The 144,179-nt window shown below is 38.0% G+C and overlaps 1 long non-coding RNA gene across 1 annotated transcript; it reads left to right on the forward strand.

The window, feature by feature from the left end:
* The first annotated feature begins 9,087 nt into the window (after nucleotides 1–9,087).
* On the forward strand, nucleotides 9,088–92,016 carry LOC125926240 (uncharacterized). The gene is made up of 3 exons (XR_007459029.1): nucleotides 9,088–9,386; nucleotides 67,568–67,712; nucleotides 91,570–92,016. It is a non-coding gene; the product is annotated as an uncharacterized LOC125926240 (long non-coding RNA).
* The last annotated feature ends 52,163 nt before the right edge of the window (nucleotides 92,017–144,179 follow it).

The raw sequence follows: 144,179 nt of genomic DNA on the forward strand, positions 1-144,179 counted from the left end.
GGGAACATTTGGTCTAGAAGGATGTAAACATTTAGAAGCCTTAATATCTGGTTAGCATTTAGCTGACTTTTCATAAAAAATAGTAATTTGGTCTTTTGGGGGAAAGATCTATCTTTCTTTCCAAAAAGCAAATATTCTGGTTGAGGATGATATATTCCCCGAGGTTTCTTAGAAGTTGTACCCACGTGGAGCACCTGGGTGGCTCAGTCGGTTAAGTATCTGACTTTTGATTTTGTCTTGGGTCATGATCTCACAGTTGGTGAATTCCAGCCCTGCATTGGGCTCTGCGCTGACAGTGTGGAGCCTGCCTGGGATTCTCTCTCTCTGCCCCTCCCCCACTCACTCTCTCTGTCTCTCAAAGTAAATAAATAAACCGAGGGGCGCCTGGGTGGCGCAGTCGGTTAAGCGTCCGACTTCAGCCAGGTCACGATCTCACGGTCCGTGAGTTCGAGCCCCGCGTCAGGCTCTGGGCTGATGGCTCGGAGCCTGGAGCCTGTTTCCGATTCTGTGTCTCCCTCTCTCTCTGCCCCTCCCCTGTTCATGCTCTGTCTCTCTCTGTCTCAAAAATAAATAAAAAACGTTGAAAAAAAAATTAAAAAAAAAATAAATAAACCGAAAAAAAAAAGTTGTACTCATGTAAGTCAGAATTATATTTACTAATTCTTTTCAGGAATTATACATTTAAGAGTGCTATATCTTTTTTTAAGTAGAAAATATTGGCATATGTGATGTAAATTTTTTGTAGTTTCTTAGCACACTTTCCTGTAGGAAGACTAATAAGTCACTGTTATACTAATTATTTCATTTGTCAAGATATCAACAAAAGGCTCTGTGGCTATTTACCTTTCATTCAATAAATATTCTTGTGATTACCTTTCATTCAATAAATAGTCTTGTGATGGATGGTGTGGCTTATGTTGGAGAGGAAAATTTTTCTTCTACACTTCAAGTTCTTTTAGCTGGTCTAAGAATTAAATTGACATGAGATAGTTTAATAGGAAAAATGAAATTTAATTACGTATATATGGGGGAAACCACATAAAAATGAAATTACAAAGAAAGGAGAAATGAGGTATATGTCATTATGGATTAAGGAGAAGAGGGTAGGGGCCTGAGGCTTGAAGGGAAGGAATGCAATTCACAAAAAGAATAGAAAGAGTAAATGTTGGGTAAATATGTTTGTTGGGCCATACAGAAACAATGGGACATAGAGACAATTTAGGTCAAAGGGGTATTGCTAGTTTCCTCCCTGTCTAGCACACCTACTTCATATTACACTATAGGTATCTATAGTGATATCTCCCTTCCTGGAATAGGTCCTCTATCTAAATTCTTTTAGGTGGTTACAAGGGAGGCAAAAAAGAAAAACTCGAGTCTTCTGTTTTTTAAAAATAACCAACCTAGGTGGCACCTGGGTGGCTCAGTCAGTTAAGCATTGAACTTTGGCTCAGGTCACGATCTCACCACGTGTGGGTTCGAGCCACGTGTGGGTTCGAGCCACACGTGGGACTCTGTGCTGACAGCTCGGAGCCTGGAACCTGCTTCAGATTCTGTGTCTCCCTCTTTCTCTCTCTGTTCCTCCCCCACTTGTGCTCTGTCTCTCTCTCTCTCTCTCTCAAAAATAAATAAACATTAAAAAAATTTTTTTAAATAATAAAACTAAAATAATCCACATGCCAAAGAGGCATATGTTGGGATAGCAAATTTTGGCCCCTACACTTATTTATGAGTTTGTAAGTGCTCAGCTATTGCTAAGTCAGAATCATGGTAATTCATTTTGAATTACAAGTTTTGAATAGTAAAATACACTTTCTACAGATCCTCTTCCTAACAAAACATTTTGGGTAAAGATAGTGGTAGTCCTTACAGTTTCTTAGTGTTGTTATACTTACAAAAACTGGCAAATCAGAGCAAAGGTAGTTTTAAGAGTACATAGACACGAGATTATCTGTCCCCTTTTAGATCCCTTTACATAGGCAGATCATTGATGTGGCCCAGTGGGAGGGTCTGCAGAAAGGAGTTGCCAGAAGGGAAAATTCTGTTTATGAGTATTGGGGGAGAACACGACAGGTAGGCTCTCCACCCTCCTCACCACTGCACTTTATTTGCAGAAACTTTTTCAGGTATGTAGGGGAAACCCTTCTGTACGGCAAGGTGGTTATGGAATAGGGTTTCCTCATCTACTTAAGGGAATTGGGGGTGGGGTAGAGTGCCTGGCTGGCTCAGTTGGTAGAGCAAGTGACTCTTGATCTTGGGGTTGTGGGTTTGAGCCCCATGTTGGGTGTAGAGATTACTTAAAAAAAATCTTAAAAAATAAAAGAAGGGAATTGGGCATGGGAGGGTGTCAGAATGTTGTATTTTCACCACATTTCCCCAGAATCCTCCCTAGATTATTGTAGTTTAATTTATTTTAAAACTATTGTGTTGTTTTCAAACCATGTTTTTCCTATGTCTGTAACCTCTAGCCATATATATTTATATGACTTATGTTTAAGGAATTTCAATGTTTAACTTCAGTGCTTTGCTGTTCCAAATTTCTTAATGTTGATTTATGTTTCAGTATGCTGATTTCTTCAAGCACTTTTTTAAATGAAGGTGTGTGTGTTCTATATTTTATATGTATACCTGTGCCCTTGCATGTGTGAGAATACCTTTGTGGTTTTTTCTTATATAAAAGAAAGTGGGCACAATATTTTTTGACTCACAAGAGTTTTTTTTTTAAACACTATAATTATAGTGTTAAAAGATACTTTAAAATGGGGAATTTTGACTCACATACAAACATACAATGAACATGTATCAAAAATTTAAAAAAAAATTTTTTTTCAACGTTTTTTTATTTATTTTTGGGACAGAGAGAGACAGAGCATGAACGGGGGAGGGGCAGAGAGAGAGGGAGACACAGAATCGGAAACAGGCTCCAGGCTCCGAGCCATCAGCCCAGAGCCTGACGCGGGGCTCGAACTCACGGACCGCGAGATCGTGACCTGGCTGAAGTTGGACGCTTAACCGACTGCGCCACCCAGGCGCCCCCATGTATCAAAAATTTTATTTAACTCATTAGTTAGAGAACCAGTAAGATGCTATGGTTGTTTCCAATGGAAATTTGAAGAACCACATATTATACAGGCAAATAAGGAATGCTGGAATAGATTTACCAATAGAATCAAGATAGGTCTATCTATGAGGCAATAATCAATTATATTCCACTAGATACAATTATTTTGCATTTTTATGGACAAGGATAATTTACATTATTCCCCATTTTCTACAGAGTTGTGAAGTAGCTCAATGACAATGAAAGGTTGATATAACCTGGATGGGCGTGCTATATGGGATTACACTCGGTAATTGGTCCATTTCAATGTCTTTCTCAATTTTTCCCTAAAATAATAACATTTGGTAATGTTCATTATGCTTGGTATAGTTATAAATACATTATTATACCCGACTCAATAAACTCTTACAAAATTAGCTTTATTTTACAGATAAAGAAACTGAGGCATGCAACTCTGGTCAGCTGGTGGGCCTCACTCACATGTTTGGTGGTTGGCAGGTGATAAGCCAGAGAGCCATGATTTTCTCTGTCTGGCTTTTCATCTTCTAGTCGGTTAGCTTGGGTTCATTTACGTGCTATCTCAAGGTTTTAGGATCAGCAAGAAGCAAACCACAGAGAAGAAGTGTTTCTCAGGTCTCTGCTTATATTACATCTGCCAATGTCCATTGACTCAATGAACGTCTGTGGCCAAGCCCAGATACAAGGTGATGAAAAAGCAGACCTCTTTCTCCCCTCCCCCAGCTTAATTGAGATATGATTGATATGTAGCATTTTGTAAGTTTAAGGTGACGATGTGATGATTTAATATATGTGTATATTGAGGAATGATGACCACAATTAGTTTAGTTAACATATCTATTATCTTATACAGTTACCATTTGTGTGTGTGTGTGTGTGTGTGTGTGTGTGTGTGAGAGAGAGAGATAAGGACTTTTAAGATCCACTCTTTTAGCAACTTTCAAGTGTAGAATATAGTATTGTTAACTATACTCACCATGCTGTGCATTAGATTCCCACAATCTCCAGGTCTTGATGGGAAGAGCAATGTCCCATTGCAAAGCACTGTGGATACTGGGGTAAAAAATTTGTGGCCAGTTTTGCAATTCACCACATTCTGTTCATCCCATATTTCTCTCTTGTAGTGTCAGGAGGTATTTTCTGTCATGGGAGGGTTTTCCTGACATTTTTTCCATGTTAACAGTCACATTTTCTACCTCATAGTCCTTTTCGTTCTTAGGGAACACATTTTCATGAACATCAAGCAAAAACGCTTCCCAGAAGTCACTTTTTTCTTTCACTTAATCTGAGCAAAATCTAATATTAATATTTAGAGGATTTTCTAAGAAGGAAGATCCTTATTTAAAATATATATTTATGGGGGTGCCTGGGTGGCTCAGTCGGTTGAGCGTCCTACTTTGGCTCCGATCATGATCTCGCAGTTTGTGAGTTTGAGCCCCACATCGGGCTCTGTGGTAACACCTCAGAGCCTGGAGCCTGCTTCAGATTCTCTCTCTCTCTCTCTCTCTCTCTCTCTCTCTCTCTCTCTCTCATTCTGCCCCTCCTCTACTCACGCTCTGTCTCTCTCCTTTGGAAATAAAAATAAAAAAAATTAATATATATATATATATATATATATATATATATATATTTTAAAAATAAAGATGTGAGTAATACATGTTAACTCACAAAACCTAGAACATAGATTGAGTGCAAAGGAAAAAAAATATTCAACCACAAACATACTAGTGAATGTCTGTCTGGTTGTTTTCCCTTAGAGAGAGAGAGGGAGAGAGAGGCACAAGCAGTGCTATAGAAAAGATGTAAAGAGCATAGACTTTGGAGTCAGATTGCCTGGGTTAGAATTCCAGATCTTCTACTCACTAGCTGGAGAGGGCAAATTAGAGAACCTTGTTGTCCTTTGGTTTCTGCATTTCTATATAACAATACCTCTTCACAGTTGTTCAGAGGATGAAATGAGTATACGTAAAGAACAGTACACAGCTCAAGGTAAGTGCTTTGTGTCAGCGTTTCTGTGTGTGTGTGTGTGTGTGTGTGTGTGTGTGTGTGTGTGTTCTCTGCTCCCCAGTTGTCCAGCCTCAAGGCATGGCTTTTCCCTTTGAAGCCCAAATATTGAGTCTATGCACTTATTCTGCTGAACACTGCAACTGCAGTCATTTCTCAGGTTCACCTCCCCAAGTCCTTTCTGGGGCTTGGAAGGAACTGTTACAAGTTCCACAAATCCATCTTGGCTGTTGTTTATCACCTTTGTCTGCCTCTCGAGGGTTGCAGGGCTTCTGGCTGGTGCCCAAAGTTCCACCAGGGACTGTTGTGTTACTGGCCACCTTCTATGGTACCCGGACCATTGTCTCCTGAGAAATGAGGCTGCATAATATCTCTTCCCAGTTAAGAATTCACTCTCTTAATTTCTTGAATGCTAATTAAAACAAAGCGAAACATTTTGTAAAAATGTACTAAAGGCTTTGAGACAGAGGAAACAAAATATCTCCGTGTCACTCCTCAGCCCAGTGCAATTTGGCCTCTGTCTGCTTTCCCTCAGTTTTAAAGAATATACCAAAGTTAAGAGAAAAGTGTAATGAATTCCTATGTACCTATTACCTAGACTCAACATTTACTAATCTGTCGTGTTTTTTAAAAATATAATTTATTGTTGAATTGGCTTCTATACAACATCCAGTGCTCATCCCAACAAATGCCCTCCTCAATGCCCATCACCCACTTTCCCCTCTCCCCCACTCCCATAAACCCTCAGTTTGTTCTCTGCATTTAAGAATCTCCTATGGTTTGCCTCCCTCCCTCTCTGTAATTTACTCATCTTTTGTCAACCACATTTCATTTATCTTATTCCCTTTCTAGATCATTAAAAAGCAAGTCCTAGACATCATGTCATTTTACTCAAAAATGCTTCATTATACATCACTAATAAATAATGACATTTAAATATATCTTTTAGACGCCACTATCACATCATCACACAAAATGTCCCCATGTCATCTGATGCACAGTCCTTATTCCCCACTAGACTTGAATGATCTGCTTAAAGTCATTGGTTCGACGAGGACCAGACAAGTTCACATGGGTGGGAGATAACGTCTCATCTTTTCCCTTCACCTGTTCCTTCTTCTCCTCCTTTTTTAATCTCTCCTTCATCCCTTACACTTTTGGAACACAACTTTTACCATGTATTTAAAAATCTGCAAACAGGAAAAAGTGAGGGGAGCATCCACAGCAAAGAGCTAGATGTTTTACATCGTGAGTTTTCTGGGTTACCTATAATTACTGAGTATAACTTGAGGTTCCCTGCCACCTCCTTCATTTTCAGAAGTTGTTTTGGGACCCACAGAGGAGGCAGTCTTTGTATTCATAAGAGTACTTATATCACACATTCAAAAGGTGACTGAAGCAGACGTTGCACAATTAGGAGAGTAATGACAAGATGAAGTATACATTTGCATGGAGACACAAATGTACCTCTTGAAAAATAAGAGAAGTCATAGTAAAGAAGATTAAACGTGCCTGTGAAAGGAAATTCAGATATATATTTGGAATGAAAAGAAGTCACAGTATTCCCATGGTTTATAAATTTTAGAATAAGAGATACGAAGCTCTTTTGTTTTGCTGATCTTATTATTCTTCCCCCTGTGGAAGGTCTAATCTGCACACTTAGAGCTATATGTTTGCTAGGCTGTAATTATACTGTAGGAGACACTTGAGGGAGGTTATGATAATTTGACTGTTCTCCCTACATTGATTTTGACCACCCCCTTCCACCGTGGCTGCACTGTAGCCAGGGCAACTTTTTAAGGCAAATAATCTAATCATCCCCCATTAGTGGTTTCCCATTGCATTCAGAATAAAACCAACATTTTGTAGCTTGGCTTACAAGGCCTTGGATGGTTCACCCCTGCCTGACTCTCAAGTTTTATTTTGGACCACTTGTCTTTCTTTTGATTTGGGCACAATGTCCTTCTTACAGTTTCTACAGAATGTCATGCTTCCTCCTGCTATCAGGCTTTGCCCAAGCCATGTTTTCTGACTGGAATATTCTCCTCATCCCCTACCTTCCATCTAAGTTGGGTGACTTCCTTAAAAATTTTATTTATGTATATATATTTTTAAATAGTTACTTTTGAGAGAGAGAGCACAAGCAGGGCAGGGGCAGAGAAAGAGAGAGGGAGACAATCTCAAGCAGGATTGGCACAGTCAGCGCACAGCCCAACATGGGGCTCGAATTCGCGAACAGTGAGATCATTCCCTGAGCTGAAATCAAGAGTTGGATGCTTAACCCAAGTGAGCCACCCAGGCACTCTATGGGTGACTTCTTTGTTAGAGAACCATATTCTTCTCTCACAGAGCACTTAGCTAAGTCTGTGATTATTAATTCATTAATGTGATTATTTGGTTACATTTGTATTTTCTAGTCAGGTTGTGCATCATATAACATATATGAATGGTGGCCCTTCCCTGCTAGACCATGGCAATGTCCATATTTGTGCACCACTTTTATCTCCAATATTCATTCATTGAAAAAATGAATAGCTATCAGACATGGATCTTATTCAGGCTCATTTCTCTAGCTTAAAGGATTAAAGTTCCAGGAGCACCTGGGTGGCTCAGTTGTTTAAGTGTCTGACTTCGGCTCAGGTCTTGATATCACGGTTTATGAGTTCAAGGCCCATGTGGGGCTATGTGCTAACAGCTCAGAGCCTGGAGCCTGCTTTGGATTCTGTGTCTCCCTCTCTCTCTCTGCCCCTCCCCTGCTTGTGTTCTGTCTCTCTCTAAAATAAACATTTTAAAAAATTTCCTAAAGTTTGTTATCTATCTATCTATCTATGTCATTCTTGTTATCTGCTGGTAGTTATATTCTATAAACTTGCTTTGAACAGAATTAATACTGCATCATTGCCCCTAGGGCAGATTCAGGGTTAGGTTCCTATGAGCCTCTGGTCACATTTTTTGTCAACTGATCAATATATAACCTTGTTTTATATGTGTTTCTATTTAGAGACACTATTTAATATCATTGCTGGTTTATTAATATTGAACTCATAGCTAGCAGCATTATAACTAATGCCTGAATGAAGCTTGTTTAATACATGCTTTTCTGCATCAGGCACATCACAGCCTTCTTGCACTTAGGAACACTAGACAGCACTTTAGCCCTATGTCTGGGATCCATGTAAAATCACCAACAAAAATGTGAAAAATGTGAAAAGCACAGAAATGTGAAAAAGATGGCACTAAGTAAACCATGATCGCCTGTTTAACCTCAATTGACAACATAAATGTTGGGCAACTCAAGATTTTCCTCCCTTTTTGAAGGTCAGTGAATGACTGCAAGAGTTCCCTTAGTAATAATTTTGGTGTTACAAGTACATTTTGGCAAATAGACAAATTTGCATATATGGAATCTAAGAATAATGAAGAAATTGTGTATGTGTGTATAACAAAATATATACTATATATTTTACATATATTTAGATATATAAATAATTAGATAAATAATGTATCAATATATAATAACACAATTTTACTATCTTATACATAGTGTTGGACTACTTGGAAATATATGCATGTCAATAAACATTCTTCTATAAAATATATACCAAATGGTGTTTTCCGGGCCAATGTTAAATGTGCACTGGGTTATAAGGATTCTTTGGGAAGTCAGTTTGTAAAATGCTGATGTTAAGAAATTCTTGGGGCTCCTGGGTAGCTCAGTTGGTTGAAAATCCGACTTCAGCTCAGGGCATGATCTCACGGTACGTGAGTTCGAGTCCCGCATCAGGCTCTGTGCTGACAGCTCAGAGCCTGGAGCCTGCTTCGGATTCTGTGTCTCCCTCTCTCTCTGCCCCTTCCCTGCTCGTGCTCTGTCTCTGTCTCTCTCTCTCTCAAAAATAAATAAACAAAAAAAGAAACATTAAAAAATAAAAAAAAAAGAAATTCTCTGTGGCATTTGAAAAAAAACCAGTGACTCAGACTCTTCTAGTGATGCTTCTGATGGGAACAGGGTCACTTGTGCCAAAACAGAGGCTAGAATCAATCTCCCTTTTGCAGCTGTGTATTTTGTCTGTTGTTTGGTGCTTTGCTTTGCCAAGCTCTTACAGCTGTACTCTACAGTGGTCCCCCTTATCCATGGTTTCGCCTTCCAAGGTTTTCCGCTCGGTTCGGCCCTCCTCCCTGGTCTGGAAGCAGATGCTCCTCCTTCTGACGTAGCGTCAAGTGACGTCACAATTATGGCGTCACTCACGGCATTTCAGCGCTTCGTCTCGTCACTTGGGCTTATCATCTCCACGTCATCGCAAGGAGGGTGAGTGAAGTACAATAAGGTATTTTGAGAGAGAGAGAGAGAGAGAGAGAGAGAGAGAGAGAGAGAGACCACATTCACATAACTTTTATTGTTTTAAGTGTATATTTTAAGCGTATAGTGTAACAGGATATTGGTTTTTTTTAAGTGTTTATTTTGTGTGTGAGAGAGAGGGAGGAGCGGGGAGAGAGAGAGAGAGAGAGAGAGAGAGAGAGAGAGAGAGAGAGAGAACCCCAAGCAGGCTCGGTGCTCTCAGTGCAGAGCCCTATGTGGGGCTCCAGTTCAGGAAACGTGAGATGGCGAGTGACGTGAGCGGAAATGGAGAGTCTGACATTGAACCGACTGAGCCACCCAGGAGACCCAACAGTATGTTGTTATGGGTGTTATATTTTATCGTTAGTTATTGTTAGTCTCTGACTATGCCTAATTTGTAAATTTAACTCTATCATAGGTATGTTTGTATAGGAAAAAACAATATACATATAGGATTTGGTACTATTGGGGGGTTTCAGGAACCCAGTGGGGGTCTCAGAACGTATCCGCCCTGGAAAAGAAAGAATACTGTACCCCCTTGGGTGGGGCATAACTTAAATCTTTTTGATAAACATTGACAAATATGATTGAGCAAAATCAGGGTTGCCTATTTTTCTCATATTTTGCACAGATTTTATATGCAGCTTTCACCTGAAAATGTTTAATGTAAAATTCCAATAAGTACCTTGGTTCAGTCAGTGCCTCAGCATCAGTTCAGTAAGTTTTGCATCCTTACAGGCCTTGTTTTGGGTTTTCTTGTATTTAATAGGAGCTTCATTTGACAAGAAGCCATGGGCTGTCCTCAATTCAAATGATTTCAAAATCTCTTCTTAGATTGGCTCTTTTGGAAATGTCAATAATTTCTAAACTGTCAATGCTACAGTATAAACAATGCTGCATATACTGTTAATGAAGGTAATTTCTGGTCCTAGTAAAACAGACCTCAGGGAACTTTGTTGTGGTGATACGTTTTTTGCCTGAAATCGCAGACGACTCAAGTACAGCCTGTGTATCTGCAGCCTGGCATCTCATTTCCTGAGACCTGTGTGTTATGGATTGCATCTGGCATGTTAAAGCATTATCTGATCATGGGTGCAATATCATTTCAACTACATACCACTTCTGACAGTGAATATGTATAATCTTTGCCTTTTAGAATCTATATACCCTCCCTGCTCCCTTATTTTTTCTTTAACCTTTGAATTGGAAAAAACTCAGTTATTCTAGTTGAGAATATCCTCGTGGTATGGTTTTTATGTTCTTTGTTTAATATTCTATAATTAATCCAAGAAACAAAACCTAACAGATAATGTGAGTTGGTAATTGTGCTGTCCTGATTTTGTTTTCTCTTCTATATTTATGTACTAAATCCATATACTAAGAAAAATACATTGCAGATGCAAAAAAATTGACAATGAAAAAACTCCCTGTAAGAACCCACAGGATATGACCAAAACTGCCGAGACAAATCCATGGCCTTACTACTTTCCTTATTAAATGACAATGAAAGTAAATAAACCTAAACAGAATTAAAAGGTGAGCAACAAACTCTTGTAATGTCAGTCTGAAATACTACAAATATCCCAGAGGAAAAATGGAAGAAAGAAGGGCTGTCAAGAAGGCGACCTACGTGCAAAAACTTTTAGGGTCCCTAGAAAGGAAACACTATCTAAAATATTTTGGATGGTATTGTTGGAGAAGGTCATCATGACTGCTGGCTGACCCTGGAGCTGGATGTGGGCTATCTTAGGCTCCTCACTCCCTCCCTCCCCTTTCCCTGGCATGTACATTCTGCCGGTACTTCCCACAGCAGGAGCCCTTTTCAAGGCTGCAGGCTTGAGAGAGTAAGGTGCTGTTGGGAACATCAAGTGTTATACGGGACAGAACCCCATTAAAGCCTCTATGTAAATTTAAGAATCTGGTGGGCAGGTGTGGAGCTCTCTCTGTCTTGCAGCTAGCCAAGACAAGCCTCCTAATACGTTCCCTTGCTTTTTAAACATGCCATCTGCCAAACTGCAGTGGCCTGTCTCTCCTGTCTCTCCTTACCCTCCGTGTGCAAACCAACAGGTATTTGCTTTGGAACTGCTTGACTGCCATTACTGTGTGATGTGCCCCAGTTTTCCTTTTTTCCTTCTGCTCTGGTAAAAGGTATGAAATGGCCATTTATGCAGGGACAGTTTCAGATGTCAATAGATCTAATAAGTGTTCATCCTTACTAAATAATAAATATAATCCAAAATGAATCTAATACTGATCAGCCACTTTGTCCTACCAAATTGGCAAAAGTAAAAAAGGATAATATCCACATGGCCAAGGGTGTAGGAAAATGAGTACTTTTTTTTTTTTTTTTACTGTTTGTGGAAGTGTAAGCGGATTCAGCTTTTCTGAAGGACAGTTGGACCGTATGTGTCATGAATCTCTTGATCCATTAATTTCATGTCCAGGATTTTACTCTAAGGAAACTAGGGATGTGTGTAAAAGTAGATAAGGATTTCTTGCAACATTTGTAAGAGGGGAAAAAAGGCTACCATGCAGTCATTAAACATATTCATTGCCATCATTATCAAACATTTACTAGATTCAAGACATTGTACTAAGTAAATGTAATGTCTCACCTATTAGGTCATAATTTTAAAAATTGTAGTATAAGAGGTTAAATAACTTATCAAAGGTCACATGGTTAAGAATTAATAAAGCTTAAATGAAACCCCAATCTTATAAGTATACTGTAATAAATGTCCTCTGTCACTGAACAAGGATACTTAATGACATAAGGAAATGTTTATAATATATTGCTGTATGGAAAAAATACCAGGCTGTATTCAGTTTCTCTAATAGTTATAGGACTCATCAGATTTTCTGATACTTTTGCTAAGTTATATTTTTCTAGGAATTAGTCCACTTAATTTATTATGTCAAATTTTTTGGCATAAAGTTGTTAATATTTCCTTATGTTTTAATGTCTGTAGAGACTGTAGTTGATGTCCTTTTTCTTCTTCTTCTTCCTCCTCCTCCTTCTCCTCCTCCCTCCTCCTCCTCTTCTTTTAGCCTTTCTCAATTTTCCTATATGCACATAAGGCCATAAATGTCCTTCTAAGTGTGACATTAATTCTTCATCTGGAAAAAATGAATATGCGATTAAAAAAATTGTCATTCATCTCAAATAGTTCTCATTTTCATTATCTTCTTTAACCCATGAACTATTTAGAACAGCATTGGTTAATGTCCAAACATATGGGGATTTTTTTAGTTATCTTTTTGGTATTAATTATTAGTTTTAATTCCACTGTGGTTAGTCAGGACATGGCATGTGTTACTTAAATCTTCTAAAATTGGTTGGAACTTGATTTTTGACCCAGATCTGAGATTATTTGGTAAATATCCTGTGGTATTTGAGAAGAATGTGTAGTTGACACTAGTTGGTGCTCTGTTGTCTGTCTGTCCACTAAGTCCTTTGTTAATCTTGCTCTGTATCCTTACTGATGATATATTTGCTTTTTCTCTCAGTTACTGAGAAGAATGTGTTAAAGTCTCTAACCATGATGTGGATTTTTCTATTCTTCTATTTCTGCCAGTTTTTGGCTTTACGTAGTATTTTTAGATTCATCATACAAATTTAGGCATTGTATTTTCCCTTTAGATCTATGCTTTTGCCATCATAAAACATCCAAAAAAATTGATGATAAAATTTGTAATATGAAGAGTAATGTTTCTTGCCTTTAAATCTGCTGTATCTTACAGTAGTGAAGATATACCAGCCTTCTTTTAGTGAGTGTTTGCATGGCGTATATGATTTTCCATCCTTTTGTTCCCAACCTCACCTATTGATGGTGTATCTTTTCTATGTAATTGAGTTGCTTATTTGTGATGATAGTTTGACAGTTTTTCTAAAATTATGTATTTGATCTATTCACATTCAGTGTATTAATTATATATTTGGTATAAAGCTATCTTAATACTTATTTGTCCTACTAGTCTATGTTCTTTTTTCTTACCATCTTTCTGTTAATAAAATATTTATTCAAGTATTGTATGTAGTACTACCTTTACTAGTTCTGGGAAATGCAAAGAGGGCAGAGTAGCCCCCTCATGTCTTATGTGCTGCTAATGTCAAGGTTATTAATGATATCTTTTAAACTCCAGATGATATTGTTCCTGTTATTTTCTAGTCAATATTTACTTAAATGTACTGACATACTTTACCCTTTCCATTGTTCTGCATTCTGTTCTGTATCTTAGTGCTTCTTTCTGGGATGATTTTTCTTTCTCTTGAAGCACTCCCTTTTGTATTTCCATGAGTGCATTTGTGCCAGTCACACATCCTCTCAGTTTTTGTATTAAATGTATTTGTCTTAAACTTTGAAGGATATTTTTGGTGGATAAATAATTCTGTGTAGGCAGGTGTTTTGTTGTTTTGTTTTTAGCACTTTGAGGATATCATTACATTGTCTTCTTGTTTTTTTTCCTTGTTGAACAATCAGCTGATGGTTTTAGTGTTGTTCTTTTAATTTTTTTTTTTTTTTTGAGAGAGAGAGCACGAGCAGGGGAGAGAGAGAGGGAGAGAGAGAATCCCAAGCAGTCTCCACACTGTCAGCACAGAGTTAGATGCGGTGCTTGAACTCACAAACCATGAGATCATGACCTGAGCTGAAATCAAGAGTTCAACGCCACCCAGGTGCCTCAGTTGTTCTTCTAAAGGTAATACATCTCTTTTCCTCCAATGGATTTGAAGCTTTTTCTCTTTCTCTTTGTTTTTCAGTAGTCTGACGATGGTGTGCTCAGGTGTGGTTTTTTTTGTATTTACTCTTCTTGGAGTTTGTAGCACTTATTGGTGTTTTGACATTTTGGGGGGGAAAAGTTTTGCCATTATTTCTTCAAATATCCCTTCTGCTTTATTTTCTCTTATGCTCGGACACTTTCTCCTTATCCCTTATGCCTTTTAGGATCATTTCTCAATTTTTTCATTTTGATTTTCCATGCTTCAGGGTATATATTCCCCTCTGATGACCTCTTCACTAATTGTGTTTTCAGTTGCATGTAATTTCCTGTTGTCAATTTACCATGTTTTATTTTCTAATTTTAGACTCTGTTTGATTTATTTTCTGCTTTCCAGTTCTCTGAAATTCTCCATCTTTATCCATCAGTTATTGATTGAACATAATAATAGTTTATCTAGTCTTTGATACTTCAATATTTGTATCACTTGTGAGTTTATTTCCATTGTGTTTTTTTGTTGATTTGCAGATAAATCTTACCCTCTTACATGCTTTCTTCCTTTTTTAAAAATGTTTATTCATTTTTGAGAGAGAGAGAGACAAGCAGGGGAGTGGCAGAGAGAGAGGGAGACAGAGAATCTGAAGCAGTCTCCGGGCTCTGAGCTGTCAGCACAGAGCCCAACCAACGTGGAGTTTGAACCCATGAACCGTGAGATCATGACCCGAGCCAAAACCAAGGGTTTGGATGCTTAACTGACTGACCCACCCAGGTGCCCTGTGCTTGCTTGCTTTTCCTTCCTTCCTTCCTTCCTTCCTTCCTTCCTTCCTTCCCTCCCTCCCTCCCTCCCTCCCTCCCTCCCTCCCTCCTTCCTTCCTTCCTTCCCTCCCTCCCTCCCTCCCTCCTTCCCTCCCTCCTTCCTGCCTTCCTTCCTTTCTTTCTTTCCCTCCCTCCCTCCCTCCCTCCCTTCCTTCCTTCCTTCCTCCCTTCCTTCCTTCCTTCCTTCCTTCCTTCCTTCCTTCCTTGAAGGCCAGGCATTGTTTATGAAAAATTTTAGGTAAAGAAATTGTGGTTTATATACACAATGGGGTACTACGTGGCAATGAGAAAGAATGGAATATGGCCCTTTGTAGCAACGTGGATGGAACTGGAGAGTGTTATGCTAAGTGAAATAAGTCATACAGAGAAAGACAGATACCATATGTTTCCACTCTTATGTGGATCCTGGGAAACTTAACAGAAACCCATGGGGGAGGGGAAGGAAAAAAAAAAAAGGTTAGAGTGGGATAGAGCCAAAGCATAAGAGACTCTTAAAAACTGAGAACAAACAGGGTTGATGGGGGGTGGGAGGGAGGGGAGGGTGGGTGATGGGTATTGAGGGGGGCACCTTATGTGATGAGCACTGGGTGTTGTATGGAAACCAATTTGACAATAAATTTCGTATATTGGGAAAAAAAATTTTTAGAGATAATTTTGGGCTCTAGGTAATGTTTTTTGTCCTGGGAAGATTTCCTCCGGCTCTTGTATACAGTTCATTTGAACAGAATCAATCTCATCCCATCAGAAACTGAGACCAGATTCAAATCTGAGCTTCAGTTCTTGTGAGGGCTGTTCTGTTCCTAATTCCTCTTAAGCCCTTTCAGAATCTCACTTAAAGTACAGGGTATTTACTAAGTCCCTCCTTGTTCTGATGCCGTGTACTCAAGTTTTTATTTTATTGTGCTCACTTTCTTAGCCTGTCATTTGTTGTTTTTCATTTTCATAACTGGCAGTTTGCCTCAAGGGGAAAAGTGCCCTAAGTTCTGGATTACCCCTCTTGGTTTCCCTCTTCTCTTAAATCTTGTCTCACCTCTTCTCACTGTCTTGGTAGTTCTTTGAGGCCAACGTTTATTTGAAATATATATTTTATTTTTTTTAAAGTTTATTTATTTATTTTGAGAGGGAGAGAGAGAGAGCGAGGGAGAGAAAGAGAAGGTGAGCATTAGTGGGGGAGAAGTAGAGAGAGAGGGAGAGAGAAAGAATCCCAAGCAGGCTCCTCATTGTCAGCATAGAGCCTGACATGGGGCTCAAACTCACGAACTGTGAGATTACGACCTGAGCTGAAAACGAGTCAGATGGACGCTCAGCCGACTGAGCCATTCAGGTGCCCCTCAAGTATATATTTTAAAACACTGTCCATCTTTTAGCTGTTCTCAATAGGATGGGTGTTTTGACACTATGCATCATTCTTTCCTTGAAGTGGAACTCTTGTTTCTTTCCTCTATTCATATAAATATGCACAGACACAAAAGACTCAAAGAATTTAGAATTTTTAGGATTATGGATGCTTTTTGTTTTCTTTTTTATTTCCTTGTGATGTATATGTTTTCTGAAAAAAGCATGGATTGCTTAGATTTACTAAAATTAACATATATAGATAGGATATTAAAATTAACATATAATAAGATTCTAGTAGCAGCATTTATTTGTAACTGTTTAAAAACATTATTATAAGGGCGCCTGGGTGGCTCAGCCGGTTAAGCGTCCGACTTCAGCTCAGGTCACCATCTCACGATCCGGGGGTTCGAGCCCCGCGTCGGGCTCTGGGCTGATGGCTCAGAGCCTGGAGCCTGCTTCCGATTCTGTGTCTCCATCTCTCTCTCCTCTCCCCTGTTCATGCTCTGTCTCTCTCTGTCTCAAAAATAAATAAACGTTAAAAAAAAATTAAAAAAAAAACATTATTATAAAAATAAAAGGTAAATAAACCAAATCACCCATAATCCCCTTACCTAAACTTACCTCTTTTATTTTCTAGTCTGTGCCTTTATTTCATATGCAGATATAACAGTGCATGAGTGTTCATAGTGAATTTTAATAAGGTACTTTGGGAAAAAAATAGCCTTCATATATTTTTCTAATTTTCACCCAACATCTTATTCTTTGCCTAGAACTAAAAAGATTGGCACGTTTATAGATATATTTTCTATCCAACAGGCATATAGTGAAAATGTTGAATAAAAATGGTTAAAAATATTAACATCACTAGAGGATGTATATTGGTATCTCTCTACAATTTTTTTTTTTCAAATCAGAAGAGGCATAGGAAAATTTTGTTTTAGAATATTATATTTGACTTTGCCGGCCTTTAAAAGCTTTCTTTTAGCCTGGATAAATTATTTCGGCTGTTTGTTTGAAGTCCATTTATCAAACTCCAGATATATATCCTTTCCCAGAACAGTACCTGTGTCTCATTAATGGTGATGGTATTGATCTTTAATAATACTAGACTCTGATGACTTGAAATCTTTTGGTGATATCTCGATTATCACTTACAAACTTTTGGAACAGATAAATTATTGGTGAGATTCACATTATTATCATTATGTTTATAGGCATCTTAATGAAATTGATGGCAGTATAAAAGGAAGCTAAAATTTAAGTGGACATTGCTCTTAAAAATGAAAGAATCTAATATTTTTGGTAGTTAGGTAACAAGTAGGTGAATATAGGAAATAAAAATGGGTTTGAAATAAAAAGTTTCAAATATTAGTGAACTGGATTTTCTCTGAAAAATCATGCTAATAATTGGTGGTACATTAAAACATCAGTCATATTATGAAAAAAACATAGGGATTAATCTTGGCCAGATATCTACTCTCTTGAAATGTAGTGACTGTAAATTATATAGTGAATCTTACTTTTCTGAATGGCTTCAGTAAGCAACTCATAATAGAATGCCAGCTCTGGAAACTTACTTAGAGGTCATAGATGAGACCCAAGAGGTTTTTCTGGGCATCTGGTTGGTGGATAATTTTGTGAAACTCCTAGAACAGTAGTTGGCCTTGAACAAAGTTTCTATAAATGTTCATTTCTTTTTCCTTTTTGTAGAGCACAGAAACCTAGTCTCCCCATTCTTGGGATAAACACATCATGATTTGTTTGTTGTATTAATCATCTGTTCTGTGATGAAAAGCACCCCCCAAATCTCAGTGGCAAATAACATGCATGTCCTCCATGCACAGGTTGAAGCTTGCCCCTGTTGCTGTTGGTTGCCTCCAGCTGCAGCTGTGGCCAAGGCTAGGTTCCATATGGCTCTTTTCCATGAGTCTTCCTTTTGGAATCCAGGCTAATGGAGCATTCCATCAAGGATCTGCTATTCTTTAGGTAGAGATTAAAAAGCAAGAGCAGGCCTCTTAAACAAGCTCCTGCATGGAGTAAGCACACTGTCATTTCTGCTGATGTTTACTGGCCAATCAAGTCCATGGCTAAGTCTGACTATGGGCAGTGAGATTTGCTCCGTCTTACAGGAATCAGGGCAAACAACAAAGATGTGTAATTCTCTTGCAGGGTAGGGAGCAAATAGTTGCCAACAATTATATGAGCTACCACACAATTGAGAAATATTTTAATGTGGCGCCCTAATTTGACCTGCTATTCTTTCTCAATTCCAGTTCTGCAGAAATGTAAGATCTTGGCTCTTGCTACATTTTTCTGTGGCAAAACTGAATTCTAATTTTTTCACATTAGACTAGTCATTTTTGGTTACTTAGGAAGAATGTTTCCAAAGCTGCAACAGAATTTGAGGGCCATCTGCAGAAATCAATTCTCCTTTGAATCAAATTGTTTCTACTAAACTTGAGGATGTTAATGTTCTTATAAAAAATGCTTGATGGAAGAGGGACATTATATGCAGGAGACTGTTGTCTTTTATCTTCTAAAAGAAGACTTTCAAGCCTTCAACTTAATCCTCAGAGAAGGTTTAAACTTTAGATGGTTAAGTATTACTGGTCATACTCATGTGAAGATGAAAAGCCATGAGAACAAAGGGTATGTGTCCACATAGTCTTTAAAAAATGTTTCAAAGGTCAATTTAGCAATCAATAGGGTATTACACATCCCTCAAGGGCATTCTTCAAAATTTGTTTTCAAGGAGAGGAGAGTTCTGGGTAAAGTGGGGGTAAGTTGGGGGAAAGGAATAGGGGGAAAATGGGAATTAGTTATCTCGGGTCTATTATATTTCTTTTTTTTTTTTTTTTAAATTTATTTTTGGGACAGAGAGAGACAGAGCATGAACGGGGGAGGGGCAGAGAGAGAGGGAGACACAGAATCGGAAACAGGCTCCGAGCCATCAGCCCAGAGCCTGACGCGGGGCTCAAACTCACGGACCGCGAGATCGTGACCTGGCTGAAGTCGGAAGCTTAACCGACTGCGCCACCCAGGCGCCCCTATATTTCTTTTATACTTTAAAAATACATTTAAACATCACAGCAAACCTTGGATGGATGGATGCGTGAAGACATGAGTTACAGTGTTAGAAAGGGAGAAGGGTCATCTTTCTCATGCCTGAGAATTGGATGATCTCTTCAGATTCTTCATATTAAAATTTGTCTATTTCACATGTATCCATCTCTATCTATTAAGTGATAAGTACATTCACATTTTTAGGGGCTGAGAGAGGAAAGAATAGAACTTCAAGTGATATAAAGGGACTGTAGAGAAGGGGCTCCTAGAGGCATAGAGCGCAGATGGAGGCAGAGGAATGAATGATGAGACAGAACCAGGGCCAGAGATCTGTGTGGTTCCCTAGAACACTCACCTTTTCTTTCCTTATCCTTCACAAGAGCCATATTGGTGGAAAGAGAATTTGCTGTCATTTTGAATGTAAATGGGAAATGTGCATCTGTTCAGTGTGCTATTAAAAGAAGAATCATACCAAATTACAGGGTATGAAGTGGTAAGTTATTTGAGTGAATTACCTACTAAATGTCAGCCATGACCTAATAATATGTTTTCCTTTATATGGAAAAGCTGTGCCACTCACTGCTATCACTAGGACCGTTTCTCCTCTGTCTTGCTTTGTCCCCCTTGCCACCAGCTGGAGTGAGGGGTCAGGTGGCTGTCACGAAACACAGTGATCCTGAATAGCCTTCATAAGAACTGACCCTTGGCCATGGCTTCATTTACAACTTGTCTGGTGTTCTGAGATTAATCAGTCTCAGGCAATAATACAATAGTTTTATAATTACATAATGCTTATTCTCATAATACACAAGACCATGAGTTATTATTAAAGAATGTGTACAGTTTTTTTTCCTCTTAGTTTTTCTAGATTGAATTTTTTATAGATGGCAAACAGTGATATAAACGGCTAAAATGAGGATCTGTAACAATCTATTTGGATGGAAGAATTTTACTATATCCCATTTAGTCTGAGTTTTTAAAAAATACCTTTTATTGGGGCACCTGGGTGGCTCAGTCGGTTAATTGTCCAACTTCAGCTCAGGTCATGATCCCACAGTTTGTGAGTTTGAGCCCTGCGTCGGGCTCTGTGCTGACAGCTCGGAGCCTGGAGCCTGCTTCAGATTCTGTGTCTCTCTCCCTCTCTGACCCTCCCCTGCTCTCACTCTCTCTCTCTCAAAAATAAACATAAAAAAATACCTTTCTTTAGGAGAGGTTGCATCTGCTAGTGAGTGGGCACAAGCATCCTCGATGTTTGTTGGCACTGATCATCTGTCTACCTAACGACTTGAAAGTACCACTCGGGAGCTCACTCCTCAAACCCTTTACCCTTAGCTTTTCATGCTTTCAACTCAACAAATCCTCTTCTGAACTTGTCTTCTGTTTAAAGTCCAGAAAATATAAATTGTACAGAGCTGTGTCTTGCAGACCCATGCAATGGCATTTTCAGATACCATAGCACATTGTGAAAATCCTGATTTCTTCATCCTAATAAAGAGTATTTACTAAATGGTGGGCTTTCTTCAACATATCAGTGAACTTTGGCATAACCATGCTGGCTTCTGTGCTTTTATGCCTGTCTGTACCCTAGAGTCCCCTACTTTATTTTCTCCCTCAAATGCCTGCAGCTGGACTTCCCAAATCTCAGGAATGTTGCAGCAGGAGCTGTTCCAGTGCCGGCAAGGGGAGCAGCAGCCTCAGCGTCCATATTTCATCCAAGTTAGAATTAAACTTTGCTTCAGACCAGACCTTGGATACGTCATTCCCTGAGGTGTTTGCAGTAGGTTATTTACCCTCAGCCCATATTTTATGTCCACGTGAATGAGAACCCCTTGGATCTCAGTGTAGTCCCTCTCCTGTTGGCCTCACATGGTTACCTTTGCTTCATACCTGAGCCAGAGTGCTTTGAAACTTATGTGTGACTATAGTATAGCCTAGGGGGTAAGAGTTTGGATTCTGGAGTCAGGATGACGTGATTTTAAATTCTTGTTCTACAATTTACTAGTGGCATGACCACGGGAAAGTTACCCACCTCTCTGCAAGCTTCAACTTTTCTCCTCCATAAAATGGATAGGGGCACCTGGGCAGCTCATTTGGCTGAGTGTCTGGCTCTTGATTTCTGCTCAGATTGTGATCTCATGGTCATGGGGTTGAGCCTTGAGTTGGGCTCTGTGCTGACAACACAGAGCCTGATTGGGATTCTCTCCCTCTCTCCCTCTGTCCATCATCCTCCACTTATGTGTGCGTGTGTGCATGCACACACACTCTCTCTCTCTCAAAAAAAAATGATAAGAATAGTAACTCGCTTAGAGAAATGTTGAAGGTTTCAGTGAAGTAATACATGTCAGATCCAATGGTTCAATAAGTGTTAGCTATTATTATTATTATTATGACTGAGATGTTGACTATTTGACTCAACCAGTAGAGGTAGATAAAACTCTAGAGCTCCTTATGGGTAAAGACTGGCAGATTAATTAATGTTCATTAAATGAGTAAATGATGGGAATGCCCTTGTTATATAGTTTTCAAGATAGAGATTGAAAATAGGACCAGAGTCGTTTGTTCTCTAGAAATATTTTTACTTGCTTTCTGTATGTAAGATCTCATTAGTGATACAATAAGGTAAAGTTTTCTCCCTCTAGGGAAGTCATATTCTTCATCACATTCTTCTGTATGACAGCATAGCCATAGACAAAATAAACACAGAAGGAATAAGGCAGATCTAGTAGGATTATGATTTTCTAAATCATAAAGTGATTACAAACTGAGTATGTTTTCTTAAAAATGAAAATAGCATCATTGTTTGTTAGATTATTGAAACAAATTCAGAAAAGATTGTAACTTGAGTATCTGTAGATAACTACTACTTAAAAAAATACGGTCATCTAGAAACTTGCCATTCAGTGTCTTAACAGTATTGGCCTCACCTGGGAGCTTGTTAGAAAGGCATACCCTTCAACCCTATCCAAGAGTTAGAAGCAGAATATGCTTTTTATCAAGATCCTTAGCTGATTTTATGTAAATGAAAGTCTGGGAAGCATTGATCTGGTGGACTGTATAATATATACCAAATTGAATTAATTCTCTACATACTGCATTTCTCTTTTGGCAATTTAGAGATTAGATAACCTGAAAATTTTCCTGCCGCAGAATGTCTGGGAAAATAGGTGAAATCTAACAGATATCTCTTTGAAGGATAACAGAGTGCAAGAGAAAGAGAAATTGTTCAGGAGCAAAACAAAAACTAAAGACAGGAACAAGTGGTTGCTGAAGTATGAGTTACCCTGAGTGGGTTTGCTGGTAGTCAGGGAGCTTAGGTTTGAGTGGCTCTGGGGGTGGGGATGAGAGCTTGTGCTGAAGATGTGGGACCCATAGAATGGAGCCCCAGTCTAAGGCCGTGGTTCTCAAAGGCCGAATGGCCAGGAAAGGACAAACTAGAAAAAATCAACCCACATACAGAGGGAGATGAAGTTGTAATTTGTGTGTCTCAGTCTGAGCTCTGGGCAGGAAAAAGGTATTCTCTGGGAATGTGTAATCACAGTGCTTCTTTTACTCACATTGGGCATTTGAATTCCTATCAAAGTAATCCTCAAGCCAAGAAGTTAATATGAAAGTCCTAATTTGGAAAGAGCCCCAGGGTGTCTGAAAGAAGCAAATGCGCATCCTCAACTCAGCCCCAAAGGATGCCCATAGCTCTACTAAACATGAGCTCTTAATCTAAAAGTACAAAGCACATAAAAAAAGTGATCCCCCTTGAGTTAGACTCACCAGACACAAGTAACAGAATTAGAATTTCAAGAATTTTGAATGATACAGTTATTGGGTGCAAAATAAGTATGTTAAGATGCTTTAAAAAAAAAAAAAAGAATGGTGCGGGGTGGGGGGTGCTCCTAGGTAGCTCAGCCGATTAAACATCCACTCCTGGTTTCAGCTCAGGTCATGATCTTGCAGTGGGTGAGGTTGAGCCCCATGTCGGGCTCTGCGTGGCAGTGAGAAGAAGCCTGCTTGGGATTCTCTCTCTCTTCCTCTCTCTCTGTCCCTCCCCCACTTGCACTGTCTCTGTCTCTTTCAAAATAAATAAATAAAAACTTAAATAACACCAGAAACAAAATCTTATATACTCTAGTAATTTCTTGTAACCTCCTTTTGTTCTTCTTAACATCCCTTGAGAATAATTTTATTGTCCTAAGACAGCACATATCCAGGACATGGATCAACTCTCACTTCAGCAGTAAATAATCAAGAGAAAGAAAAAAGCACCATTATATGCTGACCTTTTCTGCATGGTGGCTCCACCCACTAGCTTATGTTGTATGATCTGTGCCCTGGAATATGATTTATAATTAGAATTTTCCCTCCTTGGAGAAGAGAATGGGGTGAGGGTGGGATTCAGAGCAGGGGTGTAAAGTGGGCAGGGGAGGTTAGAAAGGAGCCCAAAAAAGTGTGTCTTTTCATAGAAGACTATAATATCAGAGGATATATTTAAGGGAAAAAATGATTCCATTGAATTCCTTAATTGTAATGAATTTACTCCTGCTGTTTATGTTGTAATTATGTTAATTAAAAAACCATTCAGGGGTGCCTGGGTGGCTCAGTCGGTTAAGCGTCTGACTTCAGCTCAGGTCATGATCTCATGGTCCTTGAGTTCAAGCCCCTTGAGTTCAAACTGTGCTGTCAGTTTGGAGCCTGGAGCTTGCTTCGGATTCTTGTCTCCCTCTCTCTGCCTCTATCCCACTCATGCTCTGTCTCTCTCTATCAAAAAATGAATAAATGTTAAAAAAAAACATTCAAAGTGCATGTCAGCAGTGAAGACACTGACCTATTTAGGTGATGATTAAAAATGAAATGATCTACAAGCCACTGTTTTCCAAAGTCCCTCAGGATTGCTCAGTTTGAGAACCAATAATGATTGCTTGCCATCTTGAGGCAACACAAGAAAGTTCCACATGTGAACATTAATACTGCATTTGCTGCTATGTGTTCTTTACCCACAGAGGGTTTCTGCTCCTCTTCCCCCATGTTGCTGACCTTGGTAATTGATCCCTCAGAAGAGAAAAAAGCACCATTCCATTGACATGGGTATTTCTCCTCTGAATGGAGGAGAAATGGGACTTCCTTCCTTTTTTTTTTTTTTTAAATTTTTAAACAATATTTTTGAGAGAGAGAGAGACAGAGCGCGAGTGGGGCGGGGCAGAGAGAGAGGGGGAGACACGGAATCCGAAGCAGGCTCCAGGCTCTGAACTGTCAGCACAGAGCCCAATGTGGGCTCAAACCCACAAACTGCAAGATCATGACCTGAGCCAAAGTCGGAAGCTTAACCACTGAACACCCAGGCTGGGGCTTTCCTCCTAATCAGCCTATTGTTAAACACTTTCCAGGACACCAGTGAGTTTAGGTTATTTCCCCAGATTCTCTCTATTCCTGCGAATAATTTTTCTCATTTTCCAAAAACTTGCCGTATCTTAGGAGCTTTTGAATTTCCAGACTTAAATTACTTGCATTTAATATAATGTAATAGCAAGATAAGAGCAAGTATTTCTTCAATCTTCACAATCCACAGTGGGAAACAGATAGATGTTTCCTATTATTCTGCCTTTTGAAGAAGCCTTGAAGATGGAGCTGATGTTATGTTCAGATTAGCTATGTGAGCAGAAGGGGCGGGGGAAGGGGAAGACAAATGAATTGTTTTTTCAATACAGCTGCTCTGGCTATTGTCTTTAATTACACTCCTGCTGGACTGATAAGAAAACTGGCTTCTGACAGCTGTGAGGAACTACCATGCCACAAAGCCCTATCTCTTTTTGGGTGTAAGCAGTCTTGTGCACTGAGCAACATAGACATGAATTATTTTTGGTGACTGTAATTGGCTATGTTTCTACTATGTTTAGGGCCTTCATTTTCTTAAAGCTACATGACTCCCATTTGGAAGTTTACCTATTGCATTTAGTGAGGCGGGAGATGTTACTGGTTACAACGTAGATGCATTTATTTCAGCTTTTCGACATACTCCTTATGTTATTCAGCATTTAAAAATGTGCTGATACCTGCTTGAAAACATGACTGATAACTATACTGGTGCCTTTTCCTTTTTGGTTTGGCCAGAATATTCCCAGGCTCTTCTAAATATCCTCATACTATGAACCCAAAGCAAAGACACATGATATAGAAAGCATGTGCCTTAATTTTTTTTTGTGTGTGGGAAAAATAGGTAACAGAACTACACACTTCTGTCTTTTATCCCGGTCATCTTCACTTCTTTTGTGGTAAATGACCAAATGCCAACGCAAAAAAGAATTATAGAAAGACAGACACATTACCCTATGTCCCAAGTGCCAAGGGAATATCATTTGGAGAAAAGGTCCACCTGACACTCTTGTTGTGCGCTGCAGGGTGGAAATGCTGTAGAAATCAAAGTCCCTGGAGGTTTTGTTTATTAATGAGTTTTCAATTTAGAATCTACCAAAATGTGATTAAAAAGTCCTGCTCCCTGCTAGAGTATTTTAGAATAACCTATATAAAATTGGGCATGAAATAATTAAACATTTAATGTGGAGTTGTCAAATGGTATTTCATAGGGAATGTCGTTCCCTCCAGGTTTCTGTCTGATGAGGAAGTCATTTTAACTTTCTACTTCAAGCAGATACATACTCCACGTCAAAGGGACTTTGAGATATACTAATCCTGCTGCCAGTGCTCAGCTATGCAGCAGGGAACACTGGGGCCAAGAGAGCCAGCTGTAGAGCATTCAAGTTGGAGAGCCGGGAGCTCTAGCACCAAGCAGACATTATAACATTACTCAGAATCTGTGGGAGGGAAGCAAATCCAGATGGGTAGGGATTAGGAAATGATTAAATCACTTCTTTGAATAAGTACTTAAGCAGAGATTCAAGACTTTATAACAAGAGTCCTGAAAGAAACATAAGACCTCCAGGCATCCCAGCAGAGGACTAAGTGGGATGGGAGGCACATATGCTGAGCTAATCAGAAAAAGACCCAGAGAGAACCGTCTTAGAAAGTCTGACTAGTCTCTCTGACCCTGCTGGTTAATTGAGGCTAGGGCTATGGTTAAGTGTGTGGGCTCAGGAGTTAGGTCACCAGGTTGATAGTCTGAATCTGCCATGAAATAACTGTGTGACCTTGTGTTTCTCAAACTCAGTCATGTTATCTGTGAAATAAGAATAATTATAGCACACCTCATGGAGAGCTCTTAGCAAAGTTTCTGGATCCAAGTAAATTCTCTACAAATGTTAGCTGTACAAATACTAATGCAATTATATTATTATTAGTTCCATAGTGAAATGAGACATATCAGAATCCCCTCGGCATTTTTTATGGCTTTTAGTGTGTTAGTGTACTTAGTGAACTGTGTTTTGTTCCCATTACAAAATGAGGGTTTAGGAATCCCCCATCAATCCTTTTATATTCTTCATAGAGGTTTTTTAAATACATATTTTTTTGATGTTTATTTACTTTTGAGAGAGAGACACACACACAATCTGAAGCAGGCTCCAGGCTCTGAGCAGTCAGCACAGAGCCCGATGTGGGGCTCGAACTCTTGAACCGTGAGATCATGACCTGAGCCAAAGTCAGTGGCTCCACCGACTGAGCCACCCAGATACCCCTCTTCATAGTGTTTCAAAGCAGAGAATCCTTAGGGTGTTATTCTACATTGACACTAGTTCGGGTGGACCCCACCTGACTATTGGACCGACGACAGTGAACACTAGTCATATAAGCAGCCCCCTTACAGAATGTGGGCTTAACTGAATCTATATTTATCTGAATTTGCTACCAGTTAACTTAGTTTGTACCTTGTATATGCCTCTCATGTGTGGTGGGGCAACATCTGAGGATACAGTGATGCTACTGTCCTCTTTTACTCATTCAAGCCAGGTATGGGACAAGGTCAAGAGTTAGGAAGCAGGAAGAAAGTCTTTGAAAGCCAGATTGACTTTTATTCTAAGAGCAACAAGGTATCATTGATGGGTTTTAAATAGGGGGATGATGTGGTCTAATTTACATTTAAAAAATGTACTTCTGGCTGCTGTGTGGGGACTAGATTGTTGGAGGTGGTTGCAGTATTCCCCATGAAGGAGGGCAGTGGCTTGGATTGCAAATGTGTCAATGCATTTGGGTGTGTTTTGAAGGTAGAGCTGACAGGATTTGCATATAGGTTGGATGTGTGGAGTGAGGGAAGAGGAATAGGTGCAAGGTAAGCTCTTAGGTTTTTGGCATGAGCAACTGGGTGAATGAAGGTGCATTTTACTGAGATGAGGAAGTTTGGGAAAGGAGCAGAGTGTGTTTTGGTGGGGATGGGGGGAAGCTGTGGGGAGAGGTGTATTCTGAAATAGCTGAATAGCTGTATGGAGTTTGGGATATCTATTAGATGCACAAGAAAGAACATGCCTTCCACTTGTGGGACTGGCATGCAACTGGCACATTCTAGGTTGGGTCAGCAACCATATTTGGATGAAGGGATGAATGAATGAAGTAGAGGGTAGCCTACTCTGTCACTACATCTTCACTCTTGTCAGATGTTGCCTCATCATCACATGTGGGAGCACAGAAAGACTAATTCAAAAAGTAACACATTCAGACAAAATTAGGCTTAGATAAGTCTGCATTTGTAAAGGACTGCTATTTGTTTTTGTTCCCCACAAGTATTAATTTGAATATACAAATCTGAAATCCTGGGGTGAGGTGAGACTTGCTGAGAAAGATTTGGAAATTGTGGAATATAGATGTTTTTTTAAAACCCCAGGATTGCCTTGAGGTCTCTTAAGAAGAACATTATCAATAGAGAAAGGAATGGGATCTGTATTAGTGCCCAGTTGAGGCTATAACAAATTACTACAAAAGTAGTAGCTTAAAGCAACAACACAGATTTATTATTCTATTAAAAAATTTTTTTAAAAAAATATTTTTTCTTTTTTTTTTTGAAAGAGAGTACATGTTTGTAAGTGGGGAAGGGGTAGAGGGAGACAGAGAGAGTCTCAGGCAGGCTCCATGCCCAGTGCAGAGCCTGATACAGGGCTTGATATCACAAGCGTGAGACCATGACCTGAGCTGAAATCAAGAGTTGGACGCTTAATTGACTGAGCCACTCATGCACCCCACAAGTTTATTATTTTATAGTTCTAGAGGTCAGAAGTCCAACATGGGTCTCACTGGGCTGAAATCAAGGTGTTGGCAGGGCTGAATTCTCTTTGGAGACTCCAGGGCAGGATCTGTTTTTTCACCTTCTCTGCCTTCTAGAGGCCACCTGCGTTCATTGGTTTGTGGCCCCATCTTCAGTGTTTATAGTGTATCACTGAATCCCTGTTTCCATCCTCATAGCATTTTCTGACTCTGACTTTCCCGCCTCCCTCTTTCCCTTATAAAGATCCTTGTGATTTCATTGGTCCCATCTGGATAATCTGGGATAATTTCCTCATGTCAGGATCCTTAATTATACCTGCAAAGTCCCTTTTGCCATGTAAAGTAGAATATTCACATAATCTGAGGATTAGGATGTGAGCAAATTTGGAGACCATTATTTTGCCTACCAAAGAGCCCAAACTGATCCCTGGAGTGGTCTGAGGGGGCTGAAAAGAGAAGATGCAGCAAAGAGGAAAAGGAGGAATGGATAGTGAGAGAGGAGTAAAACCAGGAAAATGTAGTGTTGCAGAAGCCAAGGGTAGCCAGTTTTAAGAAAGGGAATGTTGGGGCGCCTGGGTGGTTCTGTCGGTTAAGTGTTGGACTTTGGCTCAGGTCATGATTTAGTGGTTCATGAGTCGAGTCCTGTGTCAGGCTCTGTGCTGACAGCTCAGAGCCTGGAGCCTGCTTCAGATTTTGTGTCTCCCTTTCTCTCTGCCCCTCCCCTACTCCTGCTCTGTCTCACTCTCAAAAAATGAATAATCATTAAAAAAAAAAAGAGGAATGTAATTGTATCAGTTTGGGTTTGGCTGTAGATAATAGGAAACCCTATTACAGTGGTTTAACCAAAGAAGGGCTTTACTTTTGTCCTATAACAGTAAGTCTAGAAGGAGCTATCCTTGGCTGGGGTAGTAGTGCAAGGTACCTATGTCTTCCTCCTTTGCTGTGTTTAGCGAGTGACTTCCTTTTTATCACATTTCCAAGATGGTGGCTACATCTCTAGAGTCAGAAGAATGGGAAAGGGTAAAGAGCAAAGGGCAAAGGGTAAAAGGAGGATGACTGCTGAGTCTGGTTCCTTTCTGTAAATCTTCCTTAGAAGTTCTTTCCCATCCCTTCAGCATACATTTCATTAGCCAGGTTACATGGCCATCTCTAGAAGCATAAGAGGAGTCTGTTGGTCAGGAAGAGGGAAGCGTGGATATTGGGCAGGCAAATATTGTCTGCTGCTGTACTACAGTATTTGTTAGTCATAGAATTTTTGTGAAGGATAAGGCATCAAGAAGTCTTTCATTCAGGATCACTTCTTCCAAGGAGGTTGGGCTTTAAAAATACACTTAACTCTTTTTTAAAAGAATATTGATGATTGGTGTTCTATAGCCTTCATAGAAACTCTTGTAACATTTGATTTATACACTTAAGAAGCTTTTTCCTTCTGTCTCAGAATTTCCTTTCAGATGTGATTTAATTCCATTTCTTTTTGTTCAATCTTCTGGAGAGATGGAGTAACACCAGTCAGCATCAATCAATCATCTGGGCCCTTGAAATAGTTTGAACTAGCAATCCTCCAATGAATTAGTGGAAAAAAGGCATTGGGAGATGAAATATAGGTGTAATTTTGTTAGAACTTACTGAGGGAATTAGTGAAATACAAAGTGAGGAGAAGTGCACTTCATTTTTATTGGGAAAGAGCTGGTTGAATGAATTTTCATACAAATTGAAGGGGGTGTTATATATGGTTTTTATTGATGAGGAAGTAAATTTTAACACTTATAAAAAATGGAAATTAAATAAATATTCTAAAAGACTACAGACAGATGACTGCAAAGCGAGAGAAAATGGTTTGGCTGTGTTGAAGTGTCCCCCACAGGAGGAGCGAGAGAAGACAGCACGGCACTCCAGTGAAGGCATTTCTGTGCCTGTATTAAGTGAGGTTGCCATGTGCCAGTCTCTTCTGACAGCTGGTGTTTTTCTGGGTTGGTGGTTTTATCTCCTATTTGCTCTCATTGGCAGGGTGAAGGCTAGTTTGGGCAATCATTATAAAAGAGAAACATTTTAAAATGTCATCTTTTGGTGAATTTTTCAAGTACGCCTTAAAAGATGGAAATAAATGTCCTTTGAAGTTCTTCCCCACACCCCCCCCCCCCCATGCTATTTTTTGGCCTATCCACCAGGCTGGAAAATTGTTCTCTCCTTCCCTCACCATCAGTGATCCAGACTTAAATTTTGTAACTCTTCAGAATGTTATAAAAGGGTTCCACAATCCCAGAAATTCTGTCTAGTCAGTATGTGCTACTCTCCTTCACTCCCAACACACACACACACACACACACACACACACACACACACACACACTCTGTAGAGTGCTGGTCACATTTATCCTGAGTCTAAACCCCTATGTAACACACATACACACTCTTACTCTCCTGTCAGGATGAAGTTGAGTGTAACTTTGCCAGGCAAAATGGCTGTTCTCGTTAATGAGATTTGCTCATAGTAGATCCTAACTAGAATGCCAAAGAATATTAGATACTTTAATTTTTGATTGATTTGATGGCAGAAATCAAACCCCTGAGTATTTGAAAATGTAAAAAGGTTTTAACTGTAATCATTCTATAGACTGATTGTCATCATTGATTATATCTTCATGGCCAGAAAAGGTGGTGTTTGAATTGGTGTTGAAAGATTTTGTCAAGAGGAAAGGGGAAAAAAAAAAGAGCAGTTCAAGCTAAGAGCACAGTGTCAGCACTGGTAGGAAGGCAAGACATTGTATTGCATACACAACAAATAGCAAATACTCTGGCAAGGCTAGTGCACAGAGTTTGGGTAACATTGGGATGGAACATAAAAGTGGAGATATACTTTGGAACTGGATTTTGGAAGGCCTTGAATGCCAGACTAAGGGGTTGAATTTTATTCATTAGGCAAGAAGATTTTTGATGATGGAAATGATCTGAACTATGCATTAGGAAGAGAATTTATAAAACAATAAAGGTAATTTTAGTGTACAGAATTCTCATATGTGTACAGAGTTCTAAAGTTTACATAGCTTTTCTACCTACTTGAAAAACATTTAATCTTATAGAATGAAGTAGATAAAGCCCTACATGGGGTTGGGAATTCATGTCATACAGAACTTGTTTGAAATTGTTCGAACTGACTCTCACTATTTGGAGGGTTCTACGTAGAAAGGGTATAGATTTGTTCTGTATTGTCTCCGTATGCAAGGCATAAAGCTGAGAAGATTAATCCAACTCCTCCAAAAAGTCTTTAAAAGTTAATAAGATGGAAAACACAATTAAGTAAGGAACAACTTAGAAAGCACAAAAAGTTATCTCCCAAAGACAGTCATTCTTAGAAATCTGGTGTATTATCTTCCATTCTTTTGGCACACATATTCATCTGTCTATCCATTCACCCACTTATACAATAAATATTTACAGATATTATGGTAGGTTATATAGATACAAGATAAATAAGATAAACATGGTTCCTGTTCTCATGGGGTTTGTGGTTTAGTTTATTCTTTTTACAAAGTTATACTTGCATATTCACCTCCTGATTTTTCATATTAACGATTTAAAGTATCACACCACTTGCACTTGCAATGCCTTTATAGATGCATCATCTGTAAATATTTTACCTTGTGCATACGCCATCTTTTTTTCCTACTGTTAAACATTTAGATGGCTCCCAGTGTTTTTGCTATTGTAAACAATTTTAATAAACAAATACCTATATTTCCCTACACTTTAGATAATTTTCTTAGAAGAGATTTCTACAAGAATTATAGGGCCAAAGGCATTTGACAGTAGTTATTGCTTAACAAACAGTGCCCACATTTATTCTCTGTGTAGCAATGTAAGAATCAGTCCATCTTATAGCAACCTCACCACATTGGTCATTGCATAGAGAAAATTAATTTGGCATGAAAAAAGGTAGCCAATATCCTTAATCTTCATTAGAGAAGACTATGAGATGACTCATTCCAGCTGTCAGAAAATGCAAGGTGATAACCTTGTGCTTTTGTGGATGCCTTGTGACTGGAGGTGTGCAATCCCGACTACACAGCCATGTGATCTTCCGTCTAGAATCATTCTAAAGTCTCAATTATTGCATGGCATTTGTATTCTCTTCTATAATGGTAGTCCAAAGTGATCATGAATGAAAATGTGCTATTTTGTTGGTTTTGGAATGAGTGTCAATGGATAGGGAAACATGGAGGACATGTGAAAAAACGAAACTTTAAATAATCCAAATAGGATATAATTAGAAATAGTCAAGAGGCTTGCTTGCAAGAGTTAGCAAAAAGAAGAAGCACCACAAAGAGAAACAGAAGCACCTACAGAAGCAAAAAGGAAGGAAACCGAATGCTCAGCAGTTCCAAGAGACAGAACAGGTCACCAGGGCTTCGATACAGATACACCATAAGTATTAATTGCTTTGTTACAAGAGAAACGGCCTAAAAATACGTGAACAAGGCAGGGCCCTAGAGGTACTAATGGCAGTGGAAACGGTTGCCATGACAACGGCAAGAAAAAAGTCAACCAAAGGAATTACTAATACATATGAGTGTAAATGTGTCTGACATTGAATAATGTGAGCTGATTCCTTGGCAGATTCCAACCTATTTTTGAACCAAAAAAAAAAAAAAAAAAAACCTCCAAAAAAACCATTTAAGCATTTATCACATGCAGTTTTCATTGTATGGATACATGGTAAGGGGTAACCAACTTTTTCCTAAGAGGTGGGCTTTGATTTTAAAATAGCTTTTATTATTAGGGACCCCTGGCTGGCTCAGTCAGTGGAGCATGCAACTCTTGATCTCGGGGTCGTGAGTTCGAGCCCCACACTGGGTGTTCAAATTGCTTACAAATAAAATCTTTAAAAATAAAAAAAGTAACTTTTGTAATTAGAATATCATAGGAACATTAGAGTGTATTTTCAAAAGAAAAAAAAGAAATTGCTTATCATTCTCCCTATCAACAGCTTGCCTTTTCTTTCCATCTAACCGCATTATTATGTGTCTGTAAGCTGAGTATTCTGACAGTTTTGCATTTTGCTTTTATCATTAAATCTTAATTCTAAAGCATTTTCCATATTTTAAAATCATCTTCATAATTGACCATTAAAATTTTTACGCAGTAGTCCGTCAATTGGATTGTATCATTTACTCAGTCATTTGCCTATTGGAAGGAATTTATATATTATTCACAAGTTGTGTTATAAGCAATGCAAGAGGGAATAGGTAGGGTTCAGATTAATGTTACTGAAATGCTGATTCTCAGCATTACATAGAATTGAGCTTGTGTTGGGGCCATGGTGCATTACAATACACAAATATCTGCTAGCTGGAGGGTGGGAGGGGTCAGTAATTCTTGATTATCAGGTAGTGCCAATGATTAATGGGATAGGGACGAGTGCTTTTCTCATTATGCCTCATATTGCTTTATAATGCACATCTGCTCCTGGGCTCTGCTGAATCCCCTCGTGCTTTTCTGGAAGACCATTTCTTACCCCAAATGAATCTGTCAATAATAATTTTTATGGTAAAAGTAAAAAACCCAGCTAACATGACTGAAACATTCCCTCATAGTCTGCAGTGAAGAATAGTAGCCGTATACCACAGGATGACAATTGTCTCTTGAATTCATGCTAAATCAGGTGTCTTTTCCATCCGGTATTGGAAGGGATTCTGCTTGGCCTCATGTACTGTATCATTCATCTTGTTTTGTGTACGTAATGGTACTCCTGGCTCAGAATGACTTTCAGTGTTTCAGGTTGTTAATAGAGCTGTTTGCTTCCATGAAGATGCCTTCTGAAAGTATGACTATTCTATCAGCCTGCATGATTAGCACATCAAAGGGCAGCCTGTAAGTCACTTGTAGAGGTGCTGCTTGAATTTGGGAAATTCAGTGCAAGCTTAATGCTCTGATGATGAGTTGATGACAGATTGAAAGTGGAAACAATTTTTACCAAAACTACAGTTTCCATGACCATTCAATTACTAAAGAGTTGTACTGATTCAAATCAACTAAAAGATGTTGGTTTTGTGTAATTGTGGTTAAAAATACTTAATAAAGAATTATAAATTAGCATTTTGCATTCCAATAGGCTATTTGGCTAGAAGGAAAAATAGAAGGATTTGAGGAGGGAAAGGAATAAGCAAGAAAGGGTTGAGAGAATGAGATAAAAATAAGAAAGCCAGATGGGGCACCTGGGTGGCTCAGTCGGTTGGGCTTCTGGCTTTGGCTCAGGTCATGATCTCACAGTCCGTGAGTTCAAGCCCCATGTCAGGCTCTGTGCTGACAGCTTGGAGCCTGAAGCCCACTTCAGATTCTGTGTCTCCCTCTCCCTTTGCCCCTTACCCGTTCACACTCTGTTTCTCTCTCAAAATAAAATAAAAAAAAAAAACATAAAAAAAAATTAAAAAACAACAAAACAAAACAAGAAAGCCAGAAAGAAATAGGATGAGATTATTGATCCCAATCATCAGACACACCCGGGAAATTTTTTACATACTTAGAGTTATTAATAAGCCACTTGGTCAGAGGACTGTGTTGGGCTTCTGTGTCCAGGGATGCCTGTGGGGCAGCATTTGAGAATCAGACTAAATATCTGCTGCTTTCCTTCGAAGGGAAAAAGTTCTTGGTTTCTTTTTCCCAAATCAGAAAGGACCAGTTAAGAACAGTTTATTTTCTTGTGGTGAGTATATTCCTAATGTCTCTGCAAGGAAGCTTAAATTCTGAAGAAAAGGGGATTCTTCTTCTCATTGCAAGAGGGAAAAAAGAGGGCGTAAAGGAACCCCAGAGATCTCAGAGGAAATGTTGGGAGGGAGGAGGGTTAGAACAGTGGCCTTCAAACTTTGGCTCCAACTCACAAGAACAAACACATTTTACATGGTGACCCAGTAGTGTATGCATAAGCACACAACACTAGACAAGCAGTTTTTGAAACAGTGCTTATCCTCACTGATCTCTTTTCATCAAACACATCACCACTAGTCTACTGACAAGATGACATGCATTAATTTACCAGATCTCATCCTCATGATAACCCTAAGCAGGTATTATGTTATTTTCTAGATAAGGAAATAGGGCTTCAGGAAGTGAAATCACTGGCCTATGTTCACATGGCAGTTAAGGGGAGGAACTGAGATATGGGCCTGTATCTGACTGATCAGAGCTGAGCCATTTGCCACTGTGCTAAGTGCCCTTTCCCCAGGAAGTACTAAAAATTGGTCCTGACTTTCTTAGCAACCAAAGAAAGGAGAAAAAGATGATCAATGAGAAGAACTGTAATATCTCAGGAACTAGCTCAGAAACCCAGGCTTTCAAAGTCAGTATGGTAGCAGTAGAGCCCTGGGATTCAAAGTATGGGCTCCATTAGTTAGACTGCTTGATTTGACTGTTGGAGCTCCACACTGACCAGCTGTTGTACCTTGGGCAAGTTAAAACTCTCTAGACATCACTTCATTCATAAAGTATTTATATTAATAGTAGACTCCATGTAGGTTTGCTGTAAAGGAGAAGATCCATGGAAGTATCTAATATGGTGTTGACAACATATTTGGCATTCCATAAACGTTAGTTGTTACCATGGACATGGGAAAGGTGCATGAGTGTGTTAGCAACCCCTTCATTTAAAGCCAGGATCCTTGAGCCTGTAACTCGGTAACTCTGTTTATGGCACTCCAAATCCTACTGAGAAGCCAAATGTATTATTTGAACCAATTAGGGCTAGATGGAATCTCATAATAAACATTTGCTATTCATGCAAAGACCCCTAAGCAGTTACTGAGATGAAGGGGACAAAATTGCTTCTAGGTCGTTACTTTCGTTATCGCTCTTATAACTCTGACTAAATACAGTCATGAGTTCTCTTGTTGATAGTCCCATCTATTGGAATTAGTGGCTTCAGTTCACTTTTCATTACCCAGGTCTCTCAATCACAAAATCATAGATCCCAAAATTTGAAACTCACATTCTAAAATGAATAGAGTATATTTATGAAGCCTGGGAGAAACTAAGAATCCCCACTGTAAGTAATTGCTTCTCATATCTTTTCCTAAGATACGCTGTTAGAACAACATGAGGTGATGTTCTTTGATTTTGATTATATCCTAAATACCTTTTCAAACAAGGCACTTGCGCCAGGCATTTGACGTGAGAACAATATCTTTTTCTCTTGTTGAAGCACTTCCAGTTTTGTTAGTGACAACTCAGCCTCCAGGTATGGAAGTCATCATCAAAAACTGTTGAGTAATACTGTCCCTGGTCAAAAGGAAACCAAGCTATTCAGATAACTTTATGCATGAGTGTTGTTATTATTATTATTATTATTATTATTTTATTTAGAGAGAGAGAGAGAGTGTGTGTAAGCAAGGGGCAGGGAGAGAGAGAGAGAATCCCATGAAGGGCAGAGGGAAAGGGACGGAGGGAGAGAGGGAGAGAGGAAGAGAGAGAGAAGTGGGGCTCATCTGAAGTGGGGCTTGTGTTGAGGGGGCTCATGCTCACCCACAGTGTGTCACGAGCTCAACCGATGTGGGACTTGAACTCACGAACTGTGAGATCATGACTTGAGCCATGCAGGTGCCCTGCATGAGTTTCATTTTGTGAGTTAGATCTCATCAGATAATATTCCCACCTCTGTCTCCATCTCAACAGCTGGAATTCTTGGTAAATAGTATAAAGCTTAGGGAAGCTTGGCCCATGATCATCTCAAATTCTTGGAACACATTATTTGGAACTTGGGTAACTAACTTCACTGGTGAGGTCCTCCAGTGGACCTACTCTCTAGAATGAATTGGAGAGAGACAAGTGAAAGACTTAATTGATATAAGCAATTTGAATCTTATTATGCTTTCAGAATTTCTGGAACATGTTTTATTCCCATATATATGCTTTCTCTGAAAATACATACTGTGTGGCATTGACAGGCTCATAAAATATCAAGCATTACAATATTGGTGATAATAATGATTACATTTTTTGAGTGCCTATTGTATGCCAAACTGTGCTAAGTATTCCACATTAAAAATCTCAGTTCCTATTCTGTAAGGTAGGTACCATTACTACCTCCATTTTACAAGTGAGAAAACTGAGACGCAGAAAGTTTACTCATTACTCAGGGTCTTACAACCAGTGCTATCTCACATTGACAAGCTATTAACAGTGTTTTATATCCCTTTTTTTCAGCCTTGATTGCTCTTTAGTAAATCTCCTGAATAGTAACTACAACTTGTGGTGGTTCCTAGTCACCCAAGAGGTCTTCTAAAATATATTGTATCTTTGCTTTATTATTGTCACATGTGGATCGCTAACAGTTGTGGATGACAGCCACAGCCTGAATAGAGCCATTGGTGCCAGGTCATGTTCTACAAAGTGTAGTATCTGTTGACATGAGCTTTTGCCCCTGCAAAAACATCTCCAATTCTAGAACCCAGAAGTTACCGGGTCCTACAAGAATAGATAGGCCTATGTGCACAGTAATGCCTCAATGGCCTCTATATGCACCATGACCATACTTGGAATGGCTTTCATCTCCTTTCTTTTAAGACCCAGATGAGGAACTCTGCCTCTGTAAAACCTTCTCTGACCTCTTCATATCTTCCCCAGCCAAGGTGGCAGTATGCACTTGGACAGGCACATTCAGGGTGGCTCTCTGGTATACCTAGACAATAGGATGCTTGGGGAAGGGTATCAGCAGAAAAGGAGGAAACTTATTGATAAGAGAGGACCTTGCATGTTTATTCTCGGAAGTTAGGATTTTATCTAGAGGGCAAGAGGGAACCACTGACAAGTTGTAAGCAGGGCAATTGACACAAGCATATTTGCATTTAGGAAGGTCATTAATAGGGAAGGAGTGGTAGTCCTTGAATGAGTAGGCATTAGAACCTGCCAGAGTGCTTATTAAAACACAGACTCCTGGTAGCCTACCCCAGAGTGTCTGATACAGTGAGTCTGGGTGGAGCCTGAGAATTTGCATTTCTGAGTTCTCAGGTGATAGTGATGTTACTGGTGTGGGAACCCCATACTGAGAACCACGAGAACAACTGTTGCAGGGAAGCAATGGTGATTTGATGTAATGGTGAGGTTTGGGATGCAAAGAAACTTTTAAGAACTATTTAAGACATAGAACTTGACTGTGTTGGTGATTAGTGGAGGGAAGTAAGGAAGAGAAAGGTTTTGAACTGGGTAACTGGGTGGGCAGAAGGGCCATCAATAAGCTGGAGGAATCAAAAAGAAACAGAATCTTTAAAAGTACAGTAGTCTTAGGGTTAATGTGTTTTGCTGTACCTCACATTGAGGGCTTCCTTTTAAAGATGACTCCATTTTTCCACTTCAGCGACTTCTACTTTTCTGAGTATTTTTATGAGGGCCTTTCAGTAAATTAAGTGGCTTCCATGAATGGTTTTATGTTACCAAGCAGGCATGTGTAAGGGAGAGGAATTCATGGAGAGATGAATGAGGCTGTCAGAGGGTGTGTGTTTGGGGCTACATCATATTCTTTTCTCCTTGCTTGTCCCCTGCAGTGCTGTGGTTACAGCGGCAGTAGGAAACACCCACAAACAGATTCTCCTGGTTGGCAACAATTATAAATATTATCACTCAGCAAGCACGGAAGTTGTTCACCATTTTAAAAAAGGATGAACAATAATTTATTGTTCAAATATAGCACAATGGAAATAGTGCTTGAAAGCGGAATCCTAAGTGGGTTAAGTCAGCAGCAGCAGGACTTCCCTATGTTTGCAACCAAGCAGGAAGGAGAGAAAACCCCTGTTCATCTTGGCTTTGAGAAAAGAACATAAATTAACTGCCTGGTAAACTCTCCGGCAAGGGATTGGTCAGCAGACGCAGAAGCTGCCAGTGTTTTCCAATACTGAGCTCTTTCACCCCGGCAACTCCATTGGAGGTACGACCGTGACCGCAAATGAGAAAAGATGTGCTTGTGGAAAGATGCTTGCCTGCCAGGCTGGTCATAATTCATGCTCCAGCAACGCTGTGCCTGGGGGAGGGGGAAATGAAACATTTATGAAAATGGCACTTTCCCAGCCGCATATCATGTTTGTCAAAGGGAAGAAGGCAAAGGAGCAGGAATCGTCTCTGAAGAGAGGCCATGCTGGCTTTGATTTTGTTTGTTTGTATCTTTTGGGCTAGATGGCATGTGCGAGGATTTGAATGTGAACCCACTGAGTGGTTCCTATCCTTGACTCTGCCATTTCACTGCATCTCAAAATATCCTCCTGAAGTAGAGGATAGAGTAGAAGAGAGTGGATTTGATCTTTAGAGGGTGGAGGTGTAGCCTGAAGCATCCCCCTAGGAGTGAGAAATTCTTTGCAATGTCATTGGAACACTAAAAAAAAAAAAAAAAAAACCAAACCAGAGTGCATTTTGCATTCTATTCCCTGATATGCTCTCATTTGTTGTAGTAGTAACAGTCATCTGTACTCTCCTACTGGAAGCATAAAATTTAGAAAATTCTCCCCAGATGACACCAAGGCAATTTGACATTCTGTAATTCTTCCTGCCACTCAGTAAGCAATTAGGGGCGTTTTCTCAAATTCATGGTGATTTTGTCCAAGGAGAAGGGCCCAGTAGTTCTCTGGAAGGAGTAGAATCCAACTTTGGTCAGAAGACAATGAGATCTGTTTGGAATAAGAACAGCGGCTTAATCAGCATGGGCCCTGTGCTCACGCAAGTTTTGCTGACATTTTCTTTCTCCAAGATAATTTTAACCATGCTCAGGCTTTCTGGTATTATCTGAGAATATGTGGAAAGAACACTGGGTTGGCAAAGGAAGCACCGTTATGATGAGCCTTGTGCCCTGGGAGAGCCACTTCACCTTGGTTTCCTCACCCATAAAATGAGAAGCTTAAGCTCAGTCATCTCTAAAATCAATTCCAGGTACTAAATCCCCATTTTTCACGTAGGGAGCAATGTTAACTACTCCCTATGCACTGACTGTACACAGACTTGGTGAAAACAACTGGAGGGGAAAAAAGCAGGCTCAAGAGTCTGAATTTGAGCTGTATTTTCTTCTCTTTTGAATGACGTGGCACAGGTATAGGTCTTGAATAATATTTATTTCTCAAACAAATATTTAAAACAAGTGTTTATTTAGTTCCAGGTCATCTTCTAAGTTCTTTACAAATACTACCTCATTTAATCCTCATGGTCTTGCTGTGAGGTGGGTGCTATTGTAATCCCTATTCTACAGATGAGAAAACTGATGCATGGAGAGGTTAATTGACTTGTACAAAGTTGTAACTGGCAAAGGCAGAGCCAGATTTTGAACCCAGGCAGTCTGGCTCCAGAGTCCCTGCTCCTCACTGCTGCATTATGCTTTCTTTCCATGGAACAATGGACATGATATATTTTTCCCTGCTTCCAAGTTACACTGCAGTTGTGCCATGACATTTATGCTCTTGGCATGAAGATGAATATGATTTGCCCCTACCCTCTTAGAGCCCCCAGTTCGGGGGGGAGGAGAGAGATACAAAATCAGCAAACCATAGTAGGAGTGCTTTCAAAGGCATAGTGATGGAGGCAGAGGTGGGAGTGATTCTGTCTGGTTAGGGGAAGGTTAGAGGAAGGTGGGGGATAAAGTGAAGGATGCAAGGAAGGCCTTGAAGGAAATTTGGATAAGAATTTTAGGATGCTTATAGATTTACCAGAGAGGGAAGGGAGTGTAGGTGAGTCTGGATGGGGATTCCAGCTGAGGGTGCAGAGGGCACAGAAGTGTAGTAAGACCTCCAGTGGGTCCGAAGCTTTGGGGATTCCCCCTGAACTGAAGCTCTTGCCATGAAGTAGGAGCAAAAATTTCTGTATTATTTAAACTTTTTACATCGAAGATGTATTTCTTTTACAAAACCACAAATAAAGCTATTTTATTTTAAGGCACATTTGTTCACTTTTAAAAACAACTTGTCTCTGTTCCTTTAGAGAAATCAAAGCTATATTATGTACTTGGCTTCCCTAAAATGTGAGCTTTGAAAACAAATCCAAGCACTTACACTCATTGGCTGTATGCCCCTGCCTTTTCTGGGTTTCAGTCTACTTTTCTATAACTTGGAGATAGTTATAACTACTCTACTGGCTTGATGGGAGAAGTATAAATGAGACAATGAATAAAAAATATATAATAGCTATTGGAGCTTGGCACAGAGGGGATTAGTAAATATTATTTTGCATCCCCCTCACGTTTGTAAAAATAGTTTTCCCACATATATTGGGTTAAATCTTAGTTAACTTATGTGGTTGAAGAATGTTGAGAGCATAGCTTCATGGCCACACATGAACTTGTCCTTGTACATGCTTGGTGCCTCTGGTTTCAGGATGGATGGTAAGCAGGTTCTTGAGATGAAAATATCTTATGTAGATTATAATTAGCCTTCTCAGCTTGTATAGCTCTGGGAGAAATGTTGGCATGTAGCCAGGAGCACTTAACAACTTTTCCCAGTACATGGAGGACTCTCCTGAACCCTAAGCAAGGCAGTGACATATGACAAACATCAGGGCACAGTTAGATGATCATGCCTGCTCTGTTAGAGTTGTACGTACACCCCTCTGCTTTCTCACACACAAGCAATCAAGGGATGCTCCAGCTTTCTGTGCTTGTGGACTCAACTTCTATTGTTTTTTTCCCCAAGGCTGTATTGTAAAAAGATGATTTGATTTCCTATTTGTAATTATTCACCTTTTTTTTTTTTACAGTCAGTTTTCAATCTGCTCTTAGGAAAGATTGACATGGTCCAAGCCATCCTCATGGGGACAACACTAGGGCTTCCTTTTGCAATCCTCCTCTTCCCCTACAAGCTGTTCTCCATCCTGTAGCCTGAGTGACCTTTAAGAAAGTCCCACCCTGCTTAAAGCATTCCAGTGGCTTCCCATGCACTAGAAGAAAATCTGAACACTCTACTCTCTCACTTACAGAGCTCTTACTGAGTTCTTATGGCATGATCATTTGAAAACTTGGAGGAGGACAGTGGTTGATTTTCTACCCTGTACAATAACAAAATACAAAGGTTTATTTTTCTCCCAGAGTATGGATGGTTTTATGGAGTGACACCTTTTCTCTTGAAGGGTCTATTGTTATACTGGACAAGAAGAAGGAAGTGCTAGACATAGAAAGTAACCCACATACACATTTCTTTGACATAAAATTACTTGTGAGGCCTGTTAGGATGGCTTTATAGAAGATCCACACTTAGAATATATCACCGAAGTGTGGCTTATGATTTAGTAAAATGTGCCAGATGCGAAGTGCTGAGAATCCAAGGACTGTGTGGACTGGCCAAAGAACTGCTAAGAACAAAACTGCTCTGAGCTTAAGCTGATATATTGTGAAGTGTGATCTTTGAACAGTGAATCGTGAATTGAATTCTTACTGTCTATGACATGATGTGTCATAGGGAAATCAACAGTGGGTCAGTGGAAGGAAGTGTACTCAAAAGGTGGAACAGGTGCTTTCCTGAAGGCATTCATCATTAAGGAGAGATAAAATATATGTTAACCATGAATAGCTTGAGAAAACTAAAGGGGACACTAGAGATATCAGGGCAACTAGAGCAGACCTAGTGTGTATGTGCTGAGGGGTGAAGATCAATGAGGAGGGGTGTGGGGTCCTGGGGAGAGATTCTCATAAGAGGCGAATTTTGAGCTGGGACATAAATGATTCAGATTGTTGTGAGTAATAAGGAGGTCATCTGAGGAGAAGGTAATGTCTTGAACAAATGTAGAAGAATCCTAGGGAAATACATACAGAACAAAGGTCGGAAGGACAGAAGCCGAGGGGCTATGATGGCAAAGAAGGCTGTACTTTTATAAACTACTGTCAAATATCTACATAAAGATGAGCAATGTGGAAACAAATAGAAATTTACAAGAAATATACGATACTTAAAAATAAGCCAATTGCTTTGGGCTTTGAGTATTTTGCAATATAATTCCTGGGAAAGAGATTTTGAGTTGCTTTGCTGGAATATTCATTCCTTCAGCATCTGTTGGGTACTATGTTCCAGGCATCAGGTTAGATGCTCCATCCTAAAATATAACATAAACACAAATCTTTTTTTGGAACAAGGAACGGTACAAAAGCTAAATGAATACATACATACCCAATTGTTGATAGTAATGCGTTCATTCCCAGAATAATACGGTGCCTGTGTGAAAAAGGAAGAAAGATATTTTTAGAGAGCTGATCTCCCTATTTTGGAATATGAGGACAACACCTGCCAAATTTGGCACAAAATGATCATTGCGCCCCAGCAGAGATACACATGAACAACTGACTCAGCCATGATGGTTGGTTTCAAAATCAACAGCAGTTTCTGGGCATAGGATTCCAGCTCTCAGCGCCTGTTGTAACCCTGTGCTAATTCCTTCAATATTTTTAGTAACTTGTAGTTACAAGTACTAAATTGTTAATAGCAAGAGCATAAAGGACAGATTTATGATGACTGGAAACTAGATAGTGTGCTTCAGTTATTGAACAATCAAGTCAAAAATTTTTTAGAGAATGTTCTTTCTTAGGCTACACTTAATTAATCTCTAATATTTCACCAAATGACCTGGAAGAAGTAAAATGCATTTTTCTTGTCCATTGCATTTAGTTCATTAATAAATTATCCTCATCATTTAATAGTATGAGTTGTTAATTTATAACCCAGATCATATTCTGCTCTCCCAGCATTCTTTTTAGTTTAATTAATATTTTCTCTAGGAAAAATATTTAGGGAACAGATTCACATATGAAAAGGAATGCTGAACATGGATACTAGTTATTCTGTTTTTCTTTAAATTCTCTTGATTCAAGTAGAAAATTATAAAAAGCTCATGTAAAGATAATTACAATCAGCAACCAGAAAGGAATTGAGTGACACTAGGTCTTCTCTGTCACCTTGAATGACATGCTTTGAATAATCATTCCTTCAGGTTAGAGGAGGTGTTTGGCCTTATGACAAAACTCATTTTCCTAATTAACCTCAAATTAATGCATGGGGTATTTTAAAAATTGTGGCTGCGTGCCTTTAGCCAATTTTCTCCATTTAACCTGTGTGAGTTCCCAGGTTCATGTTTCTATCATGCTGGAATGGGCTCATGTGTAGGAGAGGAGTGGGAAGGTCACTGTGCACCACACATTTCACTGGCTCTCATAGACTCTCTAATTGGGCCTAATGATAGAAAATTGCAATGTTTAAAATAGTGTGAGGTTAGCTGTCTCTGACATAGCCTTTCCTAACTTTGGTTGGAAATGTCTATGAGGTGCAAAGAAAATCCTGAAACTATATTATACTATCTAAGAAGATTTAAGAAAGAAAGTTTATTGGCAGAGGGTGGATTAAGAAATACCTCCTCATCTTCCCTTCTGGCACACCCATACTTTACCTTATGGAACAGACCCATTTGAAAAAAAAAAAAAAAAAGGATAGAAAAATACTGATTTTTCCTACCAACCATTTGTCCTGTCTTCAGGACCTAAGGTCTGATCTTCTTTTCTTTAGAATCAATGATTTTTTAAGATGACAAAAGGATAAAATTACACCTCTCTATCCTTCTATATTCATTAGCACAAAAGGTTACTAGAAAATACCAGAATTTGAAGAAGGGAGTAGGTGCTGGCAGGGACATGGCTTGGTATAGAGGAATGAATGAACAGAGGGGGCAGGGTTAGAATCTTACCTCTTCCACTTGATACCTGAGAGGCTTTGGCAATGTGACTTACTCTTCTGGAGCTTGTTTCCTCATCTGTAACATGGAGAAAATAATATTTAGCTTACAGAATTATTTTATAGATTTGATATATAAAGTGTCTTATACAGCGTTGGCACATGGTAAGCATTCAAGACATGGTAGTAGCAGTAGTAGTTGTTGATGATGATGTGTAGATTCCAATAGATAAAACATTGTGGTTAAAGGAGGAGACTTGAAGATAGATGCTTGTTGGAGTTCATGCTGGGGGAAATGGTTTTTATTCATTGGATTGGTTTAGTATGTCAGAGATCCAGGCAAGGAGAACCCTTCATCTCAGAATAGTGGAGCTGTCTGTTAGAAGCCAGGATGGAGACAGTATAACCCACTGCTAACCTAAAATCTTTTTTTTTATATTAAATATACTTTATTGTCAAATTGGTTTCCATATAACACCCCGTGCTCATCCCAACAGGTGCCTTCCTCAGTGCCCATCATCCACTTTCCCCTTTCCCCCCACCCCGCGTCAACCCTCAGTTTGTTCTCAGTATTTAAGAGTCTCTTATGGTTTGCCTCCCTCCCTCTCTGTAACTTTATTTTCTTTTTTCCCCCCATCCCCTCCCCCATGGTCTTCTGTTAAGTTTCTCAGGATCCACATATGAGTGAAAACATATGGTATCTGTCTTTCTCTGCCTGACTTATTTCACTTAGCTTAATACCTTCCAGTTCCATCCACGTTGCTTGCTGCAAATGGCCAGATTTCATTCTTTCTCATTGCCAAGTAGTATTCCATTGTATATATCTATTCTCCAGCAAGTAAAAAGTGGGCAAGAGAAATTGACTTACCTGAGTTTTGGCAAATACGTCACTTAAAAAATCTCACTGCATTGGATGTGTAGATTACTTTGGGTAGTATTGACATTTTAACATTATTTGTTCTTCCAATCCATGAGCATGGAATGTTTTTCCATTTCTTTGTGTCTTCCTCAATTTCTATTATAAGTTTTCTATAGTTTTCAGCATATAGATCTTTTACATTTTTGGTTAGGTTTATTCTAGGTACTTTATGGTTCTTGGTGCAATTGTAAATGGGATTGATTTCTTGATTTCTCTTTCTGTTCTAGTGTATAGAAATGCAACTGATTTCTGTACATTGATTTTCTGTATCCTGTGACTTTGCTAAATTCATTTATCAGTTCTAGCAGCTTTTTGGTGGAGTCTTTCAGGTTTTCCATGTAGAGTATCATGTCGTTTGCAAAACGTGAAAGTTTGACTTCTTCTTGGCCAATTTAGATGCCTTTTATTTCATCTTGTTTCTGATTGCTGAGGCAGGACTTCCAACACTATGTTAAATAACAGTGGTGAGAGTGGACATCCCTGTCATATTCCTGATCTCAGGGAGAAAGCTCTCAGTTTTTCCCCATTGAGGATGATATTAGCTGTGGGCTTTTCATATATGGCTTTTATGATGTTTAGGTATGTTCCTCCTATCCCGACTTGAGGGTTTTTATTAAGAAAGAATGCTGTATTTTGTCAAACGCTTTTTCTGCATCTGTTGACAGGATCGTATGATTCTTATCCTTTCTTCTATTAATCTGATGTATCATGTTGATTGATTTGCAAATATTGAACCAGTCCTGTAGCCCAGGAATGAATCCTGCTTGATCATGGTGAATAATTCTTTTGATACACTGTTGAATTCGATTTGCTAGTATCTTATTAAGAATTTTTGCATCCATATTCATCAGGGATATTGGCCTGTATTTCTCCTTTTTTGTGGGGTCTCTGTCTGGTTTGGGAATCAAGGTAATGCTGGCTTCATAGAATGAGTCCGGAAGTTTTCCTTCCGTTTCTATTTTTTGGAACAGCTTGAGAAGGATAGGTATTAGCTCTGCTTTAAATGTCTGGTAGAATTCTTCTGGGAAGTATCTGGCCCAGGACTCTTATTTATGGGAAAATTTTTGATAACTGATTCAATTTCTTCACTGGTTATGAGTCTGTTCAAATTTTCTATTTCTTCCCGTTTGAGTTTTGGTAGTGTGTGGGTGTCTAGGAATTTGTCCATTTCTCCCAGATTGCCCAGTTTGTTGGCATATAATTTTTCATAGTATTCTCTGATAATTGTTTGTATTTCTGTGGTGTTGTTTGTTATCTGTCCTCTTTCATTCGTGATTTTATCTATCTGGGTCCTCTCTCTTTTCTTTTTGTGAAGTCTGGCTATGGATTTATCAATATTGTTTATTTTTTCAAAAAACCAGCTCTTAGATTCATTGATCTGTTCTACTGTTTGTTTTTTTATTTTATATTGTTTATTTATGCTCTAATATTTATTATTTCTCTTCTACTTCTGGCTTTGGGGGTTCTTTCTAGTTCCTTTAGGTGTGTTGTTAGATTTTGTATTCAGGATTTGTCTTGTTTCTTGAGACAGGCCTGGATTGCAATGTATTTTCCTCTTAGGACTGTCTTTGCTGCATCCCAAAGGGTTTGGACTATCATGTTTTCACTTTCATTTGCTTCCATGTATTTTTTAATTTCTTCCTTAATTGCCTGGTTGACCCATTCATTCTTTAGTAGGATGTTCTTTAGCCTCCATGCATTAGGATTCTAGTAGGGTGGGCATGCCCCTTGGAAATTAAAGAGGTTAGTTTAGATGGAAAAGTACATGGGAAATTTATCTTTCCAGGTTGTATCTTTCTTAGTTTAACACCACATCCTGCCATAATATCCCTCCAATGACTTTTAACAGTCAGTAATATTGAAAACACCTGCTAACTTAAAGATTATTATGGATAAATTTAACTAAGGGTAATGATTGATCGTGTCCAATGGCACCTTCATTTCAGAGGCAGGCCTCCAACTACATGAAAGAGAGCATTGTATTGAAAAGACTTAATGAAATATAAAGGCTATTTCACTGTATTCTTTCTCTCTCTCACACACAAAATTAGTTTGAGAGAGGCATTGATACAGAAGTCTGAGAAGAAACAATGGTTTTCTAAACAAATGTGTTATCTCAGGATCCAAAGCCTTAAATACAAATGCATTGCAGAACAGAGATACAGTGACAGTTCAAACATGACCATTGATGTCATCTTTGTTCTTTTAACTCAAACTGCAACCAGTAGGCTATGTGATACGAGTTGGATGCTGAGTCCTAGAATCAGATCATTAGTACGAAGCACTGACAAACCTGGGAGCTCTCATGAAATCTCTTAGGCAATAATTGTTACATGGAATTTAGCTTGGAGACAGTGAATTCATCTCTTTAAGGATGCTTAATTTAAATAGGATGGTAATTTGCCCAGATAGTTACAATGTTAAAAGTCCTTGAAAACACCTGAGAGAAAATGTATTTATGGGACCTCTAACAAAACATATAATGAAGAAACAGACACATCAGAAGCAGCACGTTGCCTTAATTGTACCCTTCATATTCTTCCTCTTCCATTATCCCTTTAAAGCAGAAGCCCAAAATGGGTGCCTGGGTGGCTCAGTCGGTTGAGTGTCCGACTTGAGTTCAGGTCATGATCTCACAGTCTGTGAGTTCAAGCCCCATGTTGGGCTCTGTGCTGACAGCTCAGAGCCTGGAGCCTGCTTTGGATTCTGGGTCTCCTTGTCTATCTCCCCCTCCCCTGGCTCACGCTCTGTCTCTCTCTCTCTCTCAAAAATAAACACTAAAAAAACCAAACCAAAACAAACAAAAGCACAGAAGATCCAATCAGCCCTGGTATTTGACCTAAGTGGAACAACCTTAAATAAAAACCATAAAAAAATCTCACTGCATCTAATGACAAAATCCCAAAACTCAACATAGGACATTTGGAAAAAGATTATAAAACAGAGGAGAGTAAATATGATTGGTAAAGACTCAGAAGAAGAGCGCATCCCTGAAAATGAAATAGTGTGGGGTTCAGAAGAAGATTTCAGATATTTATTTTATATGTTTTGTAGAATTTAAGAAGATTTGTGAACCAAAAAAAAAAAAGAAAAAAGAAATCATAGAAAACAGATTGATATGAAAGGATAGGAGGACAAAATGAAGAGGAAAATAGATCTGATTAAGATATAATTGTTTTTTACAATTTTTTTAAATTTTTATTTATTTATTTTTTTAATTTAATTGTTTTAAAAATTTACATTCAAATTAGGTGGCATATAGAGCAACAATGATTTCAGGAATAGATTCCTTAGTGCCCCTTACCCATCCCCCCTGCCAAAACCCCTCCAGCAACCCTCTGTTCTCCATATTTATGAGTCTTTTATGTTTTGTCCCCCTTCCTGTTTTTATATTATTTTTGTTTCCCTTCCCTATGTTCATCTGTTTTGTCTCTTAAAGTCCTCATATGACTGAAGTCATATGATATTTGTCTTTCTCTGACTAATTTCACTTAGCATAATCTCCTCCAGTTCCATCCATGTAGTTGCAAATGGCAAGATTTCATTCTTTTTGATTGCCGAGTAATACTCCATTGCATATATATACCACATTGATTAAGATATAATTGTAAAAAAAGAAAATGCAGTAGCAGAATTGATTATAATACTTAATCGTTTTTGAGTGTCAGCTTTGCTTTAAATGTATTAACTCATTGTATTCAACTCTGAGATAGTACCTATTATTATCTCTATTTACAGATGAAAAAACCAAAGTATGGAGAGGATTAGAAATGCAGCTCAAGTCACAGACTTGGTTACGAGAAAAACCCAGATTTCTAATCCAGGGGATGCAGGGGGTGTGCTCTCAACTAGTGTGCCTTACTACTAAGAGAGAGTGAGAGCAGAATTAGCACTACTGAAAACTAAAATGGTTATGAGAAGACAAACCTAGGAACATCACAGAATATCAAGAAAAAGAGGAGTAGATGAAAGAAACAATAGAAAGGTGTAGAAAACAGAGATTGATGAGCAAACCTAGGAATTATAGGTATTCCTGAAAGGAAAAATAAATACATAGAACAAAAACAATTATCAGAGCTATAATTGATAAAACTGTTCCTGGGTTGAAAAGATGTCTGTGTCTATAGACAAAATAGGGCTCCTGTACTCCAGACAAGATCTAAAAAGAAATCCACACGTAAATATATACCAACAAAGTTTCTGAATGAAAGGAAAATAAATTCTCAAATATTCAAGGAAAAAGAAAAAAGAAAAATCCTGGCATCAGAGTTCCTTTTTCTGTATCATTAAATGTCAGAAGACAATGGGATAATATTTACAGAATTCTGAGGGAAAGAGGTTGTGACCAAGAAATTTGTACCCAAATAAGCAATCTTTCAAGTGGTGGAGTCAACAGAAAAAAACAAAAGAGAACAAAACTCAGGTATTCATGAACTTAGAAAATGTTTTACTTTTATTTATTTTTAATATTATTATTTATTTTTGAGAGATAGAGATAGAGGTCGAGCAGGAGAGGGGCAGAGAGAGAGGGAGACACAGAATCCGGAGCAGGCTCCAGGCTCCGACCTGTTACCACAAAACCTGATGAGAGGCTCAAACCCATGAACTGTGAGATCATGACCTGAGCTGAAGTCAGAGCCCAACTGACTGAACCACCCAGGTGCCCCATACTTTTTAAAATAATATTTGAAGGTGTATTTTAAATAACAAGTAGATGAAGCAAAAATAGTGATTTGCAGTGATAAATGAAACAAAACATAATTGGCTGGCAAAACAGACTATAAAACCGCCAAATGTAAGACTGATCCCAGAGTGTTTTAACACCAGTTCATTCAGACCCACAGCTAAGCTGATAAGACCACAGACAAACTGTCTTCACAGTAACTCCACATAGACTTGTATTCCAAAGATAAGACCACTGATTATTCCAGCAACTGGCCCAGTTATAAATCGTGACCAATTCCTGCCTGGCCATACTTACTTCCACTTGAAACTCTATAACTAACACCAGCTTCTGAAACCTTGAAACTTTCCTTCCTAGGCTCGTCTTCCCTTTAGCAGACCCTTCTGAGACCTCTTTTAGGTGATGCTCTGTTCTGCTGAGCACGTTTAATAAAACCCAGCTTTGTATGATCAACATGCCTCCCTCGTGTCTGTAGAGTATGGGAAGGCTGGTAGTGAGCACTGGAATATATTAAACACAGCAAATCAGATTATAAAACTGAATGCAAATGCCAAAATAGTTTTCATGAGAACAAAATTAAGGTAAAAATGATAACAGATGAAAAATATAAAGAATGGAAAGTTAGATTATTAGAAAAGTAGTAGTATGTACAATTATGCTAAAATTTTAGTTTTAATTATGGTGGACTCTAAATATAATTTTTCATTTTAATGTTTATAGCTAGAGAAGTGTCAGTTTAAAATATTTTTGGAAAGTAAATATAACTTAATGGAACTATACATAGATCAGTGCTTCCAAGATACCACTGAATATCTAGTAAAGCCACATGCCAGTAAATAAAAATGAGTAAAGTCTCCTTATTAAAAGACTAAGATTCTTGGGGTGTCTGGGTGGCTCAGTCAGTTAAGCGTCTGACTTTGGCTCAGGTCATGATCTCACGGTTTGTGTGTTCAAGCCCCACATTGGGCTCTGTACTGATAGCCCAGAGCCTGGAAGCTGCTTTGGATTCTGTGTCTCCCTCTCTCTCTGCCGCTCCCCTGTTCACACTCTGTCTCTCTCTCTCAAAAATAAAATAAAATATATTAAAAAATTAAAAAAAAATTTAAAAGACCAAGACTGTCAAATTGCATGTAAAAATATAATCTAATTATTTGTGTCTATCTACAACAGACATACCCAATTAAAAACTGACTTATTAAAGTTAAAAGAAGGAAGATGGGAAAAATATATTTTATAAGTAAAAATAAAAAAATACTTTGTGATATTATCAGATAATTTAAATATTTGATGAAAAATGTTAATTTTGTTAATAAAGCGTATTTCTTTTTTTTTTTAATTTTTTTTTTTAACGTTTATTTATTTTTGAGACAGAGAGAGACAGAGCATGAACGGGGGAGGGGCAGAGAGAGAGGGAGACACAGAATTGGAAGCAGGCTCCAGGCTCTGAGCCATCAGCCCAGAGCCCGACGCGGGGCTCGAACTCACGGACCGTGAGATCGTGACCTGAGCTGAAGTCGGACGCTTAACCGACTGAGCCACCCAGGCGCCCCAATAAAGCGTATTTCTAATAAAGCCTTAACTATCATGGAATTTTATGTGCTGGAAAGAAATGACTAAAGCAACAGTGAAATTTGGTTTTCCCCATTAGATTGGCAAGGATTTAAAAGATTCTCAATACTTTGTGTTAATGCCTAGTGATGTGACTGCAAAGAGATGGGAACTCTAGATATTTATGTCATAGTAGAACTTGGAATCAGCTTTTACAGGCTTGTCCTGCAATATCTACAAAGAACCTGAACAGTATGTATACACTATACTATATACACCCATTAATTCCACATTTAACAAATTTATCCAAAGCAAGTAATTGGAGAACTTTTCGAAGATGAAGATAAAGGATATATATTGCAAAGTAATATATGGTAATAAAAATGGATAACCATTGTACTCTCCAGTATAGGGAATTGGTTAAATAAAGTGTAGAATATCCGTACAATGGAATAGAATGTAGTCATTATATTATTACTAATATAGAATGTGTGCCTTAGACAAACACTGGGCAGTAGAACCAGGACTTAATTGTTTAGAAGTTGGACCTTGATAAATCCAGTTTTTTTAAAATAACAAACTCATAATATATTATGAAATGAAAATAAATTTCACACTATATAAAATACGTAATTTCAGGTATGTATATGTACATAGAAAGGAGAAATGGAAGGATATCCGTCAAAATTAAAGCAGTGGATATCTTTGCATAGGGAGACCAGGGTGGCTCTCTGTCTTCTATATGCTTCTTATAGTATATCATTTTCAAAATTATTTTTTTTCATCATGGTAAGTGTACTCTTTAATACCCATCCGCTATTTCTTCCATCCCCTGACCTAAATTCCCTCTGGTAACCATCAGTTTGTTCTCTATAGTTATGAGTCTGTTTCTTGGTTTGTCTCTCTCTCTCTCTCAATCTTTTCCTTTGTTTGTTTGATTTTGTTTCCTAAGTTCCACATGTGAGTGAAATCATATGGTATTTGTCTTTCTCTGACTGACTTGTTTTGCTTAGCCTTATACTCTCTAGATCTATCCATGGTTATTGCAAATGGCAAGATTTAATTCTTTTTTGATGGCTGAATAATATTCAAGTGTGTGTGTATGTGTGTATGTGTGTATGTGTGTGTGTGCGCGTGTGTACACCACCTCTTCTTTATCCATTCATCTATCAATAGATACTTGGGCTGCTTTCATAGTTTGGCTATTGTAAATAATGCTACTATAAACATAGAGGTGCATGTATCCCTTTGAATTAGTGTTTTTGTGTTTTGGGTTAAATACCCAGTAGTGTGATTGATGGATTTTAGGGTACTTCTATTTTTAATTTTTTGAGGAACCTCCATACAGTTTCCCACAGTAGCTGTACTAATTTGTATTCCCCCCAACAGTACAAGAGGGTTTCTTTTTCTGCACATCTACTTGTTTCTTGTGTTGTTGAGTTTAGTCATTCGACAGGTGTGAGGTGGTGATATCTCATTGTAGTTTTGGTCTGCATTTCCCTGGTTATGAGTGATGTTGGCCATCTTTTCATGTGTCTTTTGGCCACCTATATATCTTCTTTGGTGAAATGTCTGTTCATGTCTTCTGCCATTTTTAATCAGATTATTCATTTTTTGGGTGTTGAGTTGTATCAGTTTTTTATATATTTTGGATCCTAACCCTTTATTGGATATATCATTTGCAAATATCTTCTCCCATTTAGTAGGTTGCTTTTTAGTTTTGTTGATTGTTTCCTTTGCTGTGCAGAGCTTTTTATTTTGATGTGGGCCCAATAGTTTATTTTTGCTTTTGTTTCCCTTGCCTCAGGAGACACGTAGAAAAATGTTGCTACAGCCAATGTCAGAGATTATTGCCTGTGCTCTTTTCAAGGATTTATTTTTTTATTTTTTTAATGTCTATTTATTTTTGAGAGAGAGACAGCACAAGTGGGGGAGGGACAGAGAGAGAGAGGGAGACATAGAATCCAAAGCAGGCTCCAAGCTCCAAGCTGTCAGCACAGAGCCCAACATGGGGCTTGAACTCACGAACTGTGGGATTATGACCTGAGTTGAAGTCAGACACTTAACCAACTGAGCCACCCAGATGCCCCTCTTCAAGGATTCTTATGATTTCAGGTCTTACATTTAGGTCTTTAATCCATTTTGAGTTTATTTTTGTGTATGGGTAAGAAAGTGGTCCAGTTTCATTCTTTTGCATATGGCTGTCCATTTTTTCCAACATCATTTGTTGAAGAGACTGTCTTTTTCCCATTGTATATTCATTCCTCCTTTGTCAAAGATTAATTGACCATATAATTGTGAGTTTATTTCTGGGTTTTAGGTTCTATTCCATTGATCTATGTGACAGTATTTATGCCAATATCATACTGTTTTATTTACTACTGCTTTGTAATATAACTTGAAATCTAGAAGTGTGATACTTCTAGTTTTGTTTTTCTTTCTCAAGGTTGCTTTGGCGATTTGAGGTCTTTTGTGGTTCTGTACAAATTTTAGGATTGTTTGGTCTAATTCTATGAAAATGCTGTTTGTGTTTTGATAGGGATTGCATTAAGTCTGTAGATTGCTTTGCATAGTATAGACTTATAACAATATTTGTTCTTTTAACCCATGAACATGGAATGTCTTTCCATTTCTTTGTGTTGTCTTGAATTTCTTTCATCAATGTTTTATAGTTTTCAGAGTACAGGTCTTTCACTTCTCTGGTTAACTTTATTCCTAGATGTTTTATTGTTTTTGGTGCAATTGTAAATGGGATTGTTTTCTTAATTTCATTTTCTGCTGCTTCATTATTAGTGTAGAGGAATGCAGCAGATTTCTGCACATTGGTTTTGTATCCTGTGACTTTACTGAATTCATTTATCAGTTCTAGTATTTTTTTGGTGGAGTCCTTAGGGTGTTCTATATATAGTATCATGTCATCTGCAAATAGTGGAAGTTTTACTTCTTCCATGCTGATTTGGATGCTTTTTCTTTCTTTTTGTTGCCAGATTGCTGTGGCTAGGACTTTCAGTTCTACGTTAAATAACAGTGGTGAGAATGGACATCTAACAGTATATTAAAGAAAATTAAAAAAAAGAAAATCATATACCACAATGAGATGGGAGTTATTCCCAGGATACAAAGTAGTTTAATATTTGGAAAACAATCTGGGGCACCTGGGTGTCTCAGTTGGTTGATTTTTTCTTGATTTCTGCTCATGGTTCATGAGATCGAGCCCCGGATCAGGGTCTGTGCTGACAGTGTGGAGCTTGCTTGTGATTCTCTCTCTTCTCCTCTCTTTGTCCCTCCCCTGCTTGTGTTTTCTCTCTTTCTCAAAATAAATAAATAAACATTTAGAAAATATTTGCAAAACAATCAATATGGTGTGTCACATCAATAAGAGAAAGGATAAAAACCATATGATCGTTTTAATAGAGGCAGAAAAGCACTTGACAAACTACAACATCCATTGATGATAAAAAGCCTCTGTAAAGTAGGTCTAGAGGGAACATATCTCAACATAATAAAGGCCTTATATGATAAATCCACAGCCAACATCATACTCTATGGTGAAAAACTGAGAGCTTTTCCCCTACAGTCAGGTATGAGACAAGGATGCCCACTTTCACCAATTTTATTCAATATAGTATATGATTTTTAACATAGTAAGAGTGGTTTAATAATCTGTAAAACACTGTAAATCCATGTCCTTTATTAAGTTTATTTGTTTATTTTGAGAGAGAGTGCACGTGTGTGCAAGCAGGGGAGGGGCAGAAAGAGAGGGAGAGAGAGAATCCTAAGTAGGCTTCAAGCTGTCAGCACAGAGCATGATGCATGGCTCAGTTCCACAAACCTTGAGATCACGACCTGAGCTGAAATCAACTCAGATGCTCCACTGAGTCACCCAGGCTCCCCTAAAACTATTTCCTTTAAATAAGCTCTTTCTGAAGGTCATGAAATGGAGGCTTGAAAACATGCACAGACACACAAGATTCTTGAATGAGAAGTCATATATATGTGTGTGTGTGTGTGTGTGTGTGTGTGTGTGTTTAAATTAATTTATTTAATTTACAATTGTTTAAGTTAGTTTAAATTGTTTAAGTTAGCATATAGTGCAACAATGATTTCAGGAGTAGACTCCTTAAGCCTCTTACCCATTTAGCTCCATTGTATATATAATCCACATCTTCTTTATCCATTCATCCATTGATGGACATTTGGGCTCTTTCCATACTTTGGCTATTGTCGATAGTGCTGCTATAAGCATTGGAGTGCATGTGCCCCTTCGAAACAGCACACCTGTATCCCTTGGGTAAATACCTAGTAGTGCAATTGCTGGGTTGTAGGGTAGTTCTATTTTCAGTTTTCTGAGGAACCTCCATACAGTTTTCCAGAGTGGCTGTACCAGTTTGCATTCCCACCAGCAGTGTAAAAGGGATCCTCTTTCTCTGCATCCTTGCCAACATCTGTTGTTGCCTTAGTTGTTAATGTTAGCCATTTTGACATGCGTGAGATATCTCATTGTGGTTTTGATTTGTATTTCCCTGATGATGAGTGATGTTGAGCATTTTTCATGTGTCTGTTTGCCACCTGGATGTCTTCTTTGGAGGTGTCTATTCATGTCTTTTGCCCATTTCTTCACTGGATTATGTGTTTTTGGGGTGTTGAGTTTGATAGTTTCTTTGTAGCTTTTGTATACTAACCCTTTATCTCATAGGTAGTTTGCAAATATCTTCTCCCATTCCGTCGGTTGCCTTTTAGTTTTGTTGATTTTTTCCTTCGCTGTGCAGAAGGTTTTTATTTTGATGAGGTCCCAATAGTTCATTTTTGCTTGTTTCCTTTGCCTCCAGAGATGTGTTGAGTAAGAAGTTGCTGCGGCTGAGGCCAAAGAGGTTTTTGCCTGCTTTCTCCTCTAGGATTTTGATGGCTTCCTGTCTTACATTTAGGTCTTTCATCCATTTTGAGTTTATTTTTGTGTATGGTGTAAGAAAGTGGTCTAGGTTCATTTTTCTTCATGTTGCTGTCCAGTTTTCCCAGCACCATTTGCTGAAGAGACTGTCTTTATTCCATTGTATATTCTTTCCTGCTTTGTCAAAGATTAGTTGGCCATATGTCTGTGGGTCCATTTCTGGGTTCTCTATTATGTTTCATTGATCTGAGTCTGTTTTTGTGCCAGTACCATACTATCTTGATGATTACAGCTTTGTAATACATCTTGAAGTTTGGGATTGTGATGCCTCTAGCTTTGGTTTTCTTTTTCAAGATTGTTTTGGCTATTTTGGATCTTTTCTGGTTCCATACAAATTTTAGGATTGTTTTTTCTAGCTCTGTGAAGAATGCTGGTGTTATTTTGATAGGGATTGCTTGAATGAGAAGTTATATTAAGTGATAACAATTATTTTCCAAATATTGAGGAAAATTTTATAAAGGAATGATAATTTACATGGTTGTCCCCCAATGAAATATTAAAATGCATTAAAAGTTAGAATATGGAAAATAAAAAGTCCTAATGAGACACATATTGATGGAATAGAGGAAGAGTCCTGAAATATATTCATGTGATAAAGGTTACATTTAAAATCAGCAAGAAAAGATTGAATGTGTCATAAATCAGGCTAGACATTGATTAAACAATTTTGGAAATGTTACATCATACCACATCAAAATAAATTCTACTTGAATTAGAGATATAAATGTTTCAAAAGGAGTGAAATAAATAGGATATAGAATAAGTAAATAAATGTAGAAAAACTGAAGTACATATAGGTGACTATCTATATCCATATATCATCTAGAGGCATGAAATCTAAGTATGCTACCACAGGCAGAAAATATACAATGGAAAGGTATGGCACATAAAGAGTAAATTTTTCCCTTATGTCAGAAACACCATAAATGAAAATAAAAGACAGATACATGAATGATGGATTGCTTCTGTATTCCGTGCTTTCTAATTTTTCCACAGTGAGAATGCTACTTGGTAGTCTCCATGAGGACCTGATGTACAAATGATGATGGGGAAGCAGAGCATGGGGGTTAAGGGGACTTCGGTGCCAGACAACATGTGTTCCAATCCTAGAATATTTTTTTGTGTGACACAGGCAATTTAATCTAACCTCTCTGTGCCTCATTTCTCTGATCTTTGTAATGAAGATAGAACCTACTTGATAGTGGTCAGGATTAAGTGTGTTAATTTTTATGCATGACTCTCAGAATACTGAATATGTAGTAAGCACTCTAAATGATAGCTATTATTATCTAAGACCTTTTGAGTTCCAACATGCTTTGATTCTATGGATGACTAAAGAGTGAATGGGATCTAGGAGCAAACTACTCTTTCCCAGTAGAATAATTGACTTCAGGAGAGGACACCAGAGCCGAATGAATTGTGCTTTTGCCTCAAGGTTTAAGAGAAGCCTGTGGTTCTAGGCACTGGTCAAATAGGGCCAGTTGATAGGGCTGAAGTTACATTACTGAGATAGAAGAGGAAACAGAACAAGAAATAGCATGTCTGTTTTATTTTCTGCATAAGCAAAGCAAATGTATAAAATGATAGCACAAATTGTATTGCGGTGGGAGGGAGTAGGTGAGCAGACAAGCTCTCTTTGTTTATTCTAACATATGGACAGTAAATGCAATTCCAATTTTCCCCTAATTTTTCTCTCTACACAAAAGCTGAAATTCTGGATATACCGGCTACAAATGATGCCTCGTCTCAACTTAGCCTTTCATTTCCTGTTTGACTCTGCAGCAGTGTTGATGAGCTGCTTCATTGTTTTTCCATGGTTGCCCACATGACACACACCTACTAGAGCCATGATGAAAATAATAGACGTGTTGAACAGAGGATGAGTAATTATAAATCTGCCGTGTGTCCACATGATATCTGCACCAGGGAAAAGAGAAGAGAAGTAGCAATCAACTGAAATACGACTGTTTTGAAGCAGATTGAGAAGAAACATAGGACCAGAATACATACTGGGTTTGGAGGCTCACTCTTTTTACTTTTGAAATTATTGTATTCTTTTTTTTTTTTGGTATTCTTTTTTTAAGTACAAGAGCAACATATGCTAATTGTAGAGGAAAAAGGAAACAGAGACAAGAAAAATAACATGACCTACAATCTCAACCCCAAATCTTGCAGAGGATTAAATAATGAATGTGGACAAGGAGCAAACCACTCTTTTAAGAGTAGAACATTTTGGTATATATCCCTCTGATCTTTTACTTTATCTTTGTGCAAAAATGTAGTCAAATGATATTTGGTATTTTATACTTCTTTTCACTTAATATATATTTGCTATATATTACAAAGGAGTTGTAAAATATTTATGAACCAAATTTTAATATCTGTATAAAATTCTATTACAAAATCTATTATAAATAGCATAGTTTATTTTACCTATCTCCTGATTTTGGACATTTTAGATTACCTCTTTCCTGTGACTATTGTTGTACAGAAATATTTGGGCACATGAGTTATTTCCTTAGGACAAATTCTTAGAAATTAAATTGCATATATATATATATATATATATATATATTTATATATATATATATTTATATATGCTTTTTAAAAAATGTTTATTTTTGAGAGAGAGACACACACACACAGTGCAAGCATGGGCAGGTAGAGAGAGAGGGAGACACAGAATCTGAAGCGGGCTCCAGGCTCCAAGCTGTCAGCACAGAGCCTGACGCAGATTTCAAACTATGAATGGTGAGATCCTGACCTGAGCCATGTCGCTTAACCAAATGAGCCACCCAGGCACCCCATAGTTTATATATATTTAAAAGAACTTGATACCTTGCCAAATTGCTCTGAAGTCAGGTACTATAAATTTATGATTTACACACACACACACACACACACACACATACACACATATATATATGTATATATATATATATATATATATATACATATATATATGTATATATACATAAAGATTTCAGTGTAGAAATATAGAATAATGAAATTTAGGAGTATATTTTCATAACCATGGGTAGAGAGAACTTCCTAACAGGAAACCCAATTGCAATAAGAGACTAATGTAATAAATTTCAAAAAACATCAACATTTGTATGTTTAAGTATAACATAAATGAAAGCAAAGGCTAGAAGACAAAAAGGAAAAAAATATTTCAACATCTATGATGGACAAAATTTAAGAAGCTTGATAAACAAAGGCTTCCTATAAATGGATAAGAATAAGGCAAATGACCTAATAAAAATGGGCAAAGTATATGCACAGATAATTCACAGAAGAATACAGATAGCTAGTAAAGACATGAAAAGATGCTTATTTCACCCGTACTCAGGGAAATAAGAAACAATTAGTGTGGTAAAAATGGGAAACTTTGGAAACACTAAGTGTTGGTGAAAATACAAAATGGGTAGTTGTACATTGCTGGGTGGAATTTGAATTGCTAGAAGTTGATGGGAAAGCATCTGGCAATATCTGTGAAGGTGTAAAATACATGATATCATCTGATCTTGTAATCCCTTTTTGTAATTTATAATAAAGAGCAGAAGTGCAAGTGTTTAAGGATATATGAATAAGGATATTTATTTAGTGTTGTTTGTACTGGCAAAAAAAAACCCCAAGCTGGAAACAACTTGAATGAACATTAATAGGAGAATAGTTGGATTGATTATAATAATCTTTACTACAAACTGTTATACCAAAATTAAAAAGAGTAAACCAGATTTACATATTTTGAACTGTATGGATTCCAATGATACAATATTATGTGGAAAAAAAAGTGGGAGATTAATGTACAAGATAGTATCACATTTCAGATTAAAAAGAAAAAAAAAGAAGTGCTAATCTAATATGTACTTTATTGGAGAATAAACATGTAATGCTTGTTTTCTTCAGTAACTGTCACTTTCATATCTTTTTCAGATTTCCTCCCTACTGTAATAGGAATGCTTAGTAATATTCAGCCAAATCCATAATTTTCAGTTTTTAGAATCTTATTTTAGTTCTCGAGACTCAACCAAAGATATGCATGAGCTATGCATTTTATCCCATTTTCAACAATCAGATAAGTTGCTTCTCTTCTCTTCCCGAAGATCAAGAGGGTGGAGTTGTTGATGGAAGTTCCTCAAGAGGGTGGATGTGTTGGTGAAAGTTTCTACTTTATGAATCCAGAGAGGACTTCATGGGAAGAAAGAGACTGGCTTAACCTACACTGATTCACACGTTGTTGATAAAAGATGGAATTACAAGATTGCTGTTAGTGATCATTCCACTTGCTTTTTCACTATATCCATTTAATTAATTCCTTGTTAAATTGAGATTATTTAGAGTAGTAAAAGTTAAATATCTAATTGGAAAACTAGTTCCCATCGTGTATGATATAGAAAAGACTATTCAGTAGAAAGGACATCTAGTGAAGTAAGTTAATAAAATGTCTTCCTTAAAAGCCCATATAGAAATTATGATTCCTAATGTCCAAAGTCTGTCTGTCTAGTAGCAGGGGCACCTTTGTTCACTGGGTTTTCCCAAAGAATCAGAATTGATCTTATTGTGCATTTATAGGACTTTCTAAGGGCATTTGGACTATTTTCAAGAGACTTAGCCCTGAAACATAGATGCAGGAAGTCATACATATGACTACCGCCTTTCTTTCTATTTTCCTCTGGTTCATGAGTGTTCTTATTCCCTGTCCCACTGAATGTAGCAATTGTCATTTCCCACGTGACCTCTATTCTCATACAGTTGCTGAGATATCTCTGTTGACTTCTCTTGCATCTGTTCTGTTCTTTCCTCAGCCCAAGGATAAAGCCTCCTATATCCTAAGACAGTTTTTATTCTCTTTGTCCATGGTTAAGGTTATTCATTCTCCTTTCTTCCCATGCATCAATATCACTATTCAAAGTAGGTGAGAGCTTGGCACAGTAGGTGAAATCTCCACCTGATACTGACCCTGGCCATGATTCTGATTTCTAAGGGTGGTCCACCAAGATGGCAAGTTCCATGGTGCTCAGAATTTGCTACCCCATAAACAAAAATCACATGCAGGGCATCTCTGTATAAGCAGTTGTTTTCACTCTTGGCCTGATCCTATGGACACAATACCTGCTGCTACTGCCAGAGAGAAAAATCTTGAAATGTTTACAGAAAGTCGTGATTCATAAAATGCAAATCATAAAGCAAAAACATGTAGAGCTGGAGGGGACACAAGCCAAACCCTCTCATTTTACAGTCAAGAAAGCACAAGCTCAAGAGACTTATCCAAGGTCACACAGCTGGTTGACTTGCAAGCTCAGAACTAGGAGTCAAGTCTTGGTACTTGCTGTTGAGTTGTTTATTTGTGAAATGGAATACCAAAACAGCATGGGAAGGAAATCCTGATAACCTATATTTCTTTCTGTTCACTTAAAAATAACTCCCCAGGGGTGCCTGAGTGGCTCAGTCCATTGAGCATACAACTTTTCATTTCTGCTCAGATCATGATCTCAAGCTTTGTGAGATTGAGCCCTGCAGCACAAAGCCTGCTTGGGATTCTCTGTCTCCCTCTCTCTGCCCCTCCCCCCTCAAAATAAATAATAATAAAAAAAAAAACCTCCCCAAACAACCTGAAAGTGTTAAATTGTGCTTAGTCACATTGTAGGTTTTACCAATTTGAGAGTCTTAAGAAGACATCCCCTTGTAAAATTCTTGTCTTTGTGTGTTAAGGTGCAGGTTTTTCACAGATAATTGTAAATTGGTTCATTAACATTTCTGTCTTCCTAATGCTTTGCCATTGTCATTTAGGGAATAGAAGGTAATTTTGTAATGTGCACATACTGGGATGCTCATTCAAATTACCTAGGGAGCTTTTAAAAAGTATCAATGCTGCCAGGGCCCACCCTTAGAGACTGTGATTTGATTGGTCTGGAGTGAGACCCAGGCTTGGGTATTTTTCAAAAGACTCCTGAATAACGTACAGCTAGAGTTGAAAATCACAACTCTAGAGTCGTGATTCTCAAGTTGTGGTCTCTGGTCCAGCAGCTTTGGCATCACCTGGAAACTTGCTTGAAAGGCAAATTCCCAGACCCTTGCTTAAACCTGATCAGAAACTGAGGGCAAGGATGAGCAAGCAAGTTTTAACAGGTTCCCAGAGTGATGCTAATGAATACTAACATTTGAGAAACCACTGGTCTAGCCCATAGTAAATATATGGCCTGTTTCAGCAAATAGTTTCTTTAAAAAAAATTTTTTTTTTAAATGTTTATTTATTTTTGAGAGAGAGAGAGAGAGAGAGGGAGACAGAGACAGAGAGACAGCACAAGTGGGGGAGGAACAGAGAGAGAGGGAGACACAGAATCGGAGGCAGGCTCTGTGCTGTCAGCACAGAGCCCAACGTGGGGGTTAAACTCACAAACCGTGAGATCATGACCTGAGCCGAAGCCGGTGGCTCAACCGACTGAGCCACCCAGGTGCTCCAGTAAATAGTTTCAAGGGAACACAGCCACACTCATTCACTTATATATAATACAATGACAGAGTTTAGTAGTTGTGATAGAGACTGTATCACCCATAAAGCCTGAATTATTTATGATCCAGCCTTTTATTTATTAAAAAAATTTTTTTAACGTTTATTTTTGAGAGAGGTGCGCGCACGTATGCACAAGTGGGGGAGAGCCAGAAGAGGGAGTCAGAGGATCTGAAGCAGGCTCCGTGAGCGCAGAGCCCGACACTCAGGAATTGTGAGATCAGACCTGAGTGGAAATCCAGAATCGACCACTTAACTGACTGAACCACTCAGCACCATATGATCCAGCCTTTTAAAGAAAAAAATTTGACCCCTGAACTGTGCTTTTCAAAAATTTTTTAATGTAATGAGATTTTTAAAATTGTAGTTGACACACAATGTTACATTAGTTTCTGGTGTACAGCACAGTGATTTGACAATTCTAAACATTATCCTGTGCTCACCAGAAATGTAGCTACCATCTGTCAACATTCAAAACTATTATAGTACCACTAACTATATTCTCTAGGCTGTACCCTTCATCCTCACGACTTTTTCATTCCATAACTGGAAGCCTGTATCTCCCACTCACCTTCACCCATTTTCCCCATCCCCCACTCCCCATCCCACTCCCCTCTGGCAGCCATCAGTTCTCTGTATTTATGGGTCTATTTCTGCTTTGTTTGTTCATGTTGTTTTTTAGGTTCCACATATAAGTGAAATCATATGGTATTTGTCACACTTATTTCACTTAGCATAATATTCTCTAGGTCCATCCATGTTGTTGCAAATGGCAAGATCTCATTTTTTTTTTTAAATGGCTGAGTAATATATATGTGTGTGTGAGTGTGTGTGTGTTTACACATATATTACATTTTCTTTATCCATTCATCTATCAGTGGACACTTGGGTTGCTTCCAGGTCTTGGCTATTGTAAATAATGCTGCAATACATATAGGGGTGCATATATCTTTTTGAATTAGTGTTTTTGTTTTCTTTGGGTAAATAGTAGAATTGGTATTATATGGTACTTCTGGATCATATGGTATTTCTATTTTTATTTTTTGAGGAACTTCCATATTATTTTCCACAGTAGCTGCACCAGTTTACATTCCCACCAGCAGTGCATGAGGGTTCCTTTTTCTCCCATTTTCTTTTTTCTCCTTTCTCACCAACACGTGTTATTTCTTTTTGATTCTATCCATTCTGACAGGTGTAAGGTGATATCTCATTGTGGTTTTGACTTGTATTTCCATGATGATGAGTGATGTTGAGCATCTCTTCAAGTGTCTGTTTACCATCTGTATGTCTTTGGAAAAATGTCTATTCCAGTCCTATGTACTTTTCAAACTTCAGTGTAGAGATGAATCACCTGGGGATATTGTTTAACTGCAGATTCTAATTCAGTGGACCTGTGATGGGGCCTGAGATCCTGTTTTCTAATAGCTTCCAGGTGATATTCAAGTTGTTGGTCTGTGAAGGACACTTTAAGCAGCAAGGGTCTATAGCAATGTTGTCTGATAGAAACACAATGTGATGAGACTTCTCAGTTGGGACTCTTAAAATATAGTTAGGGAGATTTTTGTGGGGAAGTTTCTAGAAGCCCTGAAATCTTTGGTATGGGTGTGTGAAAGTCACATTAAATCTGGAAAGGCCCTTATAAAGGGTGACCATATAAAGTACATTCCTAAACTGGGACACCTCTGAGAGGGAAAAAGGATGTTATTAATAAAATAGGAGAACAGATGTCAATTGGAACTGTCCTGGACAAATTGGGTGTATGTATGGTCACTCTGCTTACAAAGGATCTAATTCATAGTTCTTGAAGGGACCAGCTATATACTGTGAGGAACTTTTTCCAAAATAAAAATGCAGCTGGGAGTGGGAGGGGAGTGTGGTGGAGAGGGGAGCTGTTTATCAGAATTTGGTAATAAGAAGGGCCCTGTAGTTTACAACAGCGCTCCACGTGGCTATCTTGTTCCCTTCATCCTCCATCCTGAAACCCACACTGAGGATCACGGTATTAGGGTCACAAGGCAGCACAGTCAGGACCAGAAGCCAGAGCCCAGCACTGCACCCGGCACAGAGAAGGTGTTGATTGTGCGTTTATTGACTGCCTGACAGAATGCAAGTGCCTTAACCTCTAGTCTGTAACCCTTCCTATGGGATTCTGTTTCTGGAGCAGAGCAGCCTGAAGCTTGCGCATGTGCGTGCCTGTGCACAGACTCCAGGGGGCGCTCTCACCGGGGTCACTGCAGTTCCCTCCATAGGCTGTGATCGAATCTTCCTGCCACTCACCTGGGTAAATTCCTGAGGCGAGGCACACAGCCCTATCCCCGCAGGACCGGGAGCCATTTGTTAGAAATTGCTTTGCCTGGGGAGACTCAAATCTTCGGCTTGTACTGGTAGCCCATGACTGAGGTGCTGGGGAGAAGGGCTGAGTGAGAAAGAGGCAAAGGACTGCAGAACAGCGCCTCCAGCCACCGTGTGCGCGCCCACGTGATGAAGGGCAGCCGGCGATACAGGCGCCATATTTTCTGGGTTTAGTCTGTCAGTAAATAATAGGGCACAGATGTTGCTGAATATTTTATGATTAACTTGCCCCAGGGGTCCCTAAATGTTTTATAATTTCTGAGTAAAGAAAGAAAGCATCCAAGGCTGTGGATTCTTAGCAGCAAGTTCAGCATCATTTTAATGCCTAATATAAGGAGACATTCCTTCTCACAATCGCAGTTAGAAGAGGGCGGTAGCCGTAGAGGTCACAGTTTCCGTTTAATGCGAACAGCCTGAACACAGGAAAATAACATCAAACCAGAGGACTGGAGGCTGATTTCAGGACCACTGTAATGATTCTGTGCCTTGAATTTGGACAAAATTTTGAAAACTGACATGGAAGTCTTGCTTCTTTTAGTTGAAGGCTTTTTTTTTGGGATAGACCCATGGAGCAGAAGCGTTTTCTTTGTGAGCAGGAGGTACAGTTGTTTGTTTATAAGGGACAAATTCATCTCAAGCTTTGGTCTCCTTATTATAAGGAGGCCCTCTGAATCTTCCTGGCCGTCGGTTCTTAACCCACATCTACATCATCTTTAACAGCAGAGGGCACCCTGCTTCAGCATTCTGAGGGATCACCCCCTGAGAGAGGATCAGATGATCTGGGTTATATGTGTGTCTATTCTTAATTTACCTCTTCACATCCTTCGAGTGAACTCAAAGTGGAATCATCCACAGGTCAGGGAGGGTGTGGGGGTGTGAGTAGATGGCAAGATGTCATTAGAGAGTAGGGAGGAATGGCCGTACCCTGCAGGGTGATGGTGAAGCACACGGGTTTGGAGGATGAACTTGGGTTCAAATTCTAGCATTGCTTCTTACCAGCTCTGTGTTGTTGAGGGAGTTATTTTTCCTCTTTTCAGTTTCTACATTAATAAAATGGTGATGTATATTTGTAAAGTCCTTGGCACAATGCTTGGCTCATAGGAAGTGCTCAATAGCTTTGAAAACTGGCAAGCAAGCAAACAAGCAAATGTCTTCAGGTTCAAGCTAGGGGAAGAGAGAGGCAGAAAATGAGTAGAGAGCTGCTTTCCTACCAGGCTGGAGTAACTCATTTTGGGAAATATTACACAGACTCAGGTTTTATGTATATTCTCATTGACTGATTGATTAAAAACAATCCCTTATAAGATGTGAATAGACTTTGTTATATTTCATTTTAGTTTTCCGTTTATTTGGGAGGTGCTGGTATTCTTTCACTTCTAAATGATTTAACAGTGTGAAATTCTAAAATAGGAGTTTGAAATCATTCTCTGAAATAATCCTGTGCTTTTTCAGAGAGAAGCTTGATACGCTCAAGGATTAAACCAATTTAAAGAAGAAGAGTGATATAAGTTGTTTGGAGGTACTTTCCAAACGTTGTTCCAGATTTGGGGTCTGAGGATATAAAGGAAGTGGCTTTTACCACGCTTCACTTTGAATGGTAAGAACCTCCTTTGACACAGTTGATAGAATTTCAGAGCGAGAAGAATCTTTAAGCATTTAAGAAAAAATATCGTACCTGTTTCTACCCCCTCAACTAAATAAAAATCTCTTAGCATCAGGCTAGGTTAGCAGTGCTTTTACAAGTTTCTCAGGTGATTCTAATATGCAGCCAGCAGTGTGAACCCTTGTTCTACACAACTTATTTTACTAATGGGGAAAGTACTTTATGCTGGTGGGGGAAAGTACTTGTCTGTCTTCCATGCAGCCTCTCGAGTAGAGAGGCTTAAAATAGAAATCCAACAGGTTAAAAACCTTCAGTGACCTCCCTCTCCCCTTCCCCCCACCATCTCTTTTCAGTTTTTGGGACAGAGTTCAGGGTTTTCAGCCTAGCTCACAACTCTTTTCAGTGTTGGCCTCTTGCTAAGCCTCTCACCTCAATTTTTCTATTCCCTTTACTTCTCCCCCTACACTCTTCTGTATAGTCATGCACGACTGCTTACATCTCCATGATGTGGCATGACACGTCCCAGTGTCATACTTTACAATACTTTCCTTCCTTGTGCTGGACTGCCTTTATCTCTTCATTTTCAAAATGTAGCTCAAGCTGAGATATTCAAATAGGGAGGGAACAAGGAAATACTAGCTGTGGCTGCTTGGGTGAAAACACTGTAGTTTTTTTTTTCTTTTTTTTTAAGACTGGGAAATATTCTTTGAGATTTTAGCATTTCTAGCCCAAATTTTTCAGGGCTAGGTTGGTTTCATAAATGTGTAAAGGAGGATCAGTTATGAGAAAAAAAAGTGATGGGGCTCTGGCCGCCTGGACAGCATGTCCTCCATTTAAATATGATTAAATCAAACTTTTGAGAAACAGGGCAGTCATTCCAGGGACTGCCAGTTCACAACTTTGAATCACTTTGTTTTACAGACGAGGAAACTGAGAACCAGAGAGAACACTGGGCACATGGTAGTATATAGCAGTGCGAGAGCCCAGGTCTTCTAAATTTAGGTCCAGTCTTCACAATGCACCATACAACTTGGCACATTTCCTTTTTAAGTTCTAGTGTATTTATTCCAGATAATAATAATACTCATTAACATTTAGTCAATGTTATACAGTTAGAAAAAAACACTAATCCCATTTTATAAACTGCAGTTCAGGAAAGTGCTGTAGAATGATGTGTCTTGCTTCCTGGGTTAGACTTGCTTCCTGGGTTAGACTTCTTATGTTCAGAGGCAGAACAGAGGGCTGCCTGGAGTGTCCTACTATGGAATGCAGTCTTGGCTCCCAGTGAGACCATGTAGGAGGCAAGTGAATCCCTGCCATGCTTCCCTCCCAGCTCACACTTACTATATAGTGAAATCTTAGCTCTGGTGTCGGATTGATTGATTTCCTTCTCTAGGCTGTGTGGGTAGATTTTACCCTTTAAGAATTTCTGAAAATAAAAGCATTTCTCCCAACCTTCTTTTCTAGAAGAGATTTTATTCACCCAGACGAAAGTACACAGTAAAATGTGAAAATTATCCTCCTACATACATACATATGAAGTTGAATCTGGACATTTACTTTGGTCTGGTGGACAGCTACTGTACTGGCTGGGTTTTGAAAGCTTCCTTGCTGGAAGGAAGATAAGGCTTTGTTCTGACACATGGACACTCTGGGCCCATTTGCCTGCTTCAGGGGCCATGGTCCAACCCAAGGTATGGAGAGCACCTAGGTCTGCTTTGGCTCTTCTAAACAGAGCTTTCCCAACTCCCAGTTTCTATACGTCTCAAGAGACAACTAAAGAAAAGCCTTTAGCTTTGCCAAGAGACTCACTATTGGGGATAGAAGAAAGATCTTACATACATGATACAATCAACAGGAATGGGAAAGAGCAGAAATAATAACCTGTGAAGGGAGGTGTATAGGATAAAATTATGCTTCTCCATTGGTCAGGAAATGCTACAGGTGTGGAGAGGAGAGGCTGGAAATTTGGGATGTCCATTGGTTGGCAAGGCTGCCTTTGCTCCCTACATGAAAGCATCTCTCACCATAGATAGGAGATTTCCTTCTTAACTGTGGACACTTGCTATTTCTCTGTCTTGCTCTGAAGTTGTGGTGACTCATAGTGGTTTATGAGATGTAGGCAACTTCCTGGCTCAGTGTTGCTGAATGTCCAAGTGTGTCTTTATTCATGCTGTGGTCACAGAAAGGGTAACTCCCCTTGCAAAGCAGGAAAGTTTGTGTTTCAGGAAGACTTTTCTCAGTTAATACACTTTATTTATTGGACTTCAAAGCCTTTGTTGAAGAAATAGAAATATTTAAAATAAAAGAAAAACGTAAGTTAAAATTAAAAATAAAACAACAGGGACTGAAGAACAGTAAGTTATTTTCACTTTATAAAAGGGAAGGGAGAAGCCACAGGTTTATTTTAAATAGCAAGATCTCCAGTAATTTAACAAGTGTTTTCCTTTATATACAATTTTTAAGAAACAAAATGTTAATTTATTTATATTTATATATTATTTCCATTCTTTTCACTGTTCATTAAAATTTTTTTTGATGTTTATTCATTTTTGAGAGAGAGAGAAACAGAGCATGAGCAGGGGAGGGGCAGAGAGAAAGGGAGACACAGAATCCGAAGCAGTCTCCAGAGAGACACAGAATCAATCTGAAGCAGGCTCCAGGCTCTGAGCTGTCAGCACAGAGCCCAATGCAGGGCTTGAACTCAAGTTCTTTGTGAAATCATGACCTGAGCCAAAGTCAGATGCTTAACCGACTGAGCCACCAAGGTGCCCCTCTTTTCACTGTTCATTTTAAATACGAAGCTGATCTTGAGATATATAGACACCTAAGCCATTTTTAAAGATGAGGAAATTAATATTTATGAAGGCCTCCCTTTCCATTCTGATTTGCTATATGTTATGGTTACAAGTTTCAGACTTGTATTCACAACTTGATAAATTTGTATGTAGACGTTATATATCTGTATTATAGTCCCTGAGTTGCGGTGTCCTTATGTATCTGACATTATGACAATGGCATTTTCTGTATTAACTGCTGGAGGTACCTGTCCTCACCGTCTAGTTCTTAGAAAATCCTTCATATTCAAAGGAGCTAGTGAGTGGGAGCCATCACAATTGTTCTTTAAAAGATTTTAGATAAGAAATGGATCCACTAAACAATCTGCAAGGAAAGCCATCTCTCTTAGGTGGTTTCCATGTTCTTAAAATTCCCCAAATGTGCAGTTTTTCTTTGGTTATTTAATCTCTGCTGCAGATGTCCATCTAATTTATTTGCAATTTATCATAGATTTTAATTTATAGTAAAAGTACTGGACCATATTTGCAAAAAGATAATATATTTTTTTCATGCCTCATTGCTCATTCCAGTTTCAGTGAATAATTGGTTTTTTCCATTATTATGAATTTATCTTTGGATGTTAATACTTTTGGATAATGAGTAGTTTCATAAGGTTCTTCTCCAGATGTCACATTGCAAACCTGACACACCTGGAACCTTCTTGTGCCAATGTCTAAATGACACCCCTGGTCACCATTCAGGCTTAATTTTCACGAATACAACTTGTGAGTACTAAAACAAGTTGTTTACCTTAATGCGAATCAGAACATCTCTATGTGTATAGTAAAAATGTAATACTTGCCCTGCCTGCTTCAGAAGAAGGCAGTGTATCTTGAAGGTTATGAGAAATGAGCTCTGTGGTCAGATTGGTCAGTGTTCAAGTCTTGGCTCAGCTACTTAGTACAGTGTGATTCTGGGGTGGTTACTTGACCTTTCTGATCCTCAGTTTCTGCATCTAGACAATGGGAAAAATAATACCAACCTGTGGGATTGTTATGAAGGTGAAATTCAGCAATGTATTTTATATGCTTAGAGTAATGCTGGGCATATTGTGAATTTCTTCAATTAATTGTGGCATATTTATGCATCTGTAGTTACATATTTGTGAAGATCAAATAAAATATACACAAAAGTGGTTTGTAAGTGTTAACGAGCCATTCAGATATATTGGCATCATTACTTGAGCATTCTGGTATTTTTTGAGCTTTGAGTTACAAACCTCCTGGGGACCTGAGTGAACCAGCCACCGAGCCACAGGAAGGCTGATGCTTGTCCACCTTCTGTCTCTAGCTCCAAATAGGACCCACCATCTGTTGGGCAGCCACTGTACTCTAGGTCCTATCTTTTGCTTACTTTATTATTAACCCTCACAACAATCCTCCAAGGTAGGTATGATTCACATTATACAGATAAAGAAAACAAGTTCAGCAAATTTAAATAGATTTAATAACTTATTGAAAGTTTATGTTAGACAGCTCTTAAGTTGGGGGATTAAAATCAAAACTTCGGGCGCCTGGGTGGCTCAGTCGGTTAAGCATCCGACTTCAGCTCAGGTCATGATCTCATGGTTCATGAGTTCGAGCCCCGCATCAGGCTCTGTGCTGACAGCTCAGAGTTCAGAGCCTGGAGCCTGCTTCAGATTCTGTCTCTCTCTCTCTCTCTTTCTCTCTCTCTCTCTCTGCCCCGACCCCACTCACGCTCTGTCTCTCTCTCAAAAATAAATAAATGTTAAAAAAAATAAAAAAAACCCAAAACTCAAATTTATCTGGTTTTGAAGTATGGGTACTTTTACTGTACTATATGCCCTGGTGGGAGTGTAACGACAGTTGTGAGCCAGACAGATTTATACCTTGTCCTGGTTCTGCCACTTATAAGCTCTGTGTCCTTGGGTAACTTGGCTTACTAGTTGAACATAGGTTTCTGCATCTGTAAAATGGCAGTAACAAGACCTACCCCACAGGAATGTTGTGAGTATTAAATTAGAAAGCACGTAGTAAGTGATAGTAAATAATAGCTGTTTATATTTTACCTTGTCTTCAGGTGCTTTCCATCTCCCATGGGGGTGCTGGAGATCCGCTCCTCCCTCTTCAGGCCAGCAGGGGGCAGTAGAGACCATAAAGGATATGACCAAACAGGGCTATAGTTTTAATGACCCCGCGCCGCCCCCCACCCCACCCCCCCAGATGGTGTCCACCTAGCAGTCTAGGAATTTCTGAATCAAATCAGATCCTTAGTGGTCTTTGATTCTGGCTCTTAGAAGGAAAAATAAGCCCCCCCCACCCCCCAACCATCCTTGATTTTATAGAGAAAACGAGCCACAACAGTAATAATCCCTAGTGTTTGGATAAGACTCAGAATACATGGTTTTATATTATACACAAAACCATTCACAGTCGGCCCATGTTAGCAGTTTCATTAACCTCATGAAGACATTAATATCATTAGGAAAACGTAAGGAGAATACCTCCAGCTCCTCCATTAGACCCAATTAGCCGAGCGCTGCAGCACAAAGGAGGTCCATGCCATTCCTGTCTGTGCTCAGGCTTGCAGCCACCATGATCCCCATTAGATTGCTACTCGCCAGTCATTAAATCAGTCTCATTCGTGTTACAGAGCCATCATTCCCAAAATAGGTTGCTTTCAAGAAATGAATATTGGTAAGTGAGAATGATGACAACATAAGATGATAAACACAGATGCAGATAGGATCAAACATTGATAGATGGAGTGGGGGTGATCTATCCCAATTGCTTTGAAATATTACTTATTCTTTCTTCATTTCTTACAACAACCCTATGGGATCCTTATTATTTTCATTTTTGCTGTAGTTTCTCTGACTTGCTCCCACTTGCTGTCATGAGTTCCTGCAAAGTTCTCTATGTTTTTCTGGTAGTTCTCAAAGGTGGGGTGTCTCATGTGTATCATGAACAAATACAGCATGGCACATGTACTTTTATTCCTCCTGCCCTCATACCCCCACATGCTGAGGTCGGTTTCTCCCACTGGTCACAGTTTCCTCTGCTCTACAATGTGGTGACTGTTTCTGCTGGTTATTACTTTGGGTGTTCTGCAGCTCTGAAGGTGACAAACTTGTGGTGTTTTATGTTCAAATGTGTATGTGAAGATTGTGCCTCTTTCCTCTTAAAAAAAATCACATCCTGTTAGATACTCTATCAAGAGGCCCTTGGATTCTTTATGAAAATGGGCATCTTTTGGCCCATCCTGTCAATTTCTCATCCTTCAAGATTGAGCTTAGATATCCTATTTTCCAGGAAGTCTTCCCCAAATCCCAGGTTGCTCTGTGAGCCTCCCCCACCCCTTTGATCCCAAAGTGCTTTGCTTACTATCTTGGCACACCATATCTACAAAAGGCTAGCAGGGCAGATGATGAGTAACTCCTTATTTGCTCTCGAATCCCCAGCACCGAGGGCAGTACCTGGCCTCTAAATCCATGTTCAGGAAGTGAAACTAATTTCCTCTTCAGTGTTGTGATTGCTCTTGGTTCTGTTTCCTCCACCCTGTTAGCTTTCTCTAATCACTTCTGTTTGGTGCCTGCCTTCTTCAAATTACATATTTGAATGCCTCTTTTTACCTAGTCCTCTGGATTAGTGGTCTGGTTTTGAATGGTCCACCAGGTTTTAAACCAATACTGTATTTTGATGATTGTATTAGTTTCCCAGGGCTGCTGTAACAAAGTACAACAAACCTGGTCACTTAGACCCGGGGATTTCTTATCTTCGTTCTGGAGGCCAGAAGTCAGAAATCAGGGTGTCAGCTGGGTTGGTTCCTTCTGAGCGCTAGGAGGGAGTCTCTGTTCAGTGCCTGCTCTCTTAGCTTTTGGTGGCCTCAGGTGGTCCTTAGCTTGCTGATGATGTTCTCTCTGTGTCTTCACGTCATCCTCCCTCTGTAAATGTTTGTCTCTTTATCAGAATTTCCCTGGTTTATAAGGGCACCAGTCATATTGGATTAGGGCCCATCTTAATGACCTTGCCTTAACTTGATCATCTGCAAAGACCCTAGTTGCAAATAAGATCACATTTACAGGTACCAGGGATTAAGACTTCAACATCGTTTTGGGAGACACAGTCCAACCCATAACAAGTGTCTCATCTGGTAATAAATATTTCAAGGGTAGTTGGTGCCACACAGCTGGCCTAGGTTTGGCCAAAGCTTCCCATATTGGCTTCTGTTTTCTAGGAGAATTATTGCTGGTTCACTTTCCTTTTCCACCTTCTCAAGGAGAGTACAGAGTTCAGACTAGGACCTGTTTCTAATGTTTCTTCTTTCAAGTGGACTGGGCTGTACATTTATTTTGAGAAGCATTGGCAGCCAGCTGAAACCAACTTCAGTAACATCCTGGGCTATTCAGGGCTTCTGTCCTAGCCCATTTGTGGGAAGACAATGTATTATTAACTGGTATCTTACAGCAGCCTTCTGATAATGCATTCCAGCATTTTATAGGTTTGCTACCTCTGAATGGATTGGAAATTCTCTGAATAATCCCACAGAGATTGGGTAATCTTAGAAAATATCTTAATAGCAGTGAATCGATCAGAATAGACTTGTTTGGCACAATCCACAGGGATCACCTCTAGGGAGAAAACAAAGCCAAAAACAGCAGAAAGAACTGAGTGGAAGAAATGAAACCGGTGGAAAATTTAGCCAATTTCTAATTTGGATTTAAATTACTGGCTTAATCTTGGCTGAGGTGGTGCTTCGGGAGGTGCCTCCATTGCTTTCCTTGTCAATTTGATGCTCAGTTTATGAACTGTGTGTCTTTCCATTTCATGTTCTTTCCCTCTGTGGTTTCTGACTCCCTGGAATGATGTTCACAAGGTAAGTTACAGTAGAGGGGGGAGTCCCTTACCTGATGCAGACTCATGCAGGTTTGCAGTCCCTTACTGAAAGTTGTGGCTTTACACTGGTGGCTCTCAGTCCTGGCTACATTCCCACAGATTCTGTTGCAATTGGTCTGGGTGGGCCTGGGTATCAGTGCTTTTTAAGAGTTGATCTGGTGATTCCAGTATATTGCCTATGTTGGAAACTACTCTTGCACCTTTCTGCTTTTTAAGAGTTGATCTGGCGATTCCAGTATATTGCCCATGTTGGAAACTACTCTTGCACCTTTCTGGTTTGTTTGATTCAAAAGATAAAAGGGCTAAGTTAGGGGACTGTTTGAAATGTAGAGTCAGCCTGAATCTCTTGAGACCACATCTTCTCCTCTACACCTATCTCTAGCTAGGTACATTAAGGAGGCAAAATTCCCACCCCAGCTCCTGACCATGGCCATTGTAATGGAAAGCCATGCAGCTCCATGATATTTGTTTACTGCCCACAGCCTTGAGTCCATCCTGTTGTCTGATTCTCTAGACACTGGGTTTTCAGTTCCTGATGAAATTGCCTTTTACTTCATGTCCTTTTGGCCGGATTGGTAAGTTTAAGTTACTTGACTACTTTAAGACTTTCTTAAATGGTGTGATGGTGGTTGTACAGCATTGTGAAAGTACTTAATGCCACTGAATTGCATGCTTAAAAATGGTTAAAATTGTGAATTTTATGTTATGTGTGTTTTACCACACTATAAAAATATAAAATAAAAAAAAAAGACTAGGTATTTGACTATACCCTGTGGGACAATAGTGGCTCTCTGAGGAAAAAAAGAAAAGCCTTATTGGTAATATTTGCTGATTTCGGTGGTGTAAATGCTTCCCCCCAGGCCAATTTCAAGCTATTGACATGACTTTGAACTTGGAGTTCAAAGAGAAAAGCAACATTGGCTCTTCTGAGCCCACTCCTTTCTTTGGGAAACTTACTATGCCTTTACTTCCTGCTTCCTCTCTCCACTTGCTGCTCTTTGTTGTAAATTGGAGTTTTAAATCCAGATTATTAAACAATTATCATTTTTACATTGGACAACATACAGCCTTTTAATGATAATTTGACATTTACATTAATTTTTTGTCCAAATGTTAACTAGACTGTATTTCACTAACTACTACTTTCTTTTGTAATATCAATTTTTCTTTTCTTGAATTTTTGCTTTCATTTTCAGTTATATATATACTCTAGATGTTTTTTTCATGAAGAGTACATAAGTGTTTTAATTTCAGAATATTTAAATTTCTGAAATTTCTTTTTGTCTTTGAAGATAACTACTTGAATAGATGTGATATACTTTTTTCCCTCAAAATTCGGTTCATAAAGATTGAGACCAATCTGATATTTGCTCTTTCGCACATCACTTTTATTTCTGATTGTTTTCTTGCATATTTTTTCGCAAGTCTTGAACTTCAAAATTTTATCTAGGTTACATCTAAATAATTTTGCCTAGTACTCTTTTAGGCTTTGGGATTTGCAAAATGAATTCTTCATCTTAAGACATTGGCTTCTAATTTTAAACAGTTATTTCTTCTCTCTCTTCTCCGTTTTTACATCTGACATAGATAAAATTCTAATCTCTCCATATATCTTACCCTTTCTTTCATTAAATTAGCCTGTTAATCAATTTCTCCTGAATTTGTGGGAGAATATTTTGAATTCTACAATCTTATTTCTATAATCCTGATTACATTTTTTTAAGTTTATTTATTTTAAGAGAGAGAGAGAGAGGGGAAGTGAGTGGGGAGGGGAAGCGAGAGAAAGGGAGAGAGAATCCCAAGCAGGCTCTGCACCACCAGTGCAGAGCCCCATGTGAGGCGTGAGCTCACAAACCTCGAGATATGACCTGAGCTGAAATCAAAGAGTTGGTCTGAGCCACCCAGGTGCCCTGTAATCCATTTTAGAAGGATCTGATCAGTTACTCCTTATATCCATCATGGTGTTTTCACTGCATGTTTTTGTTACAGTGTGTGTTGTTTTCTTCTTTTTTTTTTGACATCAGGCTATTGTGACTTTTTAAAAAAAAAATTTTTTTTTTTTTTTAGAGAGCACGCACACGTGCACAAGAGGGGAGAAGAGTGGGAGGGAGGGAGGGAGGGAGGGAGAGAGAGAGAGAGAGAGAGAATATCTTAAGCAGGCTCCACACCCAACTCAGGGCTTGATCTCAAGATTGTGAGATTATAATCAAAATCAAAAGATTATAAGCCAAAATCAAAAGTTGGACACTTAACCGAGTGAACCACCCAGGCGCCCCATGACTTCTTAAGGGTCTGTTGTGGTTTCATGTATGTGTGAACATTTTTCTCAACTCATCTTTTGAGAATGTGTATTGGGAAATGCCTAAAATTCTCTCTTGTTTCTGGTGGTCACATATTTCAAACATATTTCATACTTGCTCTGATTCCTCAGGTGGTTCCTTCTCCTTAATTTGATTTATTTTATAACTTTACATGTTTGCTGATTTTTTCCCCCTGTTTGCTTTTCCTACAGAAGAATGTCAATACCTGTGATCTGCTGGGAGTTGAAGTGGGTCTAATGGAGGGAATATGGATCCTTGTTTAAATATTTCAGACATAAATAAAGAAGAAAGAGAAAATGAAAATGTTAGGTTGTCTTGAGCTTTAAGCTACCAATTAGTTTAAAGATTTAGCATCCTAGTAGGGAAAGAGTCGGAGCTAGAACCAGCATTTATTTCCATGTTTGTTGTGGCAATCAGACTTCAATACGGGCAATTCCATATTTTTATGTGTGGCAAAATGAGCTAGTCATGGCAGTGCCCCTGTACAAGGGCAAGCATAGTAGTCCCCTAGATGGGAGCTAGGAGGAGTAAGTCCCTCCCAGAGTCCTGTCTTGATGTGGTCTCTAGCACCCATGGTTTTTCTAAAGGCTCAGATGGGAGTTAAATGTGATGTACGATGACCCCACAAGACCACTTTTGCCTCCCTCAATTGCTTATCCTTCTCAGTGGGTTCTGTTGAGCTCTCTTCCACTTACTTGTTAAGTAAATTCATCCAGCACATAAGAGAAGTCATGGGAATGGTCAGCCTTCCCTTCCGTCTAGTTCCCTTTGCATACATCAGTGTTTCTTGTGTGAAGATGTCATATACTTTTCATACTATTAAAAATTTTTAAGTAATCTACATTGGCATTGGGAATGGGATATGCCCAGATTTCCACCTTAACTGGCAATCTAACAAAGGAGATAATAAACTAAATGTATGGGTTTAGAAGGTGGCAGTTCTATGCTGCTGGGAGATTGTTGTATGTTTGTTGCCGGCATAGCTTCTTCAACAGGCCAGTGCTTGGTCCTTTCTCCAGTTGGGCTGTGTAGATCCTGCCTTTGTAACCATTTGCACTGTAACCTTTGCAGTGTAACCATTGTAGCTTACTTTATTAATTTAGGGTACAAATATGGTCATATCACCTTAATTTTGTCAGGTTAATTATTTCAGACCCCAGATATTCTAGTAGAAAGATGTCCAGTGTTTTTCCAAAGGCTTACCAAAGGCTTACCTTCTTGAAATTAAGGTTATTTCTTCTTCTAATGCCAGAATTAGAGGGAAACGAGAAGTCTTGGACATTGCTTTCTATTAACTCCTAGCACTGCTGTTGAAGCTGGGTGCTCTAGTATCCCATGAATATTGATGTTTCCCTTTGCAATATGACAGTGGTCCAGACTCATGTGCCAACCACTGTGGTGCCTTATGGTTGAGCTCCAAGATCATTCTTAAGTCCATACTCATATGTTCTTTAGTCTATAGTCAAATGTCCTCTAAACACAACATTGTGCTTGGATGTCTGGGTCCTGAGAGACTTCTAGGTCTGCATTGTTATTTCCATGCCCCCTGACTTCTGAATCTCAGGCCTTTGAGCTCGGATTGCTAACCTTTCCACAGAGAGTTTTATTCTAGAGGGCTTGCCTTTTTTTCCTGTGGGTCTTATTCTGGACCACCCTGGTCTGCCATCATTGATCTTCCTGACTTTGAATCAGGGAACAGGGTTTGAGTGTATCAGACCCTTCTGCAGATTGGTTCACCTTTTCTCCTAGAAACCAGCCCAGTTGCCAATGGGTATTATAAGGGGTCTGACTTAGTAAGGCACAAATGTTTCTATTATATTCTTCTGCCAGAGCAGAGGTACATGCTCATCTTTTATAAGAGAGATGACTCAAATGAGTCTTTGAAGAACAGATGTCTAGTTCAAAGTGCTCCTCTGCCCCTGCCTGTATTGAAAAGCAGTGACTTTCAGTGACAGTGCTTCAAGTGACAGTAACTATTAATACAAAAGCAAGTGTAATCATTATATTTCTTGCTATTCTTTCATCATTCTGTTTATTTTAGAAGACAGCATGACTATTGAAGGTATATTGAGTCACAGTATTTGAAATGGCAGACGGGTACTAAGTGTGTCAGCTGGAACACAAACCCAGGCCTGGCTCAGTCCCTGGTAGTAACAGAGTTCTTACCACCATACTCTATATTGCTGGAAGTCTTAGTTATTGGCATTGAACAGTATTAATTACATGTGCATGAAAAAAGACTGGGTGACATTAGGCAGGTGTGACCATAAAAACTGCTCTTTCAGTGAATTTAATTGTCTCCCACTATTGGTTTGAATTGGTTGTGAACACACTGATAGAAGGTAATCAAAGAGCTGAATGAACCTGGCAGTTGTAAACGGAAGCACAGGGTCCCCATCAGGCCAGTACAGAAGTGAATGCGTCCATTGTTTTTAATAGGCCAAATATTTCTCTCTTGTTCCCTAGGAGGCAATTGGAAGAGACATGCTGATAGCTCCCCTTGGGGCATTAACTGGAATCAAATTAGTGAAGTGAAGCTTAAGTTGGTCATTTTATCCCCAGTTCACAAAAACAGGAAGTGAATGGTAGTGGGAACAAAGACATTTTCTAGTTCATCAAAGATTACAAATTGTATTAGTGGGGTATTTTCATTGTAGGAATTATGGGCATAGCAATGTAAAATATCACTTCTGATAAATTCCCATTTTTCTGTTGTGGTTCTTTTATAAAGCAAGTCTTTCCACTGTAATGGATATCTTAATAACCGACATGGACATCTCTCCTTGCCTTGGTTACTGATTCCTCAGTGACATAGTTCCATAATCTACATTTAGTTTGTGCTTTATAGGTGATAAACACAGCTGCTCTGTCTCCAGGACATGGATAGCATCTATGAAAGTGAAGTGTGACACCCTCATGAACTTCTGGCCCATGTGTTTTTTTTTTTCCCCTAATGTTTCAAGTTTTTATTTAAATTCTAGTTATTTAACATATAGTTTAATATTAGTTTCAGGAGTACAACTTAGTGATTCATCATTTACATATAACACCCAGTGCTCATCACAACCAATGTCTTTAATACCCATCATGCATTTAGCCCATCCCCCTGCCCATTTCCCCTCCAGCAGCCCTCAGTTTGTTCTCTGTAGTTAAGAGTCTCTCTCATGGTTTGCCTCCCTCTCTTTTTTCTTTCACCTATGTTGATCTGTTTTGTTCCCTAAATTCCACGTATCAGTGAAATCATGTTAGTTTTCTTTCTCTGACTTATTTTGTTTAACATAATACACTCTAGCTCCATCCATGTCATTGCAAATGGCAAGATTTCATTCTTTTTGATGGCTGAGTAATAGTCCAGTGTGTGTGTGTGTGTGTGTGTGTGTGTGTGTGTGTGTATTCATACATACATACATACATACATATCACATCTTTTTTATTCGTTCATCAGTCAGTGAACATTTGGGCTCTTTCCATAGTTTGGCTGTTGATGATAATGCTGTTATAAACATTGGGATGCATGTGCCCCTTTGAATCAGTATTTTTGTATCCTTTGTGGTGGATATGTTTTGAGTGCAGTATGGTCATAACGTAAGTTTCAAGACATCATTTGAGGAGTCAAAGAAAAAAAAAAAGAACTGTCCCGTATGCTCCATTGATGTTTTCCTAAGATAAAAACAGAAAAGTTGGAATATCCTAAATCAGAAAAGAAGTTCTTGGGCAATAGGAACCAGTAGGGGATACTTCCATTCTTGGGGTTTAGAGATGTTTGATGGACATTTCCTGGAGAATCAAGTTGTACCTGTAAGTAAACCTCTAAGGATCTGTGTACACAGAAACCCGAGGAAAGAAGAAACAAGGGGAGGCTAGGCTGTTAGTGCCTCAGTGCACTGTGCTTTTCTTTTCATCCACTAAATTACAAATTTAATGAAGTTACTTAAATTCCTGTGAAGTCAAATAAGAGTTCAGTGTATTTTCAGTTGAATTATCCAGATTGACTATTGACATGTACAGTATTTAATTTAATTTATTGCTCCTTACATAGTTATGGACACTCAGTATAAATGAAAACAATGTATCTGGTTGCATTTTTAAAGCAGTAGCCTCATGTGGGAATATGAACAATAAATGGATGTGGCAGCTTTCAAAAGGAAAGAAACTTTTTAAAAATGTGTATCCTATTTTATATCATAACTATTTGGTATATATATATATATATATATATGTATATATATATATATATATATATATATATATATAGTTGAGCAACTATTTGGTTTTAGAGCTATTCTCATGTTCCTGGCCTTGTGCTGGGGTCTGAGGTTCCCGAAATTAAATAAAATAGTCTCTTGATTTCAGAAAAAGCTCATTGCCCTTTATTGGAATGTTGAATTGTTTATTTTTAGTGAATGAAATGTGTCTTAAACCTTAATGCAGACAGTGAATTAAGGTTCTGTGTGATAACTTATTTTGTAAATAGGGATTATTTTTGTAAAAAGGAAACTTATTATAAATGGATCTTTTATATCCTGTTTCTTAAAGCGGGGGCCTGTCTCTAATGTAGCTGCCTCTTAAAACAGGTATCTAAAATAAAAAGAAGGGGGGACTTGAGGCTTGCTGAGCTTTAAGTATTCTGGCTACTTACCTCCCACTTTTCCCCATTTCAACCCTCCGCTTCAGGGGCTACTTCCCCTCCCTGTTTTCACACACCTTATTCTCACCTTCCTTGATAATTTGCTGAGTTTGTTCTTTATACCCAGAATTTCTTATTTTCTCTGATAATCCAAACGTTTCACTGATTTTAAGATGTGATTCAACTCTCTCTTCTTCCTTAAAGCGTTTCCTGGAACCCTTAGTCAGAACTCTTTTTTTATCATTGAATTCTCGGAACAATGTCAGGCCAATTAGCACTTGATCAGTTTCTAGTGTTATAATAATATTAATGATAACAAAAACAAGAACAACTTTTACTAAGTGCTTACTGGGTGCCATTGTTACCACCATCTAAAGACACAGGTGCTATTATTATCTTCATTTTATAGATGAGAACGTTAAAGCATGGAGAACTGAGTAACTTAATCAAGGTCGCACAGCTGGAAACTGGTAAGACCCAGACTATTTGACTCTGGAGCCTGAGCTTCTACTCAGTGGTGTTTTTCAGTGTGTGGTTGCCTGACCATGTGGATTAGTTAGAATCACCTATTTGGATACTGTTAAAAATGCAGCACTCAGTTACTAAAGTTACTCAGTTCAGTTACTGAACACACCCCAGAAATACTGTCTTGTTGGAGTCCCTGGGTCTAGGTCTGCAGCCTGGAAATCTGCATCCTTAAAGTTCCTGAATAATTTTTACAAACTGTATTTTGAAAACCACTGCACATAACTGACTTTTCATTTTTATCTCTAATCAGACTGTAAACTTTACTTTTTATTTTTTATTTTTTTTTTTAAATTTTTTTTTCAACGTTTTTTATTTATTTTTGGGACAGAGAGAGAGACAGAGCATGAACGGGGGAGGGGCAGAGAGAGAGGGAGACACAGAATTTACTTTTTATTTTTAAAATTTTAATTTCAGTATGGTTAACATACAGTGTTATATTAGTTTCAGGTGTACAATATAGTGATTCGACAATTCCATACATTACTCATTGCTCATCATGATAAGTGTACTCTTAACCCCCTTCACCTCTTTCACCCATCCCCACCCACCTCCTTTCTGGCAACTACCAGTTTGTTCTCTATAGTTAGAGTCTGTTTCTTGGTTTGTCTCTCTCCCTTTTTTTCTTCCTTTGGCTCATTTGTTTTGCTTCTTAAATTCCACATATGAGTGAAATCATATGGTATTTGTCTTTCTCTGACTCATTTTGCTTAGCTTTACACTCTCTAGCTCCATCCAGGTTGTTGCAAATGGTAAGATTTCATTCTTTTTTGTGGCTATCTATATCTGTATCTATCTATGTCTCTGTATCTATCTATCTATCCACCACATTTTTCTTATCGATTCATCTATCGATGGACACTTGGGCTGCTACCACAATTTGGCTACTGTATATAATGCTGCTATAAACAGAGGGGTGCATGTATCCCTTTGAATTAGTGTTTTTATATTTTTTGGGTAAATATCCAGTACAGACTGTAAACTTCTTGAGGTCAGAGATTATGTTATCTACTACCTTCTGAATCCCAAAGTCTGCAATAGATATTTAGACATTTACTATATGCTTTCTCACTACTTGCATTTTTGATTTAGAAAGCAAAATTAAATGTATTCATATAGCAGTGGGAAAGACTCAATATGGTGGGACTTCCAATTAAAGCTTCGAGTAAAAATCAGAGGCACCTGGGTAGCTCAATCAGTTGAGCGTCCAACTCTTGATTTCAGCTTGGTCATGATCCCAGGGTCGTGGGATTGAGCCCTGTGTCGGGCTCTGTGCTGAGCATGGAGCCTGCTTAAGAGTCTCCCTCTCTCTCTCTCTCTCTCTCTCTCTCTCTCTCTCTCTCTGTCTCTCTCTCTCTGTCTCTCTCTCTCTGTCTCTCTCCCTCTCCCTCTCCCTCTCCCTCTCCCTCCCTTTCTCTCTCCCTCTCCCTCTCCCTCTCCCTCTCCCTCTCTCCTTCCCTCTGCCTCTCTTCTCAGCTTGTGTGCTTTCTCTCTCTAAAATAAAAAAATAAATGAAGCATCCAGTAATAATCAAAGGTCCCACAGAGTTAGAACCCAGAGTTAGGGTCGATCTCATGAAGACTTCTCAGTTTCTCACACTCACTCACTGCATCCTTATTTCCTGCTTCAGTTTGCCTGCCTTTAAATTTGAGGAGACTTTAATAATAAAAAACAGAGATATTGGTGGGAGTTAATAATTATAATTAGAATATAGAATTTTAAAAGACTGGGATGCCTGGGTGGCTCAGTTGGTTAAGTGTGTGACTTTGACTCTGGTCGTGATCTCATGGTTTGTAAGTGTGAGCACTGCATTGGGCTCTCTGCTGTCAGTGTGCAGCCTGCTTCGGATTCTCTGTCCCCCTCTTTTTTTTCTGCCCCCCCCCCCCCGCTCCTGCTTTCTCTCTCAAAAATAAATAAATATTAAAGAAAAAGTTTAAAAGTGATTAGGCTAACATAACATTTAGAAGTTTAAGATAATAAATGAAGCTGTCTTACTATTGGAATGAGATCATACAGGAGCTTGAAAAGCCCACTTCCAATCCATTGTGACCGAACTTCCACATCAGTTCAATTAGGTAGATATTAAGGAGCCACACAGAGTTTACCTATACCCTCTGACTACTCTTTTTTTTTTAATGCTTTATTTATTTTTAAAAGATAGAGAGAGACAGAGCATGAGTGGGAATGGGGCAGAGAGAGGGAGACACAGAACCTGAGGCAGGCTCCAGGCTCCGAGCTGGCAGCACAGAGCTGGATGCAGGGCTCGAACTCATGAACCGCGAGATCATGACCTGAGCTGAAGTCGGACGCCCAACCGACTGAGCCACCCAGGCGCCCCTACTCTTGATAATTGTTGGTAAGCCACTAGTGGCCTGTCGTTGTTGTGTGGTAATAGGGTGCTCTCCTTCCCCATACCATTTGGTCCACCATCTTAGATGTCATCCAATCCAGGCTCCTAGTTTAAAAACAAGCTATGTGAATTCCTAAGATCAAGCTAGGATTTTAACCCAGACCTTAATATTCCAAATTCAGTGTTCTCCCACTGCATCATGCTGTCTCCTTTCATTACATGTTATTGAACATGTTAGCCAAAGAAGGTCAATAACACAGAAAAGAGACTTATTTTGTTACCTGCTCATTTTTGTTAGCTAGTCTCTCATGTGGCATCAGCTACTGAAGGACCATTGACAGTGTTCTAACCACTTAAATCTTACCCACTGACAATCAAAATTATGACAGTCCAAACCTACCTACCTTTTTCTTTCTGTCTCTCCCTACCACCCCTCCCTTCCTTCCTTCCTATATATTTTTTCCAAACCTTTATTTTTAATCTGAATGCCAGCCATACCACTAGGTACTTGTTACTATTAAACTTTAGCAGTTGGCTAATGTGCAGTTAATAAGTTAAACTTCGTGGGCTACTATCCAGCCTAAGTGTGTTGACAATTGTTATCAAAATTTTGCTTAAGGAATAGTTTTGGAAAAACTAATGAAAAATATGAACATCATCTACCATACTCTAATGAGGATGGAAAACATCTAATATCTATTTAGAGATACAGTGGATTAAGGATAGATTGTGAACAGAGTCAGCACCTTTGTCTTTCTGGAAGTCGTTTGTTTTGCCATCACATGTCTGCCTATCACCTGCCTATAAATATGTTTTTAGATTGCCTGCCCTGAAAGGAGTAGTTTAAACTTTGTAGGAATATGTAATTAAATAATCTCTTAAGGAGATACTCCAAAAAGCTTCTCTTTTCCTTAGATGAATTAAGCCAATGTACATGAATTGTTGAAGCCCATCCAAATGAAATGTGAATTCGGCAGCCTCCTTCCTTTAATGGCCTTCTGCCCAAAATAAAACTGGCCAGCAAGCAATATTTATCTTAGCAATGCTGCCATTTCATATCACAAAGTGACCGTGTAGTCTCATAAACATAGTCCAAAAGTGCTGACTTTTAAAGGCAGTTGATTTTTTACTTGCTACTGTTTTATAGCTTTGCATAAAATGCTAATGCCATGACATTTGTAGAACTATTAAATCATTTTAATGAAAGAGTAACAGTTATACAACTAATTCATTTGAGTGCATTTCCCTTGCAGAATCCTTTAGTGGTTGATTGTAATGGGAAAGAGTTTTTTTTTTTTTTTTTTTTTTTTTTTTTTTAAGCTCCATAATTTTCTCACATGGAACCAAATCCCATTATTTTGGTGTAGTTTGTAACCCAAGTCTAATGGAACCAAATTCATCGACAGAATTTGTTGTCCCAAATCTGAGCTCATTTGCCTCATGGCCCCACTTAATTTGATCTATAGTCTAGGCAAGCCAAGTCTGCTTTTCTTGAGAAATACAGTGTTCTGTTTCCCTTTTATGTGTTTAGGGGTAAATATGTAGTCATGGATTTTAGCTACTGAAAAATGAGCTCAATTGCCATACGCCAAATCAAGGAGATTATTTGGGCTTTAAAAATTATCTTGTGATCACGTAAGATGACAGCTGGTATTGATTCTTGTCCTAAGCCCACATTTCTTTGTTAATGGCCATCCCATGCAGCATATGCTATCGTACCTGGGCCTCTGTAGAAGGAAATGGCTGGAAAATGCTGGAGACATTAAGCACTGTGAGCAGTAGAATTGGATCTGTATTCCCAAATAGATCACCACTGTTATCAACCTGCAGCTTTCTTTTAGAATAGAAATGATTCTTATCTCTGTGTTCTGTGTTTTCAGACAAAGGCCCCATTTATAGATAATTCTTATTTCTTGAACAGAAGTATTCTTTTAGAAACATTGTATTTCCTGATGCCCTCAATTGCTTGGGAGAACAGAGAGTTAATAAACTTCATTGTCAACATATTTTTTTTTTGCCCTTACAAATAGGTATATTCTTGTGAAATGTAGGAGCCTGCATTTACTTTGCTTACCCTGACTATAAATTTTTCTTTACTTTCCATAGTTTTGATTTTCTTCTGGAACAGCTAATCTCATCATTGTTCTACTATGAGTTTAAGGATTTTGCTGCTAAAATGTTCAACCATTTAGTCATATCTTTTTCTTCACCCCAGGCTTTTCTTGAGCATAGATATAAAATATTGTGGAGAGATGTGGAAACCAGAATGTATTCCCTTAGGATGAATGGATTCTTTATGAAGCCTAGTAGAACAACAGTGCTTGTATGTATTTTATCTAGTGTTGATTAAGCATTTTGGGACAAAGTTTTCTGCTAAAATAATGCCTATACAATATCACTCCAAGAATATAACATGAAATTGATTCACTGATGTTTGGTACTTTTATCAGTCACACAATATTATTGATTTGATTAAACACATCTGTTTAGGCTCTTGTGGGCAGGTTTCTTTACTGTATTTCCTTATTCACAATGAAAGGGCTAGAGTTTCTTTTTGTATTTATATAGGTGCTGATTGAATGTGTGTAATTCTATGATTATTTTTCAGCTAGATCGTCAGAATACAAATTTTGTCTGTTAAAATGTCACATATTTGGGTTAATGTCTTACTGTTTTTATAAGCTGTAGTAAAAATTAAACAAAAATCACTTTATCACTTAATTCTATGTGTCATTAACTGTACATTAAACCCCAGGGTCTGATACTACTAATAGCAACTAACAATTATGAAATGACTGAAAGTTGATAAAACACTTTCACAAATATTTGATCCTCACAACTCTGTAAGGTGCATTTGTAATTCCAGCTTTCCTGTTGAGAATACGGAGGTTTCCAAGCATATAATAAACTGGATATTTATTTTTTCTTTTCTAGCTTTGTTGAGGTGTAACTGACAGATAATATTGAATATAAAGTGTACATGTGATGATTTGATATACATGTACTTTGTGAAATGATTGCTATAGTCAGGGTAATTAACATGTATGTTTGCTGCTGATCAGTGTAATAGAAGAGGCCATTTACTATATGTCACTGAGTAACTTGAAGAATTACATCTAAATTGTTACCAGGAAATAAGGATGAATGTAAAGACTTAATTTGCATAGGGTGATTTTGGCCACAACAGGTTTAGTGTGTTTCCAGAACCTTGTCATACAGGTTGGCTGCATAATATCAACGATAGATTTGGTTTCCATGAACTCAGATGCATTTTATTTGACAACTGTGCCATTGCCAGGCCAGCATCAGCCCATAAAAAGGCCAGGATTCTGTAAACAAGATAGAAGTTAAGCAAGTACATCTGAGAGGAAAGCATTATAGGACAAGAGAGCCTGGAAAGACCATTATCACTTTCTTGTTCTTCCAAGAAGACTTGAATAGAGTAGCTGGTTGTCAGTATGGTGTATTTGAGTACAGAAAACCTTTCCTACTTTTCAGTATCTCTCCTTTAAGCATGATCTGTCCCCTTCTCTCTTACCTATTTCAAATATAAGACTTGCTCTCTTGGGTATTATTCATTTGGTTAAAGTCTCTACAGTTACTTTTGTAGTCAGTGACACATCTTTTCATGTGCAGACAAATTTAGTCTTCTCCAGGTTTCCTTTTAGACATTTTCCCTGGGTGATTTTGTACATTCCCAAGTATTCAAACATTACTAATATACTGGACCCTCAATTTATAGCACAAGCTCATTCTTATGTTCTAGGCTTTTTGGTTTTTTGTTTTTTCAAATTTGAATCCAATTTGTAATCTTGTTCCCCAAATCTTGTTTATTTGTCTTCATTAATGGCACTCCCATCTCATCACCCTCTGTTGCATAAGTTAGGAACCTCTTTGTTTCTTTTCCTCTGTGTAAAATAGGTTAGTAAGTTGTGCTGATTTCTCCCCTCAAAAACTCCAGAAACTGCCTTTTCCTCTCTATCCCTGTGACCACTGCCCTGCTTTAGCTCATCATGATCTTCTGTGTGGATTGTTGTAACTGATCTTTGATGGGTCTGTTATCTGTGCTGTAGTTCTCTCCTTCCAGTCCTTCCTATGCATCGTTATCACTGATTTTATAAAACTGATCATGCCTCTCTGCTTGATTAAACCTTTGAATGTGTTCCTTTAAGGTCACATTCCCTAAGGGTTATAGTCAAAGACTTCACTGTCTGATTACAGTTTGACAACTATATACATTTATATTTATGCACTCATTTATATTTATATATAATATACAAATATGTATACATATGTGAATATATGTATATACAGGCATATGTATGTGAGCACTTGTGTATGTATACATGCTTATAGTCTAGCTTCGTTTTTGCTATTTCCTACCATATTGCCTATATCTGAACACACTGGACAACCCAAAAGTCCTCAAGTACAATGTGTATTTTCAAGCCTGCTTGTCTTTGCTCATGCTGTACCCCCTGTTTGGAACGTCCTTCATCCTGTATGATAATGTTCTATTTATGCTCTACAATCAAGCTCAAATGTCATCTCCCTTGTGAAACCTCTCCTGACTGTTCCTTCTCAATTACCTGTGCAGCCATTTGCTCTCAGGTGGAATTAATCTTTGTGAGTTTTTCCCCCCTGCTGTAGAATGGACTTAAGTATTGCATTTAGAATGGATTCAGTCATTGCAGTTCTCCTTATACTATAAATGTGTCCTCTCCTGAAGGAGGGAAATAATCAATGTTTGTTCATGAGGCTTGGTCAATGGTCTTATTAACCTTAGCCCCTCAGATGCTGTCTGATTTCTCCTTATCTGAATCTGTCACATCGCTTTCATTCTCAGACTCCTGTAGTTAACCACTATAGCCTGGATAAAACTATGCCAAAGCTGGGGAAGGAAATGGTTCAGTAATCCAGGCTCCTCAGGCAAAATTACTCAGTTTCTATGAATTCCTTATTTCTCAGATTTAATGTTACTGGTTTTCTGACCTTTGTGCCTGACCTGACTTTAGATAGCTGAACCTGTGCTGTTAGCCACCTGCCTAGTTGTTTTCTCCTGTCAATTAGCTGCCATCTGAATCCCTGGGTACTGGACTGCTGCCATCTGTACCTGCCATATCCTTTGGCTGTGTGCCAAACTGTCCAACCTTCTGTGGTTTTGTGGTCATCTGAAATTCTTCACCTTAACCCTCCTTGTTCTGACCAGGGACCTCTAGCTTCCAATCTTGGGAACCAAACTGATAATTTGTTATCTTTGAGGGGGAATGTACTAAAGCACTTATAATTAGAATATATTGTGGATTTGTTTTTGTTTTTGCTTTGGGGAGATTGGAAATAGAGAATATGACTGAGAAAATAAAATCCTGGACACTTTTGATAGGCACAAAAATGGAAATGGGAAAGGTTTAGAATTTAGGGAACTCTCTGTGGGCATGTGTGGGTGACACATGACAATAGTAGGATATCTAGGGTGAGGTACCACAGAAGAGGTAAAGAATCAGCAAAGACAACTTCAACTATTTCAGCATTTGGCGTAGGCCTGGACTGAGTTCTAGCTGTATGTGTCTTCATTATGAAAAGAAAACAAGACTGTCTTACAACTGTGGTACATATAAATTCAACCTTTTTAAGCTGGGACTAGGTATAATAATTTAAATACACAATAGAAGCCCAGTATATCTCTTTGCACGTAGCATTACACCTTCCAGGACCTCACATTGAAAACTATTATTGAAAAAAAAAAGATTTCATTGGAATGTTCCATTTCACAGAAAAATTCAAATTTAATTGCATAAATTCATCATTATGCAATTTATTATTGAAGTGTTGTTTACAGTGGGGCAGTGTCCTCCCTTTATAGTGGTAGGATTAAGCATTCAAAGATTTACAGTGAAATGATGAAACTCAGGTAGGCATGGTTTTGGTATCCTAGATATCCAGAAATACTGGGTTTTCAGGGAAGCAATAAAATCTGTTCAGCAGGGCACAGGCTAGGGGCTGGGAAGAAGTTGTCCAGTGATAGAGGGCTGGCCTGGAGTAAACACCTGGGCTACTCAAATATAATGTTCTCAAGTTCATTCTGGGAGGAAAAGGTGGGTAGAACTCTGTGTGATCCAAAATCAATGCAAAGTGACCACTTCCAAATGATCACTGTTTTGGGAAATCCTCCCATATCTACATGGAGAAATTGGAGATAAATTCAGACCCTAAGGGAAGAGCCTATAATGAACTAGAATCTAAGAGGCAGGTTGGTGCAGTGGAAGGAGAACTGTTTCTTACCTGCAGTGTGACCTTGAGTAAGTTTTTTTTAAAGTATTTTATTTTATTTTAGAGTGCATGCACGTGTAACCTGGAGAGAGGGGCAGAGGAAGAGAGAGAGAGAATCCCAAGCAGGCTACGCCTTCAGCATGGAGCCTGACATAGGGCACGATCCCACAACCTTGGGATCATGACCCGAGTAGAAATCAAGAGTTGGATGCTCAACTGACTGAGCTGTGCAGGTGCCCCTTGGGTAAGTTTTGTAAACTCCCTAAGCATCAGTTTTCTTATCTATAAGATGATGATAATAGCACCTTATCTAAAGATCATGTATTAAATATATGAAGAACTTAGAACAGTGCCTTGTTAATAGTAGATTCTCAGTAAATCATTCACTATTCACATCACCTAGCCATCCTGAGGTCTTTTTATTGAGTCTGGAATTCAAAGTCACCTTCATTTAATAGGACTGTAGCCAAAAATAATGGAAATGTGGGCAGAGCTCCAGTCCTAGAAAAAGGGCTACAGTTACAGAAAGTAGAATAAGAATGAATGGGACAGACATATGTGGGCTGCAGTTGCCTAAGGCTTTCATGGTGTACTACTGATTTTTGTTTCTGGTTAGCAAAATGAAGGAATCAGAAAATATTTCACCATAAAAAGATAATTCATATAACTTATTAATGCCAATGTGCATAGGCGATGATCTTAACAAAAACAACAATTGTCACAAATTGCCAAGTCATTCTTGGAGGTTATGTTTCTTAGCCCTAGAGTGGGGAGAACTATCATTTTACACCCCATAAGTAATATTGTCTTGTTCTTCTTGCCAGGAATGATAAAGCATCTTTTTTCCGTTTAATGCTATTACTATTTTTGGCAACCTCATGTCCCATTAGCTTCTTTTCATTTTAAATTTAAATTTTAGTTAAAATACAGGGAAATACTGGTTTCAGGAGTAGAATTCAGTGATTCATCACTTAACATACAACACCCAGTACTCCTCACAAGTGCCCTCCTTAATACCCATCACTCATCTAGCCCATCTAGATCAAACCTCAGTTTGTTCTCTGTTGTTAAGAGTCTCTTGTGGCTTGCTTCTCTCCCTCTCTCTCTCTTTTTTCCTCTTCTCATGTTCATCTGTTTTGTTTCTTAAATTCCACATATAAATGAAGTCATATGGTATTTGTCTTTCTCTGATTGACTTATTTTGCTTACCATAACACATTCTGGCTCCAATCTGTCATCACAAATGGAAAGATTTCATTCTTTTGATGGCTGAGTGATATTCCATTGCATGTATGTATATATGTGTATATATGTACATATATGTATGTATATATGTGCATATATGTATGCATATGTGTATATATGTGTATATACATACATGTATACATACACCACATTTTCTTTATCCATTCATTAGTTGATGGATATTTGGTCTGTCTCCATAGTTTGGCTGTTGTTGATAGTGCTGCTATAAACACTGGGGTGCATATAGGCCTTCAAATAAGTGTTTTTGTATCCTTTGGGTAAATACCTAGTAATGCAATTTCTGGGTCATAGGGTGGTTCTGTTTTTAGTTTTTTGAGGAACTTCTAGTCTGTTCTCCAGTGGTTACACCAGTTTTCATTCCCACTGACAGTGCAAGAGGGTTCCTCTTTCTCTGCATCTTTGCCAACACCTGTTGTTTCTTGTGAATTTTAGCCATTCTGACAGGTGTGAGGTGGTATCTCATCATGGTTTTGATTTGCATTTCCCTGGTGATGAGTAATGTTGAGCATCTTTTCATGTCTGTTAGCCATCTGGATGTCTTTATAAAAATGTCTGTTCATGTCTTTTGCCCACTTCTTAACTAGGTTGTTTGTTTCTTAGATGTTGAGTTTGATAAGTTCTTCATAGATTTTGGATACTAACCCTTTACCAGATGTGTCATTTGCAAATATCTTCTCTCATTCTGTCAGTTGCCTTTTAGTTTTATTGATTGTTTCCTTCACTGTGCAGAAGATTTTTATCTTGTGAGGTCCCAATAGTTCATTTTTGTTTTTGTTTCCCTTGCCTACAGGGACATGTCTAGTAAGAAGTTGCTCCGACTGAGGTCAAAGAGTTTGCTGCCTGTGTTCTCCTCCACGATTTTGATGGTTTCCTGTCTCATATTTAGGTCTTTCATCTATTTTGAATTTATTTTTTGTGTATGGTGTAAGAAAGTGGTCCAGTTTCATTCTTCTGCATGTCACTCACTGTCCAGTTTTCCCAGCACCATTTGCTGAAGAGACTTTTTTCCATTGGATATTCTTTCCTGCTTTGTCAAAAGATTAGTCAGCCATACATTTGTGGGTCCATTTCTGGGTTCTCTATTCTATTACACTGATCTATTTGTCTGTTTTTGTGCCAGTACCATACTGTATTAATGATTACAGCTTTGTAATATAGCTTGAAATCTGGAATTGTGATGCCTCCAGTTTTGTTTTTCTTTTTCAGGATTTCTTTGGCTATTTGGGATCTTCTGTGGTTCCATACAAATTTTAGGATTTTTTTTCTAGTTCTGTGACAAATGCTGGTGTTACTTTGATGAAGATTCCACTGAATGTGTTGATTTATTTGAATAGTATAGACACTTTAACAATGTTTGTTCTTTCAGTCCATGAGCATGGAATGCTTTTCCATTTGTTTGTGTCCTCTTTAATTTCTTTCGTAAGTGTTCTATAATTTTTAGAGTACAGATATTTTATCTCTTCTAGTTAGGTTTATTCTTAGGTATGTTTTAGTGCAACTGCAAATGGGACTGATTCCTTGATTTCTTTTTCTGCTGCTTCGTTATTGGTGTGTAGTAATGCAATAGACATCTGCACATTGAATTTTATTTCCTGTGACTTTGATGAATGCTTGTATTAGTTTCTAGCAATTTTATGGTGGAGTCTTTTGGGTTTTCTACATAGAGTATCATGTCATCTGCAAATAGTGAAAGTTTGACTTCTTCCTTGCCACTTTGGATGCCTTTGATTTCTTTTTGTTGTCTGATTGCTGAGGCTAAGATTTCCAGTACTATGTTAAATAGTATACATTAACCTCTATATGAAAGAGGACTAAAGTCTAGTGGCCAGGCTAAACTTAAGGGAGACAGTTAAAATCAGGACAACCAAAGAATGCCTTCCTTTATTTCCCTGGCAGAGTGCTTATGTGACTTGAGAGAACAGCCACGATGGGGTGATCTCAGGGGTAAGATAACAGGGATGAGCACAGAAATGAATGGGGTACTCCCCTGGGCTATGGATGCAGACCTCACAGGGATTATCAGTTATCAGTGGAAACGTGATCTCAGATCATAATGCGTTCGTGGTAATGCTGCCTATTGCTATACAAAAAGGCTGCCTTTTCCTATATAAATGAATGCAGGAATTAAGAAATCTAGAATCATTTATTTGTAAAGGAGTACACATTAGAATGTCTGTTGAACGCTTTATTAGAAAAAACTACACCTGAAACATTAGTGAAGTTTTGAAAGTTTCCATTTGCTTATTCTGTAAGTCATAATCGGGTGACTGAAGCATTCAGGGCAAAATAGCAGGTTTTATTTAGTAATAGCTTGTGGGCCAAATAGGGGTTGCTACCTGTTTCTGTATTGCCCAAGAACTGAGAATGGTTTTTACATTGTTATATGGTTGAAAACAAATTGGAAAGAATAATATTTCATGACACCTGAAAACCTTATGAACTGCAATGTTCAATGTCAGTAAATAAAGTTATATTGTAACACAGTTACATTAATTCATTTTCATGTTGTCTATGGCTATTTTTGTGCTACTTGACAAAACTGAGTGGTTGTAACAGAGACCTTATGGTAAAGCCTAAATATTTACTGTAAAGCCTAAAGCTTAAAATATTTACTATCTGGTTCTTTCTTTTTTCTTTTCTTTTCTTTTCTTTTTTTTTTTTTTTACATTCATTTTTGAGAGACAGAGACAGAGCGTGAGTGGGGGAGGGGCAGAGAGAGAGGGAGACACAGAATCTGAAGCAGGCTCCAGACTTCAAGCTGTCAGCGCAGAGCCTGATGCAGGGCTTGAACTCACGAGCTGTGAGATCATGACCTGAGCCAAAGTCAGACGCCTAACCGACTGAGCCACCCAGGAGCCCCACTATCTGTTTCTTTATTGAGCAAGTTTGCTAATCCTTGCTCTACATTTCAGTATAGCTAAAATAATATAACAAAACATAACTATATTACTCCCAGGTATAAAAAAATGTAGATCTTTAGAGTTTGAAGCACACTGGATGAAAAGGATTGACAAGTATCTACACTTATCAGTTGAGAAAATGTGAAATGACAATTTCTGACACATAGATCTTTTGACTTATGAATGAATAAAATGACTGTGGCTTTTGAGGCAGATAACATGCTTATGCTAAAATACTTAACTATGGTTTTTCATAATAGGAAAGAGGCTATGACCATGATAGAAACTGGATTATGATATGTATACAAGTAATATATCCTTATGCTGTTTATCAGAGATGATGATATGCTAATATTTCCTCTTTGAAATGTTGATGGAAACCTAGACTATGTGTAATTGCCCTATTAAATAATCATGGTGTTATTAGTATTAAGAAACAGTCAAGAATCAATTTCATGTGTTTTGTAAGCAATACATATATTCTCAGACTAAAAGGCAATTAGTTCTTTTCCTCAAATCTGTTGTATCAACAAGGAATATATTTTGCTGCAACTAGTGGATGGACAGCCTGGCATACAGAGGCTTAAGCAAAGAGGTATTTGTTTATCTTTTAACTTAACTGTGTTGTTAGCGACCTAAGCCTTGTCTGTCTTTCCCCTTTACTGTTTGGTATGTTGCTTTGTAATTTCATGGTTGCACTAGGGCTGCTGCGGGGCTAGACATAACACCTATGTTCAGGGAAGAAAGAAAGTATCATGGGGAATGTATAAACCTAACCAGAATAACTAAAAGTTCCCAGAAGTTGCTGTCAGATCTGTTTATATCCCAATGGCTGGAATTGTGTCATGTGGCCACTCCTAGCTTTAAGAATTCTATTCTTCTTAAAGCTAGGAGTGAATTCTATTCTTCTTAAAGCTAGGAGTGAATTCTGTTCTTCTTAAAGCTGGGAGTGGGAATGCATTCAAACTTTAATGAAGGCAGGCAAGTGGGAATGGCTTTTGGGGGTATCTGCTGCATCCTCCAATAAATGTAAATAACCAACTGTGGAAACATTTTTTGAGAACAATCAGTCCACCTTTTTGTTTGTTTAAATACACTTTAAAAAGATACAGATATTCTAAAGGGCCAAAGCCAAAAGGGGAAGTGATTCAGCAAGCACCTGCTGACTTAGATATTAGTGATAACTATTTCAGAGACTATTATCCATTCATTTCCAAATTATCCCAAAGCATCATGTTTTCTATATTGTATAAGCATAGCTAGTAGTTATATGCATTTGGAGAGGAAAGAGGCATTGAATCATCTTTGTGACTTCTGCAAAGCAATTAAACATTTTGTGCAGAAACATTTCACATGAAACTGGGACTGGGTGTGAAAAACGTTCATCTGTTCCCATTTTAATCCTCAATCTACAATAAAAATGCAAATCACAGAATGTTGGAGCAAGTAGGAGGGCCTTCATAGACCTTTTGGTCCAAAGCCCTCATTTGTGATTCAAAATGGGCCTGATTGTGCCAGTCCTGTGAGAAGGTGTCTGTGTCTTACCCAGGATGACTAGACAGAGCTTCCTGCTTTGTTATTATTTCCTTAATGACTTCCCTGAGTTGATATCCAGTATGTAGGTCACTATTTTCCCTTTCCTGGGAACCCTCAAATGTACAGCAGATGGAAACTTATGGAGTGCCAGATAATCTTTCTGCTTTCATTGCTTCTCTGTATCCATTTGAATGGTGAGTGATTTAATTATGTCCAGATGTACGTTCTGTTGCTGCTCTGGAGTAAGTTTTGAGGGGAGGAGTCTTTCTGTTTTATCTCTAATCTGATTCACAGTAAATTATGGATGCTGAAGAAATTTATGAGAGTATCCAGTGTAACCTCCTTGTTTTTTGGATGACAAGTAGAGTTTAATTTGAGTAATGTGCTCAGGGTCACAGCGATATTTAGTGCCAAAATTAAAAGTTGGTTCTGATTTCTAACCCAGTGCTCTTTTCATTATACCATGCTACAGAAAAAACTATTTTATTTAGGAAGTACATAAAAGCAAAGGCAGAATAAAACAAAATGAAAAAGGATCTTGAGATTTGAGACCGAGATAAAGAGCTATGTTCTTGTCTTTGACTTGCTCTTTTAAAAACAGCTTAATTGATCATCAGGGAAATATGAATCAAAATCACACCTGTCAGAATGGCTAAAATAAAAAAAAAAAACACAAGAAACAAGTGCTGGCAAGGATGTGGAGAAAAAGGAATCCTTATGCACTGTTAGTGGGAATGCAAACTGGTGCAGCCACAGTGGAAAACAGTATGAAGGTTCCTCAAAAATTTAAAAATAGAATTACCATAGGATACAGTAATTCCACTAGTGGGTATTTACCCAAAAATATGAAAACACTAATTCGAAAAGATGCACCCCTATGTTTATTGCAGCATTACTTACAATAGCCAAGACATGGAATAAGCACAAGTGTCCATTGATAGATGAATGGATAAAGATGTAGTCTAGATATACCATGGAATATCACTCAGCTGTAAAAAAGAGTGAAATCTTGCCATTTGCAACAATATGGATGGAGCTAGAGAGTATAATGCTAAGTGAAATAAGTCAGTCAGAGAAAGGCATTACTCTCCCCATTTTTACTCTGCCTCTCTCTCAAAAATAAATAAACATTAAAATATAATGTGATTTTTATTACTGGCTACTCTTAAAATTTATCTTTTAAGATAAATTTATCTTTTAAGATAATTTGTCCTTTTTTTAAAATTTGATTTTGTTGTTACTTGGTGTAATTTTTTCTCATTTCTTTTATATATTTTTTATTAAATTTTTTTTAACATTTGTTTATTTTTGAGACAAAGAGACAGAGCAGAGAGGGGGAGACACAGAATTGGAAGCAGGCTCCAGGCTCTGAGCTGTCAGCACAGAGCCCGATGCGGGGCTTGAACTCACAAACTATGAGATCATGACTTGAGCTGATGTCAGACACTCAACCCACTGAGCCAACCAGGTGCCCCTCTCATTTCTCTTATTTGGAGTTTGTTGAGTTTCTTGGATCTGTGGGTTGATAGCTTTTTACCAAACTTGGAAAACTTTCAGCTACAATTTTTTCAGATATTTTTTGTCCTTTTTTTATTCCCCCTCTTTTTCAGGGCCCCCTGAAACACATGTATTAAGCCACTTGAATTTGTCCCACAGCTCACTGATACTATGTTGTTAAAATTCTCTTTTCTCTTTGTTTTTCTTTTGAATATTACTATGTCTTCAAGTTCACTGATGTTTTATTCTGCAGTTTCTCTTCTTCTTCCGTTAATCCCATCAGTGTGGGATTACACACAATACATGCTATTAATGTGTGTAAAATAGAATTTTTTTAGAAATTTCATTTGGGGCTTTTAAATATCTTCTATATCTCTACTTAACTTTCTGAATTTATGGGTTAGAGTTATAACTCTTTTAATGTCCTTGTCTACTAATGATAACCTGTTAATGCTAACGTGTCAGTTCTGATTTTTCTCCTAACTATAGATCATAGTTTGCTGATTTTTTGTAGATTTGATAAACTTTGATTGGATTCTAGACATTGTGAAATTGTTTTGCAGGTTCTGGATATGCAGTGTATAATTTTTGGAGATATACTGGCTAAAGAAGCAGTGAAACTATCAAAACTTAAATATCATTTACATGCGGAATTTAGCAACATGTGCATTCATCAAGTATATGTGTAATTTGCACATGATGGTGATAGGAAGGAAGAATTAGCATATTTTTTCAGTTTAGTTGCCATCAAACATAATGAATTCTAAAATGTATAAAGCTATGGATAATTACATTGTCAAAAATGTGGTTTAGAGTTAAAGATTTACATATGAGTATCTTCTAATGGTGTAGCTGCAGTGATAAAAATATTCATTAGTTATTCAGATTATATTAATTTATAAGTTTATTTATTTTTTAAATAAACATGTTGACATCACACTATACCTACAAATTTTTAGCCTGCTTTAAGAGAGAATATGGTGGGGGCACCTGGGTGGCTCAGTCGGTTAAGCGTCCGACTTTGGCTCAAGTCACGATCTCGCGGTATGTGAGTTCGAGCCCCGCATCGGGCTCTGTGCTGACTGCTCAGAGCCTGGAGCCCGTTTCAGATTCTGTGTCTCCCTCTCTCTCTGACCCTTCCCCGTTCATGCTCTGTCTCTCTCTGTCTCAAAAAAATAAATAAATGTTAAAAAAAAAAAAAGAGAGAGAATATGGTGCTGTTGAGACCATATGGACTGAATAAATGACTGAACCCAGTTAAGGCCTCTATATGAACTTTTTAGATTCTGGTAGACAGGTGCAGAGATCTACTTATCTTGTAGCTACCCAAGACAAGTCTTCTAAGTTCCCTTAAAAGTGCTTTGTTTTAATCTGGGGTAGTCTGCCTCTTTCCTTGGTCTTTCCTGGCCTTCCATGTACAGGGCTAATTTATGAACTAACATTTATAGAGATAGTATAATATTCCACTGTAACTTTATCTTATTTAACCAGTCTTGTATTCACAAACAAGTGGAGCTGTTATATATGTATTCTTGTATAATTTATTAGGCTAGATTCCCATTAAGTTGGGGAATAAAGCCAAAGGATATAATACATTTTGTCAAATGTGCCTATACACTCTCTTAGACAATGGGTGTTTCTCAGTTTTTTTTTTTAATTTTGTAACGTTTATTTATTATTGAGAGAGAGAGACAGAGCATGAACATGGGAGGGGCGGAGAGATGGGGAGACACAGAATCTGAAGCAGGCCCCAGGCTCTGAGCTGTCAGCACCGAGCCCGACGTGGGGCTCAAACTCACAAACCGAGAGATCATGACCTGAGCTGAAGTTGGATGCTGAACCAACTGAGCCACCCAGGTGCCCTTTACTCAGTTTGATCTTAACTGTGTTACAAGAAAAATTGATAGTTCATAACTATTATATCTGTGATCTTCATTAATAAGGGGTTTCCTTGCCTTTAATTTTAATGTTTATTAAGAATTTGTTTTCACTCTTTTATAGGATGTCTGATCATATGTTTTGCTTATCTTTAAACCGGAGTCATTGTACTTTTCATTTTGATTTGTATGAATTTTTAAACTATCTCTTGATCATTCATATTGTAAGTATTTTCTAAGTGTTTCATTTTTATGATGCCTTTCTTATATTTTTGCCATTTTTAAATTAGCATTAAATTAGTATTTTCCTTTGTGTTTTCAGGCTTTGCTATTATGTTAGAAATATCTTTGCTATTTAAAATTTTCAAAATTTTACATACATTTTAATGGTTTCATTTTAGTTTTATATTTAAATTTTAATAAATCAGGAATTAAAAAAATATAAGATGAAAGATATGAATCTATTTTATATATATTTATTTATTTATTTACATCTAAGTTAGTTAGCATATAGTGGAATAATGATTTCAGGAGTAGATTCCAGTGATTCAGTCCCTGTGTGTAACACCCAGTGCTCATCCCAGCAAGTGTCTTCCTTAATGCCCCTTTCCTATTTAGCCCATCCCCCACCTCACAGCCCCTCCAGCAAACCTCAGTTTGTTCTCTGTATTTAAGAGTCTCTTAGGTTTTGTCCCCCTCCCTGTTTTTATATTATTTTTGCTTCCCTTCCCTTATGTTCATCTGTTTTGTATCGTAAATTCCTCATATGAGTGAAGTCATATGATATTTGTCTTTCTCTGACTGACTAATTTTGCTTAGCATAATACCCTCTAGTTCCATCCACAAAGTTGCAAATGGCAAGATTTCTGAATCTATTTTTAATTAGTGTCTGGCCAGTTTTCCCAATATCATTTACTGAATAACACATCATTTCTCCTCACTAATTTAAATTACATTTTGTTACTTAATATAGTCTCAATTAGGTTTATATAGTAAATATTTGTTTGGTTGTAACCACATAGTTACCAATATATTTTCTCAGACTTTTTAACTGGATTGTTTTCCTTCTGGTTAAGTTGAGAGTTTTAAAAAACGTTTTCATTTTTTGAGGGTAAACTACAGGTTTTGTTCTATGTATAAATTCTTTGTGCTAGAAAGCTAGTCTCACTGGTTTTATATTACTTCAGACTGGCAGCTATTTTCTCTTAGCACATTGTAATTATTTTCTGTTTCCCACCATTGTTATTGAAAAGTCACTTGTCAATCTAATTATCATTCCTCTGTTAGTGCTTTGTCCTTTCTTTCTGGCTGTACTTAAGTTATTTTCCCTCTTCATGTTCTGCAGTTTTATTGTGACGTGTCTGAGTGTATTATTTTGGGAGAGTATGTGAACATGGAATGCACTGAGGTTTTTGAATCTGAGGAGTGGAATCTTTTATCAATTCCGGAAAAATATTGGTGATTGCCTGTTCAGAGTGGAGCTGTGATTGGACAGCCCTATGAGAGCCTCTAACTCTGTACTCCATGGCTCTTGACCTTTTTAATTTTTATTTTGTTGGAAATATTCCTTTGTTGTTTTTTTGTTTCCCAACTTTGTTGAGATATATTTGACATATAACATTGTGTACGTTTAAGTTATACAATGTGATGATATCATATATGTATATATTGCAAAATGATTACCATAATAAAGTTAGTTAACACATTTATCACCTCATGGTACCAGTTTTTCTTTTTTGTGGAGAGAACTTTTTAGTTTTTATTTTAGTTCCAATTAGTTAACATACAGTGTTTTATTAGTTTCAGGTATACAACATAAAATTCAGCAGATCCATACATCAGCCCATGCATCTGTATTCACTGGGTGTGTTGTCCTGTAATTTTCTTTTCTTGTAGTGTCCTTATCTAGCTTTGCTCTCAGGGTATTGTTGGTTTTAGAAAATGAGTTTGGGAGTATTCCCTCCTCTTCATATTTTTGTAAGAATTTGAGAAAGATTGGCAGTCATTCTTCTTTAAATGTTTAGAATTCACCGTGAAATGTTCTGGTCCTAGGATTTTCTTTGTTGGGAGATTTTTGATTACTGATTCAGCTCTTTATTGTTATTGGTCTGTTCAGTTTTTCTGTTTCTTCATGATTTATTCTTGGTAGGCTATATGTTTCCAGGAATTTTCTCATTTTTTCTAGGTTGTCCAATTTTTTGGTCTATGATTGTTTGTAGTATCTTATGATCCTTTGTATTTTTTTTTAATTTTTTTTTTAACGTTTATTTAATTTTGAGACAGAGAGAGACACAGCATGAACGGGGGAGGGGCAGAGAAAGAGAGGGAGACACAGAATTGGAAGAAGGCTCCAGGCTCTGAGCCATCAGCCCAGAGCCCGACGCGGGGCTCGAACTCGCGGACCGCGAGATCGTGACCTGAGCTGAAGTCGGACGCTTAACCGACTGAGCCACCCAGGCGCCCCATGATCCTTTGTATTTTTGTAGTATCAGATCTGAGTGCTGGTTGCTGTAAGTTCTAAACCCTTGTGTATCTCTATCTGATCTCCAGTGGTTTGGCCCAGTAGAATCCCCCAGTGATCTCCATGGCATAAGACCTGAGTAGGCCTCTTGGAAAATGCTCCATAAAGCTAGGGAAGCTGAATGTCCATCTTGGGATCTCTTAACTACCAGACAAACTAAGGCCTGGGGAGGGGAGCATCTCAGTGCAGTGCTGTGCTGGCCTGGGGATGGGTAATGCATTCAAAGTAAAACCTCTCCTCTTACCCTTCTAATGTGGTCCTCCTTTGTTTCTGTGGTTCAAGGGTATTTCAGCCTTACCCAGGGTTCTGTGATTTTTCACAATGGTGTCTTTTCTATGGATAGTTGCTAACTGGTCTTGTGAGGGGGACTGAGGTCAGAGACAACCTATGTCGCCATATTGGTGATGTGATTAACCTGTTTTTCATCATTTTCATCTCTATTTGTCTGGATTTAATTTTGGGTAATTTAAAAATATCTATTTTATAATCCACCAATTCTCTTTTTAGCTGTGTCTTGTCTATTTTATCTTTCCATCAAGACTTTAATTTCATTTATTGTAGTATCTATTTCTAAATTCTACTTGGTTCCAATTCCAAGTGCTTAATTATGAGTTCTTGTTTCTTAGATTTTTAAGCCTCTCTTTTATTTCTTTAAATCATAGTCAATATGGTTATATTATTTTTGTTGCCTAAGAATTCCATTTGCAGATCTTTTTGTGGGTCTGTTATATGTTTCAGTCGTATTGCCTTATTTTTCTTGTGTTTAGTAACTTTTTTTTTAAACTGTGGACTATTTTATTTGGGGTTCTATCTCTGGGAAACATTTGAGCTCTGGATTGAAGGTGAGTTCCCCTAGACAGGATTAGCATTGGCTTCTGTTAATTGCTTAGTGGAACTACCAAATTGGGACCATGTTGAATTGAATTCTCTGCTTGAGGATTTTATCCCCACAGGTAGTGTAAATCTGGACTACAAAATCATGGGTAACCTAGCTTGTTATTAATTTTCAGGGGATTTCCCTCTGTCTCAATTTAGTGCCAAAGTAAAAACAGGTAAGATTTTTCCATCATTCCCTTTTTAAAAGTTTTTGCTTAAATTCTGGTTAGTTAATATACAGTATAATATTAGTTTCAGGTTTACAATATAGTGATGCAACACTTCCCTATAACATCTGGTGCTCATCATATTAAGTGCCCTCCTTAGTCCCCATCACCTATTTATCCCATCCCACCGCCCACCTCCCTTCTGGTAACCATCAGCTTGTTCTCTGTAGTTAAGAGTCTGTTTCTTGGTTTGCTTCTCTCTCTCTCTCTCTTTTTCATCACCCTCTTATCATTTTTGTTTCTTAAATTCCACATATGAGTGAAATCATATGGTATTTGTCTTTCTCTGACCGAGTTATTTCGCTTAGTATGACATTCTCTAGCTTTATGCATGTCATTGCAAATGGCAAGATTTCACTCTTTATTTGCCATCCCTTTTTGTGCAGTGGAGTTAATTTTGCATCTGAGAGTGGGGTGCTCCAGCTTTATGTGTAGTTTATTAGTTTACTTATTTTGACTTCTCAAAATGAGATCCTAGGAATGATCTCTCTATTAAGGTCTATGCAGTCATCGAAGTAGGAAGTTAAGGTCCCTAGAGTTCAGCAGAAACTTCAGGGTAGAAGCCAGCTTTGGTGTGTGCTTACCTGTATGGGTGCCTGTTTTCACTTTATTTTTGGGCTCTGTGTGTATTTTGTTTTCCTTCCTGCTCAGTTTTGCACTTAATTGCATTAAAGTTTTTTTTAATTTTTTTTTTTTTTTTTTTTTTTTGCTATTTTATCCAACATGTTATTGTTTCATCCTTGAGAGTTGTCCATCCACTTTTATCCATCATGCTGCCATAAGTGGAAATCCTGGTAATCTTTATTTCCTCTCTAATCTTACCCCCCCCCCACCGTCTTTTGGCATTCATTTTGATAATAAGAAACTTCAGTGCAACTATAAAATGAAACTTTTTAGTGTTTGAATGTTTAAAGGGAAAATTTGAATATTATAGAAATAACTTCATATATGAACTCTGATAATTTTTTTTAATATAGATGCATTTCTATTTTGTATTTGTAATATAGATGAGTTTCTAGCTTCCCTAGTACTGTTGCTAAATTTGGCATAATGTTGACTTCTAAATATTCATTTATTTCCATGTTAACTTTCTGTTCCTTCTTTTGTAATGTTAACAGATTATTTTTAATTAAAGATAGAGAGCCATCCATTCTCTCCTACCTCAATCGTTGATGAACTTTTGTTTGCTCTGCCACAAGTCATACTTAAGGCTGTAAAGCTAGTGATATTTATCATTTAGCCAGGAGCATTAAAATCACCAGTTCCCTTGGAAGGACCTCACTTAATGAACGCATTAGTAATCTACTTAATGCAATCATAGGCTAAGTGAATAAAAAAAAGAAAATGAGTATATTATGCCAGTTAAACTATTGGAATCTGTAGAGTTTGATAGGAAGACACAATTAAATTATAAAATCTTTGTCTTTTACCCTACTTTAGTTCTTTCTTCCCCAGCAGGTGAGAATCTGTATTATAACATCATCATTATTATTTTTTTTACTTTGAGTATATTTGACACACAATTATATTAGTTTCAGGTGTACAACATATTGACAATTTTATAAATTATGCTATGTTCACTACAGTGTAGCTGCTGCCATCACACATCGCTATTACAATATCATTGTCTGTATTCTCTAGCATCATTATGTAAAATACTTGATATTGTCTATAAGTGTGCAAAACTGCTTTTATATTACTTGTATTCCTGTCATACCGTGGTATAAAGAACTATCTGCATTTGACAGCATATTAAAGATAGTCTAAGATAGGAGATTAGAAAGAAACAAAGCTGATGAGATTCTTTTTCTCAAGAAATCTTTTTCAGGTCACACTGGGAGAAGGTATATTTGATCTCTCCCCCACAAAAATCATCAGGTTGTTTTATGCTTAGGTTAGCTAAATTTTCAGAGGAGTACATCTTTGTTTGGTGGTCAAGCACATCATTGTATTATTAAGTACATTGCTATAAACTGAAGAGCATTTTAAAGTTTAGATTTCTTACTGCTCTGATATATTGGGTTAGTTTAGCACAAACTTCAGGTTAAGTATGAGAGGTTGGAGGAGGGTTTTCTCTACATGCCTGTGATTTTCACCCAAAGATTTTCAACATTGACTTGGCATTGCTTAAAATATTTCAAAATGCCACCTTTGCTTTGGAGAGGCAGCTGAAATATTTATTTGTAGGGAGATCTTTTTGTTCTGCATGTAATCTAGTCTAGATTGTGGTGCTCCAGCTGGATTAAGTGATTTTCCTCTGCTCTGTTGCTTGCTGTAAGAAGCCTGGGGCACACAATCCTGATATCTATGTGTCTCTTTCCCTGGACACCAGGTCTTGTGTCCTGCAAGGTGTCATGCACATCATAGGTGTGCAGTAAGTGCCTATGAAATACAGAAGTGTATGAATGTTTGAGCTGTTTGGAATGAGTTTCCTATAATCATCCCTTTGGCTCTCTGTCACTGTTATCTCAGAATTATCTCTAAAGGAAGCTAAATCTAGAGAAATCCTTCATCATTTTCAGCATGGATTTACTGGCCAAAAGGGGGTTTCAAATTCAAAGTAGTGCTTATTTTTTGGAAACTGGCTTTTGACTTTATACTCACATTTATATTTAGCTTTTGTAACATGTAGAAGTAGAACCACATCCGATTCCTCACTTATATGGTGAAAAAGGAGTTGGGCTGTCATGATGTAATTAAGGCCACTGTACAGGGAGATTTTAGAAGTTTCTTTTATGTGATGAATCTTGATTCTTGCTTTGAGTTTTTAACTGCCCCTTTGATACTACATATATTTGTCATGCATGGATCACTGAATCTTCTACCCTGAGACATAAAAAGGATAAGAATTAGAGTATTCTAAGCATGTTTTAAAACTGATGGACAAAGAAGTGGTTGAAGTTAAAGAGAGCCAAGGTGGAGATGCTGTCAAGGAAAAGGGACATGTATTTGTCATTAACTTGTTATAATTAAAGCACTATAGAGGGGCACATACTCTCCATCTCCCACTTTTCCCCTTTTCTCTAGAAAGGGTAAAGCTAGGAATTCCAAGGTTTGTTGAGTTAATTTGCTCACCTATTCCACAAATAGGTATTGAGCATCTGCCGCGTGGCCATGGGGCTTGGAACTGGTACCCATGCAGTTTTCTTGCTGCTAGGGATAGGCAGACGTTATTAGAATAGTGTCTGGTGCATGGTAGAAACTCCATAAATACTACTTGGGGTTAGTATTTAATTATTATTAAAGTAATTCCTTGGAAGAGGGTGCACAGACCAACAATGTCAGTTACAATGTGACTATATCTCAGGGGACTAGACACAGGATAATCAGATTTCATTCTGATACCCTATGTCTTTTAGTTGGCGCATTTAATCCATTTACATTCAGTGTTATTATAGAAAGATATGGGTTTAGAGTCATTGTGATGTCTGTATGTTTTATGCTTGTAGTGATGTCTCTGGTACTTTGTCTCACAGGATCCCCCTTAGGATCTCTTGTAGGGCTGGTTTCGTGGTGACAAATTCCTTCAGTTTTTGTTTGTTTGGGAAGACCTTTATCTCTCCTTCTATTCTAAATGACAGACTTGCTGGATAAAGGATTCTCGGCTGCATATTTTTTCTGTTTAGCACACTGTAGATATCGTGCCAAGCCTTTCTGGCCTGCCAAGTTTCAAAGGAGAGATCAGTCACGAGTCTTATAGGTCTCCCTTTATAAGTGAGGGCACGTTTATCCCTTGCTGCTTTCAGAATTTTCTCTTTATCCTTGTATTTTGCCAGTTTCACTATGATATGTCGTGCAGAAGATCGATTCAAGTTACGTCTGAAGGGAGTTCTCTGTGCCTCTTGGATTTCAATGCCTTTTTCCTTCCCCAGTTCAGGGAAGTTCTCAGCTATAATTTGTTCAAGTACCCCTTCAGCACCTTTCCCTCTCTCTTCCTCCTCTGGGATACCAATTATGCGTATATTATTTTTTTTTAGTGTATCACTTAGTTCTCTAATTTTCCCCTCATACTCCTGGATTTTTTTATCTCTCTTTCTTTCAGCTTCCTCTTTCTCCATAACTTTATCTTCTAGTTCACCTATTCTCTCCTCTGCCTCTTCAAGCCGAGCCATCGTGGATTCCATTTTGTTTTGCATTTCGTTTAAAGCGTTTTTCAACTCCCCGTGACTGTTCCTTAGTCCCTCGATCTTTGTGGCAAGAGATTCTCTGCTGTCCTGTATACTGTTTTCAAGCCCAGCGATTAATTTTATGACTATTATTCTAAATTCACTTTCTGTTATATTATTTAAATCCTTTTTGATCAGTTCATTAGCTGTTGTTATTTCCTGGAGATTCTTCTGAGGGGAATTCTTCCGTTTGGTCATTTTGGAGAGTCCCTTGCGTGGTGAGGACCTGCAGTGCACTTCCCCTGTGCTGTGGTGTATAACTGGAGTTAGTGGGCGGGGCCGCAGTCCGACCCGATGTCTGCCCCCAGCCCACTGCTGGGGCCACAGTCAGACTGGTGTGTGCCTTCTCTTCCCCTCTCCTAGGGGCGGGATTCACTGTGGGGTGGCGTGTCCCGTCTGGGCTACTTGCACACTGCCAGGCTTGTGTTGCTGGGGATCTGGGGTATTAGCTGGGGTGGGTAGGCAAGGTGCACGGGGGCTGGAGGGGCAGGCTTAGCTCGCTTCTCCTTAGGTGATCCACTTCAGGAGGAGCCCTGTGGCAGCGGGAGGGAGTCAGATCCGCTGCCGGAGGTTTGGCTCCGGAGAAGCACAGAGTTGGGTGTTTGCGCGGAGCGAGCAAGTTCCCTGGCAGGAACTGGTTCCCTTTGGGATTTTGGCTGGGGGATGGGCGGGGGAGATGGCGCTGGCGCCTTTGTTCCCCGCCAAGCTGAGCTCTGCCGTCCGGGGGTTCAGCAGCTCTCCCTCCCTTTGTCCTCCAGCCTTCCCGCTTTCCGAGCAGAGCTGTTAACTTCTGACCTCCCAGACGCTAAGTCGCGCTTGCTGTCGGAACACAGTCTGTCCGGCCCCTCCGCTTTTGCCAGCCAGACTCGCGGGCTCTGCTTGGCCGGCGAGCCGCCCCTCCGCCCCGGCTCCCTCCCGCCAGTCCGTGGAGCGCGCACCGCCTCGCTGCCCTTCCTACCCTCTTCCGTGGGCCTCTAGTCTGCGCTTGACTCCGGAGACTCCCTTCTGCTAATCCTCTGGCGGTTTTCTGGGTTCTTTAGGCAGGTGTAGGTGGAATCTAAGTGATCGGCAGGACGCGCTGTGAGCCCCGCGTCCTCCTACGCCGCCATCTTCCGGAACCTCTCCTCAGGATAATCAGATTTCAAGAAGGAAATCTGTAGTAGTAGTTCCTAAATGTAGTTCCTAAAATGTAGTTCCTACATTTTATTTCTTCATTTCAAATTATTGATCTCAAAGAGAACCCCTCCACCAGGAAAATTGACAACCTCATTTGCTGAGTCAATGCAGCAACTTCAGGGTAATCTCAGTAAAACGGGAGGCTCCTTGGAGACCAGTCCACAGCAGGAAGTGTAAAAAGGATCTTGATGAACAGTATCATCCAGCCCTCCTCAACTCTGCTCACGTCTCCAGGGCCCCTCATTCATTCATTGCAGTTGACACCAGGACGTGCCCTGGCTTTCTGACTGATCCATGCTGCCTGCCCTTTAGAGTAGCCCCCGCTTCATCCAGGTGGTCTGATGTGCTTCAGTATATTTATTATGTTCTTACTAGTTTCTTTTTCAGAAGGTGTCCTTACTTACTTTTTGGGGGGGAATTTTTTTTTTCTTTTTGTCTTTTACATACTGACTGCAAATTGGAATTCCAAGACCTAATTCAGATTGTGATACTGGTCTTGCTACCTGGAGTCTTAATTTATGAGGCTCCCATTTCATTAGGAATGTTTTGGTTCACTTGATGGGGCTGCTATTTTAATATGGATATTTTAGTTCCGAGATTCTACTTTGAAAATCATACCAATGTGCTAATCTGTTTGTGATGTTTTAGTCATGGTAATTTTGATTTATGAATTGATGTCACAGGAGAAGAAAGACAGATTCCTGTCTCCATTTCTTCATGCCTAGAGTACCTGCTGAGTAGTGTTCCCTCCTAATATGATTTTTTAAATTCTCATTGTGAACTTTCAGAATGATGTCACGTTCTGCTTTTTTTTCTATGTAACATAAACAAGAAAGCCAGTTAGGCAGTAGAAAAGAAACTATTAATCAAATGACTTCCAGAAGACTCAAATTAACCAAAACCCTGTAGGTATATACCAAATATACTGATGTTGTCTCAAAAAAATAGAATGAATTTAGAATAATTTATTTTTAGCACATTAGTAGAGATGTCACCTGTAGGGATTCCCATGTGTAGTGATGATAATAAAATGTCACTTTAACATGTTTTTATATTACTTTAAGTAAAAACGTATTTAAAAGAAAACATGCATGTAATGTCTCAGTATTTTCGTGCAAATTTCCACATTATCAGATTTTTGTGTCATTCCATCTGTCTTTATTTTCAATATTAAGTGCCCTGGTTCAATTTTATTCAATCAAACATTGATTTCACATTTACTGTGTGTCAGTTATATCTTTCTCTCTCTTCTAAGCTCCTATATAACTTGCTGTCTGAACCACTTATATGGCACTGATTGATGTATTACGGTGTGTGTGTGTGTGTGTGTGTGTGCGCGCGCGTAAGTGTGTAATTCTTACCTACTTTACTACATTTCACTGTCTTGAAGTTTAGGGAATTATAGTTCTCTGTTTCTTTTATAGTGTCTATTAAATGTACACAGTAGGCTGTCAATAAATATTAGCTCATTGGATTAAATGAATTAATCTGTGTAGTGGCACCTACAGAGACATTAAGTAACATGTGATGGGTAAATGAAAATAAAATTATTAAATTAATAGAGTAAATTAAAAAAAACCCCACCAAATCCTAAGATTGGTATATTTTAGGAAGTGTAGTTAGAGCCTAACAGGGTGCTGGGCACAAAGAAGGGGACAATATGTTTGGCAAATGATTCAATAGATGATTCATATAAATCTATATTGTGGTAATTTCACTGAGGTGAGATCTGTTTGGTGTCAACTAGATATGGCCACAGTCTCTTAATAGAAATATATGGGCAGAAGAAAAAGTATAGTGTGGTTTAATTAGAAAGTGTTAGGATAGGGGCACCTGGGTGGCTCACTCAGTTAAGTGTCCGACTTCGCCTCAGGTCATGATCTCATGGTTCGTGAGTTCGAGCCCTGCATCAGCCTCTGTGCTGACAGCTCTGAGTCTGGAGCCTGCTTTGGATTCTGTGTCTCCCTCTCTCTCTGTTGCTCCCCCTGCTCACGTTCACTCTCTCTCAAAAATAAATAAACATTAAAAAAAGTTGAAACTAAAAAAAAAGAAGGTGTTAAGGTAAAGGATAATTTGCCCTTGGCTGAGGAGCATGTGTTGATAACAGTGCAGGACATTGGAATGAAGTAGAGGTAAGGAATGGGTTTCCCTCCTGGTTCGAGCAGGTGGGTAGGTGGGTGTAGATACAAGTGATGGGTGGGAGTGCAGTTCTGCTCATCATGTTGAATCTTATATTCTGTCAAGGAAGTGACACTCAGCTGATGTGGTAGGGATGGGGGTAAGGAATCTTTTTTTTTTTCAATATATGAAGTTTATTGTCAAATTGGTTTCCATACAACACCTAGTGCTCATCCCAAAAGGTGCCCTCCTCAATACCCATCACTCACCCTCCCCTCCCTCCCACCCCCCATCAACCCTCAGTTTGTTCTCAGTTTTTAAGAGTCTCTTATGCTTTGGCTCTCTCCCACTCTAACCTCTTTTTTTTTTGTTTTTTTCCTTCCCCTCCCCCATGAGTTTCTGTTAAGTTTCTCAGGATCCACATAAGAGCGAAACCATATGGTATCTGTCTTTCTCTGTATGGCTTATTTCACGTAGCATCACACTCTCCAGTTCCATCCATGTTGCTACAAAGGGCCATATTTCGTTCTTTCTCATTGCCACGTAGTACTCCATTGTGTATATAAACCACAATTTCTTTATCCATTCATCAGTTGATGGACATTTAGGCTCTTTCCATAATTTGGCTATTGTTGAGAGTGCTGCTATAAACATTGGGGTACAAGTGCCCCTATGCATCAGTACTCCTGTATCCCTTGGATAAATTCCTAGCAGTGCTATTGCTGGGTCATAGGGTAGGTCTATTTTTAATTTTCTGAGGAACCTCCACACTGTTTTCCAGAGAGGATGCACCAATTTGCATTCCCACCAACAGTGCAAGAGGGTTCCCGTTTCTCCACATCCTCTCCAGCATCTATAGTCTCCTGATTTGTTCATTTTGACCACTCTGACTGGCGTGAGGTGATATCTGAGTGTGGTTTTGATTTGTATTTCCCTGATGAGGAGCGACGTTGAGCATCTTTTCATGTGCCTGTTGGTCATCCGGATGTCTTCTTTAGAGAAGTGTCTATTCATGTTTTCTGCCCATTTCTTCACTGGGTTATTTGTTTTTCGGGTGTGGAGTTTGGTGAGCTCTTTATAGATTTTGGATACTAGCCCTTTGTCCGATATGTCATTTGCAAATATCTTTTCCCATTCCGTTGGTTGCCTTTTAGTTTTGTTGTTTCCTTTGCTGTGCAGAAGCTTTTTATCTTCATAAGGTCCCAGTAATTTACTTTTGCTTTTAATTCCCTTGCCTTTGGGGATGTGTCGAGTAAGAGATTGCTACGGCTGAGGTCAGAGAGGTCTTTTCCTGCTTTCTCCTCTAGGGTTTTGATGGTTTCCTGTCTCACATTCAGGTCCTTTATCCATTTTGAGTTTATTCTTGTGAATGGTGTGAGAAAGTGGTCTAGTTGCAACCTTCTGCATGTTGCTGTCCAGTTCTCCCAGCACCATTTGTTAAAGAGACTGTCTTTTTTCCATTGGATGTTCTTTCCTGCTTTGTCAAAGATGAGTTGGCCATACGTTTGTGGGTCTAGTTCTGGGGTTTCTATTCTATTCCATTGGTCTGTGTGTCTGTTTTTGTGCCAATACCATGCTGTCTTGATGATGACAGCTTTGTAGTAGAGGCTAAAGTCTGGGATTGTGATGCCTCCTGCTTTGGTCTTCTTCTTCAAAATTACTTTGGCTATTCGGGGCCTTTTGTGGTTCCATATGAATTTTAGGATTGCTTGTTCTAGTTTCGAGAAGAATGGTGGTGCGATTTTGATTGGGATTGCATTGAATGTGTAGATAGCTTTGGGTAGTATTGACATTTTGACAATATTTATTCTTCCAATCCATGAGCACGGAATGTTTTTGCATTTCTTTATATCTTCTTCAATTTCCTTCATAAGCTTTCTATAGTTTTCAGCATACAGATCTTTTACATCTTTGGTTAGATTTATTCCTAGGTATTTTATGCTTCTTGGTGCAATTATGAATGGGATCAGTTTCTTTATTTGTCCTTCTGTTGCTTCATTATTAGTGTATAAGAATGCAACTGATTTCTGTACATTGATTTTGTATCCTGTAACTTTGCTAAATTCATGTATCAGTTCTAGCAGACTTCTGGTGGAGTCTATCGGATTTTCCATGTATAATATCATGTCATCTGCAAAAAGTGAAAGCTTAACTTCATCTTTGCCAATTTTGATGCCTTTGATTTCCTTTTGTTGTCTGATTGCTGATGCTAGAAATTCCAACACTATGTTAAACAACAGCGATGAGAGCGGACATCCCTGTCGTGTTCCTGATCTCAGGGAAAAAGCTCTCAGTTTTTCCCCATTGAGGATGATGTTAGCTGTGGGCTTTTCATAAATGGCTTTTATGATCTTTAAGTATGTTCCTTCTATCCCGACTTTCTCGAGGGTTTTTATTAAGAAAGGTTGCTGAGGGGCACCTGGGTGGCTCAGTCGGTTAAGCGTCCGACTTCTGCTCAGGTCACGATCTCGCGGTCCATGAGTTCGAGCCCCGCGTCGGGCTCTGGGCTGATGGCTCAGAGCCTGGAGCCTGCTTCCGATTCTGTGTCTCCCTCTCTCTCTGCCCCTTCCCCGTTCATGCTCTGTCTCTCTCTGTCTCAAAAATAAATAAAAAACATTAAAAAAAATAAAAAAAAATAAAAAAAAAAAGAAAGGTTGCTGAATTTTGTCAAAGGCCTTTTCTGCATCGATTGACAGGATCATATGGTTCTTATCTTTTCTTGTATTAATGTGATGTATCACATTGATTGATTTGCGAATGTTGAACCAGCCCTGCATCCTAGGAATGAATCCCACTTGATCATGGTGAATAATTCTTTTTATATGCTGTTGAATTCGATTTGCTAGTATCTTATTGAGAATTTTTGCATCCATATTCATCAGGGATATTGGCCTGTAGTTCTCTTTTTTTACTGGGTCTCTGTCTGGTTTAGGAATCAAAGTAATACTGGCTTCATAGAATGAGTCTGGAAGTTTTTCTTCCCTTTCTATTTTTTGGAATAGCTTGAGAGGGATAGGTATTATCTCTGCTTTAAACGTCTGGTAGAACTCCCCTGGGAAGCCATCTGGTCCTGGACTCTTATTTGTTGGGAGATTTTTGATGACTGATTCAATTTCTTCACTGGTTATGGGTCTGGTCAAGCTTTCTATTTCCTCCTGATTGAGTTTTGGAAGCATGTGGGTGTTTAGGAATTTGTCCATTTCTTCCAGGTTGTCCAGTTTGTTGGCATATAATTTTTCATAGTATTCCCTGATAATTGCTTGTATCTCTGAGGGATTGGTTGTAATAATTCCATTTTCATTCATGATTTTATCTATTTGTATCATCTCCCTTTTCTTTTTGAGAAGCCTGGCTAGAGGTTTATCACTTTTGTTTATTTTTTCAAAAAACCAACTCTTGGTTTCGTTGATCTGCTCTACAGTTTTTTTAGATTCTGTATTGTTTATTTCTGCTCTGATCTTTATTATTTCTCTTCTTCTGCTGGGTTTAGGCTGCCTTTGCTGTTCTGCTTCTATTTCCTTTAGGTGTGCTGTTAGATTTTGTATTTGGGATTTTTCTTGTTTCTTGAGATAGGCCTGGATTGCAATGTATTTTCCTCTCAGGACTGCCTTTGCTGCATCCCAAAGCGTTTGGATTGTTGTATTTTCATTTTCGTTTGTTTCCATATATTTTTAAATTTCTTCTCTAATTGCCTGGTTGATGGGGGTAAGGAATCTAATGCAGAGCAGACGAGGACCAGATGCCTGAGAAGACCCCCAAATATAGTCTCAGTAGTGAAGGTAGAGATAGACCTGGCTAGGGTCATTCTAGTTGGCATCAGCTGGGGAGGTTGGTCACTTGTGCTCATACCATCATCTATTTTGGAAGAGTTTAATTCTCACTATCATATGTTAACCATAAGTTAATGTGTCCTGGAGCCTGAAGACACCAACTGATGGACATCACAGTTTTCCAAACTGAATCAAACTATCATATTTAGAGCAGTTGCTCACCAGCAAAACAAGAATCTGATACTAATTTTAATGTCTAACAAAATCCTTTCCCATTTCTTTGGTGTCAGAAGATGTGGATATATTGAAGGCTGATGGGATTCTGTATCACACATGCACACACAGACACATGGCATAGAAACAAATCCAACAAATTTATTTTTATTTTATTATAAATTTTATTTATGTCAGAACTTCAGCTCCAGCATGTAATTGAATGCACTTCTATTTTTTGTTTTTAAAATTAAAAATAAATTTCTTTTTGTAATTTTTTTTAACTTATTGGATGCCTCATTAATTTGTGAGAAGGCATTTGCATTAATACCCCATATTACAAAATTTTTAGCTTCCACTCTGGCTTCCAACAATAAGTACAGTTTTCACTAGGTTCTTTGGAGAATCTAGAAGTTTACCTGTACTAAAAAATCTGTCTTGGTGTCAAGCCATCATGTTTTTGAATTTTGATCTATTTATTCCTCTGTGCATGAGCATTTGTGACGCTGCTTTAGGTCAATGTGAGATTCTTGACTGGCAACTTATTTTTTATTTCTGTGAAGGAGTGTAGGCACAAGTCTTTCCTAGAGTGTGTCCCATAAGATGGCTGAGACCAGACCACAACATTGACAAAATTCTGATGAAGATTCAAGGAAAGTGGGAGAGAAGTATACAACATGGAGCATAACCTGAAACCACTTCTAAGGGGTGCCAGTCTGTAGAGCATGCAACTCTTGATCTCAGGGTTGTGAGTTGGAGCCCCACATTGGGTGTGGAAATTACGTAAAAAGATAACATCTTAAAAGAAAATAAATTGTAAACAACAGTAACAACAACAAAATTAAAATAAAATAAAACCACTTCTAGACGAGGGCTTCTTAACTCCTGTAGGCTGGGATCCATGATGGTGGGTCCTGGATGGTGTCCTCAAGGCTGATGATACTGGAGGCCAGATTCAATTTCTAGAGAGAGGAGGGAATGTGTCTCTTCCTTTAGTCTATGTCTGCCTTCTTAATCCTCATTTTCTTCCCCAAGATCTACTCTTTCTCAGAGTAGTTGGCAGCAGAAATCTTTGCTTCTTTTAAAGAAATCCCACAGGCAGGTGATCTTGACCAGTGGTTCCCACTGGGGCAGTTATACCAAATTAAAATAATCAAACATTGCACACTTAGGAGTTTTCAGGTTTAAGTAACAGGGCATATCAGAGGAAGATGGCAGTATTTCTGCCCAGATTGAGCTGTGCTGAGCTAGTTTAACTTGCTTTTAAAGCAGTTGAAGATCATGTCTGCTTGTCTTCCTGCCATCCTGAGGGTTTTGTATCTTTATCTCTACACAGGCAACTCTCAATACACCTGCCTTTTCCTATCCCTGAAGCCACCTATTCCTATGGGAAAAATGATGGTATTATTTAAATCCATGCATGGAAAATAAATAGTACACTAAAGATAACTAATAAGGCTTTAGAGATATAATCCTGGCAAAGACTTAATTACAATAATCTCTATCATTAATAGAAATTATAGCTTCTCAAGTTAAACATCTCCATTTGTGTTATTTCACCATTTTCCCGAAAACTGACAAGAACATTTGATTGATAAAGGACTCATCTGAGATTATTTTTCTTTAAAAAAGGTAGAATCAGGGGCGCCTGGGTGGCGCAGTCGGTTAAGCGTCCGACTTCAGCCAGGTCATGATCTCGTGGTCTGTGAGTTCGAGCCCCGCGTCAGGCTCTGGGCTGATGGCTCGGAGCCTGGAGCCTGTTTCCAATTCTGTGTGTCTCCCTCTCTCTCTGCCCCTCCCCCATTCATGCTCTGTCTCTCTCTGTCCCAAAAATAAATAAAAAACGTTGAAAAAAAAATAAAAAAAAAATAAAAAAGGTAGAATCAGTCATAAAGATCAAATCTTCTTTATTTTTTAATTTTTTAATGTTTATTTATTTTTGAGAAAGAGAGCATGTGCAAGCGGGGGAGGGATAGAGAGAGAGGGAGAAAGAGAATCCCAAGAAGAGAAAGAGAATCTCTGTGCTTTCTTACAGTGCCAAGTTCGATGTGGGGCTTGAACTCATGAACCATGAGATGATGACCTGAGCCAAAATCAAGAGTTGGGACGCTTAACTGTCAAGCCTTCTCTTTTAGAGGGACCAAAATAACCTGCAGTTATTTGACCAGCAATTGTGTTTTCCTTCTTCCTTCTTGCTGCTTTCTCTTTTTGTCCACTTTCTCTTCTGTGAACTTTCTGTCTGTCCATGGATTGTGTTAATGAGGACAAAACCAAGGGGAAAACTTGCTACAGCAATTCTTTCTCTCTCTTTTAATCTCTTTATTATGAAATGTTTCAAACATACACAATAGCAGAATAGTAGAAAGTACACTTTCATGTACCCATTAACCAGTTTCAATAGTTATCAACAGTTTGCCAGTCTGTTCCTTCCCTACATCTTTGGGTTTTGGTGGCATATTTAAAAAAAATTAATTAATATTTTAATTTACATCCAAGTTAGCATATAGTGCAACAATGATTTCAGGAGTAGGTTCCTTAATGCCCCTTACCATTTAACCCATCTCCCCTCCCACCACCTCTCCAGCAGCCTTCTGTTCTCTATTTAAGAGTCTCTTATGTTTTGTCCCCCTCCCTGTTTTTATATTATTTTTGCTTTCCTTCCCTTATGTTCATCTGTTTAGTGTCTTAAATTGCTCATATGAGTGAAGTCATATAATATTTGTCTTTCTCTGACTGATTTTGCTTAGCATAATACCCTCCCATTTCCATCCACGTAGTTGCAAATGGCAAGATTTCAGTCTTTTTGATCACTGAGTAATACTCCATTGTATATATATACATACCAAATCTTCTTTATCCATTCATCTGTTGATGGACATTGGCTCTTTGGCTACTGTCGATAGTGATTAAACATTGGGGTGCATGTGCCCCTTTGAAACAGCACACCTGTATCCCTTGGATAAATACCTAGTAGTGCAATTGCTGGGTGTAGGGTAGTTCTATTTTTAATTTTTTGAGGAACTTCCATACTGTTTGTCCAGAGTGGCTGCACCAGTTTACATTCCCACCAGCAGTGCAAAAGAGATCCTCTTTCTCTGCATCCTCGCCAACATCTGTTGTTGCCTGAGTTGTTAATGTTAGCCATTCTGACAGGTGTGAGGTGGTATCTCATTGTGGTTTTGATTTGTACTTCCCTGATGATGAGTGATGTTGAGTATTTTTTTATGTGTCTGTTCACTATCTGGATGTCTTCTTTGGAGAAGTGTCTATTCATGTCTTTTGCCCATTTTTTCACTGGATTATGTGTTTTTTGGGTGTTGAGTTTGATAAGTTCTCTATAGATTTTGGATACTAACCCTTTATCTGATATGTCATTTGCAAATATTCTCTCCCATTCTGTCGGTTGCCTTTTAGTTTTGTTGATTGTTTCCTTCGCTGTGCAGAAGCTTTTTATTTTGATGAGGTCCCAATAGTTCATTTTTGCTTTTGTTTCCTTGCCATTGGAGATGTGTTGAGTAAGAAGTTGCTGCGGCTGAGGTCAAAGAGGTTTTTGCCTGCTTTCTCCTTGAGGATTTTGATGGTTTTCTATCTTACTTACATTTAGGTCTTTCATCCATTTTGAGTTTATTTTTGTGTATGGTATAAGAAAGTGGTCCATGTTCACTTTTCTGCATATAAGTGTCCAGTTTTCCCAGCACCATTTGCTGAGGAGAATGTCTTTATTCCATTGGATAGTCTTTCCTGCTTTGTCAAAGATTAGCTGGCCATAAATTTGTGGGTCTATTTCTGGGTTCTCTATTCTGTTCCATTGATCTGAGTGTCTGTTTTTGTGCCAGTACATACTATTTTGATGATTACAGCTTTGTAATACATCTTGAAGTCCGGGATTGTGATGCCTCCAGCTTTGGTTTTCTTTTTCAAGGTTGCTTTGTCTATTCGTGGTCTTTTCTGGTTCCATACAAATTTTAGGATTATTTGTTCTAGCTCTGTGAAGAATGCTGATTTTATTTTGATAGGGATTGCTGGTGGCATATTTAAAGCAAATCCATGACATGATATTATTTCATCCATAAATATATCAGTATGTTTATGATAGATGAGGACTTAAGAATGCCACTATACATTAACAAAGATCCCATATCCTCTGATTAAATGATCTCTTCGAAGAATTTTACATTTGCCCCCAAAATGCTTTTTTAAATTGTTGGGTTTGAATTAGCATCCAAGCAAGGTCCACACATAGCATTTGTCTGCCATCTTTATGAAGTCTTTTTTGATCTCAAACAGCTCTCCTACCCCACTTTTTCATGCTATTTATTTCTTGAAACTGGGACAGTTCTTCTCATTTTGAAGTTGGCTGATAGCATCCTCATGGTATCTTTTAACATCATCTTCAATGTTATATGTTTCTTGTAAACTGGTAACTTGATCTAGGCTCAACTAGATTTAGACTCAGTTATTTTAGCAAGAATAATTCACAGGTGGTGAAACACAGAATGACTGTTCCACTTTTTATGCTATTTTAAGGTTGGTTAGTGGGTTTGGCTGGTGTAAGCCAGATTGTGTATTATAAAGTTCACCATCAGCTTGTCACTTTATGGTTTTAGCTTCTGTTGGTAATTGAGGTCCAGATCCTTCATTCATTAGGTTCTACAGAACTGGTGATTTTCCTAATTCTCTTATTCTTTTGCATTATTAGCAGGAATTATACTATGAAGGGGAACTTTTCTTCATCATCTATTTGGCTTTTAAAAACATTTAATAATCTAGGTGGAATATAATATGCTTTTGCAGTTAGCAGACATCTTCTCCCAGAATCAGCTCTGAAGGCCTTTCTCAGCTCGTGAGTCCTTTGGAACACACTAGTTGTCTTATCACATCTTGACACTGATCAGTGGCTTCCCTCCTTTTTAAAAGGGGCTTTGTCTCCTACCTCCATATTCTGCTCCCTGACAGACTATTTTTATAACCAGCTGGTGCTCAAAGGGAAGCAAAGCTTTTTGACAGAAGAGGTTTTCCTAGCCAATACTATGGGGTAGGACTTATCAAAGTGCTCTCACACCTGTGGATATTGCCTGAACTCATTTAGTTGACCCCCAATATACTTGACACATATATTTCAATCCTCAGCATTTGTTATTTTTGTGAATCTTCAGTGTTTTACTGGAGTAGACAAGCATGATATGAACTTTGCATAGTTGTTTAATTCTGTCTGGAACACTGGAGCAGAACCTGTCAGCCTTCTGCTTTGTGATTTCTCTATGTGGGAGGATTCCTTTTGCTGTAGGCTTGTAAAAGTGCCGTGATCTGTAGTTGAAGAGAAAATTCATTGCTCTATTAATGAGTAAATGTGACTCATAAACTCATATTCTATATTGGTGCAAGTAAAAAAGAGAACAAGGAATCTGTAGCAACTGCTAATTTTGTAAATCCTTGGGAAAAAAAGTTTTTTCCCCCTCCTGAATGGAGCAGTTAACAAGGAGCTCTCTCAAAAGCTAGTTAAGTTTTTATCCAACTTCTTTCTGAGTTCACTGGAAAGCTCCAACATGTTTTATTACAATTCTAGATATTCTGACATTAAACTCCTTTCTTAGAATCCTTCCTTTACCTAGAGGTAAGTTGAAAGACTGATTGAGGGGTGCCTGCGTGGCTCAGTCGGTTGAGCGTTGGACTTCAGCTCTGGTCATAATCTCACAGTTTGTCAGTGTGAACCCCACATCAGGCTTGCTGCTGTCAGCGTGGGGCCCTCTTTGGATCCCCTGTCCCCCCTTCTCTCTGCCCCTCCCCTGCTCACGCTCTCTCAAAAAAATAAACATTAAAAAAAAAAAAAAGAAAAAGGCTGGTTGAAAGACTCACTCTACAGAGACAAAATATTCTCTCCTCCCACTGAATCAGCTTCATAGTTTGACCTGTGGTCAAATTGAGATTCATCTCAGCCTTCTTTAGGACAGCTTTTTAAAAATTCTTAAAAAAATTTTTTTGTAACAGCTTTATTAAGATGTAATTAACATACCATTCAGTTCACCCATATGAAGTATATAATTTAAATTAAAATATTTTTTAGTGTGTTCACAGTTATGCAGCCATCACTGCAATCCATTTGAGAACATTTCATCACCTCCCAAAGAATGTCACCCTCCACCCCCCACATTTTGGTCTCCATTTCCATCCCTAGGCAACCATTCATTAATCCACCTTCTGTCTCTATAGATTTGGCCAATCTGGACATTTCAAATAAATGGAATGATACAATATGTGTTCTTCTGCATGGGGCTTCTTTCATGGAACATAATGTTTTCAAGGTTCATCCAGGTTGTAGCATATATCAGTATTTTATTCCTCCTTATTGTTGAATAGTATACAACTGAGTGCATACCATATTTTGTTTATCCATTCATCAGTTAATTGACGTTTGAATGTTTCTACTATTTGTCATTTATGAATAATGCTGCTGTGAATATTCATATACAAGTTTTTGTGTGGACATGCCTTTCCATTTCTTTTGTGTATATACCTAGGTGTAGAATTTCTGGCTCATATTGTAACTCTATGTGTAACCTTTCAAAAGCTACCAAACTGTTTTCCAAATTGGCTGTTCCATTTTACATTTCCATTTTGTGAATCTTCCACCAGAAATGTACAGTTTCTCCACATTCTTAATTTAGGACAGCTTTTTAAATGTGAGTCCTCAGGTTTTTATTTATTAGTATATTTGAATTAAATTGAAAAAAATTCCAAGTATTTTGATTTCTGTGTCTGTTTTTATATTTTTCTATGAATTTTATTAGCCTAACATTTAATGTGGGATTGAGAAAGGCTGATGGCTCCACCTTTGTTTGACCAATAATTACATATGTGGAAAGCCTTTGAGCAAGGTACGTATCTCTTCCAGTTGATTTTTCCCCCAGAATCTCCTCGTCTGAGACAGTAGGAAAAGTCATGAAAAATGCATGTGACAGGAAGTGGCTTCAGCTCCCTGATATGCCGATATTCTGGAATTGCTTGGAATTTAGGGAAACAGAATCAGTGTCAACAAGTGCCCAGTGCTGCCATTATATCCAATGGGCTAAGGGCCTATACATCTATGAAGTAAATAGTTGCCTGGTGGCATTTTTTCACCTATTTATTAACTGGTAGATAAGTCACTTTGCTGCCAAGGCAATATGAGAGGGGAAAAAAGGAAATAGTTGGCAGGTAGTTACATAGTATAAAACTTCTTTTATCCCTTCATACATTTAAAAATGTTCTGTTTTGTGGGTTCGTGGCTCTACTGACATCAGTGTATTTTTGAAAAAGGCATTCTTTAAGAATTCTTATTGTCATCTATGGCATCTGAGAAGCTCTACAGAATGCCTCTATCTCTCGTTCTTACCCTTAGAGGAGCTCACATTGAAAGCTGACGAGACCTGACAACTTGCAAAACAGAGGGACCTAGAAGGATTATTTAGGGATGAAAGTAATTTTCCTTTGAAAATTGTCCTTTGATTAAGAAAAGAGAAATGGATTTTCTATAGCAGAGCCTTAATGCTTAATTGGATTTCCTAAATACATTAGTACTAGAACTATAATATGTAATAAGAGTGTTCGTGTATCCTTTTCAAGGAAGTTTCCCATACTCTTCCAAACTAAGCTTTCCTAATTCCACTAAGATAAATGTAAGCCTTATCTCTGCTTCCCAGACAGAGATGCTGAAGCAGTAAGTGTAGATGACGTGAGCAGATAAGACAGAGTTACAACCATAATTAGTGTTTTCTGTATCTTGAACTTGGGGCCATACTGTTAGGATTTTTCTTGTTCCCTTGTTCCCAACCAGGACTCCTTGAGTGTAAATATTCATTGCTTATGTTAATTTTGAATGGCTTATCCAGGGTGTAGCTTTCAGTTATCTTTGTCTATCCAGTCACACTCTAGTTTCAGTCCCCATGGAATCACTGTAAAAGATAGGATGCACTTGTAACCTCATAGCTTTTTGTTTTGTTTAAACCAAGGTTCAACAACTCAAATGCTTATAGGGCTGAGGCAGTGTTATCCAGCATAATAGATTTTGTTTAACACAATGGAGTGGTTGTGTGGCTTGTGGCTAATTGGAATGTTCATTTAGAATTCAAATTAAAAGAAAAATTTAGAGCAGTGCTCAAATAAGACCTTTATTTGGGTTGAATTCAGCCAGGAGGTTCAGACTAAAATCTCCAGAAATACTGAATGCTTGAAAAATTATTTGCTTAATAAAGAATATGACTTACCTATTTACATTATTTTCTTGAAATTGAACATTATATTGAGTTGAAATTACTGAATTCCTTGAAATATATTGTTTTCTTAAATGTTGAAAGAACACACTTGGGATTATGCACTCTAACATTCACCCATTTGAGAGGGAAATCCACGAAATGCCCCAGCATTGCATGTGATAAAGACAAACTATGCCTCAGCCTTTAAATTATCCTAAGAAAATGAGTTGAGAAAATACAAGTTACTATTAGGTCTTGAATTCCCATAATTTTCCTAGCCTCCATTGCTTTCTCCTTTCTTGGAGACCCCAGTAATCTTTCAGCAGGCTTTAGCCCATGGACACATCTCAATGTGGGACATTTCTTTGTCATTGTATTAGAGTCCCTATTTTCTGTATTCTTTGTATTCTTATCTTTGGGACAACTTCCTTGTTTTCTTGGAATAATCTCACCAGTAACTTCTTGAGAAAAATTGATTAGAAGGTGAATTCAAATATATTTTTGCTTGTTTGGAAATGTTTATACCCTACCATCACACTTAAATGGTAGTTTGGCTACATATAGAATTTTAATTTGGAAATAACTTTCCCTCAGAATTTGGAAGGCACTGCTTCATAAATGCCTGGTTGCCAGTATTGCTCTAGAGAATGCATGCTGAGTTTTGAAGTGTTGCATCTGACCTATTTTTTCTCTAGTCAGCGTTCTAAACTTTTGGAATGGTGTGCCTTGGTGTGGGTCTCTTTCATTTACTGTGTTGAGAACTTGGGTGCGCTCATTCACTATTAGAAATTTTCTTGTATTATTTATTTGATGATTTCCTGTCCTTAATTTTCTGTTTTTCCCTTTTCCCCGGAACAATGTCCAAGGTTGTACTTCCTAGAATAATATTTTCCTTTTATTTTTTTCCTGATACCCATTTCGTCTTCCTCCACTATTTTCTGGGAGATCTTCTTGACTTCATCTTCCAAATCTTCCATTGCATTTTTCATTTCTGCCATTATATTTTCAAGTTTTCAGAGTTCTTTTTGGTTCTCTGCCTGTTCCTTTTTTTTTTTTTTTTTTTTTTTTTTTTTTTTTTTTTTTTTTTTTTTTGGTTACAGCATCCTGTTCATGGATGTAATAATTTAACCTCTCTAATATACTTTAGGATATTAGTTATGGTTTTTTCCAAGGGTTTTTATAGATCCTGAATTGTTTATGTTTCTTCCAGGTTTTTAAAATCTGCTCGTGATCTTTTCTGTGTTTTGAGAACAACCTTTTGTAATCTTTTTTTCTCTGGTGGAACCTTTGAAATAATTTTCATGTCTCAGGGAACTTATGCATAAAATTAGTACATCTTTGGCTCAAGGTACATAACATGACCACTAAGTTTTAGATGTAAAAATTTAATAATAATTTCCAGTGCTTTTTTGAGTAGAGAATAATATTTTTCTGTAGGTCTGCTTATTTTGTGCAACACATTAGCTTACTCTCTGTGAGCAGTTCCCCTTTTCCAGAGAGGATATCAATGGTAATGTAGGTCAGTAATATAGTTTGTGGTAATTTCGATATTTTTCTTCCAACATTTCCTATTTGATTTTTATTCTTTTTTTATGTCCTATTTGATTTTTAAAACCTTATCCAAGTAGCCTGATGTTTTATTATGAATTTCTACTATATGAAATGTTAATGAGTTGATATGTGGTATAATGTGTGTGCAAGAGTATTTCCCCTCTACTTTAAATAAAAAAAAAGAGACTACTTATCCAACCTTTCTTTTTTTTTTAATGTTTATTAATTTTTGAGACAGAGAGAGACAGAGCATGAACAGGGTAGGGTCAGAGAGAGAGGGAGACACAGAATCAGAAACAGGCTCCAGGCTCTGAGCTGTCAGCATAGAGCCTGACATGGGGCTCGAACTCACGGACCACGAGACCATGACCTGAGCTGAAGTCAGATGTTTAACCAACTGAGCCACCCAGACGCCCTTCCAACCTTTCTTAAAACAACCAGATAGTTAAGCTGAGCTTAGCCTTCCTGAAATCAATCTTATTGTATTTTTATAAATTTTAAGCTCATAAAACAAACATAATAAATTTTTTTTCCGATGACTGATTTAAGCCAACATGGGATTTTATTTTTCTTTTTTTTTTTTTTTAACGTTTATTTATTTTTGAGACAGAGAGAGACAGAGCATGAACGGGGGAGGGCCAGAGAGAGGGAGACACAGAATCTGAAACAGGCTCCAGGCTCCGAGCTGTCAGCACAGAGCCCCACGCGGGGCTCGAACTCATGGACCGCGAGATCATGACCTGAGCCGAAGTCGGCCGCTTAACCGACTGAGCCACCCAGGCGCCCCGGGATTTGATTTTTCTAAATATGAGCTTGGTAGATTTAAGAAGAGGTTATAAATAGATTTTAATTAATGTTATTTATAACACGAAAATTTATTGACAATGTTGAATAGTAATGCTATTACAACCATAAGCAAAAGCAATATGAATAAAGTGGATTGTAAGATATAATTTTATACAAGACTTTGAAGAAATATTTTCTTACTACATTCATGCCCAAAATTAATTTTAACTTTAGCAGTTGCAAAGTATTATAAATATGTGTTGGCTTCTCTATTGCTCTTATAGGAGTATATAGACATAAAGAGTATTATTTTTAAAACTAAAAATAAAAAATGATATATATATGCCATTATTTTGAAACCTGTGCTTCTTTTTTCCTGCACAGATCTGCAAGTCTAGGTCAAATTTGAGGTAAGCACATGTGTATGTCATTTTCAATCAAGATGAGATGATTTCTCTTGATTGCTAAATAAGAAGAGTTTGCTCAGATGTGTTGAAGGTTGAACAGTGCGGTAAAATTCACTGTCCTTCTGTGAGTGATTGGACTTTTATTTTGATCATCTGTTGCACAAGTGCAGTGAATGACTCTTGAGGTTGTAATTCTTCATCCTTGACCTTATTGGAATTGTTCATTAACTTAGATTTGGAATTTTCCTTTTCTAACTCATACATTATCTTTAAAAATAACTGTTTTGGGCTATCAGACCTCTTTATAAAATATAATGCTAGCAAAATATAAAACAGAAAGACCTAATATATAACTACACAGAATATCACAAAAAATGAAAATTTCATAATGCTATTTACTTCTAACTTCTATAGTTCACATTTGTGATGTTTAAAATAATATCAAAATGGCATGGAGGCAATTAAATCACAGCACATAAAAATTCATTCTTTAGAATGAAAATTTCCCTGCAGTTTTTAAAATTACACCAGCAGAACTTATGTATTCACACAAGCAGCCCATAAATAGAGGTTGGATGAAGTAATTTGGGATGGAGACTGATGTCATCAGCCTACCATAGCCTCCCTCCATGCCATGTAGCAGTCATCAATTATCAACAGCTTTCCTTTATTTCATGTCAAAAACCGAGAATGGTCTTAGGCAATAAACATCATTCTACAGTGCACTGCCGAAAGATTGCTTACTAAATTGCTAGTGGGCCTGTTGGGTCACTGTCCATTTCATCACAAGGCATGTGAAATTCATGACTGATGTTTATTATTATTTTTTGAATCATGATCTTTCACAGAGCCCTTAGGGATACTCGTAAAACCATAAGATTCTTTAAGAAATAATGTGTATAGGTATTTATTGGCTCTTTGAAGTCAATTTTCCAGCAGATTTCTGTGCCGAATTGTTGCTTGGGACCTTTCTTTTGTTAGGGATCCCCATATATCAGTCTCTTGTGTTTTGACTTGGGACTGTTCAGGGCTCTACATATTTCTGCCTAGAGATTGAGGTTTATATGCTTGACTTCCAGTACTCTTGGATTTAAGCACTGCAAGGAAACTGGACAAGAACCTCACTATTAAGAATGTAGATTTTCACCTACTACCCATGGTTTTAGCCTGGCACCTCTTCTCCACCTTTCACTGTGTTTAGTGTCTTTGGGTTTGGAGAAACTCTGGTCTAATTTATTCACCGATTTAATTCCCGGTCTGACTGCTCCTATGTGGACATTTAGCCAATGCTCATATTTTCAGTGCCACATTTTATATGCGACTTTCTATACCTGGTGCCACCAACTCCTAAGTTTTTATGGGGCTTATGGTATAAATTGGTTTACTTGTCTCCTCCTTATCACTCTCTATTGAAGGTTTTTGGTATTCAGCTTTCTCAGCTATGAGAAATCCCCCATTTATTTTCCATCTTCCAAAAGTTTGTTGACACCTCTCATCTGTGTTGTCTCTGTTCCTCTTATCTGTATTATTATGGTTTTCTGTACTGTTCTCTTAGTTCTGATGGAATTCTACTTCTTTATTTCTTCATTCTCATTGTTAGTGGAGTTTCAGGAAGGAATAGTAATAAGCATATGTGTTCAACATGCTGTGATTAACTAGATGTCCTTCACTGAAACTCTTAATCCCTTTCTTGTTGAAGAATAGTTCAACCTGGTAAGGGATGCTTATGAAATATTGGAACTCAAGTGTAAGATGTTGTTCAGGTTTAGGCTCAGCCCAGAAGTAGAAAATTGGCAGTCTAGAGGTCCAAAACAGTCTTCGGATATGTTTCATTTGAATAAACAAAGTTTGTTTTTTAATTAATACTATTTTAAAAATAGGGGAGAGTTCACATTATAATCAAGAAGTCCAATATCTTTCAACAAAATCCGAAGATCTGGTGGTGTGTTCTTGCATGGTAGCAATCGGCTGGGGCTGGATAGGGATGATTAGGTGTTTGCTCACTGGTTTTCCACAGTCATCTGCAGTTTGGCTCCATTCGTAGCTCTGATTTGATTTTGCGCTGCTCCCACCTTAGAAGAGTGTTTCCTGGATTTAGGTAATTCATGACATGTTCTACATTTGTGGTGTTATCTTCTGTCTGCTGAAAAAAGTCATCCCTAACTCGTTTTAGTAAAGTATATCATTTTCTATCTCATTTATTTTATACGGATACATTTTCATTCTTTCCTTTACCTTCCTTTGAAATAATTGACTATTTTCTTGTACTGACACAATGATAATACCATTTACAGAAGACAGAATATAAATAATAAACAAAGTCATAGAAAATGCTTAACCATGTTAATAATCAATGATGTATCATTTTGTGCCTTATTAAATTAGACACTTCCTCCCCCTAAAAACCAGAAGAATAACAAAACAAAAAGTAAGTGTAATACTGGTAAGATTATAGTAAAACTAATACACTCATTTGTTGTCGAAGGAGATATAAAGTGATGCCTCCTTTTGGGAAAACAATTGGGTAACTTTTGTTTTATTTATTTTCTTTTCAAATTCTAATTTGAATTCTGGTTAGTTAACATACAGTGCAATATTGGTTTTAGAAGTAGAATTCAGTGATTTATCACTTACATACAGCACCCAGTGCTCATCATAACAAGTGCCCTCCTTAATACCCATCATCCATCTAGCCCATCTCCCACCAACCTCCGTCCATCAACCCTCAGTTTTTTCTCTATCTTTAAGAGTCTCTTATGGTTTGTTTCCCTCTCTCTCTCTCTCTTTTCCCCCTCCCATATGTTCACCTGTTTTATTGCTTAAATTCCACATCTGAGTGAAATCAAATGGTATTTATATTTCTCTGACTTACTATGCTTAGTTTAATACACTGTACCTCCATCCACGTTGTTGCAAAAGGTGAGATTTCATTCTTCTTGATGGCTGAGTGATATTTCATTGTATATATATACACCACATCTTCTTTATCCATTTATCAGTCAATGGACATTTGGGCTCTTTCCATAATTTGGCTATTGTTGATAGTGCTGCTGTAAACATTGGGGGTGTGTGCCCCAGTATTTTTGTATCCTTTGGATAAATAGTAGTGCAATTGCTGGGTCATAGGGTAGTTCTATATTTAACTTTTTGAAGAAACTCTATATTGTTTTTCAGGGTGGCTGGACCAGTTTGCATTCCCACCAACAGTGCAAGAGGGTTCCCTTCTCTCTGCATCCTTGTCAGCACCTGTTGTTTCTTGTGTTATTAATTTTTGCCATTATGACAGGTGTGAGGTGGTATTTCATTGTGGTTTTGATTTGTATTTCCCTGATGATGAGTGATGTTGAGCATCTTTTCATGTGTCTGTTGACCATCTATATGTTTTCTTTGGAAGAGTGTCTTTTCATATCTTCTGCCTGTTTCTTAACTGGATTATTTGTATTTTGTGTGTTGAGTTTGATAAGTTCTTTACAAATTTTGGATACTAACCATTTATCAGATATGTTATTTGCAAATATCTTCTCCCATTCTGTAGGCTGACTTTTAGTTATGTTGATTGTATCCTTCGCTATGCAGAAGCTTCTTATGTTGATGAAGTCCCAATAGTTCATTTTTGCTTTTGCAGTTGGGTGACATATATTTTGAAAAAACATATAAGTTTTGTGCATGAAGGTAGTTTTGAAAATTAACTATAACAGCAAGAGGGGAAAGAAAAGAAGGGGGAAAATTTAAATACCCCACGAAAGAGCATGATTAGCTAAATTGTGGTCCAGCAACACAATGAAATTACTGTGGGTTTATTAAAAATAACAACAAAAAAGTCTGTTATATGTTAGAAAGATTATAATACAATGCTTAGTGAAAGCATTATAATACAATGCTTAGTGAAAATGTCAGAATATTCAATTACATTTTTATACTTTTACAAATTATCCAAAATTACAGACCAAAACCAGATAGTTACTATTTTTCTGATTTGAAATGTAATATAAAGTAAGAGTTACTGTTTTTTATTTTAAATGTTATATGTTTATTTATAAAAATAGTGAAATAAAATGAAGTACATAGAGTAAGATAAAAGCCAGGTTTAATTCTACCACCTCAAAATAAACCGCTTTCAACACTGTGTATTATATTCTTTTGTTACAGCTTTATTGAGATATAATTAAATAAACTGTACATATTTAAATTGTGTACAGTTTCATAACTTTTGATATGTATCTCCACAAATGCTATACATATCAACACAATCAAGATGATGAACATATTCTGTCCTTCCCAAAACTGTCATCTCTCCTTCTATAATTGCTTTCTCTTGTCTCATCTTTTAGAGGAAATCATTGATTATTGTCACTGTAGATTGTTTTAAATTTTCTAGAATTTTATATAGATGAAATAATACATGAACCCTTATTTTGTCTGGCTTATTTCAATCAATATAATTATTTTGGAATTCATCCTTTTTATTGCTGAATAGTATTCCATTGTGTAAACTTACCACAATTTGTTTATTCATTTATCTGTTGATGATGGACATTTGGATTACTTACAGTCTGGATATTACAAAAAAAAAGTTGAAAGTTTCAATTATTGGGAGATGCTGATAAGTATCCCAACTTATCAACTTATATGGCAATTTTTGGGAGGACTTTAGAATCTTCCACCAGCAGAATACCAATTCCAGGAATCTCAACCAGAAGTATATCCTATTCCCACCCCTGTGCTACTGCTGGAGAGAGATCTATGTTCAGGGTAATTGAACAGAGTAATTCTCCCCCCAGATTTTTCAAAATGACAAAAGGTATATATGTCAGAAAAGTCATATAAGTCATGGAATAGAAGTTCAAAAATTTCAAGAGAAATTCCATTTAAACTTTGAAAATATAATAGAAGAGGAAAGAAAGAATGGAGGAGAGGAAATTTTTAAGGAAAAAAGGTAGAAAATAATTTCAAAGCTGAAGAAAGAAATGATTTTTCAATTTTTGAGATATACTTTGTATCAAGCATAATGTGTGCAATAATTTATTTTTTTTTAAATTTTTTTTTAACGTTTTATTTATTTTTGAGACAGAGAGAGACAGAGCATGAACGGGGGAGGGGCAGAGAGAGAGGGAGACACAGAATCAGAAGCAGGCTCCAGGCTCTGAGCCATCAGCCCAGAGCCCGACGCGGGGCTCGAACTCAACGGACCTCGAGATCGTGACCTGAGCTGAAGTCGGCCGCTTAACCGACTGAGCCACCCAGGCGCCCCCGTGTGCAATAATTTAACTTTATGGGTGAAAATTTTAAGACATTGAGGATAATGAGAAAATTCAAAGTTTCCAGAAAGGTAAAAATAGTTTTTTTTACAAATAAATAAAAGTCAAATTGACATCACACTTCTTGTCATAAACAACGTATTACAAAAACTTTGGAACAAAATGTTTGCTATTCTGAAGGAAAATTATTTTGAACTTAAAATTCCATACCCAGTGACAGTGACATTCAATTTGAAAGGCCTACCAAAGACATTTTAGAATTAAAAAATGTCTCAAAAAATGTACTCTGAAAGAATGGTTAGAAAAAAGATCTCCATGAATAAATAAATACACGTATATATATATATACACATACAGCAAACCCATGAGATACACAAAGCAAACAAATAAGACAAGCAAACATTCAATCCAAAGAAACGCGTAAAACTTTTAGTTAATTTTAAATAATTATTTATGCAGAATTTTAAAAAAATAGCTATTTTTTTTAAATATCCCAAGTTTCAGATGATCTCAACACATAATGCAGTTGAGGGACTAGAAGGGTGTGATAGAGACAGAAATTTCCAAGAAGGTGGGGGAAAAAACAGAGTGGAAAATGTGAATGAAAAGATAAGACATATAAAGACCTATCCTAGAGGCCAAATATACAAATAATAGAAATCTCAGGATAAGAGAACTGAGAAGATTTAAGGGAAAATTATTAAAGAGATAATAGAAGAGAATTTTCCAGCACCGAAGAGAGAAAAAGATCTACACCTATCCTAGAAATGTTCCATAAAAAATTTGCTCTCAACTTTTGTGTTAAGTCTTTGTGTGGGCATATGCTTTCATTTTCTTGGGCAAATATTTGGAAATGAAAGAGCTGGATCATATAGTCGGTGTGTGTTTAACTTTTTAAGAAATTGCCAAAATATTTTCCAAAGTGGTCCTACTATTTCACATTCCCATGAGCAGTGTATCAGAGTTCTAACTCCACCCCATCTCTATGAAAATGTTGAATGTTCAGTCTTTTAAATTGTAGTCATCCAAATAGGCATGTAGTGCTTATCTCATTAAGGAGTTTTTTTTTTTTTTACAGTTAAAAAAATTTTTTTTTTATTAAGGTGTAATAGACATTGTGGTTTTAATTTGCATTTCCCAAGTGACTACTGGTGTGAAAATCTTTTCCTGTGTTTATTTGCCATCTGTCTTTTTTGAGGATGTGTCTATTCAAATCTTTTATAAACATTATTTCTTATTGAGTTCTGAGAGTTCTTTATATATTCTGGAAACAAATCCTTTATTGGATATGTGATATGCAGATATCGTCTCTGTGGTTTGTCTTTTCATTCTCTTATCACTATCTTTAGAAGAGCCAAAGCCTTAACTTTGATGAAGTTCAGTTTATCAGTTTATTCTTGTATGGATCATGCTTTTTATTTTATTTTCATTTAACCCAGAGAAATTCCTGTACAATTTTTTCAATGTTTGTTTATTTATTTTGAGAGAGAGAGAGAGCGAGAGAGAGCAGGGAAGGGGCAGAAAGAGGGGAGACAGAGAATCCCAAGCAGACTCTGCTAGCACGGAGCCCGATGCGGTTCTCTATCTCCTAAACCGTGAGATATGACCTGAGCCGGAATCAAGAGTTGGACGCTCAACTGACTGAACCACCCAGGTCCCCCTTTTATACAAATTTTATAGTGTTAGGTTTTATATTTACATTTGTTCTGAGTTAATTTTTCCATGTGATGTGAGTTATGGATTGAAGCTTACCTTTTTTTTTTTAAAGGATATTGTTCTAGTGCCATTTGTTAAGTCTGTATATTTTTTTTCTGGATTGCCTTTGCATCTTTGTCAAAGGTCACCTGACCATGTATGTGTGCATTTATTATTGGGCTTTCTATTCTGTTTCATCTGCTTGTTTAGTTTGCACCCATATCACACTGTTTTGATTACTATTACTTGATTGTAAGTCCTGAAGTCAGGTAATGTTAAGTCCTCTAACTTGGTTATTTTCAAAAACTTGTTTTGGCTTTTATAGGCCATTTGTATTTCCATATGAATTGTATGATTGGCTTGTCAAGTTCTACTAACAAGCCTCCTGGAATTTTGATTTGGATTGTATTACATCTATAGATCAATTTGAAGAGAATTAACATCTTAACAATATTGAGTTGTTTGGTCTATGTCTATTTACTTATGTATTTTTTAGTTTTTAGCAGTGGTTTGTAGTTTTCAGTATTCAAGTCTTGTACATCTTCCATCCCTAAGTATTTTATATATATACACATGCAGTTGGTTTTTGTATACTGATCTTGATAAATTCACTTAGCAGTAGCTCTCACTCTCTTTTTTGTTTCTTTCTTCTTTTGTAGATACATTAGGATTTCCTACATAGGCAATCATATTGTCTTTGGATAATGACACTTCTTTGCTTAGAACCTCTAGTACAATGTTAATAGATGGGGGTAAAAACAGACATCATCATTTAATCCCTGATTTTAGAGGGAAAGTAATGATGTTTTCCTTGTCTTGAAATTTATAAAAATTGGTTATTCTTAGAGGTCAGTAATTCCTAGGGGTCACATTTTAAGCAATAAATACATTTTGTTTAGTGAAAAATTAGTTTTCAAACCAATTTACTATGATTTATATGAGTGAATGTTAGAGTTCTCTTTTAGGATGAACAGAATACATGTAAATATTTAAGATTAGGAAAGTGTCATAGTAATGACTTTCCAATAATAAACATGTCTTTCCTGTTTAAATGTAAATAATATGTGAAAGGGCTAGTAGCAATATATTAATAAAGTGGTGTTTGTAGTAGCTGCGGGGCACCTAGAGTTGGGCAGGAGTACTGGTTTTTGGGAGATAAGCAAAAATATTTGCTTTTTAACATTCTTATTCTCCTGGGCAGAAGTTAGTAAGATTTTCCAAATCTATAAAGCTGCACTTTTCTAGACTACATACTTTAAATGCTGACCATGGTAGCAGACCCTCACTTGAGCCTTGAAAAACTTAGTCAGTCATGAGCCCTGATGGGAAAAACCTACATCATAAAATTCATCTTTGTCCTTGGGGCTTTGCTGTCAGACCCAGCAGAGTTCAAACATTTACTGAAGACCAAAACAGTATTTTCTTCATATGCCTTTCTCATCCTTGGTAACCATGCGGGTTGTCATCTAACAACTAGGATTGCTCAAGCAATCCTTGAAAGGGGTTTTAGCCCCAGAGGATAAAGAAACTCTTAAAAACACTGTGCTCAGAATTCATCCTATCCACTCGAAACTTCTGTTAGTTCCAAAAGGATTATTTAGAGTGCTGTCAGACATCACCAAGGAGCTATAAAACACGGCATGTAACATGGTGTCTGTTCCAGCTCCTAGAAGCTTGCCTAGTGGGTCTGAGAATGTTAATTGAATGTGTGGCTGTCTTTTATGCCAGAAATAAGTAAAATGAGATGTGTTCTTTCCTCTCTCCACCCCCACCTTATACTTTGCCTTTCAGCTTTTATTCATACTTTAGGGCACCTCCCCAATAGGGTTGGATGACCCTATGTTTTGTTACATCATCACCTTGTGCTTCCCCTAGCACACATTTACTGATGATATTGTCATTGCCTCTCAATTTGTTTGAATCTCCCACTAGACTATAAGCACTGTGAGGCCCTTACTGTATCTAATTTACTCATTTTACAGCACCAGCAACTAGTCTATGGTTGGCACTGAATAGACGTTTGTTTGTGGGATAAATGTATGAAAGAATAAATGCACAGAGCAGACCTCAGGTGGTAGCAGGTTTTTAATTCCCAAGTAAAAGTAGTAAGACAAAGTTTTTCTTGTTCATGGATTGATGAGGGGCTGGGGTTTGAAAAGTAAGTGAAGAAATAGACCCAGAGGTTTAGGGTGAGAGGAAGACAACCATTACTATATAGGTAAGAGGAGCCCACTAGTAGTGAGGTTACCGATTTGTGACTTGGGGTCTGGAATATGATTTAGGAGTAGCTTCTGTAACCTCAAATTTAAATATAGTTGTGCTCTTATCAGTGGGTTGGTGCATGGGTAGGAGACACCATGGTAAAAACTCAATTTGTTATGGAACTTTAGAATATTTTGACAAAAAGGGAAAGGAATACTGCTGGTTTCCATTTGTATGTAAGTACTTTTATTAATTCTTAAAATATTTCTCATCTTAAAAAAGATTCTCGGGGTGCCTGGGTGGCTCAGTCGGTTAAGCGGCCGACTTCGGCTCAGGTCACGATCTCGTGGTCCGTGAGTTTGAGCCCCATGTCGGGCTCTGTGCTGACTGCTCAGAGCCTGGAGCCTGTTTCAGATTCTGTGTCTCCCTCTCTCTCTGCCCCTCCCCCGTTCATGCTCTGTCTCTCTCTGTCTCAAAAATAAATAAACGTTAAAAAAAAAAAAAGTAAAAAAAAAAAAGATTCTCATCTTTTCTCAACAATCCCATTGTAGTTTGGAAAGTCATAGGATAGAGAACTGGTGCTCTTTGTATCTTTACATTTCCTGAAATCTTCATGTGTCTAGTTTTACCCTCATTTTCTTTGGGTTTCTCAACATGAGTGGGTTTTAATTGGGGAGAAAATGGATATAACTGACATATACAAAATTTCTCATTTTAAATATATATTTGTTATTTACATAGCCATATTAATGAACTCTCCTATTAGTTTCAGTATTTATTTCATTTGATTGTCTTAGATATTTTTCATATAGATATTATATGCAAGCAAAGATAAAATTTCCTCTCTTTCCTAATATTTATACTTCTTTTTACTTCTGTTGGTCTTACTTAATTGCCTAGAACTACCAGAAAGATATTAAAATATTAGTTTTGATAATGGTCATTTTTGTCTCATTCCTTCAGTTAGTAAAAATCTCCATAATGTTTTATATTTAAATATTATGTTACCAGTTAACTGGATCATAGATTTTCCATATCAATTAATAAATAATCTTTACTTTCTTCTATTTATATTTCTAGGTCATAGATTTAAAATTTTATCAATTGCTTTTTAAAAAATATCTATTGAGGCAATCAGATAGCTTTTCTCCTTTGACCTAGTAATATGATGAATTATAGATTTCCTAATATTGGCCCATAATTGCATTCATTTCTGGAATAAATCCTACTTTGTCATGATGTATTAGTCTTTAAATATCTTGACAGACTTGATTTTTCTAATGTTTTATTAATGATATATGTATTTATAGTTATAATTGAGATTGCCTAGGAGACTGTGAATTTGCCTCACAGCTACTACTCCATAGCCAACTCTTGCTTCAAACCCTGTAGCTCTGAGCTGGGGTGGGGAGGCTGTTTGTGACTTCTTCCTTGGGTTCTGGTCACTTTCTTCCCAGACAGAATATACTCTTATTCTTTCTTCATTTTGTCTTCATCTATTGTCTATGTAGCAGACTTTTCTTCAATCTTCTTTCTTGATTTCTCTTAATTCAGATTACTCCCCTTCCCCCTTCTTTTCTATTCCCTTTGTTTTTTAAAGTAAGCTTTATGCTCAGCTTGGGGCTTGAACTCATGATCCTGAGATCAAAAGTTTTACACTCTAATGATTGACCCAGCTAGATTCCCCTGTTTCCTTTTGGTTTTTATTCATCAGAAATTGAGAATGAGTGGGGTAGGCAAAACTTACTGTTTTAATTTAAAAGCTTCTGATCTTGTGCTGATTCAAATCTAGGAGCAACAAGCAAAGCAAAGTTACATAGTATTTTCATTGAATTCACATTTGAGACTGTAGCATTTAAATCATAGCATAAATCATATAGCATTAAAAATCAGGTATTAGCTCTCAAAAGTTTCATGATGGTAAAGTCTCTGCCTTAGGGAGGAGGTAACTGAACTACTTTTCTAGGAGTGCAAATATCTCAGTGTTTGGCCCAAGATCGCAAATGAGGAAGCTGGCATTCCAAGTGTCAAGTGCTAAGCCTTGTGCCTTGAGAGTATTTTAAATTATGAAGACCTCTTTTTATGTTGGTACAATAGAACCTTTTATTAAATCTGGTAATTAGAATGACTCACACTTTGTTTAAGACCTATAGTGTTCTACCTGTTTCTATGCTGTGAAGTATTGTGCTGTAGGAGACACATTCTGAATCTTGCATATGCTTGTTACTAAGCCCTGAAATATCTGGAAGAATGCGCACGTATAATCCTTATACAAACTTTAGCCATACCAGTAGCCAATTGCAGACACTAAGGATGTGCAGAGCTTGTGCTAAAAAACACTTTACCATCTGTACAGTTCACTTTGGGGATGGCCCATACAGTGGATGTTCCACTTGTGGGTCCTTTCTCTGCTGGGTCTCCCTCCTTTTCCTCTTTTTTCTTTTCGCCATCCCTCGGGTCCTGCTCTCTTCAGTTGATGCACCTTGTAGTCAAAGGCAAGAAATTCTAATTCTAGGTTCCATTCTGGGAGAGGATCAGGGATCCTCCTGGCTCCAGAGTTTGAGGCTGTTTGGAGTAGACTATCAATTTGACAAACCTTTCTCTGGTTAAGACTGATCCTTTTTCAATAATGCACATGTGCTGTTGAACAAAAGAGAAAGATCCCCTCTCCACCAGGAGTGAATATCTGGAAGAATGAAGGAAATAGAGGGCCTTCCTGTCACATGTTTCTCGTGGTATGGGTCATTTTGACAGGGATTTTACAAAGCATAGCATGGCTGACTAAATGGATATTTCACCCATGGGTCTCTGAGCCCAGGGCTGGTGGTTAAGCCATCTGGATAAGAGTCCCAGGGCTACCGTCTCTCCAAGCCTCTGTGTCCCTCTATGACCTTGGGCAAATGCACCAGCTTCTCCCTCTGTAAAAGGAAAGTGATTGTGCTGTCTCCTCCATTCCAGAGCTGTTGGGAAGACAAATGTGAATGTGTCTTTAAAGAGCTCTGAGCTTCCCTGAGGAGGGCGTTGTGTAATTACGAGGTGTTACTATCACCACTCCTGTTAGGAACATTGAGAATGTGATGACTGGAACTAAATCAGCTGCACCTGCCTGTCTTTTATCTTCAGCTTTAATGCTTCTTTTTGTCTCCCCCGTAGCCTAGAAGCAGATATATATTATTTTCCAAGTCAGGCTGCCTTCTGGTGAGTCAGGGCTGACACTTGCCTAATACCCTGAGCCTAGCCTGCTTGGTTGGGTGTGTGGTGAAATAGATTCTTTTTATGCTAGATAGCCCCAGCCTCATCGGCATCCAGCAGGGTGACCTTGGACCTGTTGCTTAACCTCTCTAAGGCTCTGTCTTCACCAGTGAAATTAGGTTACTTGTAAGTATTGTATGGATTAAATGAAATTAATTTTCAAAAACTTCTGGCAAACAACAGGTGCTTAATAAACAATAGTGTTTTGAAATTTTGTTTTCTTTTATTCTCTCACTTTTTGGCCTTTGCATTAATGTGACATGTGCGTTTCTATCTCAGCATCTTGTTTTGGGTAGCAATTAATATTTTGGGTGCTTTGAGATATGGCATCATTATTCTGGAATATCTCTTTTTGAAGCATGTGTCTTCATTCTCAGTGCCCTCAAAACAATTTAAACAAACAAATGCATAAAAGCATTTACTTTGTGACATTTATTTTCAATAGTCTCTGAGCCCTCACATGCTCTTAATAGAAAGAGAAAGCTACAAAACTTGCCCGGCTGTTTGGAGGTGCTATTTAAAGCCTCAGTGGGCCCAAAATGACAATTTTGAAATTGACTGTGGAGCGTGATGATGCCAAGTACTAGCAGACGCCCAGGAAACCTGTCACATTTGCCATGTGTTACCCAAAATCTCAAGAGTCTGCAGAGGTTTTAGAAGAGTTTTTCTCTTAGGAAGCTTTTGCTGTTTCTTACTCTCTAGATTTCCCTTTTGCTGTGGATGGAACGTGCCACAAGCAAAGGAACCTCAGACTGCATCCTGGGGCTCTCCTCCAAGCAGAGATATCTGTGAGGCTCCCAGCTGAGCTTAACTACATGATAGCTTTATGCCTGGGAATCAGTGCTCGCACTGAAAAGTGGTGGCTTCTCCTGTGCATGGTTGTTTTATAGTGGTTTAAAAGTCTGCTCTGCCTCTGACTAGCTAGATGACCTTGTAGAGTTACTTAACCAATAAGTCTCATTTTCACTGTCTGTCAGATGGGGATAGTGATATCAACCTTGACATATTGTTATAAATATTTGTTGGAATGGGTATAAAGTTCCTACATCAGATATTTAACATATAGAAGGTACATTGATGCATTTTGGCTATTATTTTTTGAATGAACTAATGACATTCATGGTGGTAGGTGGAATAATGGCCCTCCAGAGATATCCACATCCTAATCCATGGAACCTGGGACTGTGTTAACCTTTCATGGGAAAAGTGGCTTTGCAAATATGATTAAGGATCTTGAGATGGGGAGGTTACCTGGATCATCTGAGTGAGTATAATCTAATCATATCTGGCTTTATTGGGGCACCTGGGTGGCTCAGTTGGTTAAGTGTCCAACTCTTGATTTCGGCTCAGGTCATGATGCCAGGGTCATGAGATTGAGCCCCATGTCAATCAACCCCATGAGTCGGGGTCCGCACTGAGCTTGGAGCCTGCTTGAGCTTCTTTCCCTCTCTCTCTCTCTATCCCTCTCTCCCACTTGTGCTCTCTGTTTCTAAAAAATAAACAAAAATAAATAAAAGGACCCTTATCCTGCTGTGGTCAGAGAAAAAGATGGGAAAACAGAAGCAGGGTCAGAGACATGCTACATCACTGGATTTGAAGACAAAGAGAGGAGCCACCAGCCAAGGAATGCAGGCAGCTTCTAGAAGCTAGAGAAAGCAAGGAAACAGGTTCTCTCCTGGAGGCTCTAGAAGGAACCAGCCTTCCCAACACCTTACTTTAGCTCAGTGAGATCCATGTTAGACTTCTGACCTATAGGATCATGAAACAATAAATTTGTGTTGTTTTAAACCACTACGTTTGTGATAATTTCTTATATAGTAACAATGGAAAACCAATACATGATCAAAGACATTGTAAGGGCTGGGGCACCCGGGTAGCTCAGTCAGTTAAGCGTCTGAGTCTTGGTTTCAGCTCAGGTCATGATCTCACAGTTTGTGGGATCAAGCCCCTCATCGGGCTCTGCTCTGACTGCTTGGAGCCTGGTTGGGATTCTGTCTCTCCTTCTCTCTCTCTGCCCCTCCCCTGCTTGCATTCTCTCTTTCTCTTTCTCTCTCTCTCTCTCTCTCTCAAAATAAACAAACATTAAAAAAGACAATGTAATGGTTATGTACAATTATACAAGAGTGAGGCTCATGATGCTTTATATTTGGATAAGCTACTATGGTATGTGCTAAATTCTAGACCCCTTCAGCTTGGTAAGAATATTTGAAATCCTACCAGTTTCTCTTTTGGGTAGGAGATGTGCTTTGCTTCATAAGAACTGAAATGAATGCCTTGTTATGCCCTAAAGGATTTGAATCTAGTCTGAAAAAGTCACATTGCTTATATTTTAAATTTTGGAATTCCCACAATTGCTCAAATCCTTGTTTCCTCTCTGAATAGATAGCAACAGGGTTTTTCTATGCCTTATCATTCTATGGATTAAAGAACTTAAAAATTAGAGTCAGAAGATTTGGGTTTGAGTCCTGTAACCCTGGGAGAGTAAATCATGTAATTTTCAAAATGTATCTCCAGAATGGAGATGATACCACCTGGTTTATCTATTCATTGGGTGGGCCAAGGAGATGATGTGAATAAAGACGCATTGATAACTGGACCATTACACAAATTTTCTGGTTTAATTATTATATTTGTTATTGTAATGTTTATGTTGTGATAGAACTGTAGAATATTAGATCAAGAATGGACACTAGAGATCATTTAACCCAGTAGCCTTGAAACTCAGGCCAAGAGAGGTCCAATAACTTAAGAATGTTCTCCCGGCTCCCTTGTGTCCAGTCTCCGATGTGGCCTGGGTAATCACTGGAAGATGAACCAGGCTGGAAACTTGATCTCACTTGAAGGGCATAGGCCGGGGGTTGGGAGCGATACAAGAAATGTAAGACATGAAGGCACAGGGATCCATTTATAAGAACTGGTGATGAACTGGGATGGATTGGCAATGGGAGAGGTTTCCCTGGGAATTTGGGGAAGTAACCAGGCAGAGTGGAAGGAAGTGGCACTGTGCTGAGCTGGTGGGTAAAGATGGCCTTACTAGTTAGTGTAAGTAGGAATTTAACTTTGAGCATCTGACTAGAGTCTTGTGTTCTTCCCACTATACCATTTTGTTTGTTTGTTTGTTTGTTTGTTTTGTGGGAGGAATAGAGGAAACTGCCTTGTAAATGGGTCTTTTAGTGATTCCTCCCCTAACTTTTGGAAGGAACTCAAGATGGACTTATTTTGAATTCTGCTTAAAGATTAAGGTATTGCAGTCAGATTCCAATGAATGATCTCCAACAGGATGTGACAGGCTCCCATTCCCAGAATTTGAATCTGTAATCTTTGGTCCTGAAAGTTTCTTCTTTAATATCTAGACTTGCTATGGATAGTCAGGCACAACAAAGCAAAAGAAAACAAAGTAAATCTCTTTATAAGGAAACAGCAATTCTAAATTCACCTCTGGCTCCCTAGGGCTCTTCAGTGTGCACATTTGCAAACACATACCTCACACACACCATACATATGCACACGTACACTCATAACCCACTCACACTCACAACTCCCATCACACACACATGCCACACATGAAAACATACTGTTAAAGAACATTATGACACCAATGGTTTCAGGACCTTTTGTTTATTTTGTTTCAAAGTAATATACTGAATTTTATACATTTTATCCCAACATGCGTTATATAGAAATGTGACTTATATACAGTCACATTTCCCCAGATTATATGAAGTGGTCATTGCAAAAGAAGAATGGATCAGAAGGTAGAAGAATGAAGTGACTACCTGTAGATTCTAATCTAACAGTAAGAGTCCTTTATAATTTTATAAGGATGCAGAATTCAGAGGGCTTCCATATTCACCAATGTATTGTGCACCCCAACAAGCCTGTGATAGAGTCAGGGAGAGATCTTTATTTTTGTACCACAGCTGACATTCAGAAAGGTGACATGAACTGACCAAAGTCAGACTTGGGTATAAAGAAAGGATAGTTGACTTTTCTATAACCATGAAGCTGTTTCTCTTGTATAGTTGCTGAAGAATTAACAGCCATAAACACATTTTAAATGAAGTTTAAAATTGACATTTAAATATAGATTGTGTAAAAAAATTTTACATTTTAAGTGTTAAACATATTTGCTATGTAAAATTTTAAAAACTTGGAAAAATAGGAGAAAATTATCCTTAGAGATGACTATTATTAACAGTTTTGCTGTATTTCTTTAAAATATTTTCTACCCATAGAAGTTCTTTGTTATTTTGTTTCCTTAGTAGGTTAATATTAAATTATAATTTTCTTATTTCTATCAAAAACATCTTGTCATACATTTTCTTATATTATCATTAACATCATATTTAAGAGTTGCAAAATATTCTTGGGACTGTGCCATAATTTATTTAGCAGTCTCTGTTTTAGGATCTGGGTTGGTTCTAAGTTTTTGCATTTTCACATTTTTAAAAAAAATTTTATTTAAATTCCAGGTAGTTAACATACAGTGTAATACCAGTTTCAGGTATACAATATAATGATTCAACACTTACATACATCACCCAGTTCTCATCACATCAAGTACACTCCTTAATGCCCATCACCTATTTAAGCCATCCCCCTGCCTACCTCCCCTCTGGTAACCATCAGTTTTTTCTCTATAGTTAGAGAGTCTGTTTCTTGGTTTGCTTCTCTCTCTTTTTTTGCGCCCTCCCACCTTTGCTTGTTTGTTTTGTTTCTTAAATTCCACATATGAGTGAAATCATATGGTATTTGTCTTTCTCTGACTTATTTCACTTAGCATAATACTCTCTGGATCCATCCATGTCATTGCCAATGGCAAGATTTCATTCTTTTTTATGGCTGAGTAATACTCCATCATATATCTGTACCACATCTTTTTTCATTCAGCATTTTTACATTTTGATTTAATTTTTCAAGATGTATGTCAGGAATTGGGATTATAAGGCTAAAGTACATTGGATATATATTGCTAAATTGCTTTCTAAAAGTGTTATACCAATCTATCTTTTGTATTGTAGAAATGAAATCATCTTAAAATGGAATCTTGTTCTTTTTTTTGTGATTTTTTAAAAAATATATGAAATTTATTGTCAAATTGGTTTCCATACAACACCCAGTGCTCATCCCAAAAGATGCCCTCTTCAAT

This window comes from Panthera uncia, chromosome D4 (assembly GCF_023721935.1).
Source record: "Panthera uncia isolate 11264 chromosome D4, Puncia_PCG_1.0, whole genome shotgun sequence".
Classification (NCBI taxonomy): domain Eukaryota; kingdom Metazoa; phylum Chordata; class Mammalia; order Carnivora; family Felidae; genus Panthera; species Panthera uncia.